The 141,893-nt window shown below is 41.0% G+C and overlaps 8 protein-coding genes and 2 long non-coding RNA genes across 17 annotated transcripts; 4 read left to right on the top strand and 6 right to left on the bottom strand.

Annotated features, from left to right (window-relative positions):
- Window positions 1-35,881: 35,881 nt before the first annotated feature.
- On the top strand, window positions 35,882-42,978 carry KRR1 (KRR1 small subunit processome component homolog). Of its 2 annotated transcripts, none has more exons than XM_081928093.1 (10): window positions 35,882-36,034; window positions 36,859-37,034; window positions 37,859-37,993; window positions 38,262-38,387; window positions 38,556-38,639; window positions 39,440-39,496; window positions 39,849-40,019; window positions 41,279-41,356; window positions 41,450-41,543; window positions 42,583-42,978. In XM_081928093.1, the coding sequence occupies exons 1-10, from the start codon at window positions 35,956-35,958 to the stop codon at window positions 42,714-42,716; spliced, it is 1,134 nt and encodes a 377-aa protein (XP_081784219.1). In that variant the 5' UTR covers window positions 35,882-35,955; the 3' UTR covers window positions 42,717-42,978. The 2 variants fall into 2 exon arrangements, with proteins under 2 accessions (XP_081784219.1, XP_081784218.1); XM_081928092.1 differs by having other exon boundaries at window positions 36,856-37,034.
- Window positions 42,979-43,353: 375 nt separating this feature from the next.
- Window positions 43,354-55,854, bottom strand: LOC309379179 (glioma pathogenesis-related protein 1-like). Of its 4 annotated transcripts, none has more exons than XM_081928106.1 (6): window positions 55,250-55,854; window positions 53,846-54,482; window positions 50,329-50,574; window positions 48,971-49,077; window positions 45,661-45,743; window positions 43,354-43,900 (listed from the first exon to the last, which is right to left on the bottom strand). In XM_081928106.1, the coding sequence occupies exons 2-6, from the start codon at window positions 54,026-54,028 to the stop codon at window positions 43,722-43,724; spliced, it is 798 nt and encodes a 265-aa protein (XP_081784232.1). In that variant the 5' UTR covers window positions 54,029-54,482; window positions 55,250-55,854; the 3' UTR covers window positions 43,354-43,721. The 4 variants fall into 4 exon arrangements, with proteins under 4 accessions (XP_081784232.1, XP_081784233.1, XP_081784234.1 ...); XM_081928107.1 differs by having other exon boundaries at window positions 53,846-54,302; XM_081928108.1 differs by having other exon boundaries at window positions 55,360-55,854.
- A 3,282-nt stretch (window positions 55,855-59,136) lies between these two features.
- Window positions 59,137-71,159, bottom strand: LOC309379175 (GLIPR1-like protein 1). 2 transcript variants are annotated; one of them, XM_081928100.1, is made up of 6 exons: window positions 70,943-71,159; window positions 65,868-66,125; window positions 61,988-62,091; window positions 60,821-60,906; window positions 59,523-59,555; window positions 59,137-59,433 (listed from the first exon to the last, which is right to left on the bottom strand). In XM_081928100.1, exons 1-6 carry the CDS (start codon window positions 71,126-71,128, stop codon window positions 59,270-59,272), a joined length of 831 nt encoding a protein of 276 aa, XP_081784226.1. In that variant the 5' UTR covers window positions 71,129-71,159; the 3' UTR covers window positions 59,137-59,269. The 2 variants fall into 2 exon arrangements, with proteins under 2 accessions (XP_081784226.1, XP_081784227.1); XM_081928101.1 differs by having other exon boundaries at window positions 65,868-66,047.
- A 2,194-nt stretch (window positions 71,160-73,353) lies between these two features.
- LOC309379176 (glioma pathogenesis-related protein 1-like) lies at window positions 73,354-81,167 on the bottom strand. Its single transcript, XM_081928102.1, has 6 exons — window positions 80,894-81,167; window positions 78,656-78,901; window positions 77,662-77,780; window positions 74,673-74,761; window positions 73,984-74,016; window positions 73,354-73,893 (listed from the first exon to the last, which is right to left on the bottom strand). The coding sequence occupies exons 1-6, from the start codon at window positions 81,062-81,064 to the stop codon at window positions 73,739-73,741; spliced, it is 813 nt and encodes a 270-aa protein (XP_081784228.1). The 5' UTR covers window positions 81,065-81,167; the 3' UTR covers window positions 73,354-73,738.
- Window positions 81,168-85,684: 4,517 nt separating this feature from the next.
- LOC309379178 (GLIPR1-like protein 1) lies at window positions 85,685-92,100 on the bottom strand. 2 transcript variants are annotated; one of them, XM_081928105.1, is made up of 6 exons: window positions 91,842-92,100; window positions 90,501-90,746; window positions 87,994-88,046; window positions 86,562-86,650; window positions 86,074-86,106; window positions 85,685-85,986 (listed from the first exon to the last, which is right to left on the bottom strand). In XM_081928105.1, exons 1-6 carry the CDS (start codon window positions 92,022-92,024, stop codon window positions 85,832-85,834), a joined length of 759 nt encoding a protein of 252 aa, XP_081784231.1. In that variant the 5' UTR covers window positions 92,025-92,100; the 3' UTR covers window positions 85,685-85,831. The 2 variants fall into 2 exon arrangements, with proteins under 2 accessions (XP_081784231.1, XP_081784230.1); XM_081928104.1 differs by lacking the exon at window positions 87,994-88,046 and adding an exon at window positions 88,793-88,899 and having other exon boundaries at window positions 91,842-92,095.
- A 65-nt stretch (window positions 92,101-92,165) lies between these two features.
- On the top strand, window positions 92,166-92,953 carry LOC309379213. Its single transcript, XR_014172414.1, has 2 exons — window positions 92,166-92,289; window positions 92,562-92,953. It is a non-coding gene; the product is annotated as an uncharacterized lncRNA (long non-coding RNA).
- An 840-nt stretch (window positions 92,954-93,793) lies between these two features.
- LOC309379177 (glioma pathogenesis-related protein 1-like) lies at window positions 93,794-100,640 on the bottom strand. Its single transcript, XM_081928103.1, has 6 exons — window positions 100,357-100,640; window positions 98,359-98,604; window positions 97,939-98,045; window positions 95,646-95,728; window positions 94,239-94,268; window positions 93,794-94,152 (listed from the first exon to the last, which is right to left on the bottom strand). Exons 1-6 carry the CDS (start codon window positions 100,534-100,536, stop codon window positions 93,986-93,988), a joined length of 813 nt encoding a protein of 270 aa, XP_081784229.1. The 5' UTR covers window positions 100,537-100,640; the 3' UTR covers window positions 93,794-93,985.
- A 133-nt stretch (window positions 100,641-100,773) lies between these two features.
- Window positions 100,774-107,543, top strand: CCDC107 (coiled-coil domain containing 107). Its single transcript, XM_081928099.1, has 6 exons — window positions 100,774-101,288; window positions 102,464-102,669; window positions 104,128-104,194; window positions 104,877-104,967; window positions 105,781-105,890; window positions 107,013-107,543. The coding sequence occupies exons 1-6, from the start codon at window positions 101,135-101,137 to the stop codon at window positions 107,300-107,302; spliced, it is 918 nt and encodes a 305-aa protein (XP_081784225.1). The 5' UTR covers window positions 100,774-101,134; the 3' UTR covers window positions 107,303-107,543.
- Window positions 105,318-108,862, bottom strand: LOC309379203. The gene is made up of 2 exons (XR_014172397.1): window positions 108,628-108,862; window positions 105,318-105,671 (listed from the first exon to the last, which is right to left on the bottom strand). It is a non-coding gene; the product is annotated as an uncharacterized lncRNA (long non-coding RNA).
- Window positions 108,863-108,910: 48 nt separating this feature from the next.
- CAPS2 (calcyphosine 2) lies at window positions 108,911-138,188 on the top strand. 2 transcript variants are annotated; one of them, XM_081928047.1, is made up of 19 exons: window positions 108,911-109,097; window positions 111,661-111,762; window positions 112,316-112,362; window positions 113,825-113,870; window positions 114,370-114,495; window positions 115,856-115,888; window positions 116,319-116,507; window positions 116,937-117,059; window positions 117,609-117,676; window positions 120,009-120,128; window positions 122,126-122,200; window positions 123,361-123,456; window positions 123,553-123,646; window positions 126,627-126,745; window positions 128,067-128,143; window positions 131,396-131,550; window positions 132,513-132,632; window positions 135,265-135,361; window positions 136,722-138,188. In XM_081928047.1, exons 2-19 carry the CDS (start codon window positions 111,682-111,684, stop codon window positions 136,895-136,897), a joined length of 1,842 nt encoding a protein of 613 aa, XP_081784173.1. In that variant the 5' UTR covers window positions 108,911-109,097; window positions 111,661-111,681; the 3' UTR covers window positions 136,898-138,188. The 2 variants fall into 2 exon arrangements, with proteins under 2 accessions (XP_081784173.1, XP_081784172.1); XM_081928046.1 differs by lacking the exon at window positions 108,911-109,097 and adding an exon at window positions 109,245-109,512.
- Window positions 138,189-141,893: the final 3,705 nt, after the last annotated feature.

The following is a 141,893-nucleotide window of genomic DNA, read 5'->3' as shown; positions in this document are numbered from 1 at the left end:
CTTGACCGGTGAAGGCATAGTTTGTGATTGTTAACCATAACTGTATCTGATTGCTTATTGCACTAAGGGCCACTTCTTGTGGTACTTTCCCTGGCGCCGCATACATACATGGTCACATGTGAGTCAGTCACACGTGAGTGGGGAGATACCTGTACATTTTTGACTTTTAAGTACCAGATGGGTGGCTTGGAATACACTCTGCTGCTGTTCCATAGTGGATGAGCAGGTGAAAATCCCTCTATCGGGTTATATAAGTGGGTATTCTTTAATTCACTTCTTCCAAGTGAAGATGGAGAGACAGTTCCATCTCATCTTGGCCATCTTGTGTCCAGGGTTCCTGTATCTGATTAAAAGATGCAAGCTGAATAAATGTGCATAAAGAATAATGATCTGCATCATTTATTTTGGGCGCAGAATGTAAGGGCTTTTGATCAGAATTTTGGGTGTTATGGGCATGAAATTGGCCCTCCTTTGAAGGTACAAATGAGATTTATTTCCGAGTAAACACTTGGTAACTCCAAGGTGCAAATCCGCTAAAAGGAACTGTCCAAATTATCTGGGGTTACAAATTAGTTTTCCTCTGCACTCTGGTGGATATATTCTGAAGTCGTAATGTGCCTGAGCTTGGGAATTCCTTGACTTTGAAATATGATCATTCATCTCCTGGAGTGAGCTGAACATTAATCTTGCTTTGGTTTTATCAAACCTGAGTAGCCAAAGGGGAAATGATTCCAAGAAAAAGAAAATATTTTGGTTTCCTCGTTATTGCCTAAATTTTGAGCACATACACAGTATAGCTTTCTCTTTTTGTATATAGTTTCCTTTCTTATCACAGATACATATTAGCATCCCCACAAGCAAGGAAGCAATTTCAGTTGTGCTTAAGAAAACAAAAACAGTTTAATGTGTTTAGAGCAATAAAAGAGAAATTTGTGGGTGATGAAATGTGGGAGCTTTTGTGCTTATTAGAATCCTACTTTCCTCTAGTGAATAACAATGTCTGAAAATGCTTTGCAACACCATCTTGGTATTTATTAGCTTTCCTGATTAAGAAAATATTATAAACATTCTATGAATATATTCTCCTGCACAAGAGAATTGTGTATCCCAAGCCCACACTGAATCTGCCCCAATGGACTGCTGGTGGCAAATATCTGGAGAAGCAATTAAAGAAACAACAACACATAAAATCCAACCCTTGAAACTGATATCTGAAGCCTTTATTTCAGTATCAAAATACTGTGCTGTGTTGGAGCAAGCAGGAAATAAGCTGTGCTCTATTGTTCCAATTTCAGTCAATGTTAAAATCTGACCAGAACTGTGAATCATGTCTCCATTTTCTCCCCCAAGTCCTGCATTTGGGTAAAAGTTAGTTCATATCCCAAGAATGCATAATTTCCCCTTTTCATGTTCCAAACCAAAATGTTGTTTTCAGCCCAACTATTACTTGAAATCTAGTGAAAAGGCTTTGCATTACAAGAACAAAGAGAAGAGCTGCAGTTCTGCTGAGCTAGTTGTTAAGAGGCAGTTTATTTAAGGGCAGGCTGCTCTGGGCATGCCAGGGAGAAGAATCGTTTTTTGCAGTGCTGCCATGGAGAATCCAATAGATGGAGGTTATTTCCAGTTTCCCATTCATGATCAAGACTTCTGTTCAGGCTTTCAGGCTTTGGCAAGTTTCAAAGAGGAAGGCATTTAACCTTTGTGGAGTAACTTCAATATAGCTTCTCCCTACATGTCCCTGTATATTAATTTTATGATATATGGACTATAAAGGCAGATGAAATAGATGAGATCCATCCACACACACAGGACTCCTCCAAATGACCTTTTTAACACTGAGGTTAGACTTATGAGTAGTCTTTATTGAGCTTTCATTCTGATTTGCTTGTAGGGAGGTTACACAACAGTGAACACTCACCCTGATTTGCTTGTGTGTTGTTTATCTGTCTTCCCTTCAATCCCTTCAATGGCTCATCCCACCATTTCAGTGCATTTCCCAGTCACTTACCTAACTGCAAAAAGTCCATAAAAAACAACGGATTTGTTGCGCTAGGGTAGCAGAGTGCTTTAATTCACTGCCATTGGACTTCAGTATGGGCTTTAATTCCTCCTATAAATTACTGACAATCTGGGGGTGACCGTAATCATGCACATGCCATGTATTTGTTGAGGAACAACTGCTTATCAAGCAGAACAAAATTCCCATTTTCTTTAAATAATAGGGTGGCTTGATTTGCATGCCACTTCACGACTAAAGCCGTTTTGCATTTTAAACCTTTTAATAGAGGGAAAGAATTTTGCCAAACAAACAAAAAACTCAACAGTAGTTGCAAGCACTGGCTGAAGATATGACCTTAGATGAACTCTATTTGTTTTCATGGCAGCTGGCAGGACATAGCTCTTAAGAATCAATGTGCAGCGTTCAATTATTATTAGCCTGCCCTGGAAAGTTTTGGAAGCCTTAATGTAATTGCTAGATAGTTAGTTGCGCTAAATTAATGGACACCCTGAATTTAATTAGATAGCAGATAATTTGACAAAATACCTTCACCTTTTGCTGAGGAGGTGGGCCTCAGCTTCCTAAATCAGCATCTTCTGCAGGATGCAAACGTAATTGCAAAAACAACATATAAATTCTGGTGTCCTCCAAGACTTATTTCTCTGTGCATATTTTGTTATGTAGGAGGAAGTGACTAGAATAAGGATTGGATCATATGTGGCTGATTTTGAGCCTGGTATCTGCTTTTAGTTATAGATATAATGTAATGGTATACTTTATGCTTTTGCTATTATGTCATTTTTTGTGAGCCTAGTGGGAAAGGGTGGCTTAAAATCCAGCAAATTAATTTTTTAAAAAAGGGATAGTGTTATATTCCTACTATAAAAGACCGCATTACAGTCTTAGCTGTTTTACCATAAGTTGGTATATTTCAGATCCAATTCCTCTTGCATTCCTCCCGAGTAATATTTTGGGCTAAGAGAGAAGGGTCACTATGTTGTTCTTGTTATTTAGCTTTCTTAACTGCTCTTCACCATGAGGTTTCTGGGCAATTTACAATTTAAAAATATGTTCAAATTACAGTACGTTGTACCTCTACCGCCTCCTATTTCCCCATCCATTCATTCAGTTCTTCATGGTTGGGGTCATCCTGGCTTCTTCTAGTTGTACAGAAGAAGGAGGAAGGAAAGGCCACATGACATTCTATACATATGCATTGTGAGCCTCTGGCCACATCCGCCATCTTGATCTAAGTGTACAGTCAAGAGAATGACAATTGTTCATGTGTTTCAATACTATTAAACAAAATAATATAAATTCATTCTTAATGCATTTTGAGAGGTATACTTACAGTGCAATCCTATGCATATCTACTCAGAAGTAAGCTCCTTTGAGTTCAGTGAGATTTCCTCCAAGTTATGTGTGCATAGGACTGCAGTCTTAACATACTTACATTTTTATTAAGCAACTTCTGAGATTCCAGAGTTCCAGGCAGAGCGTGTTATCAAAGACTTCCAGCTGATAAACAACTGCAGTGCTTTGCCAGGAACAAAGATGCAAGGATGTACTGTGCCTTCTATGCAGCATGAATACCTTAAATTGTTATTGCGAAGAGAACATGAGGATATTCAGATGTAAGCAGGGCTTGTTTTCTTTTCATGGCTGATGACAAATGACATCTGCAACAAAACTGCTGGGAAAGAAATTGAGGAAGCTCAAGAAAAGCCTGTTTGTCCCTTATATATGGTAGCCAATTGGGCCAACTATATATCCTAGCAAAAGGCCTAGTTGAATAAAGGGAATTGCTTGTGCAATGCTGTCCAAGGTCAACACATCTTTGATTTATCAGCCATGTCAATGATAGTCATGAAAGTTACAGCTGCATGGAGAAAAGCTTTGATGTGGATGCACCTGCTGTCCCTTCAACGTCTTTCAGCTCTTGAATTTACACTCTCCTGTTTGTCAGAATTCCCACCACTTTCTTTCTGCTGCAGCAAAAAAAACAAAAACATGCATTAGTATAATAGCAATATTTAAAGCAATAGTGCTCAGTTCTTTCCTCAGGTGCAGACATTCTTTCAGCATGCATGGATTGATTGAATGAATGGAGCCGGTGAATATAAACACAGATAACAAGGGCAGCCTTTGGCTTGTTTCCATTTCATTTTAAAGAGCAGCTTTCCCCATTAAAGAGCGGGGGGGGGGGGACAGCTTTTGTTTTTTAAAAAATTCTGCTGCAATTTATGCTGCCAGGTTGAGCGGCTGCCACAGAGCTCAAATTTTTATTTCCTGAATGGAACATAAACAAATTGAGGGCCAGGCAATCTCTGTGGCCTGAGAAATTAGCAATGCTACACTTGCAGATATGTCAATGAATCTTCAAGGTTAGGAGGCACCAATTGACAGCATCACTTGGCACATGGAAGCGCATTTGTGGCATGATCCAAGAAGAGTTTGGAACGCACAGTGATAACGGTACAATTGCTTTACAGTGTTCCCAACAACACCCAGATATCTATACACATTTTTTTTTAAGTCACTGCTACCTTTTTTTCCACCTACGGTATATCATGTCAAGATACTAGTCGGATTCATTCAGTGCACTGAATGGAAATGTTCTGTTACAAAAACTACCTGGCTACATGCGAAATTGGCAGCTTCTGCTACTGATATTTGAGTCTGATCCACCTAGTGGTGTTGCCAAGATAAGTAGTGTAAGTACCACTATCGAAAACAGCATGTTCCTGTTTTCTACCTAAAATTTATAGGGTACATTACTATTTTATATAACCTGTTCCAAAGCATTTTGAATCTTGACACACCTTTTCCATTACTGGAAAGATAAAACCACCTTTGGTGCCTGGGTGTGCAACTTTGTAGGCTGATTAATCAGTTCACCACCGCAGAGGGAAAGTGTTCCTCAGACTCGTTAAGCATAACAACAGGGAATTGTCCTCATTACAGCTGTTTAATTTGGCTTGAGGTAGTGCAAGGGAGAGCAAACCATGCTCCTACACAGAACATATTGGCAAAGGAGAGTAGCAAACTGGGGAGAACATTTCTCAGCTGTAAATGTGAAAAGAGAGCATAATGAAATACTGTAGATAACAGTAAAGGTCTACTGTGTTTTTCCTTGGACCTATAATAGGGAATGGTGAGACTAGTATAAAATATGCAGATGATAGGACTAGCTTATATATTATACTAGACAATATGTGCAACCTGCATCTCTTGGTTAATTAATGGGAATTTGGTGACTAGGAGAGAATGGGAGTGCTTAATTCTTCTTGACCTTGTGCCTGAAATGTCCCACCCTTGCCAGGTTTCTACACATCTGGGCTTCTCTTGGTCTCTGAGGTTGGCTGGGAAAAGTATTTCTACTGATATCCTTGTTGGGATAGAAGGAACTAAATAATCTCCTCTAATTAAAGAAGGTTGGCTGAAGCTCTGTCAGGGGTCCTGAGGAAGCATAGGTTTTGTACATAGTGTTTATAAGCTATCTAGATGTGATGTTTAAGCAGTTCTGTTTCCCTCCTCATCCCAGCCTGATCCCAGTTTCTAAGTCGCCTGTATTCCTATTTGTGCAAGTCTGCAAATTCGCACAGCAGCGGACACACCTTTCCACACAACACATCACAGGGTAAGACACAAGAAGTTGGTCATTAGACAATCTTACCATGAGGGGGGAGGAAATCCTTCCCGACAAATACTGTAGAGCTCCTCAACTAAGTCCAGAGGGTAAAAGCAAAATTAATCTACTGCAGAGCCTTCAGCAATAACCTTTTCTTAACTCTTTGGTACAATTTTATTTCAGTCGGGTGTCCCATCTCCACATGTGGCATTCCTGCTTAGTGAACCTGCAGATCATCTTAACCAAAGCTAAGCATCATGCTGTGTGGTTTCCCATGCCTTCAGAAATGCCTCATCCTCAGCTCTGTTGTGCATCTTCCTTCTGCTGAAGCTACTGCTCCAATTCTTTGAGAGTGGGGCTCCATTGGATACTTGGTCTGCATCAGATTCATGGAGGCTAAGGCTCTCACTGTCTCATAAACATGATGGCTATGCATTGCCTTCAGTATCAGAGTCAGTATATGGGAGCACAGGGAACTCACAACTTACATGCCTTTAACTTGTGTGTAAAGTGGACAGGCATCTGGGAGAAAAGACTACCCACCCACCACTGAACCCAATGTGTTTTGACTATATGCGATTTTGGCTTTACGTGCTGTTCTGGAACATAACCCCCACGTAAACTGAGAGTTGCCTGTATGCTACTGCACTCATGTCATGCTTTCTATAGGCATTTGGCTGACCACGATTGAGAATAATCCAGCAGGGATCGTCTTATGTCTTAAGTTGGCAAAAAGCTGAGCAGGATGCAGCTTTATTTACTGTGGTGCGAGCCTCTGAGCAGCAGCTGGACAGGGAGAAACAGGTACATTGTTAAATGGATGGAGGTTTTAACAAACAGATACTAAGTGTAAAGACCATGACACGCATGGGCAAGAGATTATATGCCCTGCCTTTCCCCCCTAAAAGACATTTACTAGCCTCCGCACAATTCTAACGATAGAGGGGCAATTTTAATAGTCCTCTAAAACACTTTTAGAGGCAGTAATGTAAGTTTTATGATTAAATAAAATGAGCGGAATCTCATCAACCTGGAAATAAAACACGACAATGTTACAGAGCCTCCTCTGGCATGCTCATGTATTATGTGCATATATGGAATTTATTAATGGATTACTTTTAACTGCCTATTGGCTCTGTGCTCCACAGCTAGTTAGGAGCATTTCGATTGTGGCAGCTTTGTCTTAGAAAACAAGTTCTTTTGTGTAGTTTCTTCTTTTGGCTAGCCTTGCAGTGCCTTTGTCTAATGCTCTTATTTATTATGTTCCTGTCATTCTGGTTTATTAAAAGGCCACCATTACCGCTGCACCTGCGGGCTTTAAAAATTAATCAGGACAGCCTCACATTTCTCATGTGTGCAGTTTTTTGCTTTGACACTTGGCAGATGGTCTTAATGAAAAAAAGGTTTGGTTTGTGCAAATGTTAAGAGCATATGTTTAACTTACAATGGAAAAAACAGATCACAAAAGTATGCATTTTCAGGATTAGGACAAAGGTTTGGGGTGGAAAGCTAACCTACTGTAAGATTGTTTTTTATGGCTCCATCTCTGTCTGGAAAGCACTTCACAGCTCATTAATGAATTCATATAGAGCACATTAATCTATGCAGCGGAAGTAACTATCCAAGCCATAAGCGGGCCTATCTTCATACTATGAAAAATGGTAGCCTATTTTTAATACTACCCTAAAATAGTGTAGAACTGTATCTGAGCTTCTCCCTGATACAGTGATTTTGCTGACACAATGCCTGGTATCAGATATACCAGATCCAAATGTTCAGAATTAGCTCTCATCTGGACAGAAGGACTGGTGAAGGAGATGTAATCGTTGCGGCCCACTGCAACTCATCCCTTCCCAACCATGAGGCTATGTTGCTACTGCATTGAGACAGATACATTCATCCCAGTTGACACCCTAGAATTGTATTTGGGTCAAAGGGCCCTGTTTCAGTGTCTTAATATGAACCAGCCTGGTATTTAGCAACTGTGCCACTAAGCCCAATAGTTTGTTAGCGTTGGTGGTTGATTAAATGGCCATCAAATATTTTTGCTGACCACAAAATCTGTTCTCCCACCTGCTAGTGGGATTTAAGCCTTTGTTTCTGCATTCCTTTTACTGCTTCAGAAGACTGATTGCAGTTGCCCGGGCTGCATGTGTATTTAAGTATTGCTATCCTTGCAAAGTGCTTATTGAATTCCCATGCTTCATTATTACCCCCGGCACTAAAGAGGGTCCCTAATGTTAAAAGAGAAATCCCCTAACAGTTGTGAATGTTCTGTAAAGGGTTTGGAAGCACTTTAGAAGTGACCGGTGGATCCTATGGAGTTTGTTTGCTTGTGCTTTTCATTCTCTCTGATCAATAACTACTGTGATGTCCTACTTTGCAGGGTAGGGCCCCTCCAAAACCATTTCCAAAAATGGAAGGTGTATATAGGCAGAGAGGGGAATCATCTTTTATACCCCACAATGAAGAAGGAAACAAGGATTTATCTCTTCTCCCCTTCATCAGAATAGAAGCCAGAAAACCTCAGAGCTCTTGGCAGCTACAACAGGAAATATCTACAGCTGGCTGCACTGAATGGCTTAGAGATCCCTTTTTTCTCCTGCTTCAAGCACTACACTTGGTTCTCTAATATTCAGATCCAGGGCATGTTCACTCAGAACTAAGTTTACTGGTTTTAGTGGGACTTACTCCCAAGTATATATAGATTAGAGAGCAATTTTAGATCTGTAAGGGCTAGGTAATTTCCCCTTTTCCATGTTTCCTCTTTGCCAGCTTGTTAAATTTTGCCTCCACAGTTTCCCGAGACTTGACAGTGCAGAGATCTGCTCAAGATGAGTTTTATTGGCTCAGTCTTGTCCTGAAGTGCAGTTTTGCTGCTCTCACCTCCAGCAATATGCCACTTCCTAATATTGCAATGAATGCCTCTAGGTTAGTCTGATACTTAGCAAATATGTGATACTTAGCAAATATGGAAAGTTAAATAATAATAATAATAATAATAATAATAATAATAATAATAATTACTGTACTCCCATCTGTTTTGCTTAAATTCGAGCCTGTATGGTTCAGCAGATAAGGTGCTGATTTTGCATTTATGAAATCCGAGTTCAAATGCCCTCAGGCAAGTTATTGTCTCACAGGTTAGGTGCTCATTTGGAATGGGAATGTTATTATGACTCCCTCATCTGGTTGCTGTAAGAATAAAAAGGATAATGCTTGTGCCAAACATCGTATTTTTTACACGATGCCACACAAATAGTTAACCATAAGATTTTGACACACAGAATACATTCTTAGTGTAGTCAGACGTTTATATTGGAGAGGAACAGCAAGTGTCGCCCTGATGGCAATGCCGGAAGGCACGGCTCATAATGCACACATTTCATTTACCTCCAAGCTTACAAACACATTGCTTAGTATGATCTAGTGAGTGTGGATTGGGGAGAACGGTGCTCACATCTCTACCATGTTGTGAATTCGTTGTCTGACTCTTTTCAGCTTTGGATGGCTACATGGGAAATTACATATTTCACTGCATTCTTTCTGAATCTGAACATTCCTATATTAATACATTGCACTACTCCCTTTCCACTATAGTATATAGCACATGGCATGCTACAGTGGTAGAATGTATATTATTATTATTATTATTAAGGACATGCACTGAATTTCCCTTGGGGGGAGTGGAGAAGTGGTGTAGGGGGGAGGAGACTCCTCTTTTGCTATCCCACATGATTTGCTTCTTCTGGATCTATCTGCTAGTTGGCCCCAAAGAGTAAGGCATAGAAGGATTCTGGAACTGGCACGGCTGTTGCCGAAAGCTGTCAAACGAGCCTGAGGCAGAAATGTGTTTTATCAGCAATAGCCAACAACTGCACTTTGCCTTGTTTGGCCATGGAGGAAGCAGATACGGGAATTATGGGGGCTTGATGGGGTGTTTAGGAAGAGGGCGGAGGCTACCCATTTCCCCATTAGACATGTTCTTCCTAGAACCGTTTCCCCAGAATCAGGCTCATGTCTAGCACGTCACATGCATGTTAGATGTATGTCTAAGAATACAGAAAGCTGCCCTATGCTGAGCCAGATCATTGATCTATCTAGCTCAGGATTGTATACCCTCCCAAGTGTCCTTGTTGTCCAGGGGCAGTCCCAGAATTACAAAAGTCACTCTGGCTTCTGATTTACCCCAGCAGCACCGGGGAGGAGGATGAGTCAGCAAATGTCCTGAACTGTGAGGGAGCATGATGTTGACTCTCCATGGCCTTGGGTATATTTAGTAGTGAGCAGCCATTTTGGAAGTAATAGCATGGGGCAGAGGTTTTCAACCAGTATGCCGTGGCACCCTGGGGTGGCTTGAATGATGGTCAGCGGTGCCACAGGCAACACTGTCTCTCTTTCCTTCCTTCCTTCCTTCTTCTAATGCCGTCTCACATCTCTGCCTCCCAAAGGCAGCTGTTTGTTGCAGCAGCCCTGGCTACAAGCTCCACAGGCGAATGGTGCCTCTGGGGCTGACCAGGGGGTGCTGGTTGCCAGGAGCTGAGGTGGCCTTGGAGTAAGCAAGCGAGCGGGTGAGGGAGCCCAGCCACCCACTCTGCCAGCCCTTGATGTTGGGAATGGACAGACAAGTCCCAGACACCTGTGGGGCAGTGTAAGGAGGCACCTCTCTTTGAGGGAGGGGGAGGGCAGTTCAGAGGGGCATCAGCAGCTGCCCAGAGGACTCCCAAGGAGAGGGGAGAGGAGGATGAAGGAACATTCCACAAGGGAGGGTGTTCAAAAAAGGGTGAGAGGCTGCCAGCTCTGCAGGCAAGGGGTGACATAACTGGGCTCCTGAGCCCCACAGGGGTGCTGCAGAAAGAATGTTGTTGGTCAAGGGAGCCGTGGACTCAAAAAGATTGAACACCTCTGGTATGTGGAATAGATTTCTTTGCTATTTTGGGTAGGTCTACAAGCCAGTGTCTATACCATTAACCTACAAGGTCTCTGTACTATTAACCGAGGTTGTTGCCTTGTCTTAGTGAACCCTTTCATATATCCCTACATACTTGAGGGCAGGAGCAACATAGGGGCTTCTGAAATAGATATTCCTTGTTTCACTGTTGAGCCCTGTAGTTATAGCGTGAGGAGACACAAACGTTTTATGGTCATGAGCAAAGTGACAGGTTCATTTGCATAGAATCCATTCCAAGGAAGTTGGAACAGTTTGTGTTTTATTGTTTGGAGATTAGAAAGGGGCAGTTGAAATGTCTGGAGGCTGAGGAGACTGTCTGACTGGAACGTGTGTGAGTTGGAGAGAGGTATTTTTTTCCATGATCAAGCGAGCTAGCACCTGATGTGGGTTGCATAATAAACACATGATTTAACTGCCCTTGCCTGTTAATTGCTGATATTTACCAAGTATGTTCTCTAGAGAGTTGTGAGCACCGATATCTTGTAGCCAATGGGGTGGCCTTCAGATGTTGTGGACTACAACTCTCATCATCCTTAACCTTTGGCCAGACCAACTGGGGCTGATGGGAGCTGTAGTTGTGAACCACCCTGAGATCTACAGGTATAGGGCGGTATACAAATTTAATAATAATAAAATAATAATTTTCCACAACACTTAGAGAACATTATTTTGCTTATTTCAGTTTTGTCTTACTGGGCCAGAAATAAGGTTGAAAAATGTGTGTTTATTTTTATTGACACACTTTTATCATGTAAAGTAAATTATTTCAAAGAAAAATAAAATAAAACTAAAGCGCTTACGGTGGGTATGCGTGGACAGCACAGTAAATCCTAGTTTTCCATAGCTCACAGTGAACCATATTTTCCGGAGAGTGCCTGTTTTGTAAAATCATAATCCTTGACTTAGCACTGCATCTGAACAAGGAGCTGTGGTTTGTTTTACTCCATAAAAAACACAGTTGCTAGCCTAGTTTGGTAGTTCTTGGCTTACTGATCATGTTTTGCTTGAGCAAAAGAGTTTGGATTTGATATCCCACCTTTCACTCCCCTTCAGGAGTCTCAAAGCGGCTAACATTCTCCTTTCCCTTCCTCCCCCACAACAAACACTCTGTGGGGTGAGTGGGGCGGAGAGACTTCAAAGAAGTGTGACTGGCCCAAGGTCACCCAGCAGCTGCATGTGGAGGAGCGGAGATGCGAACCCGGTTCACCAGATTACAAGACTACAGCTCTTAACCACTACACCACACTGGCTCTCCACAATCCTTGGTTTGTACATGACACCAAGCAGAGGCGGTTTTAGGGTAGCGCAACCGGTGTGGCCACATTGGGCACCGCAATGAAGAGGGTGTCACAACTCTCCTAACATCCATTATGAAAGCCTTTGTACAACCCAAGGGAAGAAGGATGAAAAAGTGAGAAGCTTTTCTGTTTGCTTACTACAAATGTTATATTATTCAAGGGCATTGCTATTTCCAACGTTTGTGTTTAGCGACATTTCTGAACTTTATTTGGAAAGGAAACAAAGTGGTTACTTAGTTCAGCATAAAGTGATCTACAGTTTTCTAAACTCGGTTGTCCATACTGATAACCTTCTAGTTGTGCTATGGTACCTAGAGGCTCGAGTGCAGATTAGGATCACATTGTGCTAGGCATCTGACATGTACCAACACATTAAGAACCAGCTCTGTAAGGAAGAGTTTGCTATTTATGTAGACAGTGCAAATAAAAGAAATGTTATGTCCACAGAACAGGCAGGCAATGACAAGCAGACTAATCAAATGACTTACCCAAGGTCATACTAAATGTTGTGCCAGAGCAGAGACTATTTTGCTTTTGCCAGTATTAGTGCTGAACTAGCAGTATTTTGATATTGGGAGGATAATTATAAAATTTGACTTCCAGCTTTGCATTTATATGAACTGTTTGTCGGCGGATAGTTGACATCTAAGTTGAAAAAGGTAAAAAGTAAAGGAAGTACAGTGTCAAATACTTTATCTGAATGGGTGTGCTTCAGATTAAATGTTTGGTTCACTGGAATTTTAGACAAGTGGAGGTACATTTTATAATGAGCTACAATATAAAGGGCAACCCACTTAAATAATTTTTTAATAATTTGGAGCTGGTGCGGTACTTTTGCTGTAAGTGTATTGTAAACGCTTTCAAATGTCCTTATTATATGTCTTAATTTTGTAATGTATTAGTTTGAACACTCTAAACACTATCGTTTGCATGAGAAAATATTATACACAGGTTATTGAAAATATTGTACACAGTTCATTTCCTCATTGCGAGTTCACATTGTTTAAGAGTAAGGAACAGAATGGTAAAACTTGAAAAAAACAGCATGAATTAATCACACAAGCCAAAGAAATTGTTATTTGGCTGGCTGAGTACTTAGTGCAAAATATATTCTACTATTACACAGCAGGAAAAATTAAGAGTCACTGTTTTAAGGTGGTTCTTCACTGCTTTGGAAACACAATACTGTATAAAAGGAAAAGTAGCCACAGAGATCATACTATGCAAGGCATTCGTGGATAACATTGACAAAAGGTTTCTTCTTTGATAGTGTCACAGACCGTACTGGTTAGTAAATCACACATAGTTCAAAGTTGGAGTTAACTCTTTATTAGCAAAAAAACACAATTTCCACAGACTCGGCTGAGCGTTGGGCCTAATGAGCACAGCAGCCCATCCTCTGTGGGTCTTCCTCCATGACATCAGTTGCTAAGACTGAAAGTCCCTGCCTCTCTGCCTCCGTCTAAATCTGATGCTTCTGGTATATTGAAGCTGCTGGGCAGAAAGACGGGTAATAAAGCAACCCAATCATCTTAGAGATAAATCTCTTATAAATAGGTCCAATGCAATAGAAAGCTTGATAAAAAAAATATTTATATACTGCTATTTTTAAAATATCAGAACGGTTTGCAACAATTGAACATAAATCAGTATAATAAAAACCATATTAAAATGTTAAAATCAGAAATCAGATAACTGCTGTGGAAAGATGTATCCTAAATTCCCTGCATTAGCAGGGAATAGAAATGTTTTCAGCAGGTGTTTAAAAGATGAAGCAGAAGGCACCTGCTGAATTGGCAGAGCATTCCACCATTTCCACTATATCACACAGACCACATTGTTGGAATATTTTTCTATTCCTTGAGTAAATACAATCGGCTTAAAGGCCTGTTCTTTGTCACCTACCACTGTAAACCTCCCTCTTTTATATAGGCTGCATATGTGTAGATTTTTGTTCCAGAAATTGGTTTTTTGCCTCAACAGAAGATTGTGCACAACTGCATACTTAGAAAGTCACCGGCAAGGAACCTAAGAGTTGTCCTGGTAAAGCTTGAAAGGTAGCAGCATGCATTTTTTCCTTGGGATTTCCCCCTTCAGTCTGAAAGCTGAGAAACAGTGCTTCAGAGAATGAAAGTAACCAGATGCCTGCTTGAGCAAGCATTGCATTTACAAAAGGAAGCTGCTGATATGTAACCTGACTCTCCTCTAGCTCAAAAAAACAAAACTGCAGCTCGAGAAAGACTCCCACCTTCCCATACTACCAAAGCACACTAGTTAGATGAGGGAACTGGAACAGTGCACAAACAGCCTCTTAAAATTCTCCACCCTACTTCTGGGCATAGAAATTGGGGAAACAAATTCATCAAGTTTCTCCAGGGGAGGAGAAGTTCTCCAACAGTTTGTCACTGGTGGGTCTCACCCTTAGCAGTGGCCTGCCCAAGTCATTTTGCCACCTGAGGCAAACCAGAAAATGGCGGGCCCCCCACCTTCTCCTCTGTCACTCCCACCACCACTTGAGGTGACTGGAAGCAGCCCAGGGTGGCCCTGAAGGTGGCATGGGAGAAAAAAGGAGGCCTGAGATGAGCAGGCATTGGTGGCCCTGCTTTTCCCAGGCGGTGGCTGCGGATGATAAGCTCAGGGGATGGTGAGTGGTGTGCTTCTCAGTGGCCCCGATCTGCTGCCCAGCCCAAGAACTCACTATTGTGTGTGGGCATTCAACAACAGTGTCCAGCTGAAAGATTCTGAACATACACTCTCTCTCTGGACTGAATCATTGACTGCCCTGACAATATAAAACTTCACACAAACAGAACTTGGACGAACTTTCTGAAGAACATGTAGACTATGTGAACACTTGGGGTCAGTGAGTTGTATCCAATTAAGTTTTACCTGTTAGCCATGGCTATTCAGCCTACTCTGAGTAGGAGTAATGATAAAGGGACCCCTGACCGTTAGGTCCAGTCGCGGACAACTCTGGGATTGCGGCGCTCATCTCGCTTTATTGGCCAAGGGAGCGGGTATACAGCTTCCGGGTCATATGGCCAGCATGACTAAGCCGCTTCTGGCGAACCAGAGCAGCGCACAGAAACGCCGTTTACCTTCCCGCTGGAGTGGTACCTGTTTATCTACTTGCACTTTGACGTGCTTTCGAACTGCTAGGTTGGCAGGAGCAGGGACCGAGCAACGGGAGCTCACCCTGTCGCAGGGATTCGAACCGCTGACCTTCTGATTGGCAAGTTCTAGGCTCTGTGGTTTAACCCACAGCGCCACCTGCATCCCTCTGAGTAGGATTAGCATTGAATAAAAACTGTATTTTTTATTTGTAGTAAAAGAATATAAGGACCCAATCTAACATAACCATACTGTACATAGCTTTTTAAAGTGAGCATATGACTCAGGTCTCTCAGTCAATCATCTGCACCAACCCTGATTTCTGTATGGTTACTTCGGCTTTGAATGGTTTGGTCTGCCTAGCATGCAATCACATATCTGTCTGAGCTCCGTGACCTTTAATGAAGAGAATGTAGTTCTTGTCAGAGCAAAGGAAGAGTGATGGCAGAGATTGTAGGCAACCTATCTCTCCCATTTCCTCAAGTGAGTGCCTCAAGCTCTGTCATTGTCAAATGGAAGCTGCAGTTCTTGTTTCTCATGAGTCATCTGGGAGAAACAGACTCCCTTGCTTTGAAATAGACTGATCTCAATGCGCCAAAGAAAAATGAAATGATAAAAAATGGCTGCATTATATAAATTTAGGGCTGAACCAAAATGATGAAATGGGTTTTCACAAATAGTTGCAGCAGTATCGAGGTGGAGGGAATCCAGGAGTCCTTGAGAAAATGTTTATCTATTCGTTCTCATAATATCCCTGTCTTGCTCTCTGAACTGATTTCATCTCTGAACTGATTTCATCATGTGGATCCCATAAGTGAATCTGATTGCGCATTTGACATTGAGATGTCATCCTCATCATCATATTATTTGGAATTGGTTTTTCAGCACAAACAAAACAACAAACTATGCTTAAGCAAAAATGGCTAAACTCTTCATGCGAGATAACATATTTGATATCTAACAGTGCCATTTTGCATGCAAGTTTAAAATATTTGTTTACAAATTTTGTTTCTTTCTGTATGAGGACACTTATAATCACTGAATAAAATTTGCCAGGATGCATCCTTCCCATAAATGAGCTCTGAATACCTAATAACTTGCCTTGGTTGAATTTTAAGGTCTCTAGTCTTTTGGGCTGAACATTTGAAAAGATTTACAGAGCACCATTTAATTCTGCTCAAGCTTTCCTCCAGTTTATGAGGCTCAGAGAAAGTCAAGTACAAGACTAAAATGCAAGTGGATATTTCATATAGGGAAGAAATCTGGACCCTGGAAAGAAAGATACTCTGGTTTTGGAGACAGTTCAGAATATGTTTTTCTTTTTTATTCTTTTACTCTTTGTTGCTGCTGACATCTTCTCAAGGATGATGGATGAAAAACATGTTTTTGCTTGATAAACCACCAGTAAAATCCTGCTAAAAACAGGAGTTATGTACTTCTCCTAAAACCTTTAGGACTTTTCTTTCTGAAGTTATGTAATATTAAAAACTGTCACACAGGTTTAACTTGCTGCTGTTTCTACCCAGGTGTGTCAAAGTTCTACCAAAGAAAAGACCTGAAAATGAAAAGATTGGGGATTTTAAAAATTGCTATAGTGAACAAAGCTTTCTGCAACAGAGGAATAAACTACCATACTTTAGCTGTCATATCTTCCTCACACGGTATCACATAGTTAAAAACAGGGAACTTCAATATTACACTGGACCTCTATCAGGGTGAGGGTCAGCTTGTTAATTGTATGTAGAAACTAGCCCATCGCCTGAGTCTATAAGCTGATATGCATCACTTTGAGAAGCACAGCATTCACTCATGGTTGTAAAAACATTTAAAATGTGGAGAAAGGTTCTGGAGGAGACCATATAACCTAGATGGTGCTGGTCAAGGCTTTTGTGACCCAAAAATACACAGCTCTAAACATTCAAAGTCATTACATGATTTTCAGAGTTTCATGTACTACTTTTTTTAAAAAATGGCTGTAACCCTACAATGCATTTACAACACATGATTCAAATAAATTATTTGAGATCTGTTGGATGTGTACAGGCAGAGATGAAATAGCATTTTACATGGGCACACATGCCATCTCAACCAACCCATATCTATTCAGAAGTAGCTTCACTGAATTCAAGGGGACTCATTTCCAAGTACCTTAAGTGCAATAGAATAGCAACCTGATTATCATTTCCCTGCAGACCTATAAGGTAGTGTTGTTGGTTCTGCCTCTTTCACCCTTTCTGCCAGATTACAGTTGCTTTACCAATTATATTCTAACCATGTGTTTGATTTCAGCAATATATAGCAAATTCAAAAGTATTGGGTGGTGGGGGGTGGACAACGCAGTGAGTCCCAAGAAGTTTGTAAAGCTCTTTGCCAGTTCTTCATCAAGAAAGCACTGACTAGTTTTAAATCTCCTTTTTCACACACCAAATGTAATTGTATAATACAGTAACTGCATCCTGCAATAAGTTGTCTGTCTTGGATAAAAAGCAGATGCTGCTTGAAATGCTTTGAGATTCATTGTTTTTCACTAAAAATGGTTACCTGCACTCTGGAGAATATTTCTGTGATGCACTTGGATATGTAGTTCTAACCAACCTAGTCTGTTGTGGCTTGTTTCCAACAGCAAGATGAAACCCGGCAAGGCTTTGATAAAGAGCAAAGGGTAGAAAATAAAGAATGAGGAGAATGAGGAAAACAAGCACATGTTGTTATTCCCTTTCCCTAAAAGAGGGGAAGTAGCAACCTGTCCATTTTTAAATGTTATTCTGCATTTGATTCTTTTGTTTTCCAAAAGTTAGATGCCCTTTTGGTTGTTTTGACCTCCAGTGACATCCTTAGCATGTTCCGTTTGGCCCTTGTTTGGTGCTTGTTTGTAAGCATATTAAGGGGCAATTTTGTCCTCTAAATGGCTTACTTTTGTTACAGTAGCAAATACAGAAGGGATATGGTCACTTTTTGTAGATACTTCTTGCTTAGCTGGCAGAAAAACTTGGGGCCCTGAATTTGAGCTTGAAAGAAGCATTCTACAGTGGTACCTTGGTTCTCGGACTTAATCCATTTCGGGAGTCAATTTGACTCCCCAAACCATTTGAAAACCAAGGTGCAGCTTCCGATTGGCATCGGACTTTCGGCATCTGAAAAACGTTTGCAAATCAGAAGACTGACTTCTGGGTTTGCAGCGTTTGGGAGCCGATTTGTTTGACAACTAAGCCGTTTGAGAACCAAAGTACAGTGGTACCTCGGGTTAAGTACTTAATTCGTTCCGGAGGTCCATTCTTAACCTGAAACTGTTCTTAACCTGAAGCACCACTTTAGCTAACGGGGCCTCCTGCTGCTGCCACGCCGCTGGAGCATAACTTCTGTTCTCATCCTGAAACAAAGTTCTTAACCCGAGGTACTATTTCTGGGTTAGCGGAGTCTGTAACCTGAAGTGTATGTAACCTGAAGCATATGTAACCCAAGGCACCATTGTATTGCAGTCAGTAGAATAGGTTGTGATGTGTTTGGCTGCAAATGTGTGTGTGGTGCCACCACAGGTTCTCTGGTTTATGAATGTCCTCACAGGCCCACGCATGTTGACAACCCCTGCTGTAGTGCTCTCACTGTTGTGCTATGCTATAGCATTGCCTCAGAAGTGAATAACTGCAGCCGGTGCCCTTATCTTAAATGCTGTATTCTCCCCTCAGCAATTCTTTATGGGGCTTCCCAGGCTCAAGATACTGAGTATCGCCAGCATGGGCAGCTAGCCACCGTTATATAAACAGCAAAGCTTCCTTTCCGCTTTCGTTGAGCTATTCCTTTTGTCACATACTTCGAGCATTCGCAGATGTCAAGTATAAAGTGGCACATGAGGCATTCAGGTTTTAGAGCTGGTGCTCTCGCACTTCCTGAAGGAAGATATGGCCCTAGTGTTGTAGGCTGCCCATCTAAATTTATCTCTGCATAGCAATTGAAAGAGGAGGGAAAGTTGATGAGCTGGCACAATGCCATTCTAGCAGATCAGTCAGCAAGCCATTTTAGAAGTATCAAATGCGGCTGTTAAAGGACAAGAATCCCATCTGGAAATATGTGGAGGTTATGTGCTCATGGCTGGAGTAAATTCCAAACATAAAAATAGCCACCAGTTTGTTTGGGCTTGGCAGAATAGGAGGCAGTGCTGAGTTCTATGGAGTCATTACCTTCACCTCCTGCTGACTCCTTCTATATAGGCTTCCCTGCAGTTTGAGTCCCTGCATTTTTCTTTTTGCAGTGTCATTTAAATGTGATGATAGCTACAACCGCCTAATGAGTTTAACAGGAAAAATAACCCTCTTTGATCAGACAAAAGAGCCATTTGACCTAGCATCACATTTTCAACAATGGCTAGAGAGATGCTTCTGGGAAGTATACAATCAAGGCAGGAAGATGTCCTCTTCTATTGTATGCCCTCAGCATAGGGTACAGTAAGGCTGCAATGTACAGGAGGGTTACATTCTGGGGATTGTGCCCAAAGCCAAATTGTGTATAGTCAAAACACACAGGGTGCAATGACACTCACACCCTTTCCAGACTACTTTAAAAATAATAATTGTCAAGTGTGTAAAGCTGAATGCACGCAAGTTAAAGGTAAAGGGACCCCTGACCATTAGGTCCAGTTGTGACCGACTCTGGGGTTGCGGCGCTCATCTCACTTTATTGGCCGAGGGAGCCGGCGTACATCTTCCGGGTCATGTGGCCAGCATGACTAAGCTGCTTCTGGCAAACTAGAGCAGCGCACGGAAACACTGTTTACCTTCCCACCGGAGTGGTACCTATTTATCTACTTGCACTGCATGCTTTCGAACTGCTAGGTGGGCAGGAGCAGGGACCGAGCAATGGGAGCTCACCCCATGGCGGGGATTTGAACCGCCAAACTTCTGATCGGCAAGCCCTAGGCTCTGTGCTGTAGACCACAGCGCCACCCGCGTCGCACGCAAGTTAAATGTGCATAAATTGTGGGATTACCATTGTACCAGCTCATCCTCCTTCCTGAGCATGGGGGCAGCAGCATCAACAGAGGAAATAGGGAGATTCCAGGATCAAATCATAAGCCGGTATGATTCTAGGACTGTCCCTGGAAAATAGGGACACTTGGAGGGTATGTCTTCCAAAGCTGGGCCAAGAAATTACACTGAGGTCTCTTGGCAGAGAGGAGCAGCATGTGCAACACACATGAGAAGTTTCTTGTCTCAGGCTAGTTGGAGGCATTAACCCAGCAATGGCCAGCTCCTTCCACCAACCAGAGAAGGCACCATCATGGTGAGTACCAATGAACCAATTTCTGGATTGCTTTGAAGCCGTGCGGCCTTTCTTCTTTTCTTAGCAGAGAAGTGTGACCTACATTTGAAAACATCAAATGTTGCATTGGGAGCAAGCATATCCAGCCAAATAAATGCCCATAGAAAATGGTATTAAAACATTTATGAGCCCTTTGGGTTATCAAAGGGAAGATGCTAAAAGAAACAGATTACACTTTTAAATGAAAATAACATAGGAATAAAACCTGTTTGGAACATATTGTCTGCCTGCTATATTTTTTTAAATATCTCCCCCCCCCAAAAAAAAGATGTATTCTATATGTGGGATAAGAGAAATTATATTTATACAGTACATTTTAATTGGATGTGTTGGTAGAGTAATACCATTAATTTCTTGTTTAATTGTGGGAAATGACTTAATGATATAAGAGAGTCATTACTTGTTCAGTTCACAGAAAGCCAATTAAATAAAAGTTGTTGTGTGATTATTTTCTTCCTATTAAAATGTACTATATTTTTCTTCCAAATCTGTTCATAGAGTCTTGTGGGACTGGAAAACGACCCCTAAGTTCAACAAATGCCACTTACTGCTTTACTGGCACAACAGATCCTTCATTGCTCGAATATTCCTAGTTGTTCTATGCACATCAGCAAGTGGGCATTTTCACCAGTGCTGAGAATTGCATAGGCCATAGCCTTTTGAAATTTATTTGCCCATGACAAAGTTCTGAGGCTCTTTAAGCACGAGGTTTAACATTTACAACCACTGAACAATTATGATCATAGGAAACTTCCTGCTTTTCTGAGTGAAGGGCGGGGTGTGTGTGTGAGAGAGAGACAATGCCTGCATAGGCACATTGTTGTCCTAGCTGACAACTCTTCATCTGCAAAGCACATGTCTGAAATACCATGAGTTAACAGGAGATTGCAATTAAGAACTGGAAAGGGGGAAACAGTCAATTTACACAGCCGACTTCCCCAACCAAGAAGATGAACTGCCACACAGGAAGTTCTGTATTTATATCCTGTCCAAAAATATACAAGGTCTTTCCTAAACCGATTAGTATTAGCTGCTCCTATGGAGAGGGTAGGAATGTGCAGCTGTGCTCAACAGTCTGATCCTTCAGGGATCATAATGTTGAAGGAGGGGGGAAACCCAAACATTTGCAGACTGACAAAAGGGAATATAAATGTGATCAATTATGGCATAACAGTGTCTGCTCCAGTGATGATTCTGGAGAAGATCACATGAACATTTATGAACACATTGGAAAATTATGCTAGAATGGGTTGTTCACATACGTCTTGAAACAATGGGATCCTCACACTGCAGCCATTCATAAAACACTGCTGCGTAACATGAATTTTGGAACTCCCTGCCTGTTGATATCATTCACTGTATTCTTTTCAGCACCTGCTGAATACATTATTATGTGTACTACTCATGCTGCCAAAGCGAGCCTATATGTTTAGAAAGCTTGTATAAGTTTTGTTAGAGGTATAGGTTGGTTGCTCGAGAGCAATCAGGCAATATGCTGCAATAGTCTGTTTTAAAGCTTTCTTATCGGTGATAAAAAACTTTGGAAAACAGAGCACCTCTATTCCGTGTCTTGCTCATTCACTGGCAGCATCTGAGAGTGGGCGGTCCTTAAACCTTCCCCAGAAGAGTAGTTTCTTGACGCCCAGTCTGCGCCTCCCCTCTCTACGCGGAAGCCTACTGCGCAAGGAAGGCGTGGGTAACGGGGGACCTCTCTCCTCCCCGCTTTGCTCAGGCAAGGTGTCCTGGCACCGCCTCGCCTCCTCCGAGCCCTGCATCTCCTCTCCACTAGAGGCGTGGCTACCTTCCTCTGCTGAGGAAGTGCTGCTTCCCACAATCTTTCGGGGCTCTCTGTAATCCATTCGGCTTTTCCCCACTCGCCCCTGAGCCGATGGCAGTTCCCTGACAAGTTTTAATTATTTTTTGTCTATGCTATTGTAGTTTTAACTTTCATCATCATCCTCAAGATTTATACCCTGCCCATCTGGCTGGGTTTTCCCAGCCACTCTGGGCGGCTTCCAACAAAAGATTAAAAATTCATTAAAGTATCAGTCATTAAAAACTTCCCTAAACAGGGCTGCCTTCAGATGTCTTCTAAACATCAGATAGTTGTTTATTGCCTTGACATCTGATGGGAGGGCGTTCCACAGGATGGGCGCCACTACCGAGAAGGCCCTCTGCCTGGTTCCTTGTAACTTTGCTTCTCACAGTGACAGTGGCGTAGCGTGGGTTGTCAGCACCTGGGGCAAGGCAAGTAATTTCCACCCCCTAACCCGTGGATTTGCACCCCCAACCCTAAACCCCAGATGTTGCGCCCGGTGCGGCCGGCCCCCCCTGCACCCCCCACGCTACGCCACTGCACAGTGAGGGAAGACAGCGCAGGCTGAATATGTCACTTGCACTCTGGTGTGCAGGCAGCAGATTGGTGACAATACAGACAATAGCCTATAAATCAGACAGAAATAAGGCTGTGTAAAAAGTCAAAGGCTTTGCCAGAGATTTCCTGGCTCATGGAGAATGTATATAGCAAAAACCATCTCTCACAGCCCTACCTGGAGATGCCAGGGAATGAACCTGGAACCTTCTGCATGCAAGGCAGAAGTTCTTACCATGAGCTATGGCCCTTCTCCATGTCAACTGTTGAAAGTTACCTGGGTGACTGCTTGCATAATGAGAGACAGGATGCATTTAGTGCATTCCCCTGTCACTTTCCTAACTGCAAAAGGTCTTTGTGTGTTTGTTACAGTGGGTTTGCTGCACCAGAGCACTTAAATCCGCTTTAATTGCACAAGCCTAAATTTATGGTATGCGAGTGAATCCCTTCTGCCATTTACGGAAAGTCTGGCAGTGGCTCAACTCTCGTGTGAGTTGGCCTTTTCCAGGTTGAAATGGGAGCTTCCACAACACTTCCAGATTGCAGGTGAAATCTTCTTTATACAGAATAAGACCACTGTAGGAATCAAAAGGCTAAAGTTCCGGTCCCTCATTCTAATCTGGAATGGGCCCCCTAAGCTAATTATTTCTTCAGATCACTTCCTGGTGCAACTGGACTTCTCCGCAACCCTTCCCCTCCGCAGGGAGGTGGGGCCGATTCGGATGGTCCGCCCCCGCCACTTAATGGATCCAATTGGCTTCCAGAGAGTGGTAGGGGATGCTTTATCCCAAGTTGATGGCCTTTCAGCTGATTCCCTGGTGGCACGCTGGAATGCGGAGTTAACCAGGGCTATTGACTGTCTGGCTCCGAAGCGCCCTCTCCGATTGCATGGAGCCCGGACAGCCCCGTGGTTTTCCCCGGAGCTGAGGGTGATGAAACAATTGTTGAGACGGCTAGAGCGCCGGTGGCGGAAAACTCATTCTGAATCAGACCGGACACGGGTTAGAGCTCAACGTCGAGCCTACCAAGTGCCAATGGCGATGGCGAAGAGGGCCTTCTTCGCCGCCTCCATTGCATCTGCAGAAAACAGCAGCAGGAGACTTTTTCCAGGTGGTTCGCAATCTATCGGAACCACCTGTACCACCGGGGCCTGGTAGGGACCCCAAGATCTCCTGCAATGCTTTTGCAAAGTTTTTTGCAGATAAAATCTCTCAGATTCAGAAGGAGGTAGACTCCACCGTGGGAGCAGGGCCAGGGCGGGAGAGTGCTAGAGTTCTGTCTGGTCCTGTTACATGGGATCAATTCCAATCTGTTACCTCCGAGGATGTGGACAGGCTGCTTGGACGAGTGAAACCGACCACCTGTCTCCTTGATCCTTGCCCATCCTGGCTGATAAAAGCGAGCCGGGAAGGGCTGGGTGATGGGCTTTGCGGGGTGGTGAATGCTTCCCTCTGTGAGGGAGCCTTCCCAGACCCGTTGAAAGAGGCGGTCATTAAACCGCTTCTTAAAAAAACATCTTTAGACCCAGCCAATTTGGCCAACTATCGCCCAGTCTCAAATCTGCCATTATTGGGCAAGGTGATTGAGCGGGTGGTTCCTGAACAACTCCAAGCACGCCTGGAGGAAACGGACCATTTGGATCCCTTCCAATCGGGATTCAGGCCTCACCATGGGACTGAAACTGCCTTGGTCGCGCTGGTTGATGATCTCCGGCAGGCTAGGGACAAAGGTGAGAGCTGTTTCCTAGTTCTGCTGGATCTCTCAGCGGCCTTTGACACCATCGACCATAACATCCTTCTGGACCGTCTAGAGGGGCTGGGAGCTGGGGGCACTGTCATACAGTGGTTCCGCTCCTTCCTCCTGGGCCGTGTCCAGAAAGTGGGGGTGGGGGGTGAGTGTTCAGACCCCTGGGCTCTCACTTGTGGGGTGCCTCAGCGTTCTGTCCTCTCCCCCATGCTTTTTAATATCTATATGAAGCCGCTGGGAGAGATCATCAGGGGGTTTGGGCTGGGTGTTCATCAGTATGCAGATGACACCCAGCTCTACCTCTCCTTTAAATCAGAACCAGTGAAGGCGGTGAAGGTCCTGTGTGAGTGCCTGGAGGCGGTTGGAGGTTGGATGGCGGCTAACAGATTGAGGTTGAATCCTGACAAGACAGAAGTACTGTTTTGGGGGGACAGGAGGCGGGCAGGTGTGGAGGATTCCCTGGTCCTGAATGGGGTAACTGTGCCCCTGAAGGACCAGGTGCGCAGCCTGGGAGTCATTTTGGACTCACAGCTGTCCACGGAGGCGCAGGTTAACTCTGTGTCCAGGGCAGCTGTCTACCAGCTCCACCTGGTACGCAGGCTAAGACCCTACCTCCCCGCGGACTGTCTCGCCAGAGTGGTGCATGCTCTAGTTATCTCACGCTTGGACTACTGCAACGCGCTCTACGTGGGGCTACCTTTGAAGGTGACCCGGAAGCTGCAATTAATCCAGAATGCGGCAGCTAGACTGGTGACTGGGAGTGGCCGCCGGGACCACATAACACCGGTTCTGAGAGATCTGCATTGGCTCCCAGTACGTTTCCGAGCACGATTCAAAGTGTTGGTGCTGACCTTTAAAGCCCTAAACAGCCTCGGTCCTGTATACCTGAAGGAGCGTCTCCACCCCCATCGTTCAGCCCGGACACTGAGATCCAGCGCCGAGGGCCTTCTGGCAGTTCCCTCATTGCGAGAAGTGAGGCTACAGGGAACCAGACAGAAGGCCTTCTCGGTAGTGGCGCCCGCCCTGTGGAACGCCCTCCCATCAGATGTCAAAGAGATAAAGAATTACCTGACGTTCAGAAGACATCTTAAGGCAGCCCTGTTCAGGGAAGTTTTTAATATGTAATGCTGTACTGTTTTTAACACTGATTGGGAGCCGCCCAGAGTGGCTGGGGAAACTCAGCCAGAGGGGCGGGGTATAAATAATAAATAATAATAATAATAATAATAATAATAATTCAAGAAGAGTTGTGCCTTTTTCAAGGGCAAACCATGTGATTAACACCACATGAATTTGGGCTTTCTAGAAGCCACAGCCAATGAGACCAATGAGAGGGCAATTATTTCTCACCTAGGAAACTAGCTGGTACCTCATAGAAATGTCCCAAAGCTGATTAGAAAGGCTGTTTGTGCCAACTATAGCAGATAAGAGTTCCCTGAGCTACCTTTAAAAATGACTGCAAATAGTTTGTTTTTCCGTTTTCTCTCTTCCCCTTGGATTTAACGCTGCTGCCAAATAGTTCTCAGAAAATAACCACATCCCTTTGCCACATATGCTGCAAACAGTGGGAGTTAAGAAGTTTGAAATAAAGCCAGCTTGAGGCCTTGAAAACAAAATAATTTTTGTGCTGTGCTGTTTTTTTCTTTAAAAAAAGAATCTGCTGTTTGTGCACGTGTGGACTGAATGTTTGATTTTATTTTCCGAAAGTAGATGTCGCTGGTACTTCTGCTTTGCCGTCCTCTTGCAATGCATTCTACAAATGCATGAACTTTTGCCCTTTATTATGTTACAATATTGTCGGATGCAAAGGAAATGAGAATTCTGTACCTTCAATAGCTGTAGAGAAGAGAGAATTTGGTTCCCTCTTCTACTTGGGCATTTGTTGGCATCAGTCTGTCTTAAGACACAATGGAGTGTGCCTCTGGGGGTGAAGTGAAACCACTGTGTTAGCAGCATTTGGGCATAAAGGTATAGAACTGTACCCTCATTTCAGCCATTCACTCTAAGGGTGCCTACAGACTGTCACTATTTTATGACACATACTATAAATTTAGGTTAGAGCAATTAAAATTGATTAGACTGTTCTGTTGTCCTGGTGCAACAAGTACACTTTTTAAAAAAAACAAAACGAACACCTGACTTTTTGCAGTTTGGAAAGTGACAAGGAAATGCATTGAAAAGCATGGGATGAATAAATGGTTAAATGGAAGGTGTGGAAACACTCCATAAGCAAATCAGGATGAATGTTCTTTGTCATATAATCGGCTGAATAAAGATCAGGCATAGTCAAACCACCATGCCAGCTAAGTGAAAACAAATCAGGATAAATACGGAATAAAAATGTCATCTGGAAAAGCCCTAAATATTGTACAGCTAAACATATTTTGTATCCTCCTGATCAGCATCATTTCATTAACAGGGGCAATTTCTTCCTCCCTAAGAACAGAAGGCAGATCCACACACCTTATATTTAACGCTCAGCCAATGCACATTTAAGGTACACAACTTTCCTCAAAGAATCTTGGGAACTGTAAAGGGGGCTGGGAATTGTAACTCTGTAGGGGCAAAGTACAGCTCCTAGAATTCTTTGGATGAACTGACATTCTTTGCAAAAATGTCCATTAGGCAAAATTGCATACAAAAGCGTGTTCGTCAGGAGAAATTCTCACTAAAATGCTGGTGAAGTTTCATGAGGATTTAAAAAGAGAGACAAATTGCTGCAGAAAGGTGAAGAACTGAATTTAAGATTGGAAAAACAGAGAAAACCAAGATGGAGAGCTCCATTGATCCTTGCATAGCTGTGATGACCAACAAAATTCAGGGTAATAGGCGATGATATTCCAGAGCCTTGCTACTTTACACAAAACAGGCTGAATCCTGGGACTTCACACATGGAAAACTCTAGTCTTTTCTAAACACCAATATCTCCTTTCACTAAGTACGTGAGAATATCCCATTGATTTAACAAGCAGTACTCATCAACTTCACTTTAAGCCTTTACTTTAAATGCTTTGCGGAACTTGGGTTGGAGACTGCCGTGGAGCTTTCTTGCATTGAAAAGCCACCAGTAGTTCAAGTGATTACTGAACAAGCTGTAAACACCACCTGTTGATTATTCTCCTTCCTTGGAATCTCAGGTTACAACTCTGTCCACTGACAACAGCTGTGTTGTCGACTACGTTGTTTTATCAGGAGCGGATCTATTCATAAGCTTGTGAACATTCTGGGGCTGCATTCTGCAGAGCTTTTGGGAAGATGCCTTCGCTGTCTGGTAACTAATGATTTGGCAAGGCTACTTATTTTAATGTCTGCTTCTGTGGTTTTAAAGGAAATGTTCAGTTGGTGGTACACAACTTGCATTAATGGGAATAGGAACCATGCAAGGAAAAGGATCTGTGTACATCGTTGATGTACAGATATTGTGCACATTTAGACAAGCGCACTATGCATGAGAAGGCCTTTTAAAATGGTTTGGAAACTTCTTTACAGTTATGACTCAGAATAGACTAACTGGTACTGGATGTTGAAATTGTGTCAGTGCTTTGTCGTTTGTGCTTTCCTCTTGGTCCATTTCTGGCCTCAAAGTGCTGGTGTTGACCTCTACCAGAGGGAGCACAACCAGTTTGCTTGCACTGGGCACTGAGCTGAGAGGGCGACAATGAAAGGTGAGAGGGACAGGGTGCTGTTTTTTGGCGCTGCTGGACTGTGAAAACTCCAAGTCCGCCACTGCCACCACTTCCTAAGAGCAGGGTACAATCTCCTCTCCAGGAGTCGGCATGTTTGCAGTGCTATGGTTTGAGATAGCGTAGCATGTGAACCAGACCACTGTGTGAAAAACCATCTCCTCCTCTCTAGAACAGCAAGGGGGAAATCATAACTTTATACAAAAATAATTGGCCATATTTACAAAGTAATTGGGTAATACTGATCTTGAACTAACCGAATTAATAATAATAAAAAATTTAATTTATATCCCGCCCTCCCCAGCCGAAGCCGGGTTCAGGGTGGCTAACAGCAATAAAACAGTACAAAAGTACAGCACAAACAACACTCTAAAATCATTCATTATAAAATTAATTAAATTCAAGCCACTGGCCACCATTGGGCCAGAGCTCCGCGAAGATTGCCAAGGGAGGGAGTCAGGCTGTGCCCTGGCGGAACAGTTCTGTCTTGCAGGCCCTGTGGAAACATGTCAAGTCCCGCAGGGCCTAGTCTCTTGTGACAGAGTGTTCCACCAGGTCGGAGCCACAGCCGAAAAAGCCCTGGCTCTAGTTGAGGCCAGGCTAACTTCTCTGTGGCCTGGGACCTTCAAGATGTTTTTATTTGAAGACCGTAAGTTTCTCTGTGGGGCATACCAGGAGAGGCGGTCCCGTAGGTATGAGGGTCCTAGGCCGTATAGGGCTTTAAAGGTTAACTATCACGACCTAATGTAAAAGCAACCTGATAAATCTAATCTGTTCCCTGAAATCCTTCAGAGAGATGCCCCTTTAGCTACTTACAGAATATAATATACATACTTCTAAAATGTCCTCTGCTTAATGAACAGCTGTTGTTTTCTTGGCTCATTGAAGTCAGAAAATAAGAACCAGCTGCCAAATGTATTCAATGAGTGGTGAAACTAGCAGTTTGTATAGTACAAAGTATAATATTTTATGCAAGTTATTTCCTGCCTCTTGAATAGTGAAGATGTGTAAGGAGTATTGGTGCTGGAGTTATGGAATTCGCTTTCACTGTCGATGGGAGCTATTTATTCTGCCATAATGTTGTAATAAAGGAAACAAGACAGCGATGCTTTCACTCTTTGTGTAGTAGCTATGAATTATTCAGGTAGGGGTGTCTTCCTTTGATGGCAACCTTTGGCAGACTGCTGTGTCATAACAGGTGGGTGGCAGGGAGAAATGCAACAGGGGGGCTTTCCATCTCTGCTTGGCTATCTTGCGGAAAGCCACACTTGTTGAACTTCTGCCTGCTGCACAGAAACAGAATACAGAAGAACAGAGCAGAAAAAAGGTGGCAGATGTTATTACTTCCTCCCTTCGTCTACTTTAAACAATAACAGTCAAGCACAGTTAGGGCAATTTGAACATATTTCAAATCTATAAATTACATGATTAGAAGATGATAACGGCCGGTCAATTCTGTGCTATCGATCAAGGTGCAAAACATGTACTGGGGAGTAATAAGAGTGAATCACTTACCGCTTAAGTTATTAAAGTCCGAACAATCATTAGCCCCTGTGTAGAAATAATAAATGTGTATTTCAATTTTTATTTAATGGCTGGATGGGGGAAATATGCTGCTGTTTTCTTTTGGAATTATTACCACACAAGGTATCTTAGAATCATTGTGGCTAATTTCCTGGAGCACTGGAAGGCAAGCAAAGTATTTGGGACTTAGGAATGTGATAGAAATAATACAGAAGTACATAGTATACATTTAAACCAATCTATTTTAAAAGCTTCTGGACATTTAGAGTGTAAAGGGGGGGGGGGAATAAACCAGAGATAAAAGTCAAGGGGAGAAGCACTGTAGAGAGCACAAGATTTTGGGGGATTTCCACATGCTGGCTTTCAAATTGTCTTTGTGTGGCATTATTTTTGGTTATCAATGGAGCTAGATAGTTTGTGGGGTATGGAAGATACTATGTTGGGCAAAACAGCAACACTGACACCTCTTTGTCCCTCTGTGTCCCTGCACCCTTTCTGCTGTTTTGGTACATTTGAAAGCACCATTTCAGGCACTCCCAAGTGCTGTGCTTCTCTGGAATCTGTTCTGAAACAAATATGAAGTGATTTCTGTGACTCAAATATCCTTTAAAAAATGAGAGGCGAGAGTTCATATTTGGCTTGGGAGAGGAGTTGATAAATGCATCTGTGGTGTTTATTGTCATTTTCTGAGTGTGCATTTTAAAGTTAAACATTACTAGCTGTGTAAATGATTTTATGTCTACCCAGTGTTTGAGTTTTGTGTGTATGTGGGTGTGCACGCACAAACAAATATGTGTGTATGTGTTTTTAATTTCAATCAGTAAACTTTTTCATTGATTGGGTAAATCTTATGGCAATAGGGAAATTTAATTACTATCAAAGGAGGATGCTATAGACACCCAGAGTTTAGCATTTATTAGAGGATTTCAGAATTGCTGTCTAGCTGATTATTTTACTTAACTCTTTTAGATTAGTGGCAGGTTAAACCAGCAGTCATCTTCTCCTCCTGACTCTCTTGCAAGCCAAACATGCTGCTGCGCCTACAAAAATCATCAAACTGCAAAAAGTACAGAAGTCATAATGAAAGGAAAAGAACAAATACTAACCCAGCTTCAAATAAATGGAAACGACTCCCACCTAGTGGTAGGGATTTTTTTAAAAAGCCCTCTGTTGTTACAAGACATTCCTCTCTTCTCCCACCCTTTGTCTCTTCCACTTTCCACAAGACTGGTAGAATCAGTTCTCATCTGCATCAACTTTATGTGTGCGGGGTTTTTTGTTTTTGTTTTGGCTTTCCAAAAGACAGTTGTTCCAAGAGATGTTAGCAGAGTTTTACCTGCACACACTATACATTTGCCTACAATACTCAGTTCGCATTGGGAAATTAAATAGTCGGTGTCAGAAAAGGAGACTGTTATCAGTGTTTGTTTTCCTATACAATACCGGCTGTTTAATTTCTCAGTACAGACTATGCCCTATCTTTTCAGAGCATTTTGTGGTTTCAGGACAAGGTCATGCAAGAAAAAGGAACTGCAAATGAAACAGTCCCAAATCCTTCCTGACCCATTAAACTCTCCCTTTGCATCCTACATCTTCTCACGTGTTCCCTGGGTTGCTGAGTATTTACTGCACTAACCCTCTTTATTGATGCTTTTGAATTATGGTGCTGGAGGAGACTCTTGAGAGTCCCATGGACTGCAAGAAGATCAAACGTATCCTGATTTCTTAAGGAAATCAGGCCTAAATGCTCACTGGAAGGACAGATCGTGAAGCTGAGGCTCCAATACTTTGGCCACCTCATGAGAAGAGAAGACTCCCTGGAAAAGACCCTGATGTTGGGAAAGATGGAGGACACAAGGAGAAGGAGGCAACAGAGGACGAGGTGGTTAGACAGTGTTCTCGAAGCTACAAACATGAGTCTGACCAAACTGCGGGAGGCAGTGGAAGACAGGAGTGCCTGGCGTGCTCTGGTCCATGGGGTCACGAAGAGTCGGACACGACTAAACTACTAAACAAACCCTCTTTAACTATAGAATGTCCAGATTATTGTTCTCAACATCTCCAGATTATAAATGTGTCATTATTATTTAACATGTAATAAAATACAGTCTAACATTATTATAGGACTATCACACTCTGTCAAGAATCTGGCAGTAGTATGAGACTCAGTGCAATCCTATAAATGTATATTTGAACTAAAGTCCAACTGTTCAGTGAAGCTTCTCAGAGTAAGCTTTAATTCATTCCCATGAATAAAAGCAATAGCTCTAAAATCACACTTCATTTGCTTTTGGTTTATTTTTGCTCATATCTGAAAAGCCTCATAATTTGCTCACATTCTGAAAGAGGAATGTTCTGTGTGAGAGAGAGAAGGGTTAAGGTATCAGTTTCTGGAAGTGATTGCCAATTAACTGTGGACATTTTTAATCAGTGGGAAATCTTTGATGTAATGAGTTCAGAGCAGTAGAGGCAGCAGGAAAACCTGAAGGACTGGACAGATTCTCTTTGTTGCTGCCACAGCTTGGGGGCCATATGGTACTTTTTTTTTATATACGATCTGATTTTATTGTGAATTATTACTATGAATTAATATTTTAAACGTTCAATTTAAGAGTGGTTTACTAATATTGTAAATAATCAGAATGTGGCAATGCAGTGTGTCATATCCCACCACCCCCGCCCCTGTATTAATTGATGAACATTTGTTTGGAATATATTGTTATGAACTCGGAGGCAGGGTAAACTATATATTCCTGGAATACCTGGCTAGCTACCCAGTGAGGTGATAGTCTAGGTAATGGGCCATTAAGAAAACAAAGGAAGTGGCTCAGCACCAGAGAACAAAGGGATGGGCCCTCTCCCTCAACTCAATGGCAATTAGAAAGATAAAGGCCAGGAGAAAAGTTGAGGGGTGTGAGCTAGAAGCTAGATGCAGGAAGCACCAGGCTGCAAAGCTAGAGAGGTAAAGTGATGCCTGATTTCTGTTGGAATCTAAGGCTGCAGCTATGGGGGCAGGAAGGCCCCCTTGGGGTGTTAATGCTGTGAGCCCCTCCATCGTTCAGGTCGTACATATGTGTGAACAAACCATATATCATAAAGACACCACAGTCTCTGCTGTCCCTCATTCCGAAGGAAACACGAACCCTGGGTAAGCACCTGGCACCCCTGGAATCTTGCAGTGCTCAGAGATTGGTGTGGTGTGCAACAATATCTTTTTGCAAAGGGCCCCAGCAATTTTTAAGAGGGCATGTTGCTGACTTGCTTTCCAACAGACTTCAAGGATTCTTCCTGTTTTATATGCAGGGGCCGGGAGGGAAAAGAGATGGAATACCTGCTTGGCATGCATACAAAAACTCGCCACCAAACTATCAGCAAGATCAGCATATTTTGTACTTCACGGATCAAATTGAATATTCATGTGTGTTCTTTAAAAGCTCTCTAGGTTATAGTTGAATCTAATATAGTGGAGTTGTAACCTTTTCTCAATTACAAAGCTATGAAAGCTTCTATATGATTCATTGGGCACTAGGCAATTGTAATGGTGAAGATAATCTATACAGGGCACACAACCGAAGCGTGCCAGACAAAAGCATCTCTCTCAGGCTCCAAGTAATTGAATTTTACAGGACAGTGTAACGAACGAAAGCAATCCGATCACCTGGGACATTAAAGACCCTATTTCCAGAAAACTGGCTATGTGTGAAATAATCATAATGTCTCTTAGCAAGGAGAGAAATGTAAATTTCTCGGGGGTATATAATAAGTGGTACAGTAAAGTGCCACACGAAAAGGAAACCAATAGAACAAGGAACTGCACTCAATAGGTTCACCACTCTATCTGTCTTGCTGCCGCTGAGTTTCAAGGTTGGAAAAAGTTGCAGTGGCTGCTACTGGCAATGCGTCAAGGAGAAGACCATGTTGCTCGCTCAGTTCAAACTGCTGACCTATTAAATCCTACCCCCACCCCACCCCCGGAATCCAAGGGCTCGCCATCTGAGACTCAGAGAAGCTTCATGATATGCTCATTTGCATATGGCATTTCATTATGGTTCGATCATAAGGTTACTGAGAAAGCAGGCTTTGTGATTGTTTGAAAGTGATTTAGTGTAGCATTTATAGAAGCATTCCCACCCCCACCCCCATGTTGTCCTTCTCGAGGAAACAAGATGAAGAAGATTGCCCAGATAGCTCAGTTGGTTAGAGCATGGTGCTGATAATGCCAAGGATGCTGGTTTGATCCCCTTAGAGGACAGCTGCATAGTCCTGCATTGCAGGGGGTTGGACTTTCAACTCTATGATTCTAGGTATTTCTGTTCCAATATGTACTGAGTGGACTATTCATGTACAGATACTATCACTGCATTTATCCAACTCCCGCCTTGAATGGTTAGAGCTTATGAAATACAGAACATAGGGAAATCAGAGTCTTAATTGGAATTTCTTTTATTATTATTTTTATTTCCTTTATTATTAGACTATTAGACTGAGGATTGCAGTAAGAGAGCAATTGTTGTATAGTTGCTAGAGCATTGGACTGAGAAGGCCTGTGTTTGAATCTCTGCTCCAGGTGACTTTGGAGAAATCAGAGTTTCTCAGCCTCACATACCTCTCTTAGGCATGTTGTAGGGATACTATGGATCATTCACTCAATGTATGCCACCCTTAGCCTAAGGAAAGAAGGGTGGAATGAAAATGGATATTTGCAGATGTGAAGTGCTTCCCATTGAAAAGCCATTCTAACTGAAGCTGAGAGCAAGCTCCTGAGTCACCCCCCAAACCTTTTATATCCATATCCATATGTGCACATGACTGCCAAAAAAATTCCTTTTTGAGGAATAAAGATGTCCTGAACATTTGAATAACCACATTCTTTTTTCTTTTTTTCTTTTTTACAAATAGGAGTACTGAAGTGTCATATAGGTAGTTGGCTACCTTAAAAGACACCAAAAAGTCTGGTTGTAACCAGAGGATTTGAATAACTAAGGCTTGGATATGCGTTGTGAGTTGAAGGCATTTTTGCTAAGTAAATTTTCACCAAATGAACAGTGAATTCTAGTCTGAGAACATGGAGCTCTTTAAAAGTTTAGGGCCTCGCTTGCTGAAACTGACCTCAAATGATTGCCCAAACTATTACTCAGTAAGATTTATTTCCACGTTTGGAAAGAGATCACATTCTTTTTATTGTTGTGGGACATGCGTGGTAAATCTTGGACTTTGATGAAGTAAAATATGCTATCAGTACAGAGATGTGTATGTAAAATGTAACATTAGTGAGAACGACAAACAGTAGCTACATGTATTGAATACATCTATCAGTACAATCCTTTCCTTTGGGGGGGGAGGGGGTACATCAAGGTTTCAGTGCCTGCTTTGAAGTTAGGGATAAAAGTACTGTGTTCTGCTGCATATTTACCTGAAACTGATTGCCACTGAGTTCAAACGGATTTATTCCGTTGTAAACGACTATCGGGTTTCAGACTGCCATTTCAGTATGAATTGCTTTTGAGATTCATGCATGCTGCATATCTAACAGGGGTGCCGACTTGAATAAAATATTGGGGAGGGGGAGGTAAACCCTGCCCCACATAATCGATCACAAGATGTGGCATACGCATACTATTTGAATGGCAACTTTTGGGGGGCAGGGCAGCCCCCCAAATATTTTAGGGGGGGCCCTAGGAGTTGGCTCCTATGATGTCTAATCACTATGCATGACTTGGTGCAATGGTCTGATCCTGAGAGTCGGTACCAAAGGAGGAGATTTAAAAGGTAATACATTTTAGGGGAGACCTATTTCTTTTGGTAAAACGAGCGTGCAAAGTTCTGAAATCGCGCTCTGACTCTGTTGCGGGTTGCCTTGGCAGCGGCAACACACACACACAAAGAAACCCGCGTGCCCAGCGGTTTATATGCGTCCAGGAGCTAATGATGAAAACTGCAAAGCCCAGAAGGCATGGCTGCTGGGCGGGGCGGGGAGCGGTAAGAAGCCATAGAGGTAGAAAGAATAAGAGGCGCGCCCCATCTCAATCCTGAAAATAGAATGAGGTTTCCACTTCCAACGCAGAGTAAAGTGCTTTTTTTAAAACAACAACCACCTGGCTATGGGATCAGTTGGCGCAACGGCACGATAGTCCTAGAAAACCTGTGGCGGCTTTTCGCTTTTTGGTTCCGTTAAGTTTTCAGCCTGTTCTCTATTTTCCTATCTCTACATAACAAATCCTACAGGCAAGATGGCGGCTCCCAGGAGGCATCGCGCTCTTCCTCTTTCGCGCTGCGCTTCCGGGTCGCCCGTGTGGAGCGTTTGCCGGGTGGAGCGAGGGGGACCATGGCGACCCCCAGGGAGGCTGAGAGTGGGGAGGGAGCCGCGGGGGGGAGGACCCCCAAGGCCAAGAAAGCGAGCAAAGGTGACGTCATATCCCCACCCCACGCGAAGGCGTTTCACGCGGGTTCCTCCCGCCACGTGTGGCGCCTTTTCGAGGCTTGGGTCTGTTTTGGTCGCTTCGTCTTCTGTGAAACCCGCCTTGGTCTTGGCACGCCTTGGCCGCTTTTGTTGTTGTTGTTAGTGCCTTGTTTCCTTTGGGGGAGAGGGAAGAAGGATTAGGAATGAGTATTTTAAAAATTGGCAACTTCTTGTTTGTGTTTTTCAATAATAATAATATTTATTTTTTTATACCCTACCCATCTGGCTGGGTTTCCCCAGCCACTCTGGGCAGCTTTCAACAAAAGATTAAAAATACATTAAAACATCAGTCATTAAAAACTTCGCTAAACAAGGCTGCCTTCAGATGTCTTCTAAACGTCAGGTAGTTGTTTATTTCTTTGACATCTGATGTCTGCTTCTTGAGAAACATATAGATTTTGCCCTTTTTTTTCTTAGTGGTGCGAGCTTTCCTGGCATGCAGAAAAGTGGTGCCCGGTGGGTAGAGGCCGAGACGGTAACACGAGTGTGAACTAACTTGTAATAGTAATGTTTCGCGTGGGAATGATTTCCTAGAAGCCAAGTTGCATATGTTTCTTTAAGGTTGTGGTTTGGAATACTGCAGGGCATTTTTGTACCCTCATTTATTTATTTTACAGCTGTTGTACTGCACCTCACGTGTTTTTCTCACTTCAGAGTTCAGAAAAAGTCTAGAGCGATAGTTGTGGCACCTTCCTTGGTCTCTCCTGCATTACACCCTTCCCACTTTTTCATTTAGAGAAAACTAATATGTTTCTTTATTGCTAGCAGTGGACGATTCTGAACTTCTCACTGTTCCTGATGGGTGGAAAGAGCCAGCATTTGCAAGAGAAGATAATCCTAGAGGTCTCCTGGAAGAAAGCAGCTTTGCCACTCTGTTCCCAAAATACAGAGAAGCTTATCTGAAAGAATGCTGGCCACTGGTGCAGAAAACTTTGACGGAACATGTAAGAATACTTTCTATTCTTAAATGGAGTGTGTTAACTTTCTACTTAAGAGTCTAGATTGCTGATGGCCCAGGTTGTGTTCTTATTTCTGCTTCCATGAATGGAAATGGGCACAGGGTTCAAGCTACTTAAAATAATAAATGACTGTTTTCACAGCATTTTACATTACTCTGTGAGCATCTAGCTACTGTTTAGAAGTTGGAGCAGCCTGCAAGATCCATTGGAAATAAATCACATGTGTCTCTGCAGCAGATGTTTGAAGTAACATGAGATCTATGTGATGTTAATGGACATTTTTGCAGTTAGCAGGAATAATTATTGGGGAATCCTTAATGCTGGTTGCACATTTTGTTTGGAGGGCCCTTTGGCCAATATGTTCTCAATGGGATTTTTTATCTGCATGTGTCCACTTCCTCCTCATTGTTGCAAGTTTATTTGGCTGCCTCTCTGGGCCCATTCTGACCTCTTTTCAGAGGGAGAGGATAAGCTATGTACAGACTGCTGTTCTTCTTTGCTCCTCTCTTTGTTCTTTCACTCAGAGAGAGTAGGTAAATAAGCTGCAAAAGCAAGGAGGAACAGCAGTAACAAGACCAAGAATGATCTTCCTACTGGAGCATGAAACCAGTCCTGAAAGTCCTGTTAATTTAAAAAATACATTTTCTTTACAATTCCTATGTCATGAAAATTATCGAAATAACTTCTTTTTTGTTCATTTGGTATTCATATATATTCTGACTGTAAAATTTGTTTTTCAATTTAAAACTCTGAGGCTGTTGAACAGTAAAGTTTCTATATAGCCTGTTACTTCCATCTTTGTCTTACAGCACATCAATGCAGCTTTAGACTTAATAGAAGGAAGCATGACTGTCAGCACAACAAAGAAGACCTTTGACCCATATATAATCATCAGAGCCAGAGACTTAATAAAGCTTTTAGCAAGAAGTGTTCCATTTGAGCAGGTTTGTTCAGTGATAAAATAATTGTGGTCTGCCATTGCTATATTTCTATTAAATTGTCAATTAATATTGTCAGGACCCCCCCCCCCCAAATCTGTGAATTAATAATCTGATAGATATCCTGGATTTATTAGAATAGTCATTCAGTGGAAGTGGCAGTCTAACTTGAATATAGAATAATTTTGCAGAATAGTTTCTCAGAGTGAAGTGATATTAAATATCTTTCTGCCTATATTTGTGTCTGTTTAACTGTCTCTGCTGTTCCATTTAGGCTGTACGTATCCTTGAAGATGACGTTGCATGTGACATCATTAAAATTGGGTCCTTGGTCAGAAACAGAGAAAGATTTATAAAAAGAAGACAAAGACTTATTGGTCCCAATGGATCTACTCTCAAGGTTGGTCTTACATACTTACAGATCCTATGTATGTTTACTTAGAAATAAGTCACAGTCTGTGCAGTGGGGTTTACTTCCTGTGAGTGAATTTAAGACTGAAGCGTTAGTGTTTGTTAAGAAAGCTGCTTACATGATTTGAGTCCTGAAATATTTCTTTTTCTGACATAGGCCCTGGAACTGCTAACAAACTGCTACATCATGGTTCAGGGAAATACTGTTTCAGCTCTTGGACCTTTTAATGGCTTAAAAGAGGTAAGATCTCTTTTCCATAGGAAATAATGTTTTAGAGTTCCATGCATTTAACCCCCCCCCCCAAAAATCTGGTAATTATACCTTATTTAAATGTTCAGTTTTTGTCCAAGAAATTCACTTTGTTATTACACTGTTGGTTGCTGGCATAGAACTTTCATCATGCAGCTAAGTTTTGTGGTCCTTTTGTACAGGGTGAGTCCTTTAAAAGACTACACATGTTCCATGGGGCCTTTTTTAAAAGGCTCACCCTGTATTAGACAAAAAGTGCTTTAAGCACCAAGTATTTGCATCCATGCAAGCTGCAAAGTAGTGAAGTGCACTAGGACAAGTGGAAAACATGAAGACAAAGTTTTTGCTACACACAAATTTCCTTACATGGGTGCAGTATTGCTTCAGGGTACAAGTACCAAAAATCTTACTATTGCTTAAACCAGGCTTCCTCAGCCTCGGCCCTCCAGATGTTTTTGGCCTACAGTTCCCACGATCCCTAGCTACCAGGACCAGTGGTCATGGATGATGGGAACTGTAGTCTCAAAACATCTGGAGGGCCGAGGTTGAGGAAGCCTGGCTTAAATTGTCCATAGCATGCAAGCTTTTGTGTCAACTAAAGGATCAGTTTGTTGGTCTGCTTCTTCTGAAACTTAGTGAATGGTTCTGAAAAGATCAATTAAATATAAGATTAATTAAATAAGCTTTGCTTATTCAAATAGGCTTGTTCTTAGTATTATCTTTTAAAATACAGTGGTTTATAAATTTAGCCATTAAAACTACTCCATTTGCATTCTTAAAAAAAAATCTAGGTTAGGAAAGTTGTTCTTGATACAATGAAGAATATTCATCCCATATACAACATCAAGGTGAGTGCAGTTTTCTTTATTGTATAAGATGTTTTATGTAAGTATCACTCTTTCCTTACTGTAACAATTTTCAGTTGAGGTGCTGGTTACCTTTTAAACATTCACCTATAACATTCTTTTGTCATTGGTCATGTTAAAAAACATGAAAAGAACATGGCATAATTAGGCTTGATTACTTAGTTTATAAATTTGATCATTCTCACATTTGATACCTTATGTTATCTGTTATAATTAAATTATGTTGTTTTTATCTACTATAACCTCGCTTTCCCTGTGTCTCTGAATGTATTTTTTTAAAAGGAGCAGAGCAAATATTATGTTCTAATTTCTTGTTGTTTTAATGTGATTGAAGACTCTGATGATTAAAAGGGAATTGTCAAAAGACCCCGAATTACGATTGCAGAACTGGGAACGGTTTTTGCCTAAATTCAAACACAAGAATTTAAACAAACGGAAAGAACCACAGAAGAAAAATGTCAAGAAGGAATATACTCCCTTCCCACCTCCACAACCAGAGAGTCAGGTCTGTTATATCTCACTTGAATTTTACTGCAGAACATTGATGAGTTTGAACTAAATTGATTGCACGTCAAGGAATCCAAATATACATTTAAAAGGGAATTTGCTTGCCTTTCTGTCCCAACAAAGGAAATCTCAAGCGGCAAAGAAGAATTAATATTCAGAAGAGTAGAATGCTATCTACAATCTATATAAAAGTGTTGTAGTCCTAACACTTGACAGAGCTGTTCAGTGTTCACAGCATCTAGAGCTCCACTGCTTGTGCCAGCCAGTGGCTTGAAAAAGTCTATGTTTCCTGTGCCAGCTCTAGGTTGTCACAGCAAACCAGCCTAAATGAAGCCCCTTGCTATAGTTTGCTGGAAGCTGAAGCAGCTTAGGAACCAGGGCTGCTTCTTGCTGACAGAGGCAGACATAACTCTTCTGCTTCACTGAAGACCCCCTCTAGTTTGGTAAATCAGGGGTTTGGATTGCTCTGTAAAGCAGTTGACAATTTCCTACGATAGCAAATGTATGCAGGCTGTTTTGAATTTATTTTGTTTCACTTAGGTGTGAGTGAAAATTATGCTGGCTTTAGGGTGGGCAGTTGAGAAAGGAAAACAGGGCTTCTGCATTCTTAATAGTCATGTAACGGGAAATTTCAGCAGGGGTTTGCTTACATGTTAACCCCCTGCTGAAATTTCCATGGTCATTGTTGATGGGTTTAGTGAGTTGTAGTGTTTAATAAATGTTTCCTCATATGTACAAATGACTGCACAATTGCATATTTATTTGGTGTTGGTGATTAAATATTATTTAGTATTATTTATAAAGACATTTTAGTTTTTATTAAACAGTTTAAGTAAAACAGTTTAAGCTACCATTCAGTTTTAAAACTCACACGACCATTCATATAAAATTATTTGCCATACAAAAGAAATTTGCTGATTGCTTGACTCTGCATGCTTCACTCAGAAATAAGTCCCATTGAGTTAAGTGGATTTTATTCATAGTACTGTACAGTATATGGGTATTAGAACTGCAGTCTAAGTTATGGTAGTACTTAATCCATTTATGATCCTTTGTGTATTGTGTGCTTATACATAAAACCTTGGTTAAACACTGCCAATTTTGTAGAATTTGCTGGAGCTTCATTTCAATATGTACTTTTGGGAGAAAGGAAAGAATACAGATTAATGCTTTTTTAATGCTTTCTGATTATTATTTTATAGTTTTTTAAAAAATATTCAGTATGGAACATGCTAATCATAATTTTTATTTTTACAGATTGATAAGGAATTGGCAAGTGGTGAATATTTCTTGAAAGAAAGTCAAAAGAAGCGTAAGAGGGTAGAGGAGATAAAGGTATGGCCACTCTGATGTCTTTTGAAGTTGTTTTAAAATATGCATGATAATTGTATGTGCTCTGTCTGAAATGTATGCCCTTTTTAAACTTAGGCAAAACAAGCAGAAGCAATCAGTCGGAGGCAAGAAGAGAGAAACAAAGCTTTTATTCCACCCAAGGAAAAAACAGTTGTAAAACCAAAGAAAGGTAAGATGAGTTCAAATTATTATTTGTTGTAAAAAACACCTTTTATAATTGAGTTCTCTTTTCAGTATTGACATGATGAAGGGAAATTATTTTGGCCTTTCTGTGTAATGAATTAACATTGGTCTTCTACGTTGACATAGTAACAAGTCTTCTGAGGAAGAGAAAAGTGAAGAATTATGTTTCTGGTTAGTGATGTCTCACACCAAAGGCTCATCCCGTCTAGCATCCTGTTCTCACAGAGGCCAAACAGGCCTGCTGCAAGGCCATGAGCCCACCCTGAGTGCTGCATCCATGCTACCTGTCCCTCTTGTGATTCCCAGCAGCTTGTGTATGGAAGCATACAGTTTTGCTACCGCCAGGGGAGGGAAAACATAGCCAGTATGGCTACTAGTCATTGATGGCTTTAACATTAATGAAGGATAACACCAAGTAACAAGTAGTGCCATAGTTCTGGGGAGTTGCTTCAAACTACTTGATCATTTTGGTTGCTTATTTTGAACCTTTTCCAGCGCTACAGTATAATTTTGAGGTGAGAGGACCAGAACTGTTCACAATATTTCAGATGCAGTTGCACTATATATTTGTTTAATGGCGCTGTATTGGCAGTTGTATTTTTTTAATCCCTTTCTTAATGACTGCTAATGTAAATTGCTTTTCACAGCTGCAACACACAGGGTCAACACTGTAGTCAAAGTTAGTCCTGTGGTTAAGGAAGAGAGCCTTTAACCACCATCACAGGTTCCGATGACACACTAAACCCAAATCTTTGCTTAACTGCCATCCTGTGCTGCCCTAAAAGAGCCTGAGGAGGAGCAAAGTTGGTGCAATCTCTTCTCTGGGAGGCAGTACATTCACATGGTCATGCTAATTCACTCTAGCTGATCATGACATGTGAATCAGGACAGTTGTTTGCTAAGCACAACTTGATGTCATGTTACTTGGTTCAGTGGATGTGTGTAAAAGTTTTGAATATACATTGGGTCCAATTTGTTTACCTACAAATACATAACCAATATTTTATCTTTTTTTTTTTATGTAGCTTCGGCTGAAACAAAAATTGATATCCAAGCTATTAAAGAAAAGGTTAAAAAGGCAAAGAAGAAGAAGTTGGGAGCACTTCCAGAGGAAGAAGTTAAGTTAAAAATTGCAGCGGATGCAAAGAAAAAGAAATGATCTTTCCTTAAGGTTGTAGTGCTCCATTTTTTTCCCTGGAGGAAGTTTTCATAAACTGCAGATTTATAATTGACTAGATGCATTGTTGTAGTGCACATCAAACTACTTGCAAATTTTGCTTTCTCCGTTGCCTGGAAAACCCCCTCAGTGATTTCAAGGTTTGCAGAAAGTAAAATTGGCAGCTTGTTCTTTGCATTGAAAGTTTTTGGTATGAAGGTTTTTAGCATACACAATATTACCAGATATTATTTTGTACAGTAAATTATGGTGTCATTTGTCAGAATGAATGGAAACACTTACCACAGCCTTATACGTGTTGCACACCTTTCAATCCCTGACCTCTGTGGGGAAAGTCTGCCAGGGGGCTTCTACTTGGTTTTGTTGAATCTGTGCAGTCACAAGTCCTGTTTTATCAGGACTCCCTTATTCATATCTCTTGCAGGCTTTCCCTCTGTAACAGAGGAATTTGGGGTGGGGATGCAGTAGTTGTGAGGATAGCAAAGCAAGACTTGTTTGCATGCCCACTCTATCCAGCTACCTGTACTTGGCATTTATTTGTGGTATTGTGATGTGTGACTTATGGGAAGAAGGCAGAGTCTGAGAAAATGTTAAGTACTGTTTACATTATCACTGCTCATTTTTAAAATAATACAACATTTTATTAATATTGTGGTCAAGATGTCATAAATTATGCCTCCCTGTTATGCTTTATTGATGTACATGAACACATAACAAATGCATTAAAATCAGGTAAGTAAAGAAATAACCCACCCCAGAAACAGACATCACTTTTGAACCATGAACTAAAAGGGTGCATTGTTTTCTGCTATCAATTTTTAAACAAAACAGGCAGGGATAGCCAGTGTGGTGTCCTGCAGATGTCTGACTACAGTTCATGGGATTTGTTGACTAGCCTGCTCTAAAGCAGACTTTGGACTTGACATTTAATCGTTAATGCCATATACCAGCTGCTTAATCCACCAGCTCTTTATCTCCATTGCTAGTTTATTCATAAAAAAACATTGTGGGATAACGTTGCTTCACAAAGAAGACTGCTGCTAAAGTCCCTAAAGCAAAAGATGGTCTCAGTATTAGAATGGTGATACAGTACTGGTCGCAAATTGACTCCTTCTGGTTACGAATTGATTCATCCTGGTCAGAAATTGACTCCTCCTGGACTTTACCTGTAAATAAAAGTAAAAAGACATTAAGAGTAGTTCAAGTTTGAAACTTCCTCGATTATTAGGCTTGTAAATGATGAATCATTCTAAAGCTGACAAAACTTCTTGGGGTCTATGTAAAAAGCCAAAGTTCATGGTCTTCATTCTAGGACCCTAGGCAGCCTGCTGTTTATGAAATAAATCTGTGACCCCCTCCCCCCTGGTTCTTCCATGTGTAGAGCAAATGCATCTTCCGTGCCTCTACAAAGTGAAAAGTCCCTGGAGTGTGCTGAAAATATTAGTCAACTACCGTATTTTTTGCACCATTGGACGCACTGGACAATAGGACGCACCTTGTTTCAGAGGGGGGAGAATTCCCCCCTCTTGTTTTCCCCCTCTAAAACAAGGTGCCGTTTAAGGTGCGTTCAGACACCTTCAGGCAGCTACCTTGGAAGCCTGGAGAGCGACCCCTCTCACTCTCCAGGCTCCTTTCGACCTGCTCTTTGGGGCTGGCGGGGGGAAGCCCACCACCAGCCCCAAAGAGCAGGTCGGGGAGCAGCGGAAAGGCGTGCGGCTATAGAGGCTCCTGCCATAGCCGCATGTCACCTCTCCAGCCGGGAGAGGGTAAGCGGGGCTTCTTTAGCCCCGCGCGCGCTCTCCCAGCTGGAGAGGTGGCGTGCAGCTATAGAGGCTCCTGCCATAGCTGCGTGTCACCTCTCCAGCCGGGAGAGGGTTGCAGGGCTATGCTGTCTTCGCTCCATAGGACGCACACACATTCCCCCTTCATTTTTGAAGGAGGAAAAGTGTGTCCTATGGTGCGAAAAATACGGTAATTAGTTTTCTGCATGTATCTAATTCTACAGCATGCATCAGATTTGCAAGGGAGTCTGCATTCACAGCTGTCTAGCTATCTGAAACAACATTTAATCTGGTGTAGCCTAAATTCTATCAAGATCTTATAGACTGGGGGTTATACATATGTTGTCTCTGAAAAACAAATCACATTCTAGAAACCACATTTCTCACTACAGGGTGCATTGTGGAATGTATCTGGCTGGACATTGGCTGTTGCTGGAAAACTAGCAAAGAGGTTCCAGCTCTCACTATGTTCTAGCTCACATAAAATAATGGGGAACTTTTTCCCCATGTGAATATTCTGCATGGAGAAACTTCAGTATGAACAAAGCTGTACACTAACAGCCCAGTTCCTGCTCTACTTTGCAAAGCTGCTACAAGTACAGCAATTATTGGTGGCAGGTGGCAACACACAACCAACTACATAATTGCAATTAAAAACCATTGTACAGGCACAAAAATGGACATAAGAACACTCCCCAGGATTATACTTCCTTCCAAGCAAATAGATACTTCACCATAAATTTGCTTTGTGGTCCATTGTGAAGGGGTGGAATTCCACAACAGACATACCACCACTGAAAAAAAGCCTGAAAATGTGTGATTGTCTGCTCCACACTGAACTTTTATAAAGTATCACCTCCACATGATCCAATAGACAGTAATGAGCTTAAGTCATCTGTTCTCATATGAGCTTCTCCTACAAACTTTACATTTCCAGCTTCAGGACCTTGAATATTTACAGCCATCTCTGGCTATAATGGTGTGACGTAGGATGTCCCTATTTTTCCAAGAGGAGGTGGGACTTAACATTAGAACTAGGAGAGGAATCTACTATGGCAAGTTCTAAATATAATACCTTGTAACAAATGTTCAATTAATCGTCACACTTTGTTTTCGCCATGCAAGTCCAATTCATTTTCACTTACCACATAGTTTGTCTACACACGGTTCTTCGTCACACTCGCTGCAGGGTGTTCCTCTTTTGTATGGCCATGTTGGAAAATTGCCACTGTAAAAGAACAGCTTTGTCAGATCACTTTGTGGAAAGAGGGGGGTACAGAATGTGATTTAAAGATTCTTATTCCAGTTACATTCAAACTGCTTGCTGTCTGTATAAATTCTTAATAATAGAGAGTAGGAATAATTAGATAGTTTCTCAGCCAGACATAAGAAGGGACATTTCAGGGCATTAAACTGGTGATGCAGCCACCTTTTCGAAATCAAGACTGAACCTACTACACTCATCAAGTATCAATTCCCAGCTATGTGCCTGAGTTTAATGATAGGTTAAACCACAGTTTGGATTCTTGCTGTTTTCTATTCGACAACTGCTGAAAGTGGCACACGAGCTTTCAACTCCACCCAAGGTACTGATGTATCATGATCCCTTTCTTCTACACACTCATTTAACTCATACATTTTGAAAATTAACATAAACCGAGAGGTGATGCATTTGTCATGCAATAGCTGAAAGGAATTGTTTTATATTGATAGTGCTGATTGTCAGCATCGCCCTTGAGCCAGTGTACCAACTGGACTCATGCACTACAGCCCCGACTGGGCTAGGCGAGCTGGGTAGCACTGCCAGAGACCTCCTTTCCCACAGGAACTGGTCACAGTGCTGTGGACTCACAGCTTGGAGCTGAGAGCACCGGATTCACTGTCTCAATAATGCAGTCGTTGCGCAGCAGCGTTTTGCAGAGTCTTGCAGAGTATAAACCACTCGGAGAGCAGCTCTGTAAAGTATCTTCTTTTATTCTATAACTACAGCTATAATACAAACTATATACAGAGCTAAATATTCTGAGCATACATCAATGCTACTCTGAGTGCCTGCAGCTGCTCTTAGCAGCAATCTTATCTCTAAATACTATCTCTTGCACTCACTCTCCGACACACTGGCTCTCTCTCACACACAGAGACTCACTCACTTGACTAATTAAGTAGAGAGCAGTACATTGCTCCTCCTCTCTGTAGAGTCAGCAGAGACCTCAGGAGGTGATCAGGAGATTCTTGGGTATGGGAGGGGTGAAATCTCCTCACTGATACTGGTCTAGCCATCCCACTGATTAACTGGGAATTCAGACCCTCTCCTCCAATTTAAGATAGGAACCATACATTTGGAGATTTAATTTGAGACCAGGTAGGGCAAGATTTTAACATTTAATGATTTTCTGTTGAGTTCTATTTCCCCCTTTTGTTTATGTATTTACATTTGCTGAAACCTGGAGACTGAGAATTAGCAAACTAAATAAATATTAATGTTCTTAATGTACAATGGAGTACGTTTGTTTCCATGTCAACTTGTTTTAATTAAGATGTTTTGGGGAAATATTTGTCTCTAATGAACTCTCAAACCAAAGCACATGCTATCAGAATCTTACCTACATTGCTTGAACACAATGTTCCTAGGCATATAAACAATACCATGTGTTGTTTTTATACCAATACTGTACACTATAATCTGTTTACTGCAAACCTCCCATGTTTAATGAATGCATACCATTTCTTATTGTTTAAGGTAGGAATGGGGAAGCTGTGGCCCTCCAGATGTTCTTTCTACTCCCAACAGCCCCAGCCAGTATAGCCACTGATGGAAGCTGTAGTCCAACAATATCAGGAAGAGCATGGGTTTCCCCCATTACTGGTTTAAGGAATGCCAGAGAGTGATAATCTGAATATCACACAAAAGCTCTGGTATTTATAGCACACTGAGCCAGGCCACTGCTTACAATGGTAAATAGTTTGTGAGAGTCTTGAACTCCAGTCTTCAGGAACGTTTTGCCTCCCTTCCTCGCCATATTCATAAGGAGTATGGTAGAAACACAAGGCACAAGGAGAAGGGGACGACAGAGGACAAGATGGTTGGACAGTGTTCTCAAAGCTACCAACTTGAGTTTGACCAAACTGTGGGAGGCAGTGGAAGACAGGAGAGCTCTGGTCCATGGTAGAGACAGGCCGCCTCCATCATCCTGTCTAGGACCAACTTCCATTGAGCCTTCCTCTCCTGGAACTTTCTGTCCCCAGCTATTCCACCTACCTGTATTAGCATTGAAAAATATATCCCCCACCCAGGGATCAGTAACTATTTTATGATGGACCAGAGAGCTGGCTTAGAATGGTTCATATGTGCAGCATCGGTTCTTAAGATAACCTGATCTTGAACAATTCAGAGCTCTATGGGGTTAACATATTCACTTTAAGCCTGGATAGAAACTGGTAACCCATGTGATTTGTGTGTTACATGCTGCCTTGCTCCTCCAACATCCTGGTAATGGTGTCTTCAATTAACATTGTATTTAAAAGCAGTCCTGTGTAGAGAGCTTTATAGTAAACTACTCTTCTTGGCAGTGGCACCCTCCCTGTGGGATGCCCTCCCAACTTTTATAAGACATCTGAAGGCAGCCCTGTATCAGGATTTTTTTAAATGTCTGACCTTTAATTATGCTTTTATATATGCTGGAAGCCACCCAGAGTGACTGAGGAAACCCATCCAGACGGGCTGGGTATAAATAATAAAATTATTATTATTATGGATGAAATCAGTGTATATGTGTAATGAAGACTATGTCTACATTCGCCAGACTAGGTCTATTGCTGGATATGCTGTTCATCTTGAAACTGAACTTTAATTCTTACCATGATCAGAAAGGACTTGCTGGCCTTAACCCAGAGTTGCCAGCTTCTTGATTCTGGAAGATGCAAGAGTATTTCCTTCACAAGAAAACTTCTTGCATTAATTATAAATCAAAAAGCTCCCTGTAATGTTGCAGGAGTTCCGTACCATGCCCTGAGTGCTCAAGATCACTGGGTCCAGACTCCCTGCAGCCTTAACCAAAATAAACAGCTGCCACCACATTATTCTCCTGCTGTTTGGTGTACTCTGCATATCAAAGCTAACACATGGGATGAGATATACCGGTATTTTTCTTAGAATTCTTCAGACCAGAACAAATCATTCATAATTTTAAAAAAGCAAGCAAGAGAAGCACAAGCTGTGATTTTATAAATAAATTAAATAATCACCATCAATTCTGTCTACTATCCTACCATACTTGACTTTCCTCTGTTTACTATACGGACCATCAACCTTTAATGAACAGAACAACCAACCAACCTCCTCTCCTCTGCCTAATCCCATTAAGCTCCTCTAATTGTCCAACTGTGCTTCTCAACTGACCCTCTCCAACTCCACCACATACCCCTTGTGGTAACTCATTCTTCCTTGACACTTACCTGGGCCCATAGTTACAAATGAAATGTGCAGCATTCGACGTAAAGCCTGTTACTTGACGACAGAAGAAAACGGCACAACCAACTTTGTATGTTGTTGCCCAAACCATCTGAAATTAAATGGGTAGATTGTGAAGATTATTTAGTATTAAGACTTCTCTAGAGCAGTGTGCCATGGCACCCTGGGGTGCCTTAATTGGTCAGCGGTGCTGCAGGCAACACTGGCCTTCTCGTTCCCTCCCCTCTCTGATGCCCCCTCTCAACTCTGCCTCCCAAAGGCTTGCACAGCTATTTGTTGCAGCAGCTCCCCAGGCGAATGGTGTCTCAGGTGCTGGTTGCCAGGAGCTGAGGTGGCCTTGGAGTAAGTAAGCAAGTGGGCAAGGGAGCCCAGCTAGCCAATCCGCCAGCCCTTGCTGTTGGGAACAGACATGAAGTCCCAGACCCCTGTGTGCAGTGTGAGGAGGCACCTCTCTTTGAGGGAGGGCAGTTCAGAGACCAGGGGCAGCAGCTGCAGCTGCCCAGAGGACTCTGAACAAGAGGAGGCTGTTCAAAAGGGAGCATGTTCAAAAAAAAAAAAAAAGGGTGAGAGGCTGCCAGTTCTGCAGGCTAGGTGTGACATAACTGAGCTCCTGAGCCTCACAGGGGTGCCGCAGAAAGAATGTAGTTGGTCAAGGGAGCAGTGGACTCAAAAAGGTTGAAAACCTCTGATCTAGAGTAACAGCTAACTTACCCAGCTGCTTTGTTTTTCAAAGCAAAGCAGATTAAGGGATATTGAGGGCTCCCTCCCCCTTTCAGAGTCGGAACTGTGTTTCCCAACCTTGTGCCTCCAGCTGTTTTTGGACTACAATTCCCATCATCCCTTGCCACTGGTCTTGCTAGTCAAGGATGATGGGAGTTGTAGTTCAAAAACAGCTGGAGGCACAAGGTTGGGAAACACTGAACTAGACTACTACTTTCTCTGCAATTAAGTGTGTGCAAGTAAGATTTCAGTGCTGCTTTCCCTCTGACCAGAAAATAATCATAACACTATTGATGTTTCAGTGGAAAAACCTTGAGATTTAGATACGAAAATATAACATGGAGCACCTATACTGCGCTTCAGAATGTTCAATGCTTCACATATACGAGTTATCTTTAGAATAACCCTGTTATCATCATCAATTCAGTTTCTTACTTACCCTTCACAAGGTTCCAGGACAGATTACTGCTATTTAAAAATACATTAACAGTTTAAAACATCTGTTAGTAGGTTACTACTCGTATCTGCATCTGTGAGATACTGTTATGCTTACTGATTAGGGCAAAATCTGAAGCAGAGATTTTCTGACTCACAGCACAAGTTACAACATCAGCTGGCTTACCTGAGTGTAATGTCCACATACAGCACTGCAGTATCTGGTATCATAGTTGTAATGCACGACTTCATTGTACCAATCAGTGAGGGCCGAAGTCACATTAAAAATCTGAAAGGAGCCAGTCCAAATATTTTCTCCAGCTGTTGTGAAGTTGGGGTGTACCTTCCCTGGTACTTTGATGTCAGAATTATGTTGAAATAGGCACCTCTTTGCCCAGCCTTTGGCAGTCTCTGCTAGTTTGTGGTCCCAGCTCTACAGAAAAGACAGATCATTTCATTTACAATGTAATTTTTAAAATCCTAAAATTTAGAAGAATTAAGGCTCTTACAAATTTAGTCACCACCCCTCCCCCAAAACATGGAAATAAATGCCAAATTAAGTCTTCTGTGTTAACTTGAATGCATGGGTGGAGATCGCAAACCACCGCCACCATATTGTGCTGATCCCACTCCTCCACTACTTGTTATGTAAAGGTACCTTGCACCTTTAGATTTTATTTTCTTAAGCTATAATTTTTTACTTATTTTTCTAACCCCTTTACTGTTGGCACCATATATCCACGTACCAATTTATGCCCTACGTTTACCTACCAGCAGCTGTAAGTGTAGGACAAAATAGCACAGTATCAACTCAAAATACAATTTGCTTCATTTTCACTTTAATTTTAAATAATTGCTGTTATAAACAGATGATATTAGCTTGTATGGTTACTATATGTTGAAGTTCACTATGCTACCGTTTTTTGTTTAAATCAGAATTGTTACACTATAAGGCTATTGTTGTGTTTCAAAAGGAAGATGGGAGATTCAGTTCCATCCCTCTTCAGCTTTATAGCCAATTCCCCTAAACCATGCATACCCAGGTAACACTCAGCTAGGCACTGAGAACTTGCACTCTTCACTCAGGTCCACCACCTCTTCCCTATAGAGCAGGATGGTCCAAATTTTTATACCAAGTGGGCCACAATAGTACTTCAACATGGAACCCGTGGGCCACACACTGCCTTGTTGCAGTGACACCCCTCAGCCCCTGCACTGCCTTCTCAAAGTTGGCTAAGTAGGGCGCCTGGCTTTGGGAAGGAGGTACAAGTCTCTGGCAGGGTCCTACCATCTCCTTCCCAAAGCTGGGAAAGCGCTAACTAGGCTTTGGGAAGGAGGTGGGAGGACTCTAGGACCCAGAGCCCTCATATTTCCTTCCCAAAGCCCAGTACCTCCTTCCTTGCAGCTCTCTGGCTCTAGAGTCCTCTAGGTTTTTCTCAACACTTCTGATGCAGTCTCCATCCTGGTCCAGCACTCTCTGCTACCTCAGGCATTCAGCATCTGACTGACTTGCCTATAGAACTCTCTTGAAGGCTGCCTCTTGGGACGTATGTTCTTCAATGGTTGGATCCAAGGAGGTCTACAGGGATTTCTGCTCTTGGATTTTCTTAGACTTACCAAACCTCTAAGCCCCAGTGCCCCTTGCCTGCCTCCAGCTCCTAGTTCTTCCTGCAACTGATATTCTGTCGTCTTCTTCATGTTTCCTCTGACTAAGCATGACTGAAGTCTTAAACAACCCTTTTATTTTGAGACAAGGTCTCTTTCCAGCCAATCATTTCAAATTTCAGCACGTCCCCGCAAATCAGGTTGTGACTATGGTCTAATGGGTTGAAGAATATACACTGACTGACTAGTTAGAGCCCAACAGTTTTGAATGTACTGTGCCTGTATATAAAGACAGAAACTTTGCTCCCAAACCTATCCTTGTTCTGAAAGAATTTAACTGGCAGTTAAACAGCCAAACTACCTTATTATCTCCACAACTCTCAACAGAAAGTCAAAATAGTTTACCTACAGTTAGCCATCTTCATTCCACAGTGTGAACTAACACCAACACCAACTTTCTTGTACCCCACCCATCTAACTGGGTTTCCCCAGCCACTCGGCAGTTTCCAACAAAATATAATGGAAAACAATGAAACATCAACATTAAAAGCTTCCTGAAAGAGGAACTATATATTCATTTAAAACAAAATCTTTACCTTAGAAATAAAAATGATAAGAGTGCTACATACAGTTTTAATTTAGTTTAGGCTTTATGCATCCATACTTCAACCCACTCTCTCTTCTGCAAGCTAGGGAGTGGCAACATGAAATTAAGGCCAATATAGGAAACAGTGAGCACCTGCTAGCTGCTTAATGATTCCTTGCTCTTCTCAGGTGCTGAGTGAGCTATTGCAGAGTTGGTTATGTGGGGCAGGCAGGAGTGGGGGAATTGTGTTGGCAATGGACATGGAAGCTGGAAGTCATCCAGTACCTTATGGGGAAGAGTGGGGAAGGTAAATGAACAAATAATGTTCTGTGTTAATAGCAGATTCTCTCCCGTAGCTCACAGCCGCTGGGGGATTTTGTTTTTGAAGGAAAGGGTTAGCTACCCTACACTGTCCTGATCTCTCCCCACAGCAGCAATTTAACTAAAAAAAATTTCCAACATCTGTTTATTGTTACATGTAGTTTGATCTTCAAAAGGAAGTTGGATCTACGCCTGATCAACATCCCTGAAGTTTTAAAGAAAATTAGGGGAAATTGCTGCTAGAAGCATAAGCATAAAAAGAGTGGATCCTAGTTTGGCTATTGACACTAATTAGTGCTGGTTAGTCCAGTAGCAACCTTAAAAGGAAACTGTAAGATCCAATTTGTCTTAGAGAGCAATCCAAATAAATGCAGATTTTATAATTTTCAATAGTTGTGTCAATATGCTTTAAAGCCATCTACAGTTGAATCTAAGGGGCACATTGCAAAGTTTTGAATCACTATCTTAAAACTGTAAGTATGAAGACAAGCCTTCTTCCACTATCAACAATGTATCATTTCCTCATAATCCTTTCTCTAAAGAATAATTTATTTTTGTACATTGCTTTGGGTTGCATTGGCAACAAAAGGCAAACAATAAGCTTAATTAATAAAATAATAAAAATAATAGTTGTGGTGGAAGAGTTCTTTAAAACTCAAAAGCAATGACTTTTTGTTCTGATGCATAGCTGTTCCTAATAAAGGTATTGAATTCTTATCTTGTCAGGATTTACCCATAGTTAGTGCTGTGTGCTTTTCAAGCTCCCAAATCAATCCAAACATTATCATGAAAAAGGCACCAGTTTTGCAAGGCACCAGTGTATTCATTTGGACTTTGCTACCCATGTTGAGCCCCTTAATTCCGATAGTTTGCATCAGATGATGCTATGAAAGCAGCATTGGTGCTATTTGGCTTGTAGGAATCAAGTAAAGGAAATAAGTGCCTAAGAAACCCCTTTCAGTTAAAAACAAAAAACAAAAAAGCAGAAATGCATTCGAAAGAACTTTAGAGGCCATGGCTAATAAAACACAACATACGTTTCATTAGGAAATGTGATAATTTAGGGTTACGCACACACCTGTAGCATCTAATACCTTAATTAAAAACACCTGCCAGTAAGTAATTTTAAATCTTCAAGACACATAAAGCAATGTTCACATTTTCCATAGCTACAGAATGAAGCATCCCTTACCATTCGTTTCATGTTGGTAGCTGGTGGATTCACGTTGGATCGGAATTTGTTATGCACTCTGACACATTCCTCAATAAACTGTGCATTTCCAATGTCTGGCAAAGTATTTGACTCATAAAAGTAGCAGGAAAGAGAGAGATTCAGGAAAAGCAAAACACCAAAGAAAAAATGGATTTCTGGCATTCTCTAGTCACTGTGTTGATTTCTTAGAGTGCCAAAATGTATTAGCTTTTTTAAAAATGCTCTTTGTTGTGCATTTGATATTTAGCTTGAAAGCATCAGGCTGCCTTTTTCTCACTTGTTCTGCTTTATAATCACAGACTACAGGAAATTAGTCATCGGAAGGAGCTTCAGTAGAAGGCGGAGACCATGACTCAATTTTGCATATGAACTGTTCCTTTTCTTATACTTCCTTATATGCTTCTCTAACATCTCTTCGTATGGTATAAGTCCATTACTATTTAAGAACCATAATAAGCATTATAAAATGTCTCATGTGAGCATGTACAATAATCCTTTTTCAGTAGCTTCTTGATGCAATTTTTAAAAATGAAATAAATAAACTTCATAAAAGCATCTCTTTGGCACTGGAGATGTGTTTTCCGGATCCACTCTATTCTTGTTACTAATTTGTTTGCTGGGGAAGAGCAGGAAATAACAACAACAACAACAACAACACGAAGTAAATAATTAAAACAAATACGAAATATAAAAAAGCAAGTAAACTGTAGAAAATCCACAACTGATTACTTGTACAACAGAATATTGGAATTGCAATGTCCATATACAGAAAAAATTGAATCACTACAATTAATATAGTAATTTAAGTAATAATAGTTCACAATGTCAAAATATTGATAGTTGCCAAGTCTACAGATCTGTCCATATTCCAGAATTGCATGTATAAGATGTGCAATAATTTTAAAACCTCTTCACTCCCCCCCCCCCCATTTTGGCTTGTATACCAGTCCTAGCCACATTTTGAAGTGGTTTATGATTTCAGGACTCTTTAGGGGGGGAAATTACAGTACTACACACAACAGTAAAATATCCAATCCAGAATATATAGTTCTCTCAGCAGCACTTTCTATAAACACAGGTTTAGGTACCTGCGCTTATTTAACTTCCTGCTGCCACCAGTTTCCCTCAGAAGGCTTTCAAAACCTCCTAATGGCATGTATATAAAATTTAGGTGTGAGATGGGCACCTACACTATAGACAGAATGAACTTGAAATTAAGATTGCTGATACTGTGTTATGTAACAGGATACTGACACTTATATTGGGGACCTCAAAGGCAGTACAGTAGTTGACAATTTCTGGGGACTCAATAGACAGTAGCCTCTAAGCAGCTTTTACCTCAGGCAATATTCTTTATACCTCTCACCCTAGCCAAATATGTACCGCCAATATCCTAGTCCTGCTTCTGGATACAATCTGCCTCTCTACCCCAAGTCTCCTCTGGTTGTATTTCTGGCTTGCTTGGACAGTTTAGTCAACTTTAAAAAACCTGCCTGTGTAACCATCCTCTGGTAAGACTTTTAACATAGATCAGCATCTCAGACCAACTCAGTCACCAGCTCCCTTCCCTTGATCTTCGCCAGAAGGAAAAAAATAATTCAATGGGTATAAATAACCATGCCTGTTTTTTCTTCTGTTTTTCTTTGGTCTATTCGTCACCCCCTCCTCATCAACTCTCTTCCCTTCAACTCAACTGACTAAACTCAACTGTTTCTCGTATTGATGGTTAACTCCCAACTGACTGGAACTTCCATTCAGTTGGATTCTGCTGTCACCCAGATCAGAGAGAATTTACCTGATCCAGGCCCCACCTAGTAAATTCTCAAAGCGATCGTGTCTCTCTCTCCACCCTACAGAACCTTGCCACCAAGATCTACTGCCACAGGCCTGCAACACTGCAAGCCCCAAACCTTTACAGTCGCAGAATATATTTTTTTCTTTCAAAAAAACATAGACATATATACAGCATTTTCCCATATCGATATTTTATATTTTCTGTTTGTCCTAGTATAAAAACCATGTGGCCAACAAATATTTCACTATTATAGAAAATAATGACTAACCACATAGAGACATATTACTGGAAGAATTTATGAATCTCTTAATTCCAGGGTCAATGTGCAAATTCACGTGTTTCAGCTATGTTTTTTTAAATGAATGTGAGAATGCCAGAAGTACAAGTAATGAACCATTTGTGACACAAAATAATACACAAAGCAGGTGCCGTGGGTAGACAAAGGGGTGGGGGGCAGCTGCCCTCCCCCAATCAAGTAAATAAATAAAAATACTTAACTGACCAATCATGTCACAGATAGCTCGGTTTTGCCCCCCCCCAAACATAAATCCTGGCTACACCCATGGTAGACACCACTGCATTTTCAAAAGTGCGATGTTCTAAGCATGCAATTCCGTATTGATTGAATTGGACCCGAAATATATATGAACAATATGTGAAGTGGAAGTTAATCAGCATCAACAGATTTTAGAATATATAGTTGGATATGTAGCCCCCTGGTAATTTTGAGTGGGCCTATGGATCTCAATAAGAAATTCCCAATTTTTTGGGGGTTTTTTTTGCACATTTCCCCTTGACAGCTAGACTATTAATACAATTTAATGTATGACAGTTGATGCCCACTGGACCTGCCAGAACTGCTAGTAAGTCATGTAGGAGTGGCCCATGGGATCACAGAGGCATGGCAACTTGTTCAGGTTTTCTCCCCATTCTCTTCCATGCAAACAAACAATAGACACTTAAGCAGCAGGTTTATGGATACTTAGGACACAACTAAAGGCCCATCTGCACTATACCTTTAAAGCATTATCATATCACAGTCATGGCTTCCCTGCAAAGAAGCATGACAGCTATAATTTGTTAAGGGTGCTGAGAGATATTAGGGAGACCTCTATTCATCCTATAGAGCTACACAGAATGGTTTAACAATTGTAGCTTTCTGAGATTAATAGAGGTCTGCTAACAATGGAGTGTGTGGATTTGATGGGGTTTTTTTTGGAGGGGGGTAGTTAATGTCTGGCATTCTTCTTGGCAGAGCTGTGCTACACCAGCTCTAGTGTGGAAGAGCCTCCACTGGCATCATTGTTAATATTGTTGGGAAGTTTGTTTACAATTATTAGTGTTCAAGTATTATGAAGTGTAGAAAGCAGAGGTATCAACTAGTATCTTAGCATAGGATCCCCAGACCACATTAATATAGACAGACAGAAATACAAGAAAGATAGTGATCACATACTGTCTAGGCATTTGCACACCAGTCCCAAATATGTGTCTGGCAGTAATACAACCACAACAATACATTCATGGGCAAAAGATTCAATTCCAGATTAGTGAAACTAATTAAATACAAGGTGTATATTTTGGAAAACTGATCACTTGTACTTCAAACATATTTTTAAAAAACAACAGGAAAGAGTTGCATCAGTATTCTGAAACAAGTGTACAGGAAGTGGCTTCTTTAACATGCGTGTTGAAACAAAACCAGAACAGGGAAGCCCAGATACAGCATTTTAATCTGATGAATAAAAAATGTTTCTGGTGTATAGCAAGTTAGGACCAATTCTGAGACAGGGTGCAATTAATTGAGGGCTTATCCAGAGAAGATGGAGGTATGTTTCATAGAATCATAGAATTTGTAATCTAGTCCAACTGCCTGCAACGCAGGAATCTTTTGCTCAACATGGGATTTGAACCCACAACCCTGAGATTAACAGGAATAATAGTAGTTGTAGTAGTAGTAGTATCATGCTCTACCAACAGAGCAAGACAGTGGTGGTTTGTCAAGCCACCTTTAACTTTCTTAAACCCTGTTGGAGCTCCAAATGCCCACATGCAATGCTTTGGGAATTGTAGAACTTACAGGAGAAACACTGAATTGGTTGTTTGGTTTTTAAGATTGTGGGCTGAATTTAGAACCATTCTTGTGTGAACTGGCCCTAAAGCACTCTGGCTATATAGATCTCACTCATTTGAATAGGACTTCCTCCAAACAAAATATGAAGTGGATTCTGCCCATAGAAGAATACGCAAGTAAAATATTGTTTAAATCCTACATTAGATTCTTCCTTTGAAGAAGCACTTTCCCATATTCAGGCCCTTCTACAGGATGGGGAAGCTGTTTGGCCAGCACTCCTGCCAGACAGAAAGAGAAACGTGACTTATTTAGAAGAACATTTGGCCTAGTTCTAAAGAGGACTCAGACTTAAGACGCCAATGGAGTGAGACTATATCTCCCTCCTCCCACCCCAAAGAAGTTACTGCTGGCTTATCGAAGGCTGTGACCAAGGCCTCACATTTATCACAATTAACTGGAAATGGAATTAAAACAGTACACTAATTAACGCAATGCACTCTTCCATAGACAAGTTTTTCTTATATTTACTTACAAGTAGAATCCCATTAAGCAAAGATCTGTGGTAACTTCAATTTAAAGTACCGGTATATGGTTTTAAAATGTAGCTAGTTTTATTGTTTCCTGTTCATCCCTGCAGATGAATAGCCTGTTAATTACCCTTTGAATAACCACTTTGAATTGCCCAGTAGGAGTTTCTGGTACACTTCTGTGCATGCGTAGGAATCCTCTACAGTCATACCTTGGAAGTTAAACGGAATCCGTTCCGGAAGTCCGTTCAACTTCCAAAACGGTCGCAAACCAAATGGTGGCTTCTGATTGGCTGCAGGAAGCTCCTGCAGCCAATCAGAAACCATGGAAGCCCCATTGGACGTTTGGGTTCCAAAAAAAGGTTGTAAACTGGAACAATCACTTCTAGGTTTGCGGTGTTTGTGAACCAAAATGTACTCCAGCCAAGGTTGATGAAGTGAGGATTAGTTACCAAGTTCCTCTTTTCATTTATGTTGAAAACAATGTGAGTTGATCCACAGGGTAATCAACAGGTAGCCTATACTTAATATCCCAGCTAGAAACAAAACGTAGCAATAAAGTGGGCTGAATTTGTAAAGAAGTGTTTAGTTTAAAGGCACAAGTCTTCAGAAAAACCCTTGTAGTGTTTTGTGTGCCTAAACAGACATACTGCTGTTACAATTACATGAAGAAAAAAACCTGCAAAGAACTTCGGAGGATAACATGAAAAGAACTGGACTGCTCCAGAAAAAGTGAGCAATAAAAGAATGGCAATTCCAGAGACAGGTTTCTACGGATCAGTAAAACCCATAATATTGCACTGACACACACACAATATTCGTATTCATTTTTCTGCTTTTAAAAATATCCCCAAGTCATTAAAATGAAACAATAAACTTTTTAATAATTTTATTAAATTGAAAATATATAAAACAATGTAATTAACCAAATCTATTTTTAAAAACATAAACATCCATGTACATGTGAGTCTTAGATATTAAGGATAATGTTTTGTGTTATATGCCTCTCATACAGTTTCTGTTTGCAGCATTAAATCTGGATAACATTTCTGTAAACAGTAAACAGTAACAAATGCTAGAAGTGTTAGTGATGGCCTTAAAACTGCAAGTATAATACAGGAGTCATCACATATAAGCTTGTGTTCCCATGGAGGATACCATCGTGAATAGCCTATTTAAAACAAACAAACATATTTTTACTAGGCAAGAATGTCATTTTAAATGTAAACTTGAGCTATATAATTTAATTGTAATACATACGCTTGATGTATATTTTGTCACGACTTGAATTTCCTGCACAAGGAGAAAAGTAGCATTATAACTAGTGGAGAAACCTGTTTCACAATATTAATATATTATCAATGGGTTTTACTTGTTTTCAGTCAGAGCGCGGCAGGTAGCTCATAGCATTTCTACAGAATTTCAGCATCCAGAATGTGCAATCATCAGTGTATGACACAATCATTTACCGTATTTTTCGCCCTATAGGACGCACTTTTTCCCCTCCAAAAATGAAGGCGAAATGTGTGTGCATCCTATGGGGCGAATGCAGGCTTTCGCTGAAGCCTGGAGAGCGAGAGGGGTCGGTGCGCACCAACCCCTCTCGCTCTCCAGGCTTCAGGAAGCTATCCCCCCAGCCCGGCAAGCTCCGGGAGCCATGGCGAGGTTGTGCGCAACCTCGCCATCACTCTCAGACCCGTTCTGGGGGCTGGGGAAGCTTGGGCTTCCCCCGCCCCGCAAGCTCTGGGAGCAATGGCGAGGTTGTGCAACCTCGCCTTTGCTCCCGGACGTGTTCTGGGGGCTGGGGTCGGGGAAGCTCGGGCTTCCCCCGCCCCCAGCCCCGCAAGCGATGGTGAGGTTGCACAAGCGATGGTGAGGTCCTGCTCGCTGTCATGGCTTCTTTGCTCTTTGGGGCTCGGGGGGGGGGGATATTTTTTTTTCTTTATTCCCCCCCCCCCAAAATAAGTGTGCCCAATGAGCCGGTGCGCCCTATAGGGCGAAAAATACAGTATTTGGTAAAAATAAACTCATCTCCAAACTCTTGAACTTTAATTAGGCATGAATTAACAAAGAAGTCAGTATACAGCCTGAAAGCATCTCCATAGATTATGAGTTGTGTAAGCAAATCTGTGGTAGTGCAATGCCTGTGATTGCATTATCTGACACCATTGTCACACTATTGTAGACGAGGATGTAAAATTGTTGGAACCTTGAAGCTGGATTTTGTACAATTGTGTAGCACAATTCTATCATTATGATATGATTTCACAGTGTTGTGAAATTGCAGCCATTTACTACAATATATTTAAAAGATCGGGTTTCCTTCCAGGTCTTGCAGATTGTTTGCTTTGACAACCAAACCTGCCTTGCTCTAAGTTCCATGACTTGAACTCAACAGAAATATATATGTGTGTGCATACACACACATAGACACATGCATATACATACATATATACACACAAGAGAAGCTCGTATTGCTTTAAAGTTAATAGAAATATATACATATGTGCGTGAGAAAGCCTTTCATGAATGTTCATTTTACTCAGATCTGTACTTACTACAGAGATGGTCTTGACAAGTGTCTCCTTCTGGGCATGCACTACAGGGCTGTCCTGTTTTGTAAGGTCTTGAAGGGTAGGTGTCACTAAGGAGCATAATTTCCAGAATGTAATAAGGTACTCAATTCACAAGCTAAACTGAAGATTAAAGGACAAGCTATTCTGAATATACCGTATTTTTTGCTCTATAAGACTTTTTCCCTCCTAAAAAGTAAGGGGAAATGTGTGCGCGTCTTATGGAGCGAATGCAGGCTGCGCAGCTATCCCAGAAGCCAGAACAGCAAGAGGGATTGCTGCTTTCACTGCACAGCAATCCCTCTTGCTGTTCTGGCTTCTGAGATTCAGAATATTTTTTTTCTTGTTTTCCTCCTCCAAAAACTAGGTGCGTCTTGTGGTCTGGTGCGTCTTATAGAGCGAAAAATACGGTTAATTATTTAGTTGTAACAAATAAACTGCCTATGTGTTGAGGTATCGACTAAAAAAATTTAGGTTATACAATGGATTTTCCTGAGTTAGAATAGTTGAACAGTCCTATGCTGTGCATTAGATATAGACTGTGATATATACAAAATTAATAAATCTGTGAAGAGAATATTTAGGACTGCCAAATGTGACCTTTAAATTTACAGCAAAGAGGCCAATCACTGCACTGCAACCTTGATCAGTTCAGTAATGACTACATGAACTTCAACCCCTATGAGTAATTGCTTATGTGAGGTGTCTGCAATGTGAACTTCTGAGCCTCTTTCTTTTTTTGTTTTGCAGTGCGATTCTTTTAAGAAGCCATCACCAATTTAAAATTAAATTTGAATTAAGTGCAAGACAAATAACATGTACATTTAATTCTATGTACTTCAGAAACACTTATTTGCTTAATATCTACCAGCACTCATTTATGAAAAAAAATTGGACACTTACAGCCAAATCCTATACATGTCTATGAAGAAGTGAGCCCTATTAGGTCCAATAAACTTATACTCAGCTATCTATTCATAGGACTCCCTCCTTAAATATTTACAGTACTTAAGCTAAATAAAATACCAAAGCCTTAGAAAATTTACACAGCCACTTTGTGCACGGTCAATGAAAAAATCATCTAAAATCCTACACGTCTTAGGTTCACTGACTGGGTTTATCTCTTATTCTCTTAAACATTTGTTAACTTACGTCGGACCATAATTGCAAACGAAATATTCAGTATTTCTATGTCGATCAAGTCTACGACAGAAAACAACAGCACATCCAACCTTATAAGTAGAAGCCCGAACAACCTGGGGGGGGGGGGAGCAGATTTTATTTTACAAAGAAAGGTACAATTTGTGTTAATAGTTACCAAGTCCAGGTATTTAGGCTTTAGAGATTTAGTACAAATCCTCCAGTTTTCAGAACAAAGAACTGTGAATGGTTTTCGTCTTTGGGGTCAGGATGTGGCAGAAGTGCCTTCGCTGGTGGAAAGGAACTTCTCTTAGGCTACAGCAACATCCTGCAGTGGATCAGCCTTCACCAGCTGAACCTTATCAGCCTATCTGTGTCCCCTAAAAGTTACATACGGGATCTGCCTACACAGGTGTATGTATTATTGATGATCTTCAATCTAGGGATTGTTACCTGCCACAGAGGCTGCTACATGGTATTTCCACTCACTTAATTATTTGGTGGAATTAGCCAAGACAGCCAATTCCCAATTTGGGTTAATACAGAGTAATATTTATTTATTTATTTATTTACACTGCCAAAATTGCAGTCAATAAGTAATACTGTGTTGTGGCTTGAACAAAAATTACAGGATAAAAAGATCATGGGCCGAGCCAAGGGGGGTGGGGGTGGACAGGTGCTCCCCCCTTCAAGTAAAACAATAGAAATACTTAACTAACTGACCAATCATGTCAGTTCTGCCCCTCTCCCCCCCAAAAAAAACCAAAAATCCTGGCTACACCCATGAAAAATATTGTTAGTTATCACAAGATTATACACGGGGCATCTAAATCCACGTTCCCTTGACCAACAGATTATACTTCTATTATACAGACTAGGGTTGTCATACGTTCAGAATTTCCCGGACATTGCCAGGATTCAGCCATCGGAAACAGTGTCTGGGTGGAAATCGCTTTAATGTTTGGGAAAATCCGGACATATGGCAACACATGTTGGAAGTGTAGATTTTGGCGAATTTCCTTAAAAATAGCTCAGAAACTACTTCCTCTTCTAGATCTTACAAAAAAAGCTCAACAGCTTTGGGCAAAACTAAAAACAAAAAGCTGGGTCTGGACCACACAAAGACAGAAGGATATCAAGATTTACAGAAGGGCTCTCCATATGCCACATCCCCCCTCCTCCCCTATCCCTAGGCCACACTACTAAACCCTGCTCCACTTCCTTCTCTTGTGCTGAACTTTGATGATGTCTCTTGCTTGTCATGACCGAGGGAGTGCACAAATCTCAGACGTTTGTGTGGCTGGAATGTGGTTTATTGTATGAAGGTAAAATTCATAGCCTTTGCTCTGCCCATTTTTGCCTCTGGTCCCACCCAGCACCGGTGTGTGGTATGTAGCATCCAGAATGTGGGCCTTGGGCTGAAAAAGATTCTTCACCCCACCTCAAGAGGCAGTAACCACGACAAATAAAACAACAAAACACAGGTAAGATGAAAGGGTACAGTGAAGAGGATACAAGGCAGAAAATAGCTACAACTGGACATTTCTGTTTTCAGGGAGAAGTTTGGGTGCCAAGGATTGTGGAGCAGCCTCCATAGGGAAGACTGAATGAAATGGTATTTTAAAAACTAGGTTTCCTTGAGAGAGGGTTCCTGAGAGACAAAGGATTAAGACTGAAGATGAAGCAAGACAGAATAGATATGGCATGCCAATAGGCACAGGTACTGAGTTACAGCATAGAGAACAGGTTTCTACCTGACTGGGAGGTCTCAGGAGTGCCTTGAGCCAATCAAAACAAGGTGCTCAGGTGACCAGAGGTAACTGACTTGTACTAAATGTTAATGATAAGATGATTTTAAAAATGATGGACCATTTTATTCAGAAGGAGGCTGATTAATGATTGAATGAAAGTATATGCTTCTCAGAAGTGGCAAACGGTGCAGGTGCATAATTATGCGTTCCTCTCCATCCCATGTGTATTGCTTGAAAGCAGCAAGCTTAAACCAAGCTTCGCTTCTTCTCTTCTGTTTGCAAGAATGTACATTACCATTCACCTTTAGAGTGGATCCAACAGTACAGAGTGCTGGCCAAACCAAAGCTTGAATATTTGTGTAGCATGGATTCAGAAAAGATAATAGAAATGGCAGCAGAAGGAAGTTCCAATGGATAGGTGACACCACACTAAAGGCCCAATTCCTACATCATATGGAGTGGATCTCCTCATGAGGCGGCATATACATAAAGTCCTCTCCTGCAGAGTGCAGTGATTGGTTGGGTATATAAGGAATGAGAGAGCATTTTAGGATATACAGGGCTAACCTTCAATCATCATTCATGCCTTGCAGGTGCAAAGCCTGAGTGATTAAAGCAAACTAATCCTTCCAATACACAAATCAGGTATGGATCCAAGCCACCACATTGCTGCACCAAAGGCAGGTACTGGCACAGCAAATTGACTCCACGTGTAGCTATCCTATATCTCCTGTAAGCAAGGGTCCTTTGCTGCCGCTTGATGTTGTTTTATTATTTGTTTTAATATTGTATGCTGCTTTGTGTATTCCAACAGAAAAGTGGTACAAAAGCATCATTCATTCATTCATTCATTCATAAATAAATAAATAAATAAATAAATAACTTCCTTGGGTGCCCATGGGGCTTGGAAAGGGGAAGATCCCAAGTTTTTACAGAGATTTCAAGGAGCTTCCAGCATCCTGAGCCATACATCTTGCAATTTATATACTTTGATTAAAGCTATAATTCTTGCAATTTATATAATCTCATTAAAATTATATAATCTCATTAAAATTATATAATCTCATTAAAACTGAAGTTGACAAAAATATAGTCAGAAATTTTAGAAATGATCTCTACATTAATTTCTACCATTCTATGACTTGGAAGCAGACTAGAGCCAGGACAAGGTGATTTCCACCAGTCTTTCTTCCAGCAACAATCATCACCAGGTCGCAATTTCCTCAAAGCCTCTTTGGAGGGGTTGGGAGACCCTACTGAGTAGGGTGGGCTATGACATGGGGAACTGAAAGGGGCTCTAATAGACAAGGTGCTGAAAACCAGGCAGAGAAATATTCTGTGAATGAGAATTTCTCTCTTGGAAGGTGCCTGATTTTTAGTAATCTCCTCTTCCCCTGTGCCACAGTCCACTCCATTCAGTAGGATTTCTCGACCCACTTCGGTAGAGGTTTTTCAGGTGGCTTAGGTGCAAAGGGGATGGGAAAGTCCCGTTCTACCTCTTCTCTTCAGGTAGTGCTTCTTTGGATGATGATGTTGATGATTTAAATTTGTGTACTGCCCTTCATCTGAAGCTAACAGGGTGGTTCACAAGATAAAAATACAAAATGAGAACACAAAATACACCATAAAACCAAAACCAGAACAAACCCCAACTCCCACAAACACATTTAAAAGGCCATAGAATATTAATCAGCCGAAGGCCTGGTTACAGAGAAACATTTTTGCCTGGCGACTAAAGATATGCAAAGAAGGTGCCAGCCGAGCTTCCCTGGAAAGAACATTCCATAAATGGGGTGCCAATGCAGAAAAGGCCTGTTCATATGTTGCCACCCTCCAGACCTCTTGCGGAGGAGGCACATGAAGAAGAGCTTCAGATGATGATCACAGGGTCCTGGTTGATTCAAATGGGGAGAGGTGATCCCTGAGGTATTGGGATCCTGACATCATGACATTAGTTATAAATTCAATATCCAATGTCATTTATAACTAAATGGATATTTATAACTAAATGTGATAGCCTTCAGATTACTTTTAAAACTATTATATAGCACCATTATAACAGTCACTTTATGTACTTGCTGTCTTAAGTGATCAATGTTTCTTGATGTTTTAAGACTATCTTAACTGAGAATGGAAGTTACCTGTTTATAATGTCTGCATACTTGTGAACACGAATTGTCCTGGTAATCATAGAAATCTTTATCCGAGTACCATGAATAGATGGCATTAGAAGAATTAAATGGCACTCTGCGGGCAGGTCCAAACCATATATTTTCTCCCACAGGATGAAGTTTAGGATCAGGATGGCCAGCTCCTTTTTCCTTCATAAAATGGTTATGTTGAAAAATACATTTCTGTCCCCATGCTCTAGCAGTTCTAGCTAAAGCTAGATCCCATGTCTGCAGGATACAAGAAATATATAATGCATTTTTAAAATCACATTTTCATTAGCTAACTCCCACGAGTGACTATTATTATTATTATGCCCCACCCATCTGGCTAGGTTTCCACATCCACATTTCAACAGAACTGCAAACATTATGCAAATAATGTCCTGTTGAGTTCAATGGGGCATATGCCACGACAAGTAGGTATAGATTGCAGTCTAAGTTGGTTTCATCCTGAAACTTGGCATTATCTAGTCAACAGTATCATAGCAACCCAGGCACTTATGCATATTAATTTAGGACAGGGCTTATTAGGTCCTCCAGGCCTCCCCATTTGACCAGCCAAAACCAGCCAAGCCATGCTCATTTATGGCATTTGGGTTCAGGCAAGGAAAGTTGCACCTGAACCCAAAAACCATTTGTGCTTACCACTGATCAGCAGGACCTACAAAGCTCTTTACAAGGCACTCTGAAGCTCTGATGATCAGATGATTATCATTGCTTGAAGAGAGCCCTAACAGCCAAAGCCCCAATGGGATTTGCTAACTAGAGCTGCACTACATGAGAGTTAAATTTTCAGGAGCTTAACTTTTAAAGATGAAAGTATAGTATTAAGGTTTTTTCTTTCAAAAATGTACACCCCACTTATCCCAAATTGTCTAACACTAGAGGCTTAAAACAATCATCAATAAAAATAACACAATGAAAAATAAAACAAAGCAGCAGAAAAATTACTAAAAAGAACAGTAGGAGGTCTCAGCCAGCCTTCCTGGAAAAACTCTGTTCTTCAGCACAATGTACTCAGAAGTACAGTAATACCTCTGGTTGCAAACTGTCCTCCTTGCAAACTCTTTAGGTTACGAGCTCTGCTAACCCAGAAGTAGCTGCTCCCAGAAGCAAACTTTGCCCTGGGATGCAAGTGGAAATCGCACGCCAGAGGTGCACGCACAGCAGAAGGCCCCATTCGTGAAAGCATGCCTCAGGATAAGAATGGTTTCTGTTTACGAATGGATCTCCAGAATGAATTAAGTTCATAACAGGAGGTACCACTGTATATCCTACAATGGAAGGCACACTCTTCCATTATATCCCAAGACAAATAGATGCCAACCAACTCCCAAGTAAGTGGGTTTAGAACTGCAGCCTCAACAAGCTAGCAAAATGTAAAAAGTGATGAGACCAGACAGGTTTCTCTAAGGAGGACAGTTGAAAGGCCTGAAACAGCTGGCAACTGCTTCTTGTATTAACTATACCGTGTTATTAGAATATTATGTAACATTATGCAAGAATTAATATTTGAATCTGCTTATTTTCTTATTCCTTCTCCATTCCACACACCCCCCCCCGCTTTTTGAATCACAACTATTAGATTTAATGCTCTGTTCTAAACTGTAAACCACATTGCTCCAAAGGCAGCATGTAGTAAAGGAAGCAGTCTAGACCAGGCTTCCTCAAACTCGGCCCTCCAGATGGTTTGAGACTACAATTCCCATCATCCCTGACCACTGGTCCTGCTAGCTAGGGATCGTGGGAGTTGTAGGCTAAAAACATCTGGAGGGCCGAGTTTGAGGAAGCTGGTCTAGACCCTAGAGATTATTCCACTGACAGGAGTTCTGAAAGTGGCTTGCTTCAAAGTAATAGATGTTTATAAATAGATATTACAGTGGTGCCCCGCAAGACGAACGCCTCGCAAGACGAAAAACCCGCTAGACGAAAGGGTTTTCCGTTTTGGAGGCGCTTCGCAAGACGAATTTCCCTATGGGCTTGCTTCGCAAGACGACAGCCCATAGGGAAATCTCCGGGACAGTGGGGAAGCGCAGCGCGTCTTCCCCGCTGTCCTCAGACGTCCTCCGAAGCCTGGCGGCGGGGCGGGGACACCTCCTCCCGCCGCCGGGCTTCGGAAGGATGCCCCGATGCCGGGCGGCGAGGCGGGAACGCCTCCCCCCGCCGCCCGGCTTCGGGGCGGGAAAGCCTCCCCCCGCCGCCCGGCATCGGAACGATGTCCCGAAGCCGAGCAGCGGGGCGGGAAAGCCTCCCCCCGCCGCCCGGCTTCGGGGCATCGTCCCGATGCTGGGCGGCGGGGCGGGAACGCCTCCCCCCGCCGCCCGGCTTCGGGGCGGGAACGCCTCCCCCCGCCGCCCGGCTTCGGGGCATCGTCCCGATGCCGGGCGGCGGAGGGAGGATTTCCTGCCTTCCCAGGGGCTTTTAAATCGCCCCGGACAGCGGAGAAGTCCTCCGCTGTCCCGGGCGATTTTAAAATGCCGCCCGCCAGAAGAGGTCGGGGGAAGGCGGTTTCCATAGGAACGCATTAATTGATTTTCAATGCATTCCTATGGAAAACCGTGCATCGCAAGACGAAGAGACTTGCGGAACGAATTAATTTCGTCTTGCGAGGCACCACTGTACCTGTTTCGAAATGCCTAAAAGATACAGAATTTCAAAAGCCCTAAACTGTCTAGATACCTGCCTAGTCCCTAGAACAGTAGTGGCAGCTGAGAACTACTCGGCTATTTTCAAGATCTTGTTACTAACATTTAAGTTAAATCCTGAACAGCTTTGGGCCAAGTTCCCTTAAAGATCATTTGCTTCTATACAGTGGTATCTCGGGTTCCAGACGCTTCAGGTTCCAGACTCCGCTAACCCAGAAACCTCGGGTTAAGAACTTTGCTTCAGGATGAGAACAGAAATTGTGCAGTGGCAGTGCGGTGGCAGCGGGAGGCCCCATTAGCTAAAGTGGTCTTCAGGTTAAGAACAGTTTCAGGTTAAGAATGGACCTCCGGAATGAATTAAGTTCTTAACCCCAGGTACCACTGTACTGTATATGACCTGCAAGTTCACTCAGATGATCTGGGGAAATATTATTCTTGGCAATGCACCCAACAGACTTTAACAAGGTGGTGACCCAAGAACAGACATTTTCCATCATTGCCCTTACACTCTCTGGAATGTCTTTCCTTCTGCCATCATATACAAAGTGTAATCTTGCATCCTGTTACTACTGAATTATTGTTTTTATGATATTGTTTTTATGTCGTATTTCTGTATACAGTTGGGAGAGCTTAAAATATTAAAGTGATTCATAAATGCTTTAAAATAAACAAGCAGAGGGCAAAATAATTAGGAGGTTGTCTGCTACTTTTTCGTTCTAAATTTAATGTATTTTTGATTGTATTTTTACTATTTGATGAATTTTGGTTTGCTGTGATTTTACTGTATGGAACAGATTTGTAGCCATATTGTAGCCATTTAGCGGAATGGCAGGATATACATTTTGAATAGCCTTTTTAGCTTTTGAAACAACTCCCTAGTTCCAATATCCTACCGTTACAGGCAAGTCTAAATACACATATTACTGAACTAATATACTTTACACTTACAGCTGCCTCTACTGTATTTCTCTCTCCTACCTCTGTTATTTCCTTTGTGTGTGTTTTCAAATTGCCAAAGCAACTGAAGTGTAATCTATTCTCAGCAAATAATACCTATTTTCTTTTTTATCATAATAGGTGAATATTTGTACAGTAGTTGCATTTGAAAGTCCTGCAGGACATAAGCTGGTTCCTAGATTGCAGGGGTTTGGAGTAGCTGACCTTTTGGGCCCATTCCAACTCTACAATTCTTAATTCTAAACACCCATAAGATGTTGTACAAAGGTGCAGACTTACATAGGTATGGAGGCATGTTTTTCCTGAATGCAGCAGAGGCAGACTTTCACCCAGTGTAACTTGGGTGTGATTTAAGATTAAGATTAAGATAAATTTATTGTCATTGTCCGTATATACACAGTATACACAACAACGAAAATCAAACACCCAAAGACCGGGTTCACATACACATTTGCACGTATCTTGTTCCTGTTTGCCAATATAGCTATCCCACAGAAGGTGCTATTCTTGGCTCAGCTTCGCTATTAAAAGTGTGTCAAACATCAGCCTGGGCTTAACTGGTTGGCATTCATCTGTCTCAGGAGACAATGGAGAAGTAAGCTTTTGGGGGTGAGGTCAAACTCTTGCAAGATTGCAGTGTCTGATGTGGCTGTAGCGACTGATGCGGGAGAGACATGTTTTGTTGCAGGTAGGGCAGATGAAGGGGTCTAGTTGTGCTGCTGCAGATGGAGATGCACCACAGAGTTTCTTCTCTCTCCGCTCCTCCCAGCGGTCATTTCTCCCCCTTACTATGGATACATGACTTAGGCTGCCTGTCTCCAGGCACTGCGGTCCTCTGCAAGGGATTCCCTCATGGCAAGGTCGATGCTTCCGGCCATCATGTCACCTTTGCAGCCATCTTTGTACCTCAGAGATGGTCTGCCAAGTGGCCTGGTGCCAGATGCCAGCTCCCCGCAGAGCACGTCTATGGGGACCCTGCTATCTTCCATTTTGTGGAGACGCCTAGGCCAACGCATTTGTCTAATAGGTTTCAGCGCTGGGATGTTTTCCGTGCCGGGCCTAAGCCCTGGAAAACGCAAATGCATACAAACAACAGAAGGCTGCGGCCCTCGAGTTACCTCACAGCTCGCTCTCACGAAGTTCGGGGGCCTGAGCACGCCAGTACCTTCCTACTGTAGTGAAAACATACCCGCAGCGAAATCCCGAAATAGCCTGCGAATTAGGCACAGCAGCCGCTTCAGAAGGGTTCAATGAAGCCCCGCAAGAGCAGACTTGGTTAAACCTTTGACTTTCGCATTTTAAAAAGCTGTGGGCAACGCGGAGCAGCGCTTGCCTCGCCTTCCCTTCCTCCGCACCTGAGGAAAGGGCGGCGGAGCGAGCGGCCAGCTCCCCTTCGAGCGTCTTCCCCCGCCCGCCCCCCGGCCGCATTCCGGGCACACACACCATGTAAAGCATGTCGGCGGCCTGGGGCTGCACTTCGGAGCGAAGCCTATTGTGGATGTCGACGTACTGACCGATAAAGGTCTTGTTGGTAATTCCGGGGTAAGTCTGCGGCCGAAACCTCTTCCTCCCGCGCGCGCCTTCGAGGGCGACGAGCCCAAGCAGCACCCACGCCCACAGCCTCGGCATGGCGGCAGCTGCGCCCTCGCACGCCGGAAGCGCCAGTCCGGCGTGCGTGCGGGAGGGTGCGCATGCGCGGCTGCTCTCCTTCAACGGTCGGCGCGCGAGGTCTGCTGCACGCTTCATTCGAAGTCGACCCCATTGCGTTCTGCGGGGCTTATTTCTAACCAGGCGTGTACAGTACAGGATTTTAGCCTTACTCTGTTCTCTGATCTTTTGCTGTTCCTCAGCTTCAAGGGTTTATCTCTCGCGAGCTTTGGCTCAAATCAAGCCCTAGCCTGCCCCGCTCTGCACGCGTGTTGGTCTGATGCTGTGCGCGTGTCTGCAGCTCCGTTCAATTCGAAGGGAATTTCTCCTAGACTTGCCTCCAACTCATCGCTGCTGTGCACTGCCATTCTAACTGAGTTTACTCTTGCGGAGTAAGATGGTGGTCGTTCCAAGTGTCCTGTGGCTCGCAGTCTGTTGCTCCTAGCGTCTGAACAGTGGTGCAGGATCTAAACCACGCATGGCTGTCAACGTTTCCGTTTTTTTAAGGGAAATACTGTAACCTTTTTCCGAATAGGATTCCTCGCAAGAAAAGGGAAACGTTGACAGCTATGAAACCACGGTGTTCCTTTTGTCCGGTACGTTGCCTTTGAGACCTCATGGAGGCACTGAAAGCAACGGGCAGAGAACTCAAGAAACTGAAGTCGATAGCAGAAGCAGTGGTGGTGGTGGTGCTGTTGCTTCCCATCGGCTCCACTGGGTCATTTCAAACGCCATTGGGAAGGGGAGAGAAGGAGATGAGTTCAGCAATAGCAATGAAGCCCACCAAGAGAGAACGACACAGGAATGTTACTGGCACCAGATCAGCCAGAAACTAATTTGAGGAGGGAATTGGTTACACTGAAGGAGGTAATGGCCTCCTCCTGGGGTTGGGGCATTGGAAGATAGTAGTTCTTTCTGCAATTAGGCATCAGAGCACAGATGGGATACATGTTAGTTAATAAAATCTCTTGTCCAGATAGGCTTGGCTTTTTTATTGTGGAAGCTCCCCCGATGTACCAGGCAGATAGGGACAGAGGGACAGTGGCAGGCAGGTGGGGGGAGGCATTCTTATTAACAATGACACCATTCTGCTGTCTTTTCTTTTTCTTTTCAGCACAAATCCATTCCTTTGAATATTTACTGTGTTCACTTTGCTTACAGTGCAATCCCTGCCCCCAGATACACCATTTGAGATAGCCCCAGAGTATCTTCCTATACTGACTGGGGGAAAGCCTAGTTGGTGTAAACTAAGCCAGTGTAAGTAACATTGGTGTAGATGGCAAAAAAGGGCCATAGCCAAGGTGGGGAGTGGTTATGCCAAGTCAGGGAGAGGGCCGAACAAAGTTGCACTGCTTCCGAACTCCCTGAGTTCACTGGTCTCGTCTACACAGCTTGATATAAAATACACCACCAGGTTTAACTAAATTCACTAAAGGAGTAAATGGAAGGGTAGAAGATGAAAGTTCACCTTGCCTCCCTGGCCACATACTGTACATTCTGGTCAGAAGCAGTTAGGATACTGCTGAACATACACAGGAGATACACTAACAAATCTACCTAGTAAGGATTGCTCTGTAAAGCTGCAGTTTATACACAATTACTTGAGAGTAAATATTGATTGTTAGCACAACTCACATCTGAGTAAACACATGGACACGGAGGCTCATTTTCTGACTGTAGTTGTAAGATGGGTTCATAGAAAGGATATAGTCATATGCACAGTTTCCTGATACATGAGCAGGTTGTAGTATCTCTGAAGCCTTAATTTTCCCCAGACATAGGACGTAAGGCTGGTACTCATGTAAAAACTGTGGACGATTCTCTGCCATATAGATGGCTAATCTTAGGCTAATCACACACACTAAACCTCATAAAGAGAGAAATGAAGGGCTCTTTCAAACTGTTGCTATTTTTGAGTGGGATCTAATCACATACCAGAAAATTCAGGTTAGGTGATTAAAGTTGATTTGATGGTCTTCCCAGCAAATCAACTTTAATCACCTAACCTTTGTGATAAATAAAGGAATGACACGGGACAGTGCAGTGGAAAGTGCTCACAGGATAAGAACGTAAAAAGTTGGGAAAAACTTTATATGGAACATGTTAAGCCAGATGGACCACTTTGTGACATTGTATCACATCAATATTCATTCATTCATTGCATCCTGTTAATCATGCAAAATAAATAATACAATAAATAAATAAACTTCTTTTAATATGCTTAGCCTTTATTTTCACTTAATGTTGAATATGGCATACTAGATATGGCCATGGATAGCATTCAGCTAAGCTTTACTCAGAATAAATCCATTAAAATTAATGAAACTAACAATCATGTTCATTAACTTAAATGAGTCTACTCTGAGTAAAACACAGTTGAACACCACTCCATATATTCTACTTACACTAATGTATTCTAGTTTTAAAAGTATTTACAACTCATTAATATGCAACAAGTAACTTTTTACAAGTTCAGAAAAATTGAAGTATCATAGAATCAAACCAAATCTGCTTTTAAAATATAAAATGCAGGAAAATATTCTTATAAATATTATTGTTAGTTATATTCAAGTTATATACGCCTATCAAAAATTATGCTTTATAACCTAAACCTGGATAACGGAGTTTTAAGTAATAAACAGCTGCAAAAGCTAGAAACATTAATAACGGTCTTAAAATTGCAACTGCAATGCAGGATTCATCACATATAATCCGGGATTCAAAGGGTGGATACCATCGTGAATAGCCTATTTTAAAAAAGATAAAAGCATTCTTATGAAATGTGAGTTTTGTTCTTGAAGTAAATTTAAACTATAATACAGATATATAATACATACGTATGCTGTTTTCTTTCTCACGTTCAGGATTTCCTGTAAGAGAGAATAGTTATAACAAATGAAGAAAGGCTTTAAAATAGGATAACTGTAATGCACTTGTTCTGCAAAAGCCTTTGAAGACTATTGAAGACTGTTCAGAAACTGAAGCTACTGCAGAATTCAGCAGCCTGATTATTGGTAGGCCTAAGACAAACCAGTCATATAACACTGGTTCTGACAGGGCCACATTGGCTACCTTACGTTTTGAAGCTCAATTTATACTGTTGGCTTTGACCTGTAACTGCTTAGGACCCCAAATGGCAGAAGGAGTCTGGGCCCTGTCCTGGAGAAGCACTACCACTGCCAAGGACCCATGCAATTGGTAAAGGACAACTGGCCCGACACAAGGAGAGACTAGCTTTGCCCTGATCACCTTTCCTCAGCACTACATAATTGGACTGACCTGCTGCCTACCTCCCATGGAAAGCACTCACATGCCTTTGCACGTGACTTTTGTCTTCTGGGTTTCTGCTGTTGTTATTCTGTCTCTCACAGCTACAATAAACCTACCATTAAAATTATGGACTCGTCATTTCTTCACCAGAGGGCAAACTTAGCAGGGGATCAAATACTTTCCCCCCTCACTGTATGTGATGGTTGATATCATCATCTTTTCCATGACTGTTTGCATCATTTAATTCTATACTTACTGCAGAGTTTCTTTTGACAAGTGTCTCCTTTTGGGCACTGGCTACATGGAGCTCCCGCTTTATAAGGACGAACTCCCGCGTAGTTGCCCCTAAAGAACAAAATATTACAGTACATAACGTTATGTATTCAGTACACAAAGTGCACAAAACTAAAAATGAAAATGCAAGCTACTGGATATGTAATAAAAGGTTTTAGATGTAATGAATCAGTTGTCTAGGTCTGGGGGCTAAATGCAGACCTCCAGGCCTATCTGGTACTTGGAACTCCCCCAACATTGCATTCTCTCTTCTCACCAGCCCTGCACTGCACTCTCAAATGTTTTTGTCTGTCTGTAATGTGTTCATGAACTATGATCATGCTTCTTATTTATCTGGATGGTGAAGGGTGTGTGTGTGTACAGAGCACAGAAATCTGACTTTTGTTATGGATGGAAGCCTGTGGCACAAAGGTCACATCCATTCTTCTTCCTATTTCCTAGTTGCCCCTGAAAAACAGTTTCAGGATGTAATAATGTATTCAGTACAGTACATAAATTAAACTGAAGATCAAAATGTTTTGTGCTTTCTATTGGTTCCAGCAAGTTGCAAATCATTCCAAGTGCTATTATCCAGGCAATGCTAGTCTGTGTATCATCATGATAATCCATGGAACTGACCTTGTACAGTGGTACCTCGGGTTACAGACGCTTCAGGTTACAGATGCTTCAGGTTACATATGCTTCAGGTTACAGACTCCGCTAACCCAGAAATAGTACCTTGGGTTAAGAACTTTGCTTCAGGATGAGAACAGAAATCGCATGGTGTCGGCACGGCATCAGCGGGAGGCCCCATTAACTAAAGTGGTACCTCAGTTAAGAACAGTTTCGGGTTAAGAACGGACCTCCAGAACAAATAAAGTTCTTAACCCGAGGTACCACTGTACTGGTATTTTATGTCCTGCAGCTACCTGACCCCTGTAATTATTTGTTTTCAAATTAATATTATTTATACAGTGGTACGTCTGGATACGAACTTAATTTGTTCCGGAGGTCCGTTCTTATCCTGAAACTGTTCTTAACATGAGGCTCCATTAGTGAAAGTGTATCTCCTGTGTGTGCATGTGCGCCTCTGGTACACAATTTTCACTCGCATCCCGGGGCAAAGTTCGCATCCGGGAGCAACTACTTCCAGATTAGCACAGCTCGTAACCTGACGTGTGCGCAACCAGAAGCGTTCGTATCCAGAGGTACCACTGTATTTCTGTTAACTGGAGAACATTTACTTTCTATGCTACTAACAAACAATATTTTGTATATAGAAGCCTTTGTTTAGGGAATCACAGAGCTGTAGCTAGGTGATCTTGCGCCCCTGGCAGATTGCGCCCCTAGCAAATTAGCTCTTCTTTCCGCCTCTCCTTCAACCCCCCCTATTTTATTCACCCTCTATTTAAAATCTTTTCTTATAAGGCAATAATCAATATTTTAATTTATAGACATATTTTAGACAATTTGCGCCCCCCTCACCTGTGCCCCTGGTGAGAGCCCACCTCACTACCCCCTAGCTACGGCCTTGGCTCTTCAGTCAGTTAACAAATTTATACTGATAATTTTTGAAACTGTTCTGCAACTAAGAACTGATAGCTCCTAGCTCAGGTGGAGGTTTTTTTAATATTTGTTGTTGTTTAGTCGTGTCAATATACTGGTGCTTTATTACAACATTCTGTTTCCCCCACCTTTAGTTTTTAGCTTTTATGCATGTAAAATGATACTCTTACTACATCTAATTCTACTTTTTGGTACAATAAGTGTGTTTGAAGAAATTTAATTTTAAACCGAAGTCCTACATGCTCCACTGTTTTGACCACTCCTCAAGTGTTTAGAATTTTGTTTTTTCTCCATAATAATTGAGGTGTTTTTACAAGAGGGTCCCCAACACTTTAAAAAGTGGGGTAATGGCAGCTCTTTGTATTCATATTCTAATACTGAGATCTTGAGAAGATGTCTGTACTTCTAATATACAAGACTTCACCATTAAGATATATATACAAGACATCTCCAGCCCCGCCCCCGCTTGCTCTCCACCCCCTGGTGCTGGAGCATGAAGTTCCGCCACTGCTTCCCAGACGGATGAAGCGGCAGCACGTTATATGAGATTCTATGTGAGAATAAAGTGCTGCATCAGGACTAAACTATTCTAACTAACAGAACTAAACTGTTGTAGCTTCATATAGTTAATGAGGGCTGAGGCAACTCTGGAAGGAAAGACAAATTCAGTGTTACAAAGTAAAAAGTGTGTGTGTGTACACACACACACACACAGGCGGTGATAATTCTGTGTGCAACCAATTGATGCACGATCGCCAATGCGTGGGTCCTTTTGGATCAGGAAAAGGGCAAAGCAGGCTTATACATGCTCCACCAAAGTGCATGGGGGCTAGGAACAGAACCCCTGTGCAAAATGGTCGCTGCCTCTCTCTCTCTTCCGCCCCCATGTATAAAATGCCAGGTATTTTGGGGGACTCCAAATTTAGAAAACACCCCTCAGCACTACCCATGTATAAGACAACCCCCAATTTTAAATCTAATTTTTGGGTAAAAAAACCAAGTCTTAGAAAAATACGGTTAATTGAGTATAATGCCGCCTATCATGCAGCCTACCGTAATTTGCAATATTGTTTATTGTATACAACGGTACATTATTTAAGTTCAAGATACAGGTGGGACAGAACTAAAGCTATTTCTGATCATTTTCTTGTTTTCCTAACTGTTCTGAGAACTTTTTACAGTTCTTGATATTTTACTTCACAGAATATAATGTTTAAAATTGTAAAGGCTGAAAAGCATAGCTGTTAAGTTTTCTGGTTGCTTTTCAATTAAAAAATAATTGAAATGTAAATTAGCTTACAAAATCCAAAATTAATACATTCAGTTTCAAACAGGCATACAGTTTGGTGTTTTATGATTACTAAGTGTAACACAAGTTTAGATCGCTTTAAGATTTGTTAACTTACGGTGGACCATAAGTACAAACGAAATATGAAAAATTCTTGGTCTTGGCTCCTTTGCTATTAGTTGACGCAGGACAGTGAACAATAGCACAGCCAATCTTATAAGTATTAGCCCAAACAACCTGAAAAAACATGTCTGATTATACAATATAAAGTCCAAGCTTCGTTCAACAGTATCATTTCTTACATTCATTTTTTTCTCCAGATTTTGCTCTCCCTCCCTCCACTTTTATTGGCATTTAGCTAAAGGCACATTTATACCTTAGATTAATATTCAAGTATCCTATTCTGTACTCCTAAAGTTTTCAGAAAGCGCTACCTGGAGATGCTGGGGACTGAACCTGAGACCTTCTGCATGCAAAGCAAGTGCTCTACCACTGAACCATGTAAATGGAGTAGTATTTCTGCTAATACTGGCTGATGAATGATCTGTCTTAGATGTCTTATTTCAAGCTTCACTGATTATTTTTCCTGTCAGGAAAATGTATAAATTCGTTGCGATTCAGTTTTTTGAAGACAGAGCTAGCATTCTGCTGAGGACTACAAGTATTTTAAGTCATTCATATATTTCAAATCAGGGGGCCATGCCCCCCCAACTTTTACAGTGGCAGCAGGCGCATGCTGCGGGGCATCCAAATGACGCATCAGCATGCACTGTGGTGTGTGACAGCATGCCCTGCGACATATGTTAGCATGCCGCAGGGCACGATGATGTCATGCGCACACACCACAGGGCACATACCACACTGATCAAATAGGGCCCTAGGGTCCCTCAATCACGGGGCCAAGGTGATGCATGTTATATACAGTGGTACCTTGGTTTGCAACCATTTTGGATTATAACCATTTTGGATTACAACCATTTTGGATTACACAGTTTATGATCACAGAGCAACTACAATATTTACTTCATACTTTTATTGTCTGAAATAATTAAAGTTATTGCATTTTGTTTCAAATTATGTGGACTATGTAAGCAGAGAAGAAAAGAACTTACCTGAGTATAATGACCACAAACACGTGTACATTTGTGGGTATTGTAGGTGTAGTATATTACCTCGTCATAAAAATCTGCAATGGGGCCAGCAGGATCAAATGGGTATTTATAGCCAGTTATAGCCCATATATTTTCTCCAAAAGGCCTAAATTTAGGATCAGGGTGGACCATATCAGTGGGATTATGCATAACAATGCATTTTTGTGCCCATGCTCTAGCTATTCTAGCCAAAGCTAGATCAAATGTCTGCAAAATATAAAAAAATTATGACATTATCACATTATACATGTATAGTAAACGTGCTGACAATACATCTTGAGTTCTAGCAAGTATTTCTTCAGAAATATTTACTGTACTTGCATCCAGCTGTTGAATGATGAAATTCTATACATCTACTCAGAAGAAAGCCCCATTGAGTTCAAGGGAATCTACCCACAGGCATGGGTATAGCCAGAATTTGTGTTGGGACAGGCTTCATGTTGAGGGGCAGAGCCTTAGTTAGGTATTTTATTGCTTTTCTTGATTGGGGGGACAGCGAATTGTATAGGAACTAAAACGTCAAAGAAACTGAATGAATTAAAATACATTTTCATTACTTTCATGCTGTTATTTAGAGGAATGTGTGGCCAAAAGGAAACTGATTGTTGAAACTACAGAAATCTTAGTCTTTATGTTCATGCTGAAATACTGTCAAGAAAAAATGATTTTCAGTTCTTACTAGAGAAACTGCAAATATGGGATCCTCTACAACTGGAGTGTGTCATTCAAATTAAAAATCTATATTAATAATGAATAGGTCTGGGTAAAAACAATCAAGAGATGCAAAACAAGTGGCTGCCTTAGATAATCAACAATTTAAACAAATACTCCCAAAGGTGGAAGTGATTCAGACTATTTTTTTGTTTTGTTTTGGTCATTTTAAAACAATAAAATAATGAATTAATTTTATATTCCACTTAATGAACAGTCTGGACTTTCTTTACAGAAGGAAAAATATGTAAATTTATTGATATAAGAAAAAGCATATAGATTGTTTGAAAGAAATGCATATAAAGAAAGGCAAAGAAAAGCATCTAGAACTAAACTCATATTTGGTGCAATAAAAGAGAGGGTTACAGTTATAGTAAAAATCATAGCATCCTATTAAAGAATTATAAAAAGGATAGGTTTCTTCTTCTCTGATCTTCACTCTTTTTGTTACATAAACAGTTATCTGAAATACTAACAAGATGACTTAATCAGTTACAAGTAAGCAACCTATTATTCTTGGTTTCTGTGGGTAACCCCCCTGTGGGTAACAAGCTAACTTGGATGCAGCACAGGTGATAGTCAGCCTTGGCTCAACCTAAAAAAGCCACTAGTCAGGGTTCAATTTATGAAGGGATTGAGCTCTGGAATCAATTAAACCCTGGAAAATGTAATCATCACCCAGCAACCTGAAGGCAATATTTATTTATTTAAGGAAGGCACGCCATGACCCACCTCATAGAGAATCGGAGCCTGAGCCCTGGTACTTCTATACTTAAATATTATTTTAAATAAAGCATTACACACTTAAATATAAAAGTGTGTAAATATAAATGCTCGGTCTTTTAAGAGCCAACAAGTTTTCCTCATTCGACTATGTAAAAATTATGTCTATGGTTCAGAAGCAAGACATGAGGTGTAACTCTAAATGGACAGAAAACCCTAAAAAAGAGAAAAGATTGTCGTCGCTGCTGGCAACAACGCATCAAGGTATGTAATAAAACCAAGGCTGGTCTGTTATTCTGTAATCTGTGGCAACCCCCCCCCCCGACGTTCACAAAGGCTTCTACCATGGGCGTAGCCAGGATTTATTGGGGGGGGGGGGAGAGAGAGAGAGACAGGTTTCATATACCCTTTTAAAATATAGCTCTTTTCTGAGGTGGGGTTGTTTTTATTCTGATTATATATGTTGTGATCTTTTCTGTGAACCGCCCTGAGACCTCTGGGTATAGGGCGGTATATAAGCTATAATAATAATAATAATAATAATAATAATATATGGGGGCAGCCCCTCAGCTAGTTAACTATTTTTATTGATTTACTTGATTTAGGGGGGCAGCTTCCCCTTGCCTCCCTTGGCGAAACCTTCTCCCAGCACCCCCATAGCAGCCAACACCGGCTGCCTGAGGCAGAGGCATATGACAGGGAGCTTCTCCCCCAACACTCCCCGCCCTCGGCTCCCTTTCCCCCTTCCACCCCGCGGACACACACCATGTACAGCATGTTGGAAGCGGGGGGGTTGACCCCGCGGCGGTAGTTGTTGTGGGTGTCCAGATACTGGTTGATGAAGGTCCTGTTCCTGATGCTGGGGAAGCTGCGCCCGCTCGCGACCTCCCAGGCGACGAGCGCCAGCGACACCCGCGGCCACCACAGCAAACCCATAGCTTGCTTGGGAAAAAAGCGCGCGTCGGGCGGCGGCGCGCGCAGCAAGCATAGCTGCCCTCTAACGGTCTCCGCCGCCGCCGCCTCCTGCTCCCTGCGCAAGCGGGCCGCTTTTTTCCTACAGGGGTCTGGAGAAGGGATGGTTAAACGGCTAGAACTTTGCGCGCGCACTGCCTCTGTTCTCGCGCCACGGTTCTTCTTCCTCTCCCGCCCCCGCCGGTTCTAAGTCCGTTACTGTATGCATCCCTGCCATATCCAGCGCCACAAGGTGGGGCAGCCCCACTAGGAAGCGTCCGGGAAAACACAGGAAGGAGGCTATGAGGTCATAGAATCGTAGAATTGTAGAGTAGGAAGTGGAAGGGACCCCTAGAAGTCATCTAGTCCAACCCCCTGCAATGCCCGTTTGGGTGCAGCGACATCTAACTTTGTTTAGGGGAGTTGTTCCGCTTGGTTCCCAGTCACTTTGGCAAGCGGTCTGAGGAGAATCGGGGGCCTGCGATGAGTATTTTTATTTTTTATAAAACCCTTACCGTTGGGAAAAGCGCAGTTAGACATCTCATCTGAGTGCTGCTATTACTATTATTATTAATTAATTAATTGTTGTTGTTAAACCAAACCCGGGAGTCAGGTCAAGACAGCAAAGGCTTCATTTGAGTCAGAATCCAACCTTAGGCTCGGAAAGGATCCTAGGAAAGTGTGAATGCCCATTTCATCCGTGCCCGTTTTCTCCAGGGACACTAGGATGGAAGCGGAGTGGAACTACATTAAAGTCTGCAAATCACAATTTGTTTATTCCGCTGAGAAGGCAAGACTGGTGGTATGATCCAGGGCTGGATTTAGGTTTGATGAGGCCCTAAGCTACTGAAGGTAATGGGGCCCTTTATAGGTCCGGCTGTCCTTTGTCAACAACAAATTGTTGCTGTTTTTTTGTGTTGAATATATTCTATATGGTAATTTATGGACCTAATAGGTATCTAAAGCCATTTGCACATAACACAGTATGTATTTTATCAAAGTAATTGTTGAACTGAAATACAATTAAGTATATTAATAGCATATTAATAGTGCAATACAATTAAGAAATATATTAATACTGAAATAATTATTAAGCTCTAACTATGTAGGTTATATTTTATTTGTTTTTCATCTTATATTTTGAAAATGTACATCCAGTTTTTTCCCTTTAATTTTTTTGGGTCCCCCAAGAGAGTGGGGCCCTAAACTATAGCTTGTTTAGCTTATACATAAATCCGGCACTGGTATGATCCCAGCAAAGGTGGCACCTGTGTGATCTGTATGTACCACAGTATATTCTGTGAATAAAGGGCAATGGGTGAAGCAGAGCATCTATGTCATAGAGCAGTGCAAACCCAACCCCCTGCAACTATTCATAACAAATCCCAGTGTACCCAAACTGAATTTAAACCACTTATATTTGATTTCACAGTGCTCAAATAATTTTACTTAGTAGTAATCTCTGTAAATTCCTTTTGCATTATTGAAAATAATAGAATATTGCTTACAAAAAAGATTTAAGGTAATGTTCCTTCTCTTTTACCTAGACTGGAAAAAATAAGGAAATTGATTCTGTTAAAAGATGAGCTCCAGGTTTCTTCCTCAACAACAGTCATTTCATCTGGCTATCAGAGAGGAAGAAAGATGGGATTGGGGGACCCCTCCAATGGCTGAGCTGACAAACCATAAACTTTTGGCTTTTTCTCTCCTTTAGGATACTCTTAAAACCATATTTGTCACTTGGCACAGGTGCACTTGTTGTCTAGGAGAGCCTTTTATCAACTTCAGCAGCATGTAAACATAAATTTTGACTTCCCTCCACCTATATGTGCCTTCCTTTGTTTCTTTTCTTCTTTTCGCTGTTATCAATATTATTTTTGACTATCTCATCTTATACCCATTTCTTCTTAATTTTTTACTCTATAAGTTTCATTCATTGCATATTGATATATTAATACCAGAACAATGTTTTTTGATGTATTCCTTCATGCAAGTCCACTCTATTAGTTTTTGGTCTGACTGGCCTCTTACTACTGCTGTAAGTCTTGCTGATTCTATATATTCACAAAATCTGCTCTGGATTATCAACTTCTGGCTTTCTTTGTGGGAACAAAAGACAGTACCAGAAAATGTGCTACCCCAACAGATACAAACTACAGTATTAGCAGTGTGAAGTAGAAACTAATGAGGGTTATGCAAGGATTCTCAAAAAGCTGCAGAACAGATAGCAAACAGCAGTCAACCTCACAAGTGTCCAGGAAAAATTGCTGAGGAAAAGATAACAAACTGGAAACTATACCAGTTCTATTTCCTAAAAGTACTGTGCTAAGGCAAGGCCTACTGGGGAAAGCAAGATATATAGAAAGAAGCACTATCTGGAGGAGATCTATCTATCTATCTATCTATCTATCTATCTATCTATCTATCTATCTATCTATCTATAGAGAGAGAGATTCCATTATTTATATACTGCTTTCATAAATAGCATACTGCCTTGATTCAAAGAACAAAATCAACACAGTAGAGACAAATTCCAATAGGTGGATCAGCTATACCAAAACAAAACAAATTTCCTTCCAGTAGCACCTTAAAGACCAACTAAGTTAGTTCTTGGTATGAGCTTTCGTGTGCATGCACACTTCTTCAGATACCACACTTCTTCAGATACCAGGTATCTGAAGAAGTGTGCATGCACACGAAAGCTCATACCAAGAACTAACTTAGTTGGTCTTTAAGGTGCTACTGGAAGGAAATTTGTTTTGTTTTGGTATCTGAATAAGTGTGCATGCACACGAAAGCTCATACCAAGAACTAACTTAGTTGGTCTTTAAGGTGCTACTGGAAGGAAATTTGTTTTGTTTTGACTATGGCAGACCAACACGGCTACCTATCTGTAACTGCAGCTATACCAGATTTTCAAAATCCTACTGGATGGGAGAGAAAGACCACATCTAGTAATCAGTATCACACAGAACCTCATGCACATTTCCGTGTGGAAAACTTTCTGCAAATTTATGTGCACAGCTGCTTACTCAGTCTAGAGTCTGAGCATCCAGCCACTTGTTCAGTGTCTGTTGGTGAACTGTTTTCTCCACCAGGGAAATGCATAATAAAATATTTTTAAAGAGGAAGGACAACATGGAACAGTTCAAAGATCTTTCACGCTTTCACTTGCCTTTATATACATGCCTGATTTTGTATAGCTCTTTCAAAACATACCTGCAGTTCTGAAACTACTATATATTCAGTTCCACTGACCTAAAAAGGATTGCTCTTCTCATAAAAAGAATTTAAGGCTTACAACCTAAGATATGGTTACCATATTTTTTCAATGAATCTGGGGACACTTTTTTTTGAAGCTAAGTAGCAACAGGGAGTCAGTAGTGGGGATGGTGAGGCAAAAGACCCTGGGCCCAAGCACACATGCAAATTGTATAAAGGTGCAAAGCCCTTTTTTCACACCCTGTGAAACAAAAAACTGGGCAATGGTGTGCCGCCTGCCCGTGGCTCCCAAGCCTTCCCTGATCTCCTGCCCCCTTTGTTTTGACAGATCAGGGGAGGCTTGGGAGTTGGGGGCGGGCGGCCGTTGCCCAGTTTTAAAAAAACTGCGCATTTATGTTTTGCAGGGTGCGAAAGAAGGTCTTTGCACCTTGCCTGGCAGAGAAACCGCGCAACTAGCGCCCCTCCTGGGGAACGGCGGTCCGCCCGTGACTCCTGAGCCTCTCCCGATCTGTCAAAACAAAGGGGGAAGGGGGCAGGAGATCTGTACCACCAGACGTCCCCGGTTCACCTTTGGCAGTGGGGGCGGCAGCGAGCAGCTCCTGAAGCCAGCCAGAGCCAACTACGCTACCAGACTGGCTCCAAGCTGCTGAGGCTGCTGCTGCCACGTTTCCCGAGGTCAGATTTACAAATTTGGGGACATTCCAGGGACGGAATCTGTCCAGGACAGATTTGTAAATCTGGGGACGTCTGGTAACCCTAACCTAAGACAGCCAGCAGTCTGGATGCAGAATCATAATACTAAAGTCAGAGAGATCCATGGAACCATGTAAGCCTTATTGTGAAAGTTTGTGAAAGTTTCATATTTTTTGTTAGAACCACTTAATTTTTCTTTTTTGTATAAATCTCTTCAATAATAAATACCATTCTTAAAAAGCATTAATAGCTTAAAAATAAAAAAACCTTTATCTTAGTGCGCACCCATTCCATTGTGTAATTTTATCATTAACTTATTTTAGCAGAAACAAAACCTGGCTAGCTAACAATCACAGGACTCAGCTACTTAGCAATAATAACTGTCTCAAGCTTCTATTCCACAGCATTAAAAAAAAATCATATTAAATTTATAAAAGCATGTATAAAACTAAAGTAGAACACTAAAAATTGTCGGTTCGTGATTTTGGAAGAAGAAAAAAGGACTCGTGTATAGCTTAATCATGTCAAATAATTAAGCTTATTTTAATATGCTTGATCTTTATTTTTTACATGGTATTTAACATACAATATATGACCATATATTTTATATTATATTAATATCTTACAGATTTAAAAATGTTCACAATGAATCAATATGAAACAGAACTTTTTACAATTTTGGGAAAAAAACAAAATATGATATGAAGCAATAAAACAAGCCAAATTTAGTTTTACAATATTAAACACAAGAAAATAATATTAGCATTTGTGTTAATGTGCTCTGTTAGCTAAGATACTCAAAGAAAATTGTTGTGTGTTTTATGTGCATATTGGAGATTAATGTTTTAAATTTAAGCCTGGATAACGCAATTTTAAGTAGTAAACAACTGCAAATGCTACAAACATTAATAATGGCCTTAAAACTGCAACAGCAATACAGGATTCATCACAGTTAATGTGGAAATCATACGGTGGATTCCATCGTTTATAATCTATATTTTAAAAAAAAAGAAGGCAATTTTTACTGAATATGAATTTTGTTCTAAATTTAAACAACAAAATAAAAATGTAATACATACTCTCACTCCTTTCTTTATCACGTTCAGAATTTCCTGGAAAAAAGAGAAAATACATATAACAAGCAAAAGAAAGCTTTAAAAATGTTACTATTTTACCTTGGGTTTATTTTATTTTCTGTCATATAATGGAAGAGTATTTCCTCGGGTTACAATACGCTTCAGGTTACATACGCTTCAGGTTACAGACTCCACTAACCCAGAAATAGTACCTCGGGTTAAGTACTTTGCTTCACAATCAGAACAGAAATCGTGCAGTGGTGACGCAGCAGCAGCAGGAGGCCCCATTAGCTAAAGTGGTGTTTCAGGTTAAGAACAGACCTCCAGAACGAATTAAGTACTTAACCCGAGGTACCACTACACTGTATTTGTAGTTTTTAAAGGTACGCTGCAAGTCACTTATTCCCCCCCCCCCGGATGTGTTAAGCAATATAGAAATTATCTAAATAAATACATTTTTAAAAAATGTGATAGTTTATCAACACACTTACTACAGAGTTGATTTTGACAAGTGTCTCCTTCTGGGCAGTCGCTACATGAAGATCCTTTTTTATAAGGACGAACGCCCCGGTAATTGCCCCTAAAGAACAAAATATTATGTAACATTATGTATTCAGTACACAAAGCTAAATTGAAAATAAAAATCCAAGCTACTGGTCATATAATTAAAGATTTTAGATGTAACAAATAAGTTGTCTAGGTCTGGGGGCCAAAGGCAGCCTTCCAGGCCTCTCCATCTGGTCCTTGAAATTTTCCAAGGGCCTCATCAGCCCTACCTCTGCACTCTTGAATTATTTTTCTGGCTGTAATGAGTCCTTGAACTGTGATCATGCCTCTTACTTATGGTGATGGGTGTTTGTCTGGCTTTTGTCTGGATGGAAGCCTACTGTACAAAGCTAAAAGTCACATCCATTATTCTTCCTATTTTTGTCTCTGGTCCTACCCATCACTGTCATGCAGTTCCTGTAAAATTGTCTGAGAGGGAATGCAGTCCTAGGTACAGTATAAAGGCATCAACACACAAGACTAAATATCACAGTGGAGTATATTGAGCTGGAAGAGGTGACAAGTCTTTGAATGTGAAAGAATGGATATAAAAACTGACTTACACAGAATAGAGCTGCCAAATATATTTAGGTATTATGCCTAGTTCAGACACACCATTGCCTTTGGTCACTACAATTTGCATCTCATACAGAGAATACTGACGTGGTCCAAGTCACCCTGGTAACAATGCTCAAATGAGTGGTCTTACATTGCGAAATTATTTAAGTTACCTTATCACCGTTCACACTATTCACTTGAACACTCTTGCAAGGGTCAGCCAGCTATAGAAACACCTGTGCTTGAACAAAGGTTAAAGCTTTCCGAAATAATCTTAAGGAAACAGATGTAAGGGATCGATTCTTTCATTTGATCAGAGATACAAATGACTTGCGTTCGATGCTGTAAATGTCCTGACAAACAGACATGTCTCAGAATTGTACTTTTGTGTTATAAAAATCAACAGTAGCAATAAATAAAAGCAAGACATATACATCTGTAAACAATGGTGGAAAGGTTGTGGGTGGCAAACATCATTTAGATATCCTGATAAGATAGTGCTGGAAAGGAGTGTGTGGTGCACGTTGGCACAAATGATGTGGCAAAATGTAGTCATGAGGTCCTGGCAGCAAAATTTTTATTGCTAGGTGGGAAAACCAGGCCCTTCAAGATAGATTTCTTTCAAATGCTTCCTATTCCTTGCACAGGGCCAGCTAGACAGGTGGATTTGCAGTGGTGGATTTGTTAATGTTTCTGGACAAGCCAGACATGCTTAAAAAGGGACCACTCTAACCAGAATGGAAGCAGGCAGTTGGCATTTAAAATCAAAAGGCTGACTGACCAGTTTTTATAAGGAATATCCAGTTCAGGAAAGATCACCTCCCAGGAATGATGAAAAACTTTATGAATGTCCAAATAGGAATGGACTGGAGCTAGGAATTGTACAGGGGAAGTACAGGGGAACATGACAGCAATTCAGAGGCCAAAGCACATTAGGGCAAAATGCAGATGCCAAAGACATTTGTAGAGAGACACCATGTATAAAGTATGTATATGCTAATGCTGGAAGGCTCTGACTTCAGAGGGCTGTCAGCACAATCTAGCTGATGTCCCGCACAATGACGCCTGCTGAATTTTATGTCCCAACCTCCTATTTGTGGTAGCAGTGCTACTCCTGTCTTCTTTTCACCTGCAGGCCCCATTTCTCCTACACTCCTCCTACCAGCTGTTCTATTTTTTTAGTGTTTAAAAGCATTCTTTGCTGCCATGATAGTAGTGGCAGCAGTAATGGTTTCTCCACCACCACCTTTTTACCCTCAAAACGGGTAAAAAGAGGGTCTTTTGCAGAATCTCTGACCATTCGTTATATATAGTATTGGCAAAGGGTCCATGAAGTAGGAGTTACTGAAGTCACAAAAACAACCCTTGCAATGATAACCCTTGCATTTGGTTTCACATTTGTTGCTCGCAGATGATTTGAAACCCCTGGTGAAAAGTCCCGCCCCCCCAAAAAAAGCTTATAAAGATGTTTGATGTCATATGTACTGTCCTGTGATGGCAGCGGAGGGGAAGCTCCACCTAACAGGCCTGATTTCCTCCAAATCACCTGTAGCTGCCCATCACATGAATTTTAGACTGCTAAGTGTCAACACAATCTCTTTAGCATTTGTTAACTTACGCTGGAGCATAATTGCACACGAAATGCAAAACATTCCTATCTCCATCTGTTGCTCGAGAGCAGAAAACAATAGCACAGCCAACCTTGTAAGAATCAGCCCAAACAACCTGGAAAGGATATGTTTTATTATATAAGATAAAGGTACTAGTTGTGTTAATAGTTACCATTTCTAACAATCAGCTTCTCTCCACATTCCTGCCCTCACTTGGCATTTGGCTACAGGCATCTTTATATTATATAAGAATTCAAAGCTTATATTCAAGTACCCTAATCTGGTTGGTCACTGTGAAAGCGGGTGTTTGTCTTATGTTCTTAAAATATATATGTAAAACATATTCCGAATAGGATTCCTCACAAGAAAAGGGAAAAGTTGACAGTTGTGATGTAAAATGGCGTATGATTTCTGCTCATCTTGAGCAATGGAAATATAGTATCTAAAATTACGGTAAATATTCATTGCTCATTCATTGCTCAAGGTGAGCAACTGTGTTGATCATTGCCTGTGCCAGGGAAATATGTAACCAAAATATTTGTGAGGATAAAATAATGGTTCTCCAATATAAAGCAACAGAACACTATCCCCAATTAAATATTTAATTATTGATTTTGATGCAATTGATAGAGAAGGATGCTACAAACTCAGTATGTTGTGTTACAATGAGACATTTGTTAGGAAATATCATGGCCTACCAAACTTCAACAGATCCACACACTAACTTTTAATGCTTTGTTTTAGAATAATAGCATGGCTATTGAATAAAACACCTTTGGGCTTCGTGGCCTATTTGTCAGTAATTTGTGCTGACAGCTTAGCAGTTATTTCTACTGAATTTGGGTTGTTACATTTGTTAATCAGTATTATCAAACTGCTTTGTGCAACTTTAACAAACAAGGGGTACAAAAGTACTACAAACAAATGTTTAATATTTATTTTGGAGTTGTTTGTCTGCTGTGTGTCATGACCAAGGGGGTCAATTCTTTGTAAATTATACCTTTGTTGCTTTTTGCATGGGTAAACTACACACCTGCAAAGAGCAGAACAGGACATTAAAAGAAGGGCTGTCTTAAGACAATTTGCCTTTAATTCTCATGGTAAGAACTTGCCATGCATAAGCCCTGCAACACTTGGTGCTGGCCCATTGCTAGTAGCTCAGAGTTTTTATAGATGTTAGAACTTCTAGCAATTCAAAAAACCCTACAGAACTGAAACTGAAGTGGGGACCTTTTTCTGAAAGTTGTCAATTAATTAATTTCAAGCATGCATTTTATAAGTAAGCAGTTTCTATTGTGGTGGTAGGAATATGATTATTTCACAAAGTATGATTACAGAGCTCACTTCCAGACGGCCTGTTTAATGAATGTTCAACCTGATTTGTTTGAAGATTTGATAGTGTTGGCTATTTAATTAGCATTCATCCTGATTTATTTGTGGAGAGATTATTAGACAGCATTGTGTGAAGCAAATGTTATGCCTCACTTTCCAGGGCATTTCCCCATCACTTTTCTGACTGCAAAAAGTCCAATCTTTTGGGGAAGCAGGTTTGTTTTGCAAGAGCTCCAAATTAACTTTAATTGCACAGCTTGAATTTGCCAGGATGTGACTGAATCACATCAAAATATGACAGTCTGGAAGCATCCAGAGTCTCAAATTACTCAAGTTCTTTAAGTTTTGATTAAAATTTTCTAAGCAGATGAGGATGAAACTTACCTGAGTATAATGACCACATACTTTGGAACATGCGTGGTCATCATAGGTATAGTATTTTACTTCACTGTTAAATGCATTAATGGCAGCAGCAGCATTAAATGGTTGGCTGGAGGCAGATCCCCGCCATATATTTTCTCCAAATGGCTGATATTTAGTTTCAGGGTGGACATTTCTGTTTGGATTATGTCCAAAAATGCATTTCCGTCCCCATGCTCTCGATATTTTAGCTAAACCTAGATCAAAACTCTGCAAAACAGAAAAGTATCACGCACACAGCTTTTAATAACATTTCCCACTTCTAATGGATAATACGTCTTCAGTCTCACTAAAACAAACAAGTTCTGCCCCTTTTAATTGTTTAGTTATGTTTTTAGATGGTTTTATTGAATGTGCTTAATTGGTTTTAATGTTAGTCACTTTGCCTTCCCTTTATGATCTTATCTTTCACACTGGTAGATCCTGGTAAATATTACTCACTGGCATCAGTAAGTATAATACCTGCCGGGCTTTTAAAGAACCAGCTATCTATTCTCATTCTTCCATGTGAATTACGCATACAGCTTTCAGAGGCGGGTCAAAGGGCGTTAACGCCAAAAGAAAAGAAAACCACCAGTGACTATTCTCAGCCTCGAGCTGCTGCGGTTACTTCGCAATCTGAGGCAGAAAACCTCACCAGGGTCCTTCATCCCTTCCCAGATATAACCACCACGATGAGCTGCCTGAGACCTAGTTACTGAAGAAGTGTGCACGCACACGGAAGCTCATACCAAGAACAAACTTAGTTGGTGGGTGGTGCTGTGGGTTAAACCACAGAGCCTAGGGTTTGCTGATCAGAAGTTTGGCGGTTCAAATCCCCGCGATGGGGTGAGCTCCCGTTGTTTGGTCCCAGCTCCTGCCAACCTAGCAGTTCGAAAGCACGTCAAAGTGCAAGTAGATAAATAGGTACCACTCCGACGGGAAAGTAAACAGTGTTTTCGTGCGCTCACCAGAAGCAGCTCAGTCATGCTGGCCACATGACTCAGAAGCTGTATGCTGGCTCCCTCGGCCAGTAAAGCGAGATGAGTGCCGCAACCCCAGAGTCGGCCACGACAGGACCTAATGGTCAGGGCTCCCTTTACCTTTTAAGGTGCTACTGAAATGAACTTTTTTGTTGTTGTTCTGCCTGAGACCGTCATCTTACAATGCCCAAAGGCGTGACCTGAAGGATCTGCCTTTTTAAACCGCAGGCAAGGAGCCCTCCGAAAGAAAAGGTGGCGGCGGGTTCAATGGGAAGCTCCTTCTCCTAAGCGCCCAGCTGGAAGCGAGGGCTCTCCTTTCCTCCTCCCACCCCGGGACACCCACCATGTACAGCATGTTGGAAGCGGGGGGCTGGACTTCGCTGCGGTGCTTGTTGTGCGCGTTGATATACTCGTCGATGAAGGTCTTGTTGGTAATTTTGGGATAGACTGCGAATTTCTGCGCGCCGCGCACGCCCTCGACGGCGAGCAGCCCCAGCACGACGGCGCATGGCCAGAAGCGCCTCATGGCTGCGGCGCCGAGTTAGGGACGCGCGCGGAGAGACCGTTGCTCCCTAACGGCCTCAGGCGGCGCTACCGCCTCCCGCCCTCGCGCTGAACCCCCGCCCTCCATTTAGAACGCTTCCGCCGTTCCTTTTCTTGGTTGTGACCCCACCGGCTGCAGAGCTCGCACCGAGATGTTAAGTGCGGAGCTCAGAAACCTCTTGCTGCTTTAAACAGCACCAGCCAGTCTCGAGGCTCTACCTCCATCTCCGGAACGATTCTCTTTCCCGGTTTGTGCACTGGGCCTCTTCCCGCTCTCCTCTCTTTTTAAAGAGGACCTTTGCGGGTCCTTTTCTATCTCTCCTCTCTGTTTCCCCTGCCATTTCAGTCCATACATATGCGAATTGGCTACTGTGGTTGTGTTAAATCCATCTGAACTGTGATTTAGCTGAAATGCTGCGGGGGAAATGCATTCACAAGCTACTTGAGCCTAAGTCATGCTTTGAGTGCTGGTCTTCATCAGCTGGACTTTTATCAGGTCTTAATATATATATTTTTTAAGTGTTTTTCAGGTGGCTATGACAGAATGCTGCAGTCGCAGATGAATTCAGAGAGTTCAGACAGCAAAACCTGCCAAAGCATCCAAAAAGGATTGCAAAGGAGGAGTTGAACTTGAAGACTCAGCGCAGTGGAATGGCAAATCCTTTGCTTTAATACAGTACTCATGCTCTTGGTGTGGGGAGCATTTGTTGTTCAGTCAACATGTGTGACATGTACAACTCCCATTACCCCTGAGCACAGGTCCTGGTAGGGAAGGATGATGGGAGTTGTAGTCCAACAACAGCTGGGGACCCAAGTTTGGGAAACCCTGGACTAGAAGATAGCCAGTGCTCCACTCTCTCTCCACTCCTCCCCAAGAGAAACACATTCAAATAAATTAAAAGTTTAAAACTAGACTTTGAAAAGAGACATTGCTAAAAGAGAGAAAGCATTTTTGATCTAGCTTAATATACATCCAAAATTGTGCTGTTATAAGGAGATCTAAGTGGAAGGAGTTTACATCTTGTTATGGATATTATATACAGAATATTTTTTTTACATAATTTATATCCTGCATTTTCAACATAAATTCAATTTAACAACTGATAATAATAAAGTTAAAACAACTAAATGTTGTATTTTAATTTTGTTTTTAAGTTGTAATCATTCAACTTGTTTTTATTATTGCTTGTAAGCAGCTCTGAGCCTGGCCTTGCCTAGGGAGGGCGGGGCATAAATAAAAATTATTATTATTATTATTATTATTATTATTATTATTATTATTATTACGGTATTATAAAGCAGCCACAGCCCATTCAAATAGACAGTAAAATCAAACTCTTTTAAGTTAAAATGTTTATACTAGCAGTTTTGAAAGCCTGGGAAAACAAATATTTTCCCTGTTGCTGAAATAGTAGTAAATGCAATTTCCAGGCAGGCTTCCTTGGGGACAATATTCCAAAGATGGAAAGCCACCACAGAATACTCCCTCATATAGTGTAATACATATTGAATAGAACTGGAGGTAAGAGTGAGTGGAGAAATGTATGTGCATCTGCAGCAGCACAACTGAACGCCTGAATTTGCCCCAGCTGCAACAAAATTGGTATTTCCCACATAGGTCTCTACAGCCACAACAGGTGATGCAACCTTCCAACAGCTTGACCTCACCCCCAAAGGCACACTGCTTCATTGTCTCCTGAGACAGACAGATGCCAACCAATTTAATACGCTTAATTTTTATTTGTACAAGTATTCAAGATAACCGTTTATTTTATTTTAAATTTATCTTTCCAGTTTAAAAATATTTAATATTACATTAATATGTAACAGGTAAATTTATACAGTTTGAGAAAACACAAAATAACATGTGAAACAATGCAACAAAGCAAATCTATTTTAATATAAAATGCAGGAATATAATCTTTATCATTCATGTAAATATGCTCAGTAACCTACCCTAGTATTAAAAACTAAACCTGGATAATGGAGTTTTAAGATGTAAACAGCTACAAATGCTACAAACATTAATAATGGCCTTAAAACTGCAACAGCGATGCAGAAGTCATCACATATAAACTTGAATTTAGAGGTTGGATGCCATCGTGAATAGCCTATTTTTAAAAAAATAAAAAAGTTTCACTGAAGTTGAATTTTGTTCTTTAAGTAAATTAAAGTATAAAACAAATGTAATACATACGGTTGTTTACTTTTTCGCGTTCAGAATTTCCTGCAAAAGGGAAATAGTTGTAACAAGTGAAAAAAGGCTTTAAAAATGTTAGCATTTTGCTATGAGTTTTTATTTTCAGCCATATGACAGGAAACGTGAAAGCATTTCCATTAAATTTCAGCATCCAAAATGTACAGTGATTTATTTGATAAACACCTGGTAAGTTGAAAGCCCCCCTCGTTACCCCAAGTCTATTAGGTTTTAAGTTAAGAGTAAGGTGAGTAACCAATTTTAATAACAAAATTATAGTGAAATTCTGCCACCACCACTGCCTGCCAATACTGATGACTTGAAGGCTCAGACTATAGTCTATCTGCTGTCCTGCCTATAACCTTTTTTCTATAATCTGGAAGCTGAAAGGAAGAAGGTACAGTCATACCTCGAGTTAAATGTGCTTCTGGTTGAGCGCGTTCGAGTTGCGCTCCACAGAAACCCGGAAGTAACATTTCACCGCTCGCGCATGCGCAGACGCTCAAAATGACGTCACACGCATGTGCGGTAGCGGCGAAACGTGACCTGCGCACGTGTGCCGTTGCATCTTGCGTTCCATTCGGGATGCGAACGGGGCTCCGGAACGGATCCCGTTCGCATCCCGGGGTACCACTGTATTTTATTTGGTTTTCAGTAATACCTTGTCCAGAGGTACACAGTGGTGGCTACCACCACAATCATTAGACACCTTTCAAAACCACAGAGACATGGGCAAAGTACAGGTAATAACAGGCAATAATTTGTGTATGCAGTAACCAATAGATACGTAATAATTTTTGATGAGCTAGCAACAGGGAGCACAGTGTTTTCTCACTTATCTTTTGCTTTAATCAAAAGGCACTCTATGTATCCTTGCAATCGCATACTTTTATAAGATATAGTCATGTGTAAAGCTTTAAACCTGAACACCAATTAATCAGTAAAATATCTGAATGTGATTTCTTGAATCATGAACAGAACTACTAATAGGTATAATGGAATGTTCCCTTTTGTTTCTCTACACTAGCTCAGTACTAGTATTGACAACAATATTTTAAGGACCACTTTTCAGGAATGACTGAAAATGCAGCTTTGTACTCTATAGCACCCAGAGACACTGACCTCCTATGAGATCCCTCTCAAAAGAACCTAGGTCACCTATATTAAGGAAGCAACTGTTGTCTCTCTACTGCAACAGTGCACCAAAGCCCTTTTCCCAAAGGATTGACTGACATGGGACAAAGCAAAGAGGTGAATACCAGAACACTACTCGCCTTTCCTGCGTTCCATGCCTTAAGCACATTAGAATGTCCTACTAGAGGTGATACAAATGGAACTCAAAAACCAACATATTTGATGGTTTAAATAATCTTTTTCATGAACATTTGCATCATTCACTATACTTACTACAGAGTCTATTTTGACACCTGTCTCCTGGGCAGTTACTACATGGCCTTCCTGGTTTATATGGTTGAATTCCAACTTCCATCCTGAAGAACAAAAGTTTATTAAAGTAATAACAAATTAAGTACACAAAGTTACTGAAAATTAAAATGAAGGCTATGATAAATATAATAAAAGTTACAGATGCTAACAAATTGTGAAGAGTGGACAACCTCAGTCCTGGGTGCTGAATGCATCCCTCTAATCCTTTCCTGGCTTTACAATTCTGCCTGGGCCACACTCCCTTCCAGCTTTGCACTGGCCGAAAGACTAAGAAATGTGGATATGAACAGGTTATAGAGACCTCTGGCTTTTCATGGCTGGCAGGAGGGACCAGTATGGTGCTGCAGACCTATCCTTCTGATACAGTACTGACATCACTGCCGCTTAAGAGGATGAAGCAAAGGCAAGATTGGGTTGTGAGGGAACATCAGTGGAGTAAATCCGGTGTTTTTGCTGGTGCACCCATTTAACCAATATCTTGCTGCTGCCCTGTCAAAGTGCCAGTGTCACCAGTATTGGCTCTGCAACACTGATCTATTTGCTTGGGTCTCTCTTGGTCACTGGAACATGGCCTACTGTGCAAAGGTAAATGTTTCACCTACTGCCATGCCCTCTTTTGCCTCTGGCCCCACTCACTGTAGGTATAATGCTCCAGAAGTTCACCTGTGAGCGAGTGCAGCCCTCATGTAGGGGGTTGGATTGGTGACCTCCAAGGTTTGTGTAGTAAAGTTGCAATAGGGTATCTGTGGTATTATTATTTATTAACTTTAGTCGCTTGTTACCTAAAGGTCTCCAAGTGACTTACAACACTGTTAAAAACACACAAAAATGGCCTCCTGTAGTAGTCAAAACTGCAAAAAGTGCCATTGTCAAAAAATTATTTTAATCTAAGTTTTCATGGACCAGAGCCCGCTTCTTGGGTGCATGAAGCTGATTTGGTGATTCTCCTGGAATGTCAGGTATTTCGCCAGCACCTGGTACATGATTATTTAAGCGGAGATACTGAGGACTGAACCAAGAAGCTTCTTCATAGTAGGATGCATTCTATGACCGATGGCTCCTCCCTGCTAGGGAGACAACACACTGTACTTTTCCGTCTATAAGACTCCCCCATCTATAAGACTCCCTCATCTATTTTGGGGGACTCAAATTTAAGAAAATGGGAGGGGGAGGGGAGATGGCTCAGAGTTGTTGAGTTTTTTGCAAAGGATTACCCAGAGTTTTACAGCTTGGGGGGTGTGTGTGCCAAAAATCGCTCACATGCAACATCTATACAGGTACTGACAATTGCCGGCCCACTTGCCACAGCGACAGCCAATCGCAAACAGACCCTTCCCCAGCAAAAAAATTCATACCCGACTGAGAAAAGCTGTCCACTGGCAATCACGTGTGTCCCAGAACAGCAGCCACCAATCGTGGCAGCGACAACCAATCAACAGCAGTGTTTGTTGCAGAAGCCAATCACCAACCCAATTAGAGAAGCAGCGGCCAATCCAAAGCAACTCTTCTAGCAGCCAACAATTGTCGCTGACATGCTCCTGCTTGCAGCTGCAGCCAATCACCCGTCCACCCCATTCACTATCCTTCTATAAGACGAGGCAAGTTTTTGAACATAACTTTAGAGTAAAAAAACTTTGTCTTATACATGGAAGAGTACGGTACTTACAATACAATAAAATTTTAAACTACAGTTGTAACAGAACTAAAATTGTGAATGTCTTATTAATCACATTTTGTATGTCTAACCATTCGGATAACAGAAATAATTGTTAATCATAGAAATGGCTCGAAAACAGCAGTTGAGTATTCTGTTTGCTTTGCAATCAGCAGTAAAAGACACAATACATACATACAGTAAGAAAGCAACCCAACCTCCTTTACACCAGGCTAGGGAGGTTTGGATTAGGAAAGGGTGTACCTTTGCCCAGCCCTACAGGCCTGTCAGCTTCCTTCTGGTTGCTGCCAGTGGGGTGATGCCTGTGGGGTTCCCACTGATAGCAGTTTTAAATGGGTGGGGAGGGCCTGAGCTGCCACCTACACACTGGCAGAGGCTGGCACAGTGATATGCCTGTCCTGTACTTTCTGTCCCAGTCATTGTGCATGGCAGAACTGCAGATGCACCAATGGCTCTGTAGCTCTGTAAAGAGCAGTTAAGGTTGCTCCTTAATTCAACTGTGAATACTCATGCAATTCTGCAAGTTAGAACACTTTGTGTAAACACAAGTTTGGATCTCTTTAACATTCGTTAACTTACGATGGACCATAATTGCATACAAATGTCGCACTATTCCTCCTTCCATCTTGTGATTTACGACAGAGGATAACAGCACAGCCAACTTTATAAGTATTAGCCCAAACAACCTGGAAAAAGTAGATTATATAATATAAACTATGTTATGTAATATTCAGTTTCTCTTCAGACTCCTCCTCTCTTTATTGTCATTTGGCTAAAGGTACCTTTATGTTTTATGCTAGTATTCAATCATCCTGGATGACATGTAAATGGAATACTATTTCTGTTAATTTGGGGGTGATAACTGTTAAATCTTTTATGTCTGATTAAGAGCTGTATTCATTATTTGCATGTGCCAGGAAAATGTCTAACCTTAAGGTGCTTCTGTTTCTGAAGATACAAAAATGGTTGACAATCTGACCAGTGAAAAATAAAACTTACCTGAAGATAATGTCTACATATCATTTCACATGTGTTGCTACTGTAGTTGTAGTATATTACTTCATCATGAAATACTGAAATAGGAATAGCAGGATCAAATGGTTTACTTCTGGCAGGTGTCCTGTACATATTTTCTCCAAATGGCCTAAATGCATATTCAGGGTGGATATTGTTAACTGGGTTATATTCAAATATGCATTTCTTTCCCCATTCTCTGGCTATTTTAGCTAAGGCGAGATCAAATGTCTGCAAAATACAAAAGTATCACACACAGCTATTAATTATTTTTGTTATACAGCTCTAGTAAATGTAACGATGTCACATTTTCAGTTCAGTCAAAATTCAGATTACAAGTCTTTCTTTCTGTTATGTACTGAACTGAATCCTAGAACAATAGGATCCAGAACGTAGCAGTCTGTTTGGTCTGCAGGAGCCACCCAATCCAGCTCCAGGTGGAAGTGAATCTGCGACCTGATTGGTCTGCAGAAGCAGCCAATCAGGCTTCTGGAAGAAGTGAATCTGCAACCTGATTGGCCTACAGGAGCAGCCCGGAATTAGCCAATCACATGGGGCCCATTGTGTAAATAATGTATATATAGCTAGACGTTTTGGGGAAAATTTCATTCATTGCTACTACGAACTGAATAAAGAGCATAAAATTCACACTCGACTCCGAGTATATTTCACTTTCAATACCTTTTCCACCCAGCTCTCAAACAATGTCTTCCTTTACACATAAAAAAAGACATATGGCACAGCCATATGGTGGATTTGTAGTGCCTTAGCACAATTCTTGAATCAAAGTGAGGTAGGTGGAGCACATCGCCAATGAATGACCTGGCATGGGAAAACTGGTGGTTTAAAACAGCAGAAGTTAAAGTGAAGTGGAGATGAAGAGAACTGAGAGGAAAATAGTTTGAAAAACGACAGAGGTTTGAATAAAGCAGGGATGGAGGGGTACAAAGGTAAATGGCAGTTTTAAACAATGACCCTGCCCAGGTGGGAAACTAGCAGTTGAAACCAAGGTTTGAGTACAGTGATATTATTCACTTGTGTTCTACCCATCTCTGCTTCTCTCACCGCCCTCGATACAGCCAACACTGGCTGTCTGAGGCAGGCACCCCCACTACCCCTCTTGTAGGGCAGCCATGGTTTGCTTCTCAAAAATGTCCAATGTTCATTGACTGTCCTTAAGATGTAGTGGATGACAGTGGGAGTTTCTCCCTTTTAGGGCCCAAGGAGAAGCCAGGGGGAGGGGTTCGCCTCTTTGGCGGCACCGCAAATTGTCTCAGCTCCCTTCATGGGTGTAGCCAGGAATTCTTTTTTGGGAGGGGCAGGCTTTATTTTTTTGGGTGGTGGTGGGGAACAGAACCAAGCTATTTGCAACACAATTGGTTGAAGTATTCACATTTCCCCAGGGCCGGATTTAGGTGTGATGAGGCCCTCAGCTACTGAAGGTAATGGGGCCGTTTATATGTCCAGCTGTCCTTTGTCAACAACAAATTGTCGCTGTTTTTTTGATGCTATGTGGTAATTTATGGACCTAATAAGTTTCTAAAACCAGTGATATTTTAGGGAGCAGGCTAGCAGGTGCATTACTTACATCATAGGAGCCTACACAACACAAAACACTGTTGCTGGATGTAGGTTTTATTTGCTTTTTATCATATATTTTGGAAATGTACATTCAGTTCTTTCGCCCTTTAAATTTTTTTGGGCCCCAAGACAGTGGGGCCCTAAGCTATAGCTCAGGCATAGGCAAACTCGGCCCTCTGGATGTTTTGGGACTGCAACTCCCATCATCCCTGGCCACTGCTCCTGTTAGCTAGGGATGATGGGAGTTGTAGTCCCAAAGCATCCGGAGGGCCGAGTTTGCCTATGCTTGCTATAGCTTGTTTAGCTTATAGGTAGATCCGGCACTGCCCCCTACTTGCACACCCACACCCCGGCTAGGCCCACGGCTCCCTTTCCTCCTTCCACCCCGCGCCGGGGACACACCATGTACAGCATGTTGGAAGCGGTGGGCTGGACTTTGGTGCGGAAGTAGTTGTGGGCGTCCACGTACTGACGGATAAAGTTCTGGTTAGTAATCTTGGGGTAGACTTGGAATGTCTGCTTGACCGGCTCCTCCTCGGGGACGACCAGCCCCAAGACGAGCCACGGCCACAATCGCCTCATGGCCGCCGCGCCCTGACAGGAACGCGCGGGCCGGGCGGAGCGCGCAGCGACCGTTGCCCTAACGGTCTCCGCCTCCTGGCCCCGCCCTCTAAACCGCCTCGGGATGATGTGTTCCCGCCTCAGGAGGCGGACGCTCCGGCCACTTCGGGGCGCCGTTTCTATATAGGCAGTCGGCGGAAGCCGCGCGGGTTTTCCCTCAGCTAAATTTTCCTCAGAGAGCCGATTAGGCCCATTCGCGTCAATGGGTCTACCCCGAGTTGCACTAGCTAACGTCGCTCTCTAATTTCCAATGAAGAGAGTTACGAAGGCAAAAGGCGCTTCGGTTTCCCGTGTCGCCTGGAGCCCGAAAGGGGGCGCTAGAAAGGAAAAGCGGAGGCGTCGCGGGACCGGAAGTCGCCCTTCCCACGTTAATGGTTTCCTCGTCCAACTTCCCTCGTTCCTGCGCTGCTGACTCTCTCTCTCCCCAGGCGTTTTGCCGGTGGACGGGCCCGGCACCAGGCGCTTGTCGATTCCCGGCTGACCGAGGGCCGTTTGCCTCCCTCCGCTTCTCCTTTTGGTCCTTTCCTCCGCTGCTGTCGTTCTTGCTGTTCCTTCCGCCATGGTGCTGTCGTCGGTGCAGCAGGTGTTCATCTCCGTCTTGCTGGTGCTCTGCGTTTTCGTGGTGATGCCGAGGATGTTCGGCGGAAGCGGCAGGTCCCCGCGGGGGGCCAAGGCCTCGCCTGGTCGCCATGATCCCCATCAGCAGCGCCACGGTATATGGGGTCGGCCACCTTCCCCTTCCCATCCCTGCAGTCCGGTTATAGAGGGAAACGAGGGAGCTTCATTAGACTAGTTAGCGAACTGTTTTTCTTCAAGAGGATCCTTTTTCCAAGCAATCTTCCTTAAGTCCCGCCCCCATTTTATTTTTATTTTTTTGCCGCAAAGGTATGGGTGATCCTGGAGGAGAAAGGTGATGCTGGGCATTAACCCTCATCGGTGTCACTTATGTTATTAGTGTGCTACGAAACAGTTCCAACTTTTGGATGTTGCCTTCCCCCTTTAACTCATTAATTCTTCTTTGTCTTTTTTGGATAATAATATTTTGAGTTGTAGTATTTAATTAGTCCCAAGGAAAGTGAAAAACTGGCGTTTTGTGCCTTTTATGCATACTGGGAGAGATAACTTCTAGGGCAGAATGAGGAAAAACCCACTTTTGTTTCTATGTTCTTAAAATTGATAAAGTCTTGGAATATAAATATTTTCAAGGGGGAGACCTGGCTAACTTCCTTTTGGCCTAAAATCCATCAAGAAAATTAGAAATTAAAATTTCAGCCATTCCTATAGCAGCATTAGGTATGTCTCCTTAGTTCAGATTTAAGCTATCCTAATTCCCTCCCCTTTAATATACTAGTAGGCTCCATACTTCTCTTGTTACTCTGCCAGTGTGTCAAAGCTGTGGGGAATGGGAAATGTGTTTTGTGCTTTAACTGAATGTTGCTCATAACTTGCTTTATTTGTTTATACTTTAATGTTGCTTTTCCATTGTAAGATGGCTAAAGTATAGCAGTCTTTTAAGCTCCAGCACGATATAAAATCAAACAAAATGTCAACATATAGCACAAAATAAAATTAAAACATTCCCAGCCAATTCCTGTGTCTGATGTGACCGCAGAGCTCCATCTGCAAAGAGGAGACTCATAAGAGTTTTTAAGAGGGGCTAATTTTAAGTGTGGAGTGGAGAAGCCTATTGTCATGTTCATTAGCATCAGCCAATCTCACACTATCGCATTGAGGCTGTACCTGGAATTGCTTTCCACAGTGAAGCTGATTTCTCCATGCTGCAGAACAATTCTCTTCTTCACAGACTTGAGTGCTTCTCATTTTTTTTATTTCAGTCTGTTTGTATGTGCATGTATGTATTACATGTATGTATGTATTTGTTTTTCAGGTGGATCTGAGAGAATCTTGCAGTCACAGATGAATTCAGAGGGTTCTGAAAGCAAAACATACCAAAGCATCCAACAAATGAGAAATGCAATGGAGAAGGAGATGAAGACTGAGCGGACTAGAGGGAATGGCAAAGACTTTGCTTTAACACTCATGCCCTTGTATGCTGTTGGTGTGGGTGTATTTGCTTTATACAAGTTCTTAAAGGTAACTATTAGTAAGCAAGAGAATTTATGATCCACATAGTTGTTCAGAACTGGGATTAGTAAGCAAGAGAAGTTATGATCCACGTAGTTGTACAGAACTGGGATTTGTTCAGTCATGTGCGTAATGATAATGCCACTGCCATGCCCCATTCCCAAACAACTTTGGAACAATGCAGGAAAAGGTGATGATAATGATGCCTTCACATAGCTTTTAGAACAGTCTCTGTTCTGACTCAAAGCAGAAACAAGACAAGATTTGCTGACTGCGAGAGGTGAAGTTACAGGGAACCAGGCAGAGGGCCCTCTCCGCAGTGGCGTTGGCCCTGTGGAACGTCCTCCCATCAGATGTCAAAGGAATTAACAACTATCTGATGTTTAGAAGACATCTGAAGGCAGCCCTGTTTAGGGAAGTTTTTAATGACTGATGTTTTAATGTATTTTTAATCTTTTGTTGGAAGCCACCCAGAGTGGCTGGGGAATCCAAGCAGATGGGCGGGGTAGAAATAAATTATATTACTATTATCATTATTATTATGCCACATCCTCCCCTCACCATCCTATTCAGCTGAGACCCTCAAGTAGCTTCCTGCTCTATGCTCAAGCAAGCACCAAAACAAACATATCAGCAAGCACAACCCTGCCTAGACAAATGATTGACTCCAAAAAGGAGAGGAGAAGTCAACAGCAAAGCCACTTGGAGTTGGAGGTGGTTGGGCCTGCATCACAGGAAAGGGTATCTACAGATAGGCAGTCACCTAGTCTGATAGTGGAAGTGGAAATGATAACCAAGTGGAGAAGTGTATTTCTTCAGCAACACTTGAAATATGCATTGGCATACTAGGCTCTCCACAACAAGTTTGCAACCTGGTCATAAATATATGTATTTCCAGTATTGGAGCCCTTTGCTTTCTCAGGAAAGAATGAAATATAAATGCCTTGGGCTGGACTTGTAAATGCTTTTATAGTCCAATAAATGTGGTTAGGAGTATAAGCAACAATTGTGTTTCCCAAAAGTTCTATTAGAAAGGCTTTTGTGATGTTACAGAAATATCTGTTGTATACAGAATTCAGATGACAAAAGGCAGTAGTGGGAATTTTAATCGTTCTTAGGATTGTATCTGAAAAAAATTACCGGTATACTAAAATCGGTATGACTAAATCAGGAAAACTGAACTGTAAGTTAAAGCATTATGACTAGGAAGGGGCTAGTTTTCAGCCTAGTTCAACAGGAAATTTTGGATTGATGCTGGTTTTGTCATTGTGAAGTCAGTGAGAATAAAGAGGCTGAAACATAAATTAAGCAGATGGGGAAATATGTTTTGGATTACACTATATTTCCAAGATAAAGTATTATTACTTGCCTCGTGTCTTCACATTAAACGAGTGAAACATTTTCTTGAGCTTTAGCTATTTTCAATATTAAAAGCTTTTGTGGTAAATTTTGTTTACTCTTTCATAGATGAAATCTCAAGAGGAAAGCTTATCCAAGCAAGAAAAAACTACAGAAGTTAAGACAAAAGAAACAGGTAGAAGTTGATTCAGAAATCTCTGGCCTAGAGATCTTTACCATACAGTTTGCACATAGTAGTTCAGGCAATCACACCTCAGCTTAAGAAGCTTGAGATATTTTTTCTACAGCCCTTCTATTTCCCTACTTGTGTGACCAGCAATCAAATTGGTGGGATTGCATAATCTTAATTGCTTTTTGGGCTGCTGTTTTATGAGTCGAGTGCATTCCTGAAAATGCATTCCACTCACTGCTTACTGATAGTTATGGCAAAGCTACTTTGTATCATTATTTCTTAGCACAGACTACAGCAATCTACTTTAGAGAACATAATTCTTGCAAGTATTGATAATGTATGTATTTGGTTTTTAGGAAAAAATGTCTGTCAGATCAAATGCTGCTCATTTAATCAAATAAGTGAAGCTGTTTTTTCCTAGCCAATTTTGCTGGTAAAATGACCTTTTCAAATTTTCTCTGCATTGTATTATTTATAATGCAATCCCAGTCATGTTTATCCTGAAGTAAATTCTACTGAGTTCAGTGAAACTTGGTTTTTATAATATCAAACTAAGTTTAGGATTACAGCTCTTGAATGCATTAGTGCAGTTCCATAGCTCCTCTGGAAAAGTAGAAAAATAGATTATTGGTTTTTAAATACCTATTAGCAACACTGCTTTAAAGGTATTTGTTCTCACTTGTAGAACGCCAGCTTATGGAGTTGGAGCAGCATCTAGCACAGACAGAGAAAATGTTAAATTCTTTATTGAATCAGTTAGATCCACTTTCAAGCTGGTGAGTATTTTGGTGGGGATTTGATTTAGTAATATTTCAGCTCTCAAGACAATTGTGAATTGGTAAATGTGATTAAACATCACAAGAATATTAGCATGTGAATTGTTTTGCTGTCTCCATATTTTCTGCATTAACAATAATTGACAATATAGTAAAAAATTACTGGAACAATCTTTACACTCCCTTCCTAGACCCTAAATAGCATTTTGGTAATACAGGCTACACAAGACTGGATGAGTAATTCAGATTTCAAGGTGCCAATATTAAGTTTTCTTCATACAGGCTTTTCATGCATTTGGAGTATTTATAGGTTTGAATATTTTACGATTGAAAAATAAATTACACCAGTATCACTTGAATGACCCATTTAAACATTTATTAGACTAATAGTGGTAGATAAGTAGATGAGAATTTGAGTATATCTTGGATCTCTTCTTTTGCATGTGTCTTTAGCAATATTACATAGGCCCATTTATCGGCTTCTGCCCACATCATGGCAGATGCAGTTAGGTTTTGTGCCTGCATTATCGATACAGTGTTGTTTGCTTCTTTGCACTTGCCAGTTTGTGTCCTGTAGTCTTAATCTGGATAGCAGAATCCTGACAGCAGGAGAATTCCTATTGCTTCCTTGATGTAATGAAAGGTGGTCCCTAGTGACTGGCATAGTTGAAAGATGGTTCCATAGCCTGTCTGATTCTTAAGTGCTGTCATAAGAATTTATCACTAAGAGTTTTCTTATAAGAGGGTTAGAAAAAGTATAATAGAGCTGCTCTCTATTACTACCTGCTGACTTTTCAATTAATTTCGTGTCAGCATTAATGCCTTGGCTTCGGAACAGAAAGATGAAATTATGGTACAGCTTGAGTCCATTAGGAAGCTGATGAAAGAAAGTGGATTGGACAAATCGACAATGAAACCAGAAGGTATTTACATCTTTAGTATGTTAAAATCACACTGTAATAACCCCTGCTTGAGACTCTGGCTGAAGGTTTTGCATACGATTTTGCGGGTCTTGACATATTTGTACGACTTGGTGGTATCGTGTAGTATTGTTCTTTCTAAGCAATTAGAGGGCACAACATACCTTCCCATTAGATAAGGGGTGGGGAAACTTTTTAGCCCAGCAGGCCAAATTGCTATTTGCCTCCACCTATGTTGGACAACTTCAACAGGCAGGTTGTCCTGCCAACCTGTCCCAAGTCCTTGTCCAGTAGTTTCCAAGTGTCTAACACTCAGCTGTTTGTTGGACACTTGGGAACCACAGTGCTGAGCATAGGGCTGGGAGCACAGTCATAGCTAATCTAGCCGGCTTGAACTCACTGCCCATTGGCTGATAGGCTGTGACTTCAAACCTGCTTTCTGCATGAATCAGTGGTGCTATTGAGTTTGCCATGAAATACTTAGGCATGCAGCTGATCCAGTGTGCCGCTACCTGACCATATATGACATAAGGCAGAACTTTCCAAACTGTGTCATGACATGTGTGTCAGCTGTCATGTGTAGGTGTGTTGCGTGAACACTCCCTGTGCTTCTTCCAGCGCTGGAAAGAGGTTAGCTTAACCTCTGGTTTGCTAGTAAAACTGAATTACTGTCATGAAATGATGCATGTCTAAAAAGTGTGTCACCAACATGAAAAGTTTGGAAAGCTCTGACATAAGGTGTAGGGCAGATAGGTGTGGTTTGGGGAAAACAGGGGAGAACAGGCCAAAGATTGTAACCCTTTCATCACATTATTAGTGGATGCAGATCTGCGGCTTCTATGGTGTTCCTCACTCATTTTTATAGAGGAAGGTGGGCCTGTGAATTATCTATATATTTGTTTAAGCTACAGAACAAAAGAAACATTACTTATGATTTAATAGACAAGTTACAGAACTGTAGTACTTTAATGTAGTGTATACTGCCATCTATAATAAAGCTGGTTGCTCATTTGCAATTTTCTGATAGCAGCTTTGTTATAATTATTATACAGACAGTGGACTTAATTATAATTTTTAATTTCCCATTTTCTTCCCTCCCCTCTTTTTTTTTTTTTTGAAATTCAGATGTTAGCCACACGTGCCAAGAGAGGCTTGAAGATCTTATTCAGTCATTCAGTTCACATCCTGAGGCAGAGATGAGTGAGGGTGATAATGAAAACTGTGGGCATAAAGAGCTGTTTGAAGATATTGAGGAACACTGTGATGAAGAGGTGCATAAGCACTATGATCATGAGTTCTTGCTTAGTCCAACGGAAGACCCAAAGAAGATGGAAGATGATGAAGTAATTGATCAAGAAACAGCAGAACCAGAGACTGGGTTAAGACTACGTATTAAAAATGAATTAGGTAGATAAGATAAGTTATATTTAAAAGCTTGTGATGAATTATTGCACATATTATAATGCACTTTTAAATTATTATGGAACAGATTCACATTTGCTGCAATATGCATTGAAACAATATATTTATGAAACTTTTCTATTTATTCTATATAAAGGTATTTCTGTATATATTACCCTAAAAGCTCTATATAGTATTCCACTACACTGTAAAGATGCAATGTATTTTTTACAACTATTAAAGTCAAGGAATGGTTGTATGATTATGTTGTATACATTTTTTTTCCAATTTCTTACTTTTAAAGTCTACACGTTTCACATGAATGTCTCCACAGAAAGGATTTGGAGCAAATACTGTGTACAGACAAGCAGTGAGTCCTGTTTTGTTTTTGCTTTTTTACTTTTGTTCTGAAACAATTGAAATACTCTGGCAAGTTTATACAATTCACTGTGGAAAGGTACTGTATTGGGATAACTTAGTTGGTAGAGCATCTTTCACCTCATGTTGGGTGAAAGATTCCTGCATTGCAGGGAGTTGGTCCCTTCGAACTGTACAATTCTTTGATTCTGTTACCTCAATCTTAATAATTTTTGCCAGGCTTCCTGAAAATTGTATAGAGCAGCAGAAGTATCGAAAAACTGACTAGCTAACAATAGTGAAATGTAGTAGCTTACCTGATGGGTTGTCATATAACCCATATTTAGGTGTAACAGATGAAAAATATTCCCTAAGTTTGAAATTTGAGGACAAATATTTCTTACTTATTTGATCCCTGCAAATACTATGAAGACAGAAATGTATGACAAATGTTTTTTTAAATAGGGCTTCAGTAGAATTGAAGAAGTATTAATCATAGGTGGTTTTACATATGAGGACATAATAATAATCTTTTCCTTAGCAGGTCTTAAAATCAGGTAAATGCATCCTCAGATGAGCAACAAAACATGACATATTACACATGTGTCATGATTTATTTAACAGAAATAAAGCTATCTTTGAATTCACACTTGTGTATTCTACATACAGTAAACTTAATTTCAAAATATTGTATCCATTACTGAGAGCAGCATAAAATACATTATGAGGGGGAAAACTTTTGTCAGGATAGAAAAACCTGACACAGATTGCCCTGCAGTCTGGGTGTTGGGGGAAAAAAAATATATCGTTCCATCTTACAACACCACGCTTGCTTGGGTTCATGAGCCAAATAGTAGTTTCTTGCATTAGGAGAAAGCTGGCCGGTGCAGGAACTTTATAAAAACACACAACCCAGGGCCGCTCGCTGAAACAGGTGGGCAGCTTAAGGCAATCATAGTAGCAAAAGTTGGCTCATATATACCTCGTAATCTGATTTGTGGACTTGCCCTCCGGAACTTGTCCCGGGCACCGCGATGTTGTTATGGTAGCAGCGTATGGAGTAGAGAGGCTGTTGCAATGGTGACCTTTAGTAGTCGCCCCTCCTTCCCGCTTGTAGGTATGCCTGGTAAAAAAAAGTGCGCAAGCTCCAGGTGAGGAGCTGCCGCATTTTGACAAATGCAACGCGCTCTCTGCGATTTTAGGGAAAGGTAGATGTGTCGGTGGGTGGCAGGTGGGTGGCCGCTTCCCTACATCTTCCTCCGCGCCCGGTCTCTATGCGCCCCTCCTAGGGCAGCAGCAGCGGCTCTAGGCTCGCTTCCTAGGGAGGAGCTCGCGGATTGTTCCCTCGGAACAAGCCCAGAAGAGAGAGCAGAGGTGGGGCTGGGAAGGAGGCTGGACGAGGAAGCGCCCAGGCGGGAATAGGCCGAGGAAGGAAGGGACGTCGTCACTGAGGTGAGAGCGGCAGACCATCGGGGCGCTCGCCCGGCCTCCCCGTTCGCCTCTCGGGGCGTCTTTTCAACTTAACGCGCCCAAGTGGCGGTTGAGGGAGCGGGAGGCGTTCCGTCTTGTTTACCGGTCGCCTAGGCAACCGCGGGGGCGCGCGCCCAACGCATCCCTTCCCGGGAGCCGTTAACGAAGAAACTAGCGGGGCCTTTCAAATTCCAACCGCCGTTTCTCCGCCGCGCTTTGCATCAAAGTCGGACCTCCACAGAGTTCGCGCGCGTGCGCGTGTGTGAGAGAAAATATTTGTTGACGGGCCGCCTTCGCCGCCCCAAGAGGGAGAGCGAGGAGCCATGGGCAGAGCCGCGTTAACCGAGAGGCGGCCGCCGCGCTTGGCCGCGGATCCCCAGCCCGGCGGCAGGCGGCGGTGAGAGCTCCGCGGCCGCGCGCGCTTCTGGTGGCGAGGAAACGGGACCGTGCGCGAAGGAGTCCCGAGGGATCCCTTGCGCGCGAGGCTAGCTAAATATGTAGCAGTGCCCAAAGGAAGTCCCAAGGGGCCCACCTGCCTTTGTTGTTGTAGTTTAGTCATGTCCGACTCTTCGTGACCCCATGGACCAGAGCACGCCAGGCACTCCTGTCTTCCACTGCCTCCCGCAGTTTGGTCAGACTCATGTTTGTGGCTTTGAGAACACTGTCCAACCTTCTCCTCCTCTGTCGTCCCCTTCTCCTTGTGCCCTCCATCTTTCCCAACATCAGGGTCTTTTCCAGGGAGTCTTCTCTTCTCATGAGGTGGCCAAAGTATTGGAGTCTCAGCTTCACGATCTGTCCTTCCAGTGAGCGCTCAGGGCTGATTTCCTTAAGAATGGATAGGTTTGATCTTCTTGCAGGCCATGGAACTCTCAAGAGTCTCCTCCAGCACCATAATTCAAAAGCATCAATTCTTTGACCATCAGCCTTCTTTATGGTCCAGCTCTCACTTCCATACATCACTACTGGGAAAACCATAGCTTTAGATCACTCCCAAGTTACTTTAAAAACTGTCCTGCAGGGCAGCCCCCCTCCCCAATACATTTATTTGTAGATATTAATGTTGTGGGAGGGAAGTAGATTATCAGAGGAGGGTCCCTTCCAACTCTGCCATTCTGTGGTTCTGTAAACAGGTCTGCTGGTTTAAATCTACGATTTAGTCAATATGTTTTATTACCCGCCCTGTTCTGTGGACTCAGGCAGGGTTACAGCGTTTACCACCAGCAGGGGCAAAACTAGGCTTTATTTCACCCCAGTCAAAGACCAGTTTGGCACACACCCCCACGCGCATATGCTCTTTTGCCTACAAGTGTACACACATACACACACACAAACACACAGAAGTGGGGCGCCTCAGTGGTGCCCCTCGGGAAGCTTAACCCTGGGACAAAAAGCCTGGCTAGCCCTCCCATAATTACTGGCTCTGCCACCAGTAATGAGAGATGAATCATTGTCCTCAAAGGACAGCACAACCCTGACCCTAACTGAGTCTTCGGAGTGAATCAGTGGCTACTAGCCATCATGGAAACTATGCTCAGGGGTGGACTTTGGTAATACATTATGGTGCCCTGAGAGAGGACAATATTTGGCACCTCCCCATACAATATTTCTTATTTTCAAATGTCATACTCCCTCTTGTCTTCTGTTCTATGCATGCTTGCAAGCGTACTACATCATAGTTGAAACAAGTCACCCTTCTGACTCAGGCAGGTAGCCATGTTGGTCTGACGCAGTAGAAATATATATATATAAAATAAAAAAATTGTCCAGTAGCACCTTAGAGACCAACTAAGTTTGTTCTTGGTATGAGCTTTCGTATCTGAAGAAGTGTGCATGCACACGAAAGCTCACACCAAGAACAAACTTAGTTGGTCTCTATGGTGCTACTGGACATTTTTTTAATTTTTTAAAATATATTTCTACCCTTCTGACTGGGTGCCTACTTTGCACTGGTACCCATATAAATAGAGGTTTCATTATTTTTAGTACATTTAACAGGTTTGTTCCATATATTGATCATGTATCCCTGAGTTAATTTATTTGTTGTAGGCATATGAGAAAATTGAATAAAACTGTGGAAAAGTCCTTCATGGTGTAATGTAAGGTTACCAGACATCCCCGTTTCCTAGGGACAGTCCCCGGATTTACAAACCAGTCCATACAAAATCCATTGAAGTTGAAAAGTGTCCCCGGATTCATTGAAAAAAAATATGCTAACCTTAGTGTAATGGCTAATTTGTGCTTATATGTTGAAATGAAAATCTAGAACTTACAGTATCCAAGGTTGGACTTTGAAACTCTGGTTTCAAGCTGCATCTGGTTGAGCCTGAAGTATGAAATTTATTAAAGCTGATAGATGCTCTCATTTTAAACAATAAATTGAGACCTGCGGTAACTGAATTGAATGCTTATGAAGAGAACTGCAGTTCAAGAGGGAATTAATTATTATAGGAAATACTGTTTTGTTAATATCCTTCTTAGCACAAGTCATTCTTTCTCCCATCCTGTGAGAATAACCTTTTTGTCCTTTCCTTCTTTTTTTTTACAGGTAGTTAATACCTGAATTCAAATGGATTTAGAGATTAAAGGAGTTGCTGCATCTCCAAGAAAGCAAGCAGCCCTGTCCTCAAGGAACTACAAACTTGCTCAAGTAAGTTGAGCATATTAAAGATTAATATATATATATATATATATATATATATATATATATATAAACAATCATTAACCATTCTCTGGAAAGTCCTTGGTACATAGGGTAGGTGAAGTTCAGTATTGAATCCTCTTTCCTATTTGTCTCTCATTGCTAATGTTAAATTTTTTCAAAACAATCCCTTGTTACAACATACTATCAGACACCGCATCTGTCCTATCCTGTTGTGGTATGAAAAATACCATGTCACTAAACTGACATGTCACTAAATACTGTAACCCTGGTCTTCCTGCTGCAACCCTGGTCTTCCTGCTGCTGCACTGCTGCAAGGTTTAATGTGTCATCCAATCCTGGGGCTATGGTTTGTCTCATTCCAGACAAATCACATGCTGTAAACCCAAGAACAAACCTTGGTTTCTCCCCTACTGTGCCCATCATTTAAATGCATTTCGACCCTGATTGATACTCATTTAAAAGAGTTCAAATCTTAGGGTTTAGAAATATGGAAAAAACCCTGGAATTAAACATGGTTATATATTTTTTCTTCCCTTAGGGATGGAGGCCACATACAAAAACAAAACATGGCCCTCGACCAGCTGAGTAAGTCAATGTTTTCATTTTTTTTACTGCCTATGTTTTGTTTACTGTCTCCCCCCCTGCTACCTCTTCACAGCACTGTCACGTTTTTTATTTCATATGAATCCAAAGCAGCCCTTCCTTCTGTTAATGGAAGGTCAGCTGGTCCAGTGGATGCTGTTCCTCTTGGAAGGAGAATGGCTATTTTCTCAGATTCCTCCTGTCTCTTCCTTCCCCACCTCCCACATTGTTCTTGAGGGCATTCCAGTCCTCCAGAGCAGATTTGCAGGGGAAGGGGGGATCCCCCCAAAATCCTACCTTCTGCTTTCGTGAGTAGAACTTCAGCCTTAGGATCTCTAGCTCTAACTCTCTGAAAAGAAGAATTTCTTAGTACCAGACTTTTCTTACATAATTCTACAAAGTGAAATAGTAATTCTCATCAAATTTTATTTATTTTGTGTGTGTGTGCATGTGTGTATGCATCTATAGGGTCCGTGTTCTTATTTTTATATGTTACTTTGCTTTCACGTATTTCTCAATGAACAAGTTCATACGTTGAAGAAAACTATGTAGAGAGAAATGTATCATTCTTTCTACTACAATTATTCCAGAGTTTCATGTGCTTTTTAAACAAGTTTTGTACTTGAAAATTAATTTTTACATAGGGAATAAAGTTATCTAGGTACAGAGGGCTGTTTGGTTCAGGAATGAAAGACGTAGACAAAGGAGAAAAACTAACTGACTGATGTGAAAGGAATGTTTGGGGACATCAAGACTTTGTGAGCTAGAGAGGATTTAGGAGGACTATGAAGGCAGAAAGATAGGGATTGCTGCTGAGCATGCATCTATGTATACTGGGTGAAGTAAGTAGAAGTGTTATTATAGATAACGTTTAGTGGCAGTGGAGCCTTGCTGAGCACTGTTTTCTTCTTGCAAATCCTTACACATTTCAACATTTCAATTATTTCACTGAGAACTAGAGTGGTCTCAGATGCTAAATATTAATAGCAGACCGAATGCCTCTTTCTAAATCATAAATATTCACAAATGCATTACCCACTTTCACTACGATTAATATCTCACTTGATTATTGGATGGTTATAAGAGAAATAATTACAATAAATTTATTAAGAAAGGCAATAGAAATGCAATGTTGAATTGCTACTTATCTGAGTGGAGAGTGAAAATGAATTAATCTTCACTGGCTCAAGCTTTATGAGATGGTAACAACAAATTGCCTTCCAGAACTTCCTCACAGAACTTCAAGGGTCCTTTGCAAATGGGGATGGATATAGTCTGAAGTGCATTTATTTTCTTTATTTTCTTCTTTTACCTGATTCCATAAGGAAAAGGAGAGTTGGAACTTTTTAATTAGACCCCTTTAGAAATCAATGAAACTTCTTGAAAGGAAAACATATTGTGGCATCTGAAAACCAAAGGAAGTTTTGAAAGCTTGCTACATTTTCTAATTTCTGATTTTCTACAGAGTTCCATGCCTTGATCTGGGAAAGCTGGGAGATTCAGAGGATGAGGTAACAATTATCTATTAATTTCAGAAAATTAACCAACTTTTAGATGTGGCAGTTGCTGGAAGTAAAAAACAAAATAATATCTAGATCTCATAGTGCTAGCTTGAATATGCTGCCCTAGTTGTCACTTAGCAGTCATCTAACTAATTTTCTGAATTCATTAGAACGTTCTTTTAATAAGTTGGGCAGAATATGCAGCTGTGTGTGATATTTCAGGATAGAAAACTGTTTTGCAGCTCCTAATTGGCATTATTTGGATTAGGTTTATGTAAAAAACAACACTTTTCTCTGAAATTCGTATTGTTGCTTGTGTCTTATAAAACTCTTGCCACAACACACATGATACTTGTGGCTGACTAATGTGGTCAGATAGCTCACCCTTGTGTAGTTCCAGTGTCCATAAATTTTATGAATTTGCTTCCCGAATTCTTGGGCAATTGATATTCTGCAACAGTTTAACAAAGCATAACACTTTGCCATTTAAAAAGTCCTTTTATTTTAGGATGGTGATCCCTACACTCCATACAGTGGTGGACAGCCTCATACTGGTCTACTACTTTCATCTTCGAATATCAGCTGGGGTACTCCATTACAGAGCCCTTATGCACAACATTATGATATTCAACAGGTTAGTTTGTTATCAGGAATATTTTCAAGCTATATCATCTTCAGGGTTATAGGAGATGAGGCACAAGGAGTGGGGTGTACTATCTTGGAAGGAAGAACTTAAAGTATAAGCAAAGCCTGCTCTTCTCATCCAGCAAGGCTAGGGTGGCTATGTGGACCTACTCACCTGCTGCTTCTGGTGAATGCCATGCCAGTCCATAATAAAACATCACTCATCCATGGCATGATCATTCATAAGCGGTGCATGACCAAGTGGTGGACTGAATGAGGCCAATGTACCGCAACTGAATTCAGAAATGCATTGGATAGGTGAGTGCTGCAGCAGGGAGTGCCAGAGCAGACAGAGGGAGGCATTGAATCCCCATGATCCAAATTTTTCTCTTGTTAAACCCCCAAACCAGAAATAAAACTATGCCAGTCCTGGAGCCGCTTTAGTGAATTGCCCTTCCATGGGAACCAATGGGAGGGAAACTGGAGGGGTGGAAAAGCACCAGAATTACCAGGAAAAGAGCTGCTCCTACCCAGCTTCTGTCCCAACTGGTGCAAGCTCAGGATGGATTGGATGCGGCAGTTCGTTTATCATGGACACTCCTCTCTTCCCGCCCCCTGTAGGATTACTCTGGTCATTAGGTACAGTACAACCTTGCTGGTGTCTAACATTTTGATGAAATAATGTTTATTTTTAGGGTATTGATAGCATATATTTCAATGCCCTAATTTTGGAAAAATGATATTTGTACTTTAGCAAATGCCCATATTTGTCAAAAGAAATTAAATATTTTATAGCACGTAAAATGTGCTGGAAAAGTGTAAAAAGGTAACTGTTTGACTTCTACTTTTAAATACATATTACATTTTTATGTTGTGATCTTATTCACTGTTTAACATGCATCACCACCCTAAATACACTGGTCATGATTGTATTCAGTATGGCTCTACCATACCCATTTATAGAGGAAAAGAGTCTTATTCATTCATGTAGCTGCAACGGCCATTTGCATGACATTACTAATTATGGTAGTCAGTTGTTTCAGTGGAACATTCAACTGAATGGCCACGATTAAAGGGTCTGTAGTAGACCCTTTCATGCATGTCCTGTCTGATAACACCAAAGTATATAGAATATGCATGTGTGGCTCTGGGTTATGTATAAGGAGTGTTGGTGTAGATGGGAGTAAGACTTACAGAGTTCATTAGAGGCAACTTCTGATTAAGCATTGGGTTGCACTTAAATATTTATAACTCATTTAATTTCCCCCTAAAGTCATATCTGAAATTAATTTCTGTTTGAATTATATTGATTAACTATAAATCTTTTTTAAAAATATTTCACTTATGTTTCTGCTCCTTCTCTTACCCAGACAGCAAGAAAAACAGAGCTGGAGAAAGCTGAGGTAATATAGTTAAAGAAACATATTAAACAAAACTTTGTGTGTGTGTGTTTCAAAATAATAATGAAATCATTAATATTTCTGCTTCGGTCCAATAATAGAAAAATAAATCATCCAGATGCTGAAACCCCCCCAACTATTTTAGAAAAAGTTTGCCAGTTTATATTTTCATATTTCCCATTTATGATTTGCATGTGAGATGTGGATTGCTATATTCAAGATAATAATGGAAGTTTGTAGAAATCTTTGTCCATTTCACCCATTGTGTAGTTAATTGGTACAATAATAAACTGCCCTATTGACAAATAACTCGACTTTCATTTTACAATTGTACCATGATAGTTTTTGGCAACTTTTAAAAAACAAAGTGTTCGCTATTAAACTTTCACAATTGCAGTTGCTGTTTTGACTGCTCCCAATGATTCATTTTCAGCTTTCTTTGTGGGAGCAAAAGACAGTACCAGAAAATCTGCCACCCCCAACAGATAAATACAAACTCAAGTATCAGCAGTATGAAGCAGAAATGAAAGAGGGATATAAACAGTATTCTCAAAGAGTTGCAGAAAAAAAAGCAAAGGATAACCAACAACACAAACCTCCAGAAAAAATAGCTGAGGAAAAGGTAACATTCATACTTAATTTGACACTGGGAACTCTACTAACCTTTATGTGATAGTACTGTGCTCAGACCATTGGGGGTATATAGAATTTATGCATGCAAGATTCATATAACATACTGCCTTGATTCAGAGAACAGAATTAGCACTGCAGAAATAAGTTCTCATAGGTGGATCACCAGGTGCTCAAAATCTACACCATTTCAATTTATCAGCATATATATAGGTGAACAGTGTAAGTTTAAACCAGCTCATAATTATGGGAAGTTAAAAAAATAGAGTTATGTGCAGGACACTAGCATAGGTTAGAACCTACAAATGTTTCTTGCGCATTCTGAATGGTGAGGAACACAAATCAAATGCAACAAGAGTGCTAGTCTTGGCCACTGATTATCAGTGATAATATCTAGATAACATGTTTTATTCCCACATAGGATTTACAGCCTGAAAACAAAACATATGATGAGATGACAGTTTTTGATGAAAAGGCCCTTCTGCAGCAGTGCTATACAAGCAAACCCTACACAATACAGCACAGCATAAGAAAATTGGAAGCTGTAAGTCTTCTGGGAAATGTTAACTTGTTATAAAATTCTGTATATACTAGTTTCTGTTCCAAACATTTTTAAATAAGGAGGCTTTCCTACTTACTCAAAACCTTGGGTTTAGCTTTATCTCACTGACATAGGATCCAAGATTCATATGATTGACGTGTTTCATTTCTGAGCAGCATATAAAACATATTAAAATTAATTCATATCACTGTAGTCACACAGCTTCAACTAGTCTATTATGCTGTGATGCTCTGAATGGAAGCAGAAGTAATGGAAACAGTTTTTCTTTCTGTTAGAATGAAATTTGCACATATGACAGACACTCAAATTATCTTTTCTTATCTAGTTGAATAAAAATGTGTCTCTAATAACCATAACTGAGTTTATGAATAATCTGTGTAAGCTTTTTAGTGGGTGACATTTTATGTGTGTCCTAGTTTTACAACCCTAATCCACTGTTAATTTTTAAGAGATCAAAATGATCCTAACATTTTAACAATATTTTCTTAACTGCTGTAATTATATATTTTTCTCTTTAATGTTTGCTTGCAGGAGGATGTAGCAGCAGAAAGAAAAAAACAAACTGTAGTGGAACAAGTAATGATAGATCAGTTATCTAGGTAAGATAATAAATACAAACATTGATATATAAATGTTGATGTATATAAAAGATAATAAATACAATGTATATATGTATTTTTTCCAGAAAAATGGATGCAAATTAATTCAAAGTGCCTAAGGTTCCAATGCTAACCATGTCTACTGTGAATTAAGTTGTATTGAGTTCAATGAGGTTATTCCCAAGTAAATGGGATCAGGATTGCAGCCGAAATTTCTAAATTCAATTGGATTATGTCACTGTTTATTATTGATTCTATAACCCAACTTTCCTATATCCACATAGTAATTTGCATCATAAAACATGAAAACAAAAAAGATATTGATAATTGTCAGGGTTTCAGGGAGAGAAGGGCAGATGGGGAAGGAGACAGAGAGCGAGGGGGAAGAATCCCAGAGAGACGAGGAGGAGGATGACAATGACCAAAGGTCGTCCGTGAGTCTGTCCAGTGAGTCAGAGGACTCCCAAAAGGGAGCCCCCCTGGTCAGACCAAGGGGACCCCAAGGGGGAAGCAATCAGGAGCAGGGGAGCGAGAGGAGAGCCCCCAGTGAGAGTGGGAGATCGGAGCCGGTTTCTCCGCCGGAACGGAGTGAAGGGGGTGGAGTTACCAGTGTGTCAGAGGGAGCAGAGCAAGAAGGAGACAGGGGGAGGAGATCGGAGCAGGGCGCTCTGCCGGAAGGGGCGGAGAGTAGCACCGGGAGCAGTGTAGCGGTCGAGAGAAAGGTCAGGAGCAACGTACGCGCGCCAAGTTCAAATGTGGAGGCGCGCGGAAGTGAAGAGAGCCCTGGGGAGGAGCCCGGCCCCAAAGCGCGAAGGAGGGGGGAAGAGGCGTCAGAGGATTCAGCCTCGGGCGAGTCCTGGCGGGAGGGAACCCAGGGGGGCAGAAAGACCCTGCGGAAGAGGAAGGAGAGGAAGAGGAGGTCCAGCACAAGCCTCTTAAACTGGTGTAGAGGCGGTACCGACTCAGAGGGGACTTCAGCGGTCTAACGTTCAGACGTAGAGCCACGGAGATGGAACGTAAAAGGAGCAATGATCTTCAATAAAGACTTTTGTAAATAAACTGGATTGGACTTGGGTCTCTTGTGAGCTGGGACCAACGGGTGGCTCTGACAATAATGATAAACTTAACCTACTCTTATTAAGCATGCATACTTAGAAGGTCTCCTTATGTTCACTGGCATACTGCTGAGTAAATATACCGGTAAGATTACGCCATAAGATTATTATCTTAGGTATACTGATTTGTGCATAAGATCTATTGAAACTGATTTTGTAAATATGTAATGGTCATTATCTAGTACCTCTGAACAGGATGTAGAACAAATATAAAAGAATCTGGCAAGCAGATTGTGGAACAAGATAGGACTTCCGCCTTACTTTTCGTCTTTGTGGCTGACAGAATACCGGTACTTCTTTCTTGTTCACATCCATCATCTCAGGCCTGCACATGGAGCTACAGTATTCCTATTCCTGGTGTTAGGAAAGGAGGACAGGCAACTCCCCATTTACACATATTCTAGGCATGTGCAACCACACACACACACTTCTACAAACCCGTAAGTGGCACAAAACAGTGCAAAACCAGCTTTAAAAGAGTGTGTAAATGGCAAAAATGGTGTGAAAATAGTGTCTAGTAATCCCATGAAGCTTTGCAAGTGAAATCCCAGAATCCTTTGAGGCCTGTGAAGAGTTGGAGTTTAAGCAAGGATGTTTGGAGGGAACAGTTGTGGTGGCATTTGGTGGATTTTTGGTTTTTTAAAAAGTGTTTTTCAAGGGTTGCCAGAGGTTTAGGGGGTTTTGCAGTGGTGTTCCCAATATACGTGATTTCACTTAAACACAAGGTGCCTCGGAACATAGCACCTGTGTAAATGGGGAGTTGCATGTATTTAAAAGAACCCAGAAGAGAATCATGTTGTGAGGCACTGTGAGCTGAGCGGCAAGAAGGGTGGGAGAAAGAGTTTAGGGAGGAGGTAGACTACACCAGGTGTGCCTGTCCTTTTTCTCTCCCACTTCCCCCTCCGCTCATCAGTCCCTGTGCTTTTTTCCAGTGCATCCTGCCTCTGCGACAGAATTGTGACCAAATCTTTTGTTGTGAATAGGGTTAAATGGTGAAAGCATTGCTAACTTAGTTATACTGTGTGATTTAGATAAAACATTCATTATTTTAAAATTGTATGCATAAATTTGAATGCATAGATTCTGCGGCTGTCTCTTGATGTCTTCTATGTAGTAGCTAGTTCCAGTGTAAGAATTTGACTTTATATTTTAATTCTATAAAACTAGTTCCATGAAATCATGTGGGGTTTTTGGGTTTTTGTTTGTTTGTTTGTTAGAGCTGTGATAAGTGATCCAGAACAAAATGGGAATGCTGATACTTATGAGAAGGATCTTATGCTTCCAGGATTAAGGACAGCACCTCTGCGCTTTCGAAAAAGAACATTACATGAAACAAGGTAAGTATATGCTGTTGTGTTTGCTTGTCTTACTGAATATAGCCTTAAAATTATTTCAAGATGAAGCTTTGGTTGATCTAAGACAGTGTATCTACGTTTCTTTATTTCATCTAAAAGAGAGGCAATCACTCAGACCTGTTTTGTCTTTGAAATAAATATTTTGGTTTTTTTCATATTCACAATTCAGTTATGGTTTAAGACAAACTGTGGCTTATTGTGATGTTTTAACTGGATCATTAAATCTGAAAGAGCCCAGATATAAGAAACATGAGTTATTTTTTGTAACAAAGTAACAGCTAGCTTTTTTCCAGAAATGGAATTAAGCAGATGAAAGATTAACAAATGCAATATACACCCTTGGATGATCATTTCTAATTACACTTTTAAATAAGATTATTCAAAACAGATCACTGATCAGTTGTACTATGCTCCTTACAAAAACTCTGCTTTGGAGACAGGACCCTAAAAGATTTCATCAATATATTTTGACAGGAACATATTATATGCCCATATATTTTAATGGGACCAATCCAACAATCTTTACTACGGATTGAGACCAAGGGTGATATTCAACTAAATTTTCCTAAGACTAGACCCATTGAAATTAATGAACATAAACATATTGTTCATTATTAGGTGTCCAACCAGACAGCAGTATTCTGGTTGATTTCATTCTAGTAAACAAAGCTGTTGAATTGGAGTACAGCCAGTTGGACCTCATGTGGCAACTGTTCTTCCCTGGGTCTTTTCTGGGATTATTGCTGTTATGTATTGAAGTTCTCACCCTGGGCCAGCAGGGGGATTCTGTAGACAGTTATGCAAATGAAGGATCAAAAGTGACGTTCAGTGATTGGATAGTTTTAGAAAGTTGCTACAGTTACATTGTTCTGGAGCTCTATATAAGCAGGCTGACTGAGCTCCTCAGTTCAGTTCTGTTCTGGCCTTTGAATAAACAAGAGCTGTTGGAAGAATCGCTGAGTCGTCTGATATGTTTGCCTACAACTTAACAATTGCAATGTGGGGTTGCCCTTGAAGATGACTTGGAAACTTCAATTGGTCCAGTATACAGTAGTAAGATTACTAACTGTGGTTCCCTTTGGATCACATATAACTCCCATTTTAAAATATCACCTTTCATGTGTAAATCTCATGGAGGCATCATGGAAAGACCAGTTTCTTACATGCTGTGCACCCGGGGGTTGGGCTAGCCATATGGGGGAGGGGCTAGCCATGCACAGGGGCGGGGTAAGTGTCCTGGGGGGTGGCAGCGTGGCAATACCACCCCCCTCAGGGATGACACCTGGGACAGACCGCACCCCCCGCACCCCCTTCCTCTGCCAGTGACTGTGGGCCCTCACACATAGGGGTTACTAACCATGTGGAAGCCTAATGCATGGAAGCCTGTGCACAAGCAGCAGCTATTCATCCCTAGGCTTTTTAGTGCAGACATCCATGCCAACTCCTGAACACCTGGGGTGACCCAGCTGTGTGCCTGATGCCAGGGCCAGCAGTGCAACTCCACTCTCTACTCATTGGGCCTACCCTGTGTATGACTTGGTTGAACATCAATCAATGTTACAATTGATTTTTTTTTATTACATAGTTTCCATTTACGTAATTGTAAGCTGCCTCAAGTGTTTTGCAGAACAATGGGATATAAATATTTTGATAAATAAATAGTGTTACCCACATCATTGTAACGCTGAACTGAAGTGGGCAGTTGAGATCATTAAGGAATTTCTTCACAGTGTTGATCTCCACTACAGAGCTGTGAAAAAGGAATGTGGCTGATAGCATAAATAGTGAGAACATATTTCCTGTTGTATTTGTTGTTGGTTTATTAGCAATTGGAATTCACATGTTGACTTTGCCCACTGCTTTCATTATTTGTTCTCCTCGCAATTCATGAGCATTTTTAGGTTCAAAAGTAGCTTGCATGAAGAATGTTTATTTTTGCTTGTGCCGATCTTAACTAATACTGTGAATTATTTTTACAGAATAAGGACTAGGTCAGCATTAACTGAAAATGTGCTTTCCAACAAATTACGCTTTGATGGTAGAATACTATCAAGGTATGTCTAAAACTTTAAAAGTATTTTGTAACACAAGTATGTTTTAACTGAGGATGCTACTTTCATGTCTATATCTTACTCCAATAGTTTCTAATAAGATAATGAAATAATATTGCATGCTTTTCCCTGAGGAAGTCTTGGAAGAAAGGCAACCCAGGGTGGCAGACTAGGTGAGGAATCCTTCTGTATAAGAGCTGGGAGGGTTGGAAGGAAGGGCAGCCCTTGGTGTCACTGGAAGATTATCTGATCACTGAGAAACAGTGGGTAAGATTGGAGTCACCATAAGCCACTGTGGAAATGGTGATAGTTTAGCTCCTTTGTGCGCTTTCTCTGTGTAAAATCAAACTGCTGCTGCTATTGAAGGAAAGAGAAGAGGGTCAGGTATGATACTGTCTTTTGTGGTTTTTATTAGTTTTTATTTTACTGCTTTGTTATTGTCTGAGGATCCAGCTAGCTAGCTAGACCATTACTGAATGGTTAAAAATTATTGTTTGACATATTAAGTATTGTGCTTTGTAAGGTTTCAATTGTTTACTTGAGACAATATGCATCTGGGCAGTGGTAGATAGAGGAGAGGAGGCACAGAATACTATTTTTTGCAAGGAGGCTATATATATATCACACTGCCCTGGTGTTGGCGTAATGGGGTAATTATCTTTAGATGCTCTTTTATTGTGGTTATTCACTGTTGAATTGTTGCTGATGACTTATGTGTTACTTTGTATGATTGTTTATCTGTTGGTTGTTAACCACCCTGAGCTTCAGTTCGAAGGAAGGACAGGATAATAAACTAAAAAGGCTACGTGTTAAATATTGCACAACCTGTGTACTGTGGCCTTAGTCTAACATTGCATGAACAAAACAGGGGGCTGCTGTATGCACATTTTAATGGATTGAAAAGCTCCATTCATAAATAAGAGTTTTGTGAATGTAGCCCCAAATTGTTAACAAAACTCTTTCATTTGCTTAGAGGAGGTAAGAGGTAGGGATTTGCCTGCAAGCATAGGAAGTAATTCATTTGTTCATTTACTTTGTATCTAGAGAATTATTCTTATGGTAGATGTTGATGTACCTAACGTGCCAAGTTCTTGTCTGTTTGGTTGATAGGGTTTCCACTATTTTTTTAAAAAAACTTACGATAGCTTCTGTTACCATTATAGAAATGGTCGCGATGCTTGTCGAGAACTGATTGGATTTTTCTTTGCATATGACAAATCTCTAACTGTATATGAATATCGGCAATTTGGTAAAAATAGGTACGTAGAACAAGGAATAACTTCAGAATTTTATCAAATCATTATTGCTCAGGAAATGAACTTAAAGGTTTGGTTTTGCTTTTTAATTTTGCACAGAACAAATGCTCTACCTTTCATTCAGAAGGGAGTTTATACTCATCAGTGTGGACAGAGAAAAGGAAAGCAATACTGTCTAAGTGATGTCTATGTTGTAAGTATGGTGAACCTCTGTGACAATGCTTACCTAAGGGCTTGTGGACCTGCATTTGTTAGGTGTGGTGATTTGATCTTTCTATAATATTTTACTCTAGTTCCTCAGTACTAAACTAGACAAATTAAGTTATCTTGATTTCTGTGGCCAAGGAAAAATGAGCCAGGAACAACATCTCAAAATTGGGGTGTGTGTGTGTGTTATTTAGTGGGCACAATGGGATCTGCCAAATTTGCAGGGAGGTGTTTTGACAGGTTGGAGAAAGACTGAATGTGTACCACAAGAAGTTTTGTAAGATTGGGCTCAGAGGTTGGAAGATAGCGGCACTTTCCAACTGTCTCTAAGTTGGAACAAAGCTGTGTTACTACAAAGATGGTTTGAAGAATGTTAATCTGGGAGTATTATGGAAAGGAGACATACATTTGCAAACTGAATAATCTGAAGTCTGTTGTTGAATTCATGGGTGGAGGTGGGGGCTTCCATAACACCTCAGTGCAAAAGTGTAAGTAAGCGGTAAAAATTCTACTAAGCGGTAAAAATCTACTTAATCAGGAGAAGCACCTGAAGATTGACTAAAGAAAACTGGAGGGTATGTAATGTGGCAGATGACATATGTATATTTGTGTAGTTTAGTGATGAGATTTTAGTTTAATGTTCCTATTTTGGTTTTAATATATTTCATAAGGCCAGTTGCCTAGGAAAAACAGGAATAAGTTCTAATGTGAGAAATGGGGGATACAGTGGTGCCTCGCTAGACGAAAAGAATCCGTTCCGCGATTCTCTTCGTCTAGCGGTTTTTTCGTCTTGCGGAGCAAGCCCATTGACAGCTTAGCGGATTAGCGCTACAGCTGTCAAGCGGCTTCCAGTGATCAGCTGTTAAGCGGCTTATCAGCGGAACAGCTGATAAGCGGCTTAGCGGCTTAAGAAAAGGGCGAAAAAAGCGAAAAAAACCTGCGGGGGGATGCAAGATTTTTTTCGTCTTGCGAAGCAACCCCATAGGGAAATTCGTTTTACGAAGCGCCTCCAAAACGGAAAACCCTTTCGTCTAGCGGGTTTTTCGTCTTGCGAGGCGTTCGTCTTGCGGGGCACCACTGTACTGCAGTAGCCTGGGCCAGCTTGGCAACTGCTGCTAAAGGAATCAGAATATTGGGAAAGTAACTGTTTGAACTGTTAGACTAGGGAGAGGAAGAGAAGGAATGGAGGGCTAGTGAGGAAGGAAAAAGTGTTGTGAGCATCTGGTGGGGGGAGAATGATCAAGTGCTGAAAGCAGCTGTGGGGGTAGAGACAGAACGAAGCAGTGTTGGGGAACAGGACTGGTTATGCACTGCAGTCTGGAGCAAAGTATGAGTGCCCCTTCTCAGGAACACCACACTATCATAAGGGACTTGACTGGGGAAAAGTGGTGCAGTGTCTGTTCATCGTACAAGAAAGGTAAAGCTATTCCTTCCTTCATTAGTAATATAGATAGTTTTAACAAAGGCATTTGTGTAGGCACTTTCCAGAGTGCGGACTTGGGAGTGTGACCCTCCACCTGTCACATGTCAGTGAATCTGCATTCTGTGCCTAAATCTTGGTTTTATGAATTGTTCTGTTGAATACAGTATATCAATTGTCAATAGTACTGTATTAGTGGAATAAGACTGCATGTCTTACTTTTCCCACAAGAGGGCAATCAGTAGCAGTCAGGAAGGGGTTATTAATTGCTAACTTTTATAATCAAATTGCAACAGCTTTGTTTAACTAACTGCAAAATGCAATGGCATGTTTTTTGCAAATTGATCATAATTTATTAGAATCTAAAAGGATTTACTGCAAAAATTTAAGACACCACAGCTGTCATTTTTAGGTGTATTGTTTTAGATGTTGCTATTCTTTTTAGCATTCAAGGAAAACAACTAATTGCTTAATAATAGGTGACAGAAGAATTGTGTTCACTTTTTATTATATGGTCCAGAACCTTGCGTGTGAACTAAATGTGTAAATTAATTTGAAGAGGTGCCAAATTATACCGGGAAGTTAATACAAAGAGAATACTATTGTGAGGTTTTTGCAATCATTCTGTGAACAGAGGGATAAAGCAAACTTGGGCTTTTGAGAATTATTTGGAGCAGTCTTTGATTCTGCCACAATTGAGTCTCTAGTAACAAGTTTGTAGCTGGATAATAGGGTATTGCAAGCTCCTCTGTATTTCCTCCATGGTCATAGGGCTATCACAGCAGTTAGGATAGTTTTGTTAGCTGCTCCTTTGTTCCTCAGTGCATGTATTGAAAGAGACTTCTGTAGTATTACATTTTGGAAATAAACAATTGAAGCTCTTAAGGGTAGATAGATTCTTCGTAACTAGTCATTGTTAAAGATGTCACATCATGGGGGGCACATCACCTTGAACTGGTGAACACTCTTAATTCATATTGCTATGAATCACTAAATACTGCTTTTCTCTTCCCCAATCCAATTCCCATAACTAGACATGTCTTTAATTGAGTGCACCACTTTGAATGCATTTGTTCATGTCACTGTACTTGTAATTGTTCTAGTGACTAGAACTTTTCCAGGCTATGCAAGTAGAGAGGTTCTATGACAATGGGAGCAATCAACAAAGGCAGGGAGCAGATAAAAATCATGTTACTAAATGAGGGTATTGTTAGGAAATAGAGCTAACTTACTGCAGGCACTTGGGGCATTGTGGGAATAGACAAGGTATTTGGGTGGAATGGAGCTTGTGGGTGGCTGGTTGGCAGAATGAGCAAGGACAGCTGAGGATTGAGAGTTCTAACTGAATAGTAGTTATTGTTGCTAGTATTGCTAGAGAACATTAGATAAACTGCTTAGAAGAAAGAAGAAGATTGAGTATAGGAACCAAATGGTGTCTGTGCTTGCATAAGACAAACATATGTGAAATTGTTCATTTTTATGAAAATAGTAGTGATGAGTGAGTTATATTTTATGAAATATTGTAAATCACTTTTATTGCTGACAGGGAGCAGACCTAACTTTTTTGAGTGTGCAACACCCTGCCCTTCCAGAAAGTATGAAACAGAAACCAGTATTTACAATCCGTGTCACAAATATTGATGAAACTGCTAGAGCTTTTCTAAAGTAAGTGAATTTAGTTTAACGTGTCAGATTTTATTTCTTGTCTTGAAAATATGTTCACAAATAAAGGTTTATGTTGACTTGGGAGATTTGGGGTTTTTCCTGGATCTCGATGGGCATAAGTGTTATATCTGATTAGACAGATACTGTGAAGCTGAAATTACTAAGATGGGGAAGTGGGAGGGTCATAATCCTTCCCTTTATGAAGCTCCAGATAAATGGAGGAAACATACAGGCAGCACTATATTACATTAATACATTATTATGATCTCTTTCAGAAAATGCAACTGTGAAATTTTATCTGAAGGGGGAATCTAGTGTTGTGGGTGGTGAGGGGCTCCTTAATACTTTCTCCTCAGGCTATTTCCCTCCTTTAGCTGCTGGACCCTGCAAGAAAAAAGAAACAGCACAAATTTCTCTTCAAACTGCAGCTGTAGCATATCCATTTTATAAAACAAAACACTTTCTGTAAAAAAAAAAAAAGCAATGCGTTATATCCTCAAAAGGTGGAAATTAATCAGCAGTTATTCTGTTGAAGATAAAGGGAACCCTGAAGTAGGGAGCAGAACAAGAATGGAGAAAATATATGGGGCTGGATCTACACTGATCTTTTAAACGTTATTATAACAATAGTAGATACATTGTTATAAAATGTCACCTTACCTTTAGCATGCAGTTTCCCTATGGCTGGTGGCTCGTTGCTCTGCAGTGCCCTCTGGTATCACATTTTAATAACATATTATTAATGTTATAAACCACGAGTGTAGATCCACCCATGCCACTTTCATTCCTGTAATCCTTGATCTGTACTTCTAGGACTTCTCTGATAGCATAGCAGGCCTAAGGTTTAGAGATCATCAGTAAAATCATAGTGGGGTTTTTTGGAGGTGAGTGAGGGAAAGAACTCTTTAGCAAGACAAATTAGAAGAGAGGTAGTAATTAGAAGCAAGGATTGTAAAGATGCTAAAATGACAAGATGGGTGGTGGTTGGATAATCTTCTAAACTGGGTGGAAATATGCAACTTATTTTGAATTGGGTTGAACTCCTTCTGAAGAATCAAGCTCTGATTGACCAGGTTGTGTAGGTAACTAAGAGGACTCATACTAGTTTTGACTGGTTTGCCAACCTAAGAAAGGGTGCTTCTTGGCACTTGAATAAATTGGTTTCAAAAAATACTGAATTTTGATCAGTCACTATAAAGCATTTTATAAATTACAAATAACTGCCTTTTCCTAGCATACTTGTAGGTGGTAATTTGAATAGATCTATGAAAGTTAACTTCTGTTATGTGTAGCGTGGTTCTAATGAATTAATATATTATAGGAAGTTTGATGTGGAAAATGAGGAATATGCTATCAAGCAAGAAGGTGAAGACAATATTATTTTACGGAATGTTCAAGGTTTGTATATCCCATGCCATGTGCCTTCATGGAAGGATGGCTTTTGTTTTTTAACTATATTAAATTATCTAGGCGTAAAATCCTACTTTTATTTACTATTATTACTATTATTATGTTTTCCAGTAAAAAAGGAGCTGCTGGTACTTTGTACCAGTGAGTGCTTTCACAGAAAAAGCCCTGATTATTAATATTTATTTGCTGCTTGCTACAAAAAACTTGTCTTATAGCAACTTACAATTTCTTTCAAAAAGCATATAATTCCAAATTAAAATATATCAAAAAATTGTTGACTTAAAGTGCTCATCCTGCAATAACATAAAAAGGATACATACTCCCCCACCCAACTAAAGTGGAAACAGCAATTAAGAGCAGAATGCCAGCTAGAATCGCTACTGCTTTTACATATAAACTGAATGTACCTGCCTATCTTATCCCTTTTATTTATGCTGCCACCACTGATTTTTTTCTAGGAAAACGTGCCGGTACTCACCATGAAGTTGTTATAGTAAGTGCCACACTTTTTAACAACAACAAAAGAGGTGCTGGTATTTCGTGCCCTTGAGTACCCCTTGAAAAAAAAAAGCACTGGCTGCCACTATTAAATTATTAAAAAGTTCCTATTCATATAACACACAATACTTGATTTAGTCATGGGATGAAAAGGCCGGAGACTTAATTTTAAAAGTCAAGCAATTACTTATTAAAACTTGTTTATAGTATTATATAACCAGATTATTTGCAGGTCAGATGCTAGATTTAAAAGATATTAGCTTTAAAGAGGTATCTCTTTTCTTGTCCTGGTACTCTTCTGTATTCTAAGCCAGTAGCCAATTACCCTTATCTTCTTTTCTCTCTAGCTAACTCAGGTTTTACAGAGGACTTCGCCTGAAGTCTTCTCTTTGGTCAAGGTTCTTTTCCTCATGGGCTTTATAAAGGATTCAACCTGGGCAGGAATCACTGTGTCTTGAGCACTGTGGAGAAAAGCTGTATATATGTTTGTTTATGTTTATGTTTTTAAATGAAAATAGTTTGTAACTGATTTGAGGCCTTGTACTGTTATGATGTTGTAAGCCTATGTAACAGTAGATCTTGGTGACAGATTCTGGCAGAGGAGATAAGAGACCTATTGCTTCCAAGATTTTATTAAGTGGGTCCAGGATCAGGTAAATCCAGTCTGATTGATCTAGGTGACAGCAGAATGATTGAGGTTCCATTCATATGGGTGTTAACTAGGTTTTGACAGTTGAGGAGTGGGGCGATAGTGATTTGATGAGGGCAGTGTGAGATATAAGACCAGACAATAAATAACAGAGAGGAAACTGAAGCTCATAATGTAATACTCAAGTGTGTTATGCTTGTCCAATAAAGATCAGCAGTAGTAAGCCAGGTGCTGACTTGTTCTAAGACGCTGTCCTGTATATAGATTTTGCCAGAGGAAGGTTGCACAGGTGAATTTCTAAAGTTGGCCAAACTGTCCAAACAGCTAGAAATACAACCGACTCTCAACTTGTGCTGGGGTTAAGTTCTGGGGTTGATGCATAAAGCCAAATTCATGTTTAGTCAAAACACCCTCTCTCTGCACTGCCAAACACTCTCCCAAGGTGAGTGCAATGGTGGGTATGATTGCCAACGTTTTTCTCTACCCAGATGTCCATACCCTTTAATTTTTTTTCAGCCAAGCACATAAAGATGAATTTGCACAAGTTAATTGTGCGTGAATTGCTAGTTGATTGTACAACTAGAGGAGCTTTTGGTTGTAGATGCAGATTGTCTCCAATACCTGGACTGGGTTTTGTGTGTATTTGATTGGGGTGGAATCTTAAGGAATTTTGTCTCCAGTGAAAGGCGCTTGGAGGTTGTTGTCAACAACGGCGTCTCTTGAGTCTTCAGAAACTGTTAACAAATGCCTTTAAGACCCCAGTGTATCCCTTTCTGTAAATAGCATCCTTTGAATAAACCAACAATCTTAGTTTAAAGTTCATCTAGTGGTGCTGTCCCTTCTCATGCCTAAGCCTACAGTACATGCTCTTAGAAGATTTGGAAGGCATTCTGACTGAATGGGTGGCATTCAGTTTTTAAAAGGGTTGATAGCTAAACCTCTGTGTTTATATACAAGTGAAGCTGTGGAAGCCCAGTGTATCCAACACAGAGAATTGTCCACAGCTGACAGATCTGGGTTCTGTTATTTTAGAGCTGCTGTTTTACTCTTTCTTTCTCTGCAGACTTTCTAAGAATTTCAGCCATGGTGTCCTGGCTGCTTCTCCCTGGACAACTACATGCTGCCACTAGGACCTCTCACGCCTCCAGCTGCTTCCTCTTGACAGCAGGGGCTTCTTCAGCTCCCATTCTTGTCATACTCTCTTTTTTGTCTTCTCTCAGACTCTGATTCCAGACTCTCCCACAGTAGCGCTGTGTCTGCCCTTTTATTCTTTCCTGTCAGACTCCTTTAACCAATCAAAAGGGTCTCTCTGACATGCCATTGGCCTTTAATTAAGGACCAGTGAGTTCAAATGGAACGTCCATTAAATGGTCTGTTACAGCTTGGCCTTTTTGATTCTCTTGACCCATGTAAATGTAACAGTCTCTGGTGCCAGCAGACATAATGGAAAATTTCACAAGACACAGTCACCTCTTTAGTAATTATACATACATAGCTGTCTATTGGTTTTGTATACATTATATCTTCCAGGCCTCTGTTAGAGGTAAATCTACCATCACATTCAGCAAACTATTTACAATTCAAACAGTTTTTATAACGTAACGACATTAACTTGTGTAACTTTCATTTCATAATGTTCTCCATGTTCTTGGATTTAAAAAAAAAATGTTTCTGATGATATTTATTCCATTTTATTCCATTTGTGTCAGTGAATAACTATAATTCTTAGTTACAACCTAAAGTCCTTTTATTCTGCGACATGTAATAATGTTAATAGTTTATTAACATTATTACATGTCCAGAATAAATGGACTTTAGGTTGTTATTAAGAAATATAGTTATTTACTGATGCAAAACAAAAGCTTTATGTATCCATTTATTTGTTTACTTTATTTATTTAAGGTTATCTCTTAGCACAGAGGAAGAAAATATTTTTGCATGCACAAGGTCTGAGGTTAAATACACAGCAACGCCAGTGAAAAATATCTCATGTAGCAGGACTTTCAAAGTCCTCTGCCTAAGACCTTGGAGAATAATTATAAGTCAGAATAGACAATATTAAAATGTTCCCTGCTTTTACCTTTTTCCCCCAGACAGGCTAAGAGAAAAACTAAGTAAAAGAGGAGTTCGTACAATTACAAGATTAGGAAAGTATTTCCGGGAGCTGGAAAAGAAACAACATGGAATTCTTACAAAAGCGGACTTCAAACAAGCGCTGAAAGTGTTTCGTTTAGACATTTCTGAAAAGGTATGCTGTCATGAACCCACTCTTCTGAGGGAATCTGCTGATCCCCATCTGCAAACAACCTAGTATGTTCCATCTAAAAAACTACTCTGGGTATATCTCAGAGTAAATTGCTGCCACCAACCCTCTATGGATTGTTTCTTTCCCAGGGTAGAAAGCAGCTTCCCTGTACCAGTCTAGAACAGTTAAATGTATTTTTATTTAGAGAACACGGAGTTGGCATCAGCAGAACAGGTAACTTAGAAAGGAAAAGAAAAATATAAAAACTTGCCTTCTCTAGCTCTGTATAAAATAAGTTGCTTGGAATCAACATTTAACATATTTGTATGGAACATGGACAGAGATTTTTATGCTGACATACACATCCTCCTTTTCAAAAATTTACTTCTGGGAGGCAGAGTTCTTTTGGAATTCTTGTTTCAAGCAAGTATGAGAAGTCAGGCTGGTTGTCAGTAGTAATCTATTCCAAACCTCATAGTTTATCTAGCTCAATACAAGTCAGAGACAATCTCCCTCCCACCCACTTCCCTCATTGCTACTGTAGAGGCTTCTAAGGTGACAGAGAGACTGGTTGACCTCTTCTCTCTCCCACCCCAACAGCGCTGTTGCCTGGACATCATTAATATGCTTGACATTATGTTAAGGTCAAAATATTTCTTCCATTATAACCTAGGACAAATAATCTGCACCTTACATCTGGTTTACTTGGAAAATACAATTTGCTTCTACTGTGCCATGTTAAAATTAAAACACTTAATCTTGAAGTCTGCATCTATATTGAAATTGTTTTAAATACGTTTTTTACTGTTTTGTCACCTGTTTGCTGCCCTGTACATCTTTGGGATGAGGAATAGGATAGAAGTTTAATAAATAAAAACTTGGCCTCTGCCATTGTTGTGTTATGTGGTAGTGTTAGGCTATGTGCTGAATTGCAACTTATTTGACACAAAATTCTTTAATTTTAGGAGTTTGAATCTTTGTGGTTAATGCTTAATGACAACAGAAATGATGAAGTTGATTATGCTGAGTTTACTCGTGCCATCCTTGGTGAAATGAATGAATATAGGAAAGCATTTGTGAGAAAAGTAAGTGGGTTTTAAATATATACATATATGTAGTTTAAGTACATATCTGTGTGGATCACAGCAGACTGTGGGGGGTTCTTAAAGAAATGGGAATGCCTGACCACCTTATCTGTCTCCTGAGAAATCTCTATGTGGGACAAGAAGCAACAGTTAGAACTGGATATGGAACAACTGATTGGTTCAAAATTGGGAATGGGGTACAACAAGGCTGTATATTGTCTCCCTGCTAATTTAACTTATATGCAGAATACATCATGCGAAAGGCTGGACTGGATGAATCCCAAGCCGGAATTAAGATGGCTGGAAGAAATATCGACAACCTCAGATATGCAGATGCCACAACTTTGATGGCAGAAAGTGAGGAGGAATTAAATAATCTCTTAATGAGAGTGAAAGAGGAGAGTGCAAAATATGGTCTGAAGCTCAACATCAAAAAAACTAAGATCATGGCCACTGGTCCCATCACATCCTGGCAAATAGAAGGGGAAGAAATGGAAGTAGTGAGAGATTTTACCTTCTTGGGCTCCATGATCACTGCAGATGGTGACAGCAGTTACGAAATTAAAAGACGCCTGCTTCTTGGGAGAAAAGCGATGACAAACCTAGACAGCTAAAAAGCAAAGACATCACCTTGCAACAAAGGTCTGTATAGTTAAAGCTATGGTTTTCCCAGTAGTTATGTATGGAAGTGAGAGCTGGACCATAAAAAAGGCTGATCGCCGAAGAATTGATGCTTTTGAATTGTGGTGCTGGAGGAGACTCTTGAGAGTCCCGTGGACTGCAAGAAGATCAAACCTATCCATTCTTAAGGAAATCAGCCCTGAGTGCTCACTGGAAGGACAGATCCTGAAGCTGAGGCTCCAATACTTTGGCCACCTCATGAAAAGAGAAGACTCCCTGGAAAAGACCCTGATGTTGGGAAAGATGGAGGGCACAAGGAGAAGGGGACGACAGAGGACGAGATGGTTGGACAGTGTTCTCGAAACAACCAACATGAATTTGTAGAAACTCCGGGAGGCAGTGGAAGACAGGAGTGCCTGGCGTGCTCTGGTCCATGGGGTCACGAAGAGTCGGAAACGACTAAACAACAAGTTTAAATACAGATAACTAAGAAGTACTCATCTGCTTAATGCTTTATTGTTAAATGCTATCTAGTATGCAATATATATACTTTAAGATCATTAATCACTATATGTTTTGAAGAAAAGTTTACTTCCTCTGGTTTGTCATTTAACAGTTCTTGTTGCCTTTATAATAATTGACTTGCCCTGTTGACTTTTCTGGAACAACAAATCAATACCTTTGAAACTGCAACCAGAATTCTGCAAGTGTTGATACAAATTTTACTCATATGATTTGATTCTGTACTCCTTTTGGGGGCAGGGATGGGTGATTGAGACTGGATAAGTTTTTAAAATTTGTTTCTTACCATCTGTAAAAGAGGAATACTGTATCAGTTTTCTGATAAATATTTCCAGATTGTGTCATTATTAAAAAACTAATCATGATTTCATTTACTTAAAGCGTTTCTATACCATCCTTCTTAATATTTATTATAAGCATTTCAGTTTGTAATTTGTTTCTCTGTCTTTGCTCTCTTTCAGTCCCTCTTCCTCTCTTTTGCACTTTTTGCATGCATAACCCCACAAAATGTGACTCCTTAAGGCCAGAAATTGGTTATGCGTGCCACAATAATGCACTGCAAATATCAAAACAAATTAAAGGCATGCACTGCAAAATAGTCTTTCACCTGCAGGTCTGTTTTGCATGCTAGAATAAAGGTATCATTCCGGGTATTTAATCCTATGGTCCTTGAACCTGTTAGGCATTTCACTTTGTGAAAATATAACTCCTGTTTTGAACAGTACCAATCTTTTTTTTTCTTCCTTTGGCAACGGATGTGCAGAAAGAGAGAGGAATTTTATTTCTAGGTCATTTGAATAAAATTTGTCAGTTGGTGAGAAAATGAGTGAGTCAGTGAGAAAATGCTTTATGCATCAGGCAGAAAAAAGTGTTAATGAATTGGCAGTGTTGACCCTCCCCCAAAATATAAAAAACAAAACAAAACCCTTCACCCTAAACAGGCTTGTGGGCATGAAATACCTGACTTGGATCCATGTAAGTTACACTCACAGTACGAAATTGATGCACTTAAGTTAGTCAGGTCTATTAATTTCAGTGGGCTTAGTCTTTGAGTAGGAATAACATTGGAGACAATTTATATTTTGACGTAAAAGTCATTAAACAGCCTGCTTTCCTGATACCAGTTACAAAAGTTACAGTTTTAAATTGTATGCCACTTCAATACATTTTTTAAAAAGTGGTATATAAATACTTCAATAAATAAATAAAAAAATTAAATGCTTGCTTCCAGTGAAGTGTGTGTAGTTAAGCACACCCAGCTATTTACTTTACTATTCCATTTTTTATCTTTCTCCAAACCCAACATGGGGGTGTAGGTTCATAACTAAGATGATTTCTTTACTTATGGTTTTGTTTTTTTAAAATGCACATTCTGTCTTTTTAAGGTCAGGCCAACCAATTAATTCTTATCATTCAAGATGCCAGGTGTATGTGAGCATAATTTGTGTTTCTCTTCCTTGCTCTTTTCTGACCGTTGTCTTTGTTTCAGGCTTATATGAAGCTAGATTATAACAAAACTGGCAGTGTTCCTATGACAGATATCAAGAAATGTTATTGTGCTATAAAACATCCTCAAGTCGTAGCAGGTAATTAATGTACAAGAAAGTAATTGTTGATTTGTCTTGTTATCAACATCGTATTATCTATCCCACTTCTTCTGACAAGCCCAACAACACAAAGTGAAAGGACGATGTCTATTCTGACCTCTCTGAACTTGTGGGGAAGGCGAGTCACTCATATTGTGTGCCCTGTTTTGGTGTAAATGGCAAAAGGTGGTTGTTGTTGTTGTTTGCCACAACTGCATTCTCTTGGCCTAACTGGAATAAGAGGCTGGTACTCCCTTAGGACTTCTAAGATGTGCCACAGGATGGGAGGGACTGAGGTTACAACAATTAATGACTGGTCACAAAGGCTATTTGTGGATGCCTAAGTTTGTCCATGGGGGGGGGGGAATACTTGTTTTGATTAAGTACCAGATTTCCACATACATATCTTTGAACAGATACCATTACAACCTTTTGGTACCACAATAAGCTGTAATGAACTCTGCTGAACACGTGACAAAAAATTAACATGTGCTCATTTATCCCAAGGCGAGTGGTCAATACTGTGTCCATCGTATAGTCTGAAAAGGTATGAAGAAGACTCACAAAGTATACAGAAACTCTGTGATCGAATTCCCAGCCCTCTCAATACTGATGTAACAACCCAGGGAGAAGGGCTCAAAGCTTTTTGCTTTGGGTTGATAGTGATTGAAAGGAGTAGATGCCTTGCTTTCTGACCCATTTTAGTCACACTTTGGGAATGTGGGAAAGAGGGGAGCTAGCATCTTCTTGTCAACAATTCACATCTTATTTGAATGGCTTGCCTTACATTTTGATAATAAAGTTACCAACCGACTCAAAAAATGGACTATCCTGCTCCAGTGCTTTTAACAGCAACTAAGGTTTAATTTGTGATAATTGAACTTGAAAATATTGTCTGAAATATGAATACGAGTATTAATTATAATCATTGTGATATTGGAAACAGGGTAGTGATTCTTTCTTACTTTCTTGGTTTATTTAATTTAGAAAAAATATGGTGCAAAATGGCTTTGAAAAATGGTTATATCATGGACATAGCAATGATGGCTGGTAACTTCCAAGCCACTATTCTGTGTATATTTATCAAGAATTCTTCAAATCCATACTATTGAGCAATATTGCTTTGTTTAATTTCCTCATTCATATCTACAGATTGGGATAATGAAAGACTAAAAAAACTGAGATAAAATTCCCTTTGACCTTCTCCTGCCTTGGTTTGCCTCCTGCAATTTTCACTTAAGAAATCCCTTTATGTTAATTTCTTATTGTACTTTTAATAACAATGACACATGGATTTTGATTTTGTTTATTTTTTTGGCTCTCTTGGCATCCCTGCTAATAATAAGCAATATTTTAACAGGTGATGCAACAGAAGAAGAAATTAGATCTTCATTTCTGGAAACTCTGGAGGATGCCTGCAGCAATGCTAATGAAGTGTCATTCTGTGAGTTTGAGGACTATTATGAAGGATTAAGTATTGGCATTTTGGATGATGAAGATTTTGTTAACACATTAAGGAACCCCTGGGGTATTTAGTGTAAACGTCTAGGTGGGAAGCACTACCAGAATTTGAAACATGTTAACGTCTTGCATGAAAGTGTCTCAAATTAGCCTGAATAGTCTGAAGATATTTTAGTAATTTTTTAGAATGTTGTTTGTTCATCTCTTTTGAACTTTACACTTTTACACTCTGAATATTCTTAATATGAAAGCTGTGTTTTGGTACAAATTCAGAATATTTTCCTGCCTCTGAAAACTCTTATTAAGACTACATCCTAGATAAGGAAACTGTGTGTTTTGTTAAATCGGAACTGAGTAAAAGGAGATATGAGAGAGGAAGTTACAGGTTTGATCAATATAGTTAATTTGTTTAAGTGATTGTATGCAACAACTATACAATGACTGTTTCTAGTAAGTCTCTATAGATTTAGAAGTGCTTTTAAAAGGCTTATTACCAGAAAGGCTGATACTATTGCAATTCCCTACCAGTTTCTGACAGATCACACTACAAAATGTATCTACAACTCAGTGGTTTTCCCAGGTGTTTCCTATGTTTTTCTTTAAGTACAAACCCAATAGCATGGAAAGTTATATGCAGATGTGCTCTTACAACATTTTAGAAGTTGCCCATGGTAAGACTGACATGCATCTTATAGCAGCAGCTACATTTCTTGTTAACTGTAAATTTTATCTGAAAAGTGAGTTCTAATTGAAGCATTGTACTTTTATAAAATGATGTTTTGAAAACACATTGATTTCTTAGCTATTTCTAGAACTTGTTGTATATTTTACTTCTTCACCCATGTGCTTTCCTGATTGTGGGAGTGGTTGTTACATTGACAGCACATGACAACACCTACTGAAGATTTGTTTTATTGTGATTACTGGAAATGGTTGTGATTTTATATGATCTCATCTGTTATGTTTTAACTGAGTTGTATACCACTTTGAGATATATATATATAAATGCCTTGGTTGATGGGTATATGGTTTTCATATATTTATTGTTATGATCTGCCATTATTTTGGTTGGGTGTTGGTTTGCTTTTACTAAAAAGGTAGAGAACAGCTTATTTGATCTTAATGCGCACATTTTTTTTAATCATCCCACTAATATTATGTCTTTAAATTGTGCCTTTGAAATACAGATTATATTGATGCTGAAGAGATTTATTATTTTTATGCAGTAAAAAACCTTGGTAAGCTTGTTATGTGAAATATGCAATTTAATGTTAGAGACTTTTCATAACCAAATTTCATTTTTAATTATGTAGCATTAAACTATTATATACTAAACTATAACATTAAACTATGGATGTTTACTATGCATGCAAGTGTTGGCCTGTTTTATTATGTTATCCCACCTTTCATTTCAAGAACAAATATCAAGGCAGTTCACAAACAAATAAAATCCAAGAACAAAATAACAAGAATAAAACCAAGAATACAGTTACCTGTAATTAAAATACAACTACACTAAAATATCCATAATTAAAATATAAAATACGGAAGCTCAATAAAACAGCATAATAGTTAAAACAGTTAAAAACCATTAAAACTAAAATGAAAGCAGGATCTTCAATTCAGGAGATCTGGGAAATATTTTCCTAAACACCATACACCATACACCAACACTTGGTGGTACCATGCCTCTAATGTGCCTCCTGATAGCTCTTTCCAGGTCCTGGCTATGATTACCCCACCTGCAGTGATAAAATATCTTATTAGGTCCTCATTCATTAAATCCACATTTTGGTCCATAAACAAATTAAGTTTTTTTTTCAATTTCCAAGAAAGTTATGTTTCAGAAATCCTCTGGTTCCTTACAGTCCCACCACATGTGGAAATGTGTTCCAATTGAAGTGCAGCCCCTCCAGCATTTTGCAGAGGAGAGCAACCAAGATGATAAAGGGTCTGGAAACCAAGCCTTATAAGGAACGGTTGAGAGAGCTGGGTAAGTTTAGCTGGAAAAGAGGAGACTGATGAGAGGAGCTATGATAGCCACCTTCAAATACCTAAAGGGGCTGGCACATAGAAGATGGAGCAAGCCTGTTTTCTCCTGCTCTGGGGAGTGTGGCTCAAAGCAATGGATTCAAGTTGCAAGAAATGAGATTCCGACTAAACATCAGGAAGAACTTTCTGACAGTAAGAGCTGTTTGACCGTCAAACTGAGGTTGTGGACTGTCCTTCCTTGGAGGTTTTTAAGCAGAGGTTGGGTGGCCATCTGTCATTGATGCTTTCGTTGAGATTCCTGCATTGCAGGGGATTGAAATGGATGACTTTTGTGGTCCCTTCCAACTCTTAAGATTCTATGATTCTGTGACTCTGTTTTCTATTCAAATGTTTTCTTTCCTCCCAGCAATATTGGACGGTCTTGCTACTCAGAAATCAGTGGGTGGTGGCAGCTGTCAGTCCATGTTTGGTTTAATTCCAGTGAAAATGGCGAAGACATGTGCTAATTTTCTTACCTTGTGACCCATAGGGTGTGGAATGGTACAGAGAGGGATAAGGACTATCTGAAGGACCCCATCACATGACGCAGCTTAGTCACTTTTCAACAAATATCCATTGTGATGTGAGGAGAAGATTCCATTGTAGTAAAGTGTGAGTTAAATAGCTTAATTGGCTGAGGCAGCAATATTTTATTCTGTTTCAAACTTTATTAAGTGAATCCTTAATACTCTTTAGAGATCAGTCTAATTCCGAGATCCTGCTATTTTCCTCGACACAAATTAAATCCTGTAATCAAGCTGATACAAAGGTTTTTGCTACTGAATTATTTTTCTTTTATGACCGTGTTTACATAGGAGCACTAGAGACAACTGCATGTGGTATATGTGAATCCAGTAAACATGCCCGCACTGGGGTTCAATTAATCCCTACCCCTTCCCACAGTGTTTCAGAAACCAGAAAAAAGTACCCGAGATTTCAAAACTTGAAGCTTAAATGGCTGAGTTCACGTAGTGTTCTAAGGATAAGAGGATTTAAGGTGCTTGAATGTCAAGCCAGTGCTCCAATTTCACTCTTTTAAAAATAACATTTTGGAATGGCCTGAAAGCTTTCAACCTATACAGCTCTAGAGACGGGGGAGGGGGGAGGGACATGTGATTGTGTTGTAAAGCCTGTCTTAACATATATTTGCAGTTGTCTTAAAAGGAATCTTCTTTCAGGAGGAAAAAGCCTTGTGACACAAAACAGCCCCCTTCAGTTTGTATCAACTGCAAATCCATCCCCTACTGCAGCTGCACCCAGATAGGAAAATGAGATTGAGGTGGCTTTCCATCTGACTAATCCCATGTCATTTACAACTGAGAAAGCTATAAAACCACCACTTTGAATTCCAGTTGGAAACCTATCAGAAGCTAATTCAGATCCTGCAACATGCTCCTGAACTGGTGCTCTAATTAATCTGCAAAGCATGACATTCTGCATAAGCTTTAGACTTTTCAGTCTCTTAGGATGACATTCAGTCACAAAGAAACAAGGATATGGACAGTTGTAGCATAACCTTACAATGGAGACAAAATATAATACTTATTTTTCATGGCATAAATTAAAGGTACTCTAAATAGGATTAAAGGAAAGCATTAAAGGGCTACCAAGCCAGATGTCTTCTGCACTAAAGCTATTTGGCTGGTTAATCAAGGTTTACAAATGAATCTTGGAGTTAGAAGGTTTAGAATTGCTACAGGGACAAACTATTGGCTTCTTTTTAATTAGCATACTAAGTCAGAAATATGCAAATTATTCCATAACCTAAGAACAGTTTTGTAATCTACTACAGCATAGTGGCTTCATGTGCCTTTGGGTCTACTCTGCTAGAATGGCTGGTCCCTATATTTATTATGGCTCAATGTCACCCTGTGTTAGTTATTTTAGAGTGTCATTTATCTTTGTAGATTGAAAAGAGAAACAACAGACAGCAGAAGTGAGAGCCCGAACTATTGAGCTTCTGTGCTTCAAAGCTACAAGGCAATGAGGAAGAAGACCAGAAGCATTTAAAGCAGGCATAGACAAACTCAGCCCTCCAGATGTTTTGGGACTACAACTCCCATCATCCCTGACCACTGGTCCTCTTAGCTAGGGATGATGGGAGTTGTAGTCCCAAAACATCTGGAGGGCTGAGTTTGCCTATGCCTGATTTAAAGCATACTTGACTTGGAGTAGTCTTATTATCCATCATACAATTTGATCCAGGAAGCAAATATTGGTTTGAGGGACTGGTTTCATGTACAAATCCAGGAATATGATGTGGCACTATGACTCCTGAATGGAGGCTGCACAGTGACATTCCCATTTTTTTACTATATAGATAGAAACAATTAATAACAGTACTTGACCATTAGCCCTTTCTATGTAGGTAAGCAACACGTTCAATTTACAAGCTATAACAGGAAGCCACTGAAGCTCTTCCTAGACACTTTAGTGGGAAATGCTGCCAGAAAATAGGCAGAGCAATCTCAGCATTGGTCCTTTGCAGAAGATTGTTCTGTTTCCATGGCAGTAGACAGCTCCATCCAAACAGAAGCAGTTTTCTCTGCAAAAGTTACATGGGGGAGGGGAAAATGCAACCCAAATGAAGGTGGAAAGCATCTGATCTACAAGTAAGCATATCACTTCTACTGTGATCTTTTGTAAATTCTGAAATGGGAATAAGAAAGTTTTTCCTGCCTCCACATATGTGGCTGCAACTTTGAGAATGGCATCCATTGTAGTTGATTTACACATTAGCCTCTTAAAAGGAATATGTTTATTATGGTATCCCTCTGCCTGACTTGGAATCTAGAAGAAAGCAATAGAGTGTCTTCCAGCAGCACCTACTTCCAGGACTTGCTGATTCCTTTCCCTGCCCCATGATTCTTCAAAAGAGAGAGAAGCTTTCACTGCCACACAGGGATCCACACTAGCAGCATCACTTAGCTGTTTCAACACACCAGTATCTTGCTCACTGCATCAGCAGGTGCTCTTACTTGTGGGCGAGAATGAAAGCCCAGCTCAGTCCACTTGAAACTCATACAAAAGAGAGGCAGGA

This window comes from Podarcis melisellensis, assembly GCF_964234715.1.
Source record: "Podarcis melisellensis genome assembly, chromosome: 10".
Taxonomy (NCBI): domain Eukaryota; kingdom Metazoa; phylum Chordata; class Lepidosauria; order Squamata; family Lacertidae; genus Podarcis; species Podarcis melisellensis.
The sequence above is the reverse complement of the archived record's forward strand: the minus strand, read 5'-3'. Positions and strand labels throughout refer to the sequence as shown.

Bases quoted from the DNA above. Each gene is read 5' to 3' on its own strand.
- KRR1 (XM_081928092.1), top strand. From the start codon at position 35,956: ATGGCGACCCCCAGGGAGGCTGAGAGTGGGGAGGGAGCCGCGGGGGGG. The intron at 41,357-41,449 runs GTATGGCCACTC...TTTTAAACTTAG, and splicing joins AGAGGGTAGAGGAGATAAAG to GCAAAACAAGCAGAAGCAAT. The intron at 41,544-42,582 runs GTAAGATGAGTT...TTTTTTATGTAG, and splicing joins AGTTGTAAAACCAAAGAAAG to CTTCGGCTGAAACAAAAATT.
- LOC309379179 (XM_081928106.1), bottom strand. From the start codon at position 54,028: ATGCCAGAAATCCATTTTTTCTTTGGTGTTTTGCTTTTCCTGAATCTC. The intron at 49,078-50,328 runs GTAAGCCAGCTG...ATTTAATTTCAG, and splicing joins TATGTGGACATTACACTCAG to ATGGTTTGGGCAACAACATA. The intron at 43,901-45,660 runs GTAAGTGAAAAT...TTTTATTTACAG, and splicing joins GTGTGTAGACAAACTATGTG to GTAAAGTCCAGGAGGAGTCA.
- LOC309379175 (XM_081928100.1), bottom strand. From the start codon at position 71,128: ATGCCGAGGCTGTGGGCGTGGGTGCTGCTTGGGCTCGTCGCCCTCGAA. The intron at 60,907-61,987 runs GTAAGTTAACAA...TATGCTCCTTAG, and splicing joins GTTTGCAATTATGGTCCGAC to TGACACCTACCCTTCAAGAC. The intron at 59,434-59,522 runs GTATGTATTACA...TGTTTTAAATAG, and splicing joins TGACAAAATATACATCAAGC to GCTATTCACGATGGTATCCT.
- LOC309379176 (XM_081928102.1), bottom strand. From the start codon at position 81,064: ATGGGTTTGCTGTGGTGGCCGCGGGTGTCGCTGGCGCTCGTCGCCTGG. The intron at 74,017-74,672 runs GTAAGTATAGAA...TCTCTCTTACAG, and splicing joins TTGTCAAAAGAAACTCTGCA to GAAATCCTGAACGTGAGAAA. The intron at 73,894-73,983 runs GTATGTATTATA...TTTTTAAAATAG, and splicing joins TGAGAAAGAAAACAGCATAC to GCTATTCACGATGGTATCCA.
- LOC309379178 (XM_081928104.1), bottom strand. From the start codon at position 92,024: ATGAGGCGCTTCTGGCCATGCGCCGTCGTGCTGGGGCTGCTCGCCGTC. The intron at 86,651-88,792 runs GTAAGTTAACAA...TTTGTTCTTTAG, and splicing joins GTGTGCAATTATGCTCCAGC to GGGCAATTACCGGGGCGTTC. The intron at 86,107-86,561 runs GTAAGTGTGTTG...TCTTTTTTCCAG, and splicing joins TTGTCAAAATCAACTCTGTA to GAAATTCTGAACGTGATAAA.
- LOC309379177 (XM_081928103.1), bottom strand. From the start codon at position 100,536: ATGAGGCGATTGTGGCCGTGGCTCGTCTTGGGGCTGGTCGTCCCCGAG. The intron at 98,046-98,358 runs GTAAGTTTTATT...TACTTTTTCCAG, and splicing joins TATGTAGACATTATCTTCAG to GTTGTTTGGGCTAATACTTA. The intron at 94,269-95,645 runs GTAAGTATAGTG...TCCCTTTTGCAG, and splicing joins GTGTCAAAATAGACTCTGTA to GAAATTCTGAACGCGAAAAA.
- CCDC107 (XM_081928099.1), top strand. From the start codon at position 101,135: ATGGTGCTGTCGTCGGTGCAGCAGGTGTTCATCTCCGTCTTGCTGGTG. The intron at 101,289-102,463 runs GTATATGGGGTC...TTTGTTTTTCAG, and splicing joins TCCCCATCAGCAGCGCCACG to GTGGATCTGAGAGAATCTTG. The intron at 102,670-104,127 runs GTAACTATTAGT...ACTCTTTCATAG, and splicing joins CTTTATACAAGTTCTTAAAG to ATGAAATCTCAAGAGGAAAG.
- CAPS2 (XM_081928047.1), top strand. From the start codon at position 111,682: ATGGATTTAGAGATTAAAGGAGTTGCTGCATCTCCAAGAAAGCAAGCA. The intron at 111,763-112,315 runs GTAAGTTGAGCA...TTCTTCCCTTAG, and splicing joins GGAACTACAAACTTGCTCAA to GGATGGAGGCCACATACAAA. The intron at 131,551-132,512 runs GTATGCTGTCAT...CTTTAATTTTAG, and splicing joins GTTTAGACATTTCTGAAAAG to GAGTTTGAATCTTTGTGGTT.